At 38.8% G+C, this 144,179-nt stretch overlaps 4 protein-coding genes across 18 annotated transcripts; 2 read left to right on the top strand and 2 right to left on the bottom strand.

The window, feature by feature from the left end:
• The first annotated feature begins 6,740 nt into the window (after positions 1-6,740).
• LOC143890014 (ferric reduction oxidase 6-like) lies at positions 6,741-18,403 on the top strand. Of its 6 annotated transcripts, none has more exons than XM_077394498.1 (11): positions 6,756-7,052; positions 7,169-7,226; positions 7,608-7,872; positions 7,962-8,052; positions 8,208-8,405; positions 8,690-8,924; positions 9,179-9,506; positions 9,675-9,948; positions 11,729-11,984; positions 12,085-12,520; positions 18,097-18,403. In XM_077394498.1, the coding sequence occupies exons 3-11, from the start codon at positions 7,641-7,643 to the stop codon at positions 18,258-18,260; spliced, it is 2,214 nt and encodes a 737-aa protein (XP_077250613.1). In that variant the 5' UTR covers positions 6,756-7,052; positions 7,169-7,226; positions 7,608-7,640; the 3' UTR covers positions 18,261-18,403. The 6 variants fall into 6 exon arrangements, with proteins under 6 accessions (XP_077250614.1, XP_077250609.1, XP_077250613.1 ...); XM_077394496.1 differs by having other exon boundaries at positions 7,169-7,341; XM_077394497.1 differs by having other exon boundaries at positions 6,757-7,052; positions 7,169-7,241.
• A 1,377-nt stretch (positions 18,404-19,780) lies between these two features.
• LOC143890015 (uncharacterized) lies at positions 19,781-35,702 on the bottom strand. 10 transcript variants are annotated; one of them, XM_077394506.1, is made up of 4 exons: positions 35,221-35,702; positions 25,283-25,565; positions 21,551-21,808; positions 19,781-20,800 (listed from the first exon to the last, which is right to left on the bottom strand). In XM_077394506.1, exon 4 carries the CDS (start codon positions 20,796-20,798, stop codon positions 20,094-20,096), a length of 705 nt encoding a protein of 234 aa, XP_077250621.1. In that variant the 5' UTR covers positions 20,799-20,800; positions 21,551-21,808; positions 25,283-25,565; positions 35,221-35,702; the 3' UTR covers positions 19,781-20,093. The 10 variants fall into 10 exon arrangements, with proteins under 10 accessions (XP_077250621.1, XP_077250620.1, XP_077250615.1 ...); XM_077394505.1 differs by lacking the exon at positions 21,551-21,808 and adding an exon at positions 22,927-23,063 and having other exon boundaries at positions 25,283-25,544; XM_077394500.1 differs by having other exon boundaries at positions 25,283-25,544.
• A 29,209-nt stretch (positions 35,703-64,911) lies between these two features.
• LOC143890013 (lysine-specific demethylase JMJ705-like) lies at positions 64,912-123,592 on the bottom strand. The gene is made up of 7 exons (XM_077394492.1): positions 122,544-123,592; positions 113,381-113,459; positions 113,173-113,240; positions 107,427-107,577; positions 94,841-95,508; positions 72,842-73,597; positions 64,912-66,645 (listed from the first exon to the last, which is right to left on the bottom strand). The coding sequence occupies exons 1-7, from the start codon at positions 123,373-123,375 to the stop codon at positions 65,396-65,398; spliced, it is 3,804 nt and encodes a 1,267-aa protein (XP_077250607.1). The 5' UTR covers positions 123,376-123,592; the 3' UTR covers positions 64,912-65,395.
• A 15,340-nt stretch (positions 123,593-138,932) lies between these two features.
• On the top strand, positions 138,933-139,418 carry LOC143891166 (uncharacterized). The gene has a single exon (XM_077395802.1). The coding sequence runs from the start codon at positions 138,933-138,935 to the stop codon at positions 139,416-139,418; it is 486 nt and encodes a 161-aa protein (XP_077251917.1).
• Positions 139,419-144,179: the final 4,761 nt, after the last annotated feature.

Below are 144,179 nucleotides of genomic sequence, written 5' to 3'. Positions count from 1 at the left end.
GCTAATCTTGAGTTTGAGCATTTTGCATTTATTAGCAAAGGCTAATCTTGATTTTGAGCATTTTGCATTATTAGCGAAAGCGAATAGCTAATAATGCAAAATGCCCCTTGCATGGTTTTTTAATGATTTGATCATTTATTTTGCATTATTAGTCATATTTCTATGACTAATAATACAAAATGCCCCTAGTGTATTTATTCTCATAAACAAGAGAAAGCTAATACAAGGCAAGAAACGAGAATAACAATTTTGATGTAATAAAAAGAGGGTTTTCTGAGCACCCCTGATAATGAGGTTACATCTTTCTAAACATTCTTTTCCTGTACACGGAGTACCAAACTGGATCTTGACCTTCTGAGACTTGTACACTGAGTACCGAGCTGGATCTTGATTTCCTGAGACCTGTACTTGGAGTACTGGGCTTGACCTTCTACGATAGGAGAATTCACTGTGTTTTTCTTCAACGTATGATTACCTTCGCTGGGCAAATGACATGGGTGAGGAAAATGAGTTTTTCTTTTCTGAATTCCCATGTAAGGAGGAAAGGAGGAAACTTGATTTTACTGAAACAAATGCTTTTGATTTGTTTAGGTAAGTCGAACCCTAGATAGATGAGTTTAAATATTCTTACACATAGGCAGTGTTCTCTACCTGTGGTTTTTAATCATGGTCCAAAGACCCTTTAGATTGTTTGAAATATTAGCTCATCTTGTTTTGGACCAAAGAATTATTCATCTGGTCATTTTGAAGGTATGCATTGCCAACAATTAAGTTGTCTTTTGCGGATTTTCAACTTAATGGACCGTTTGCACCTTAACTTTTGCTAGAAACGTGATTTTCAATTGTGTTTTTACTGGTGAGATGATCCTAATTTTTGCCTAAGCAGCCCTTTCAGGTTTTAGACTTAGCCGATTTTCAGATCTTCTTGTTCTGGATATTTGGGAAGACATGTGGGGATCCTGAAAAAGGTTTGTTGGTTTTGGAACCTGTGACCGAGCCTGAAATGATCAGGTTGCCTACATATCCAAAAGAAGGATTGGGATCGGGTCAACGTAGTTCGAGGCTTTCTGCTAGGGAACTAGTTGGGTGTTTGGCTTCGCCAAATGTGACTGAACCTGAGATGATCAGGCTACCTACGTACCCCAAAGAGGGATTGAGATCAGGTCCTTGTAGTTTGAGGTTTATTTGGAGGGAAACGGATCGAAGGGGGTAATATGAAGGGTTTTGTTTGGGCTTTGCCAAAGGGTGACCGAACCTGGGTTTGTTAGGCTGCCTACGTACCCCAAAGAGGTTGGGATCAGGTCCGCGTAGTTCGTGGGTTGAAGGTATCTTCAAAGTGGTTTCGAATTTTTGTAAGTGAGTTATTTTGGCTCTGGTTGGCGCATGGATGCCTTTGGATATCTTTTGATTTGATCTAGGTTAGTTGGTTTGAAAATTCTATCTCCATTTTGGTCATGAAGTCTGACGGCTTTTCCGAACAGAATTTTTTCAATGATGTAGGGGTCAGACCGCTTTGGTTTAAATTTTTCCCTTAGATTGAAGACATGAGTTCGGTATTATCTAAACACCATATTCTCTCTCTGGAAGTTACGGCTTAGCTTTGCATCTTTAGTAGGTGCATCAGTTAACTGTCTTGCGACAACTTTGTCTTTGACAAACTTTAGAGTAGTGTTCATGATGTTGAATTTTTACGAATGGTTGTCAGGCGACAGCTAGTGACAACATTAGGGGAGATGACAAACAACCCTTGATCTTTCAAAGGCTTCTTGATATTCAGTGTTCCACTATTTAGATAGTCGTCCTTTGGACAAGCTTTTGTTGAGATTCCTGAAATTGACATAACATCGAACATTTTCATCTTTCGTGGGTACTGGAACAATGTTTGCTAAACACTTAGGATACCTGAACACATTTTAGAAATCCTGCTTTTAGCTACTTGATTTTTGATCTTCGGGAAACCATTCTGGTCTCATTCTTCTGAGCTTTTGCTTCTTTGTCTTGGCTTCTGGGAAGAGAGGGATATGGTGCTGAATAATTTCCTCATTTAATTCTTGCATATCTTTGTATGACCAAGCAAAGACTTCTTTGACAATTTGATTAATTCCGCATGCTCTTCAAGGGATAAGGTTTTGCCAAGCTTAAACTCTTGAAGTAGGGATTTAGTACTAATGTTAATTGTTTCAAACTCATCTTCTAAAGGTTTTGCTTGACGCTTTTTCTCTCGTTTGATTAATTTCTTAAACTTGAGGGGAGTTTCATCTGCATCCTCATTTGAGGAATGTTGTTAATTATATTTTAAAGCATTTACTTCAGAAGAATCGAGAGACACAAGCAAATACGGAGAAAGTTCTTTTATTGATTTGCAAGATACATCGGAGAAAGAACTGACTGACGCGCCCTTATCGGGCTCTTTTACATGTAATGCTTTTTTTATCAAAAGATGAGTCAGAATTGGAAAAGATGTCTGATTCAGAAAACAAGAAGTCTGTATCCGGAAGAGTAAGGAGTGGAATAAAAGTATCCGACCAGTTGGAGGGTTCTGCCTTGCCAGCATCAGTAATCATATTTTGTGGGGAAAACACAAATGCTCATACTTTCCTTCTCGCAGCCATGAACTTTAGAGAGTAATATCTGCCCCCGATGGGGTTACGAAGTGTTTTTTCTCGATAAGGTCTTGGATAACATGTTTTAAAGCGAGACATTTATCGGTTTGGTATTCCCTGCCTTGATGGTACTCACAGCAATCTCCTTTGCTCCAACTTTTTGGCAACGGGCTAGGAGGAGGACGAGGTGTGAGCAAGAACAACTTCTATTCCCAGAGAAGTACCCTCAAGACGGTAGAAGGATTGGCAGGCAAGGGAAAAAATTCCCTTTGAGGTTTTTTCATGATGGTAAGCCCTCGGGATGCATCGTTGTGTTGCCAGATAACGGGTGTTTCAGAAGCTTCTGCGATTTCCTTTACCGTGTTAACTTCTTCGAGTGGAAGGGGTTTTTAAATAATAGCCTCCAGAAAAAATTGAGCATCATTAATCCATCTACGAACCATGTGGGCCTCTATTTTGCTCTCAGTGTTTATGAAGCACTTTAGACTTGCGAAGCAATGAACGGCCATGTCACACAAGGGGAGGGGAGTGGGGGTTTTGATGCCTCATCCCGATCCTCTCTTGCAGAAAGAGATCCAATATTGGTGCTACCGGCTGTTGTAGATCGTGAATGTCCTGGGATAGGTCCGAAGGTTCTGCCATGATGGCGAGAAGAGTTGAAGGATCAGAAGAATCTGAAATTTCTACCGGAGGAGTGGGATTTGGAGAGCAAGGTAGATCCAAGGTTTTCTCCAGACGAGCTTGGGTACGGGACCACGCTTTTGACTTCTTGGGTATGATGGTTTCAAGTGTATGAACTTCCTACCTGCAGATGGGAATATATACACTAGTTTTTAGAATTTTTCCATGCAAGAAAAAAAAGGAGGTATGCAAACAATTGGAAGAGTACAAACAAAACTTTTATTTATATGCCTGACCAATTTTCACAATTTGTATAACAAGGCTTGTGCTAGCCTGACTTCTAACGACATTTTTACAAAATAATTTTACAACACTTTTTGCAAAAAAGGATAGAGAAACTTGACATCTTTTGTACAAGAGCAGTCCACAGGCTGGTGGTTATGAACCGAGCGAAAGGCAACAGGGAGTCAAATGGCTTTTGGAGGCTCTTCATCAAAAGGGATGTGCGAGAGGGGTGCTAAATAGTGGCTTGGATGCACCTGGTCATCCTCAGAGACACATAGAAGGACGTATTCTCTAGACCAAGGATTCAAACATATCTGGTTTTGGTTGTACTCATGGTAAACTTGCTAGAACCTAGCATCCTCCAAGAGATGTCATAGCTTGCACGGGTTTCTAACCAGTTGTACCACTCGGGTTCAACATAAAAGCGAACTTGTAGTCTCCATGACTTAAAGTTCGAGAGGAAGGGGGTTGCCTGGGGATAAGGGATAGCCATGTGAAGTTTTAGACATAGCCAAATGTAGAGCAGAGTTGGACATCCTGTGAAAGAGAGATGAGGTTACCAAGAGATGCTATCGAACCCCTTGAAGGTTTCAGCAAGCATGGAGGGTGCTGGGTTAGCATCTAATGACAATTGGTCCAAAATATTAAGAAGGGTGAGAGAGGCTACAATAGATTCCTGACATAAAAGATACTTTGCGTACACACAAAGTATATAGGCTTCTCGACAACGTTGCTGGAATGCAATGTCTTTTTAAGGTCTCCTTCTGGGATATAGGGATCGATGAGCCTATCTATGTAATGACCGTCTGAGGGTCTCCCGGTTCTTATTTTGGCATGCAAAGCATCCAAAGACATGTGAATTTGTTGATCCTAAAAAAACCCACCTTTTTAAAAGTTAAAACCGAAGAGTTAGCATCGTTTCAATTTTGACCGGATGACAAGGGTTTCTTGTTGGGCAAAGGGCTACTGAGATTTCTAGAAAGATGAGAAAAAGCAGTCGACTCTAGTTCCAAATATGCCCTTCAGAAAATGACCTTTGCCCCTTTCTAAAGACAAGTAATTGAAAAGTTAGTGGCTGAAGAGGGCATTTTTGGCAATTTCAAAACGTCTAGAATTTTTTCTTACATTTTTTAGAGGTAATTGCCCCCCCCCCCCCCCCCCCCCCGGCTCCGTCTCTGCTTTTGCACTAAGGTTTTAAATTTCGGTATCGGAGGTAATTTTGGGGTTAACCAAAACCGAAATTTTAGCCGAAATCCCAAAATTCCGGCCAAATTTTGGTAAGGGCCCGTTTGGATACCTCAGATTTTGGATTTGGATTTGGAATTGAGTTTTCAGTACAAAATGAATAGATCTGCCAGCTCATGTTGAGGGAGACAGAGAGGGAAGGAGTAATTCGTGCTGCAGGGGAGAGGTTGAGGAGCCAGGAGGGTGAAGGAAACTGCCCGATCTGTGGGTATCCAATTTCTTATTTCCACGGATTATTTGGAAATCTGATATTTTTCATTGTCAGTCGCTGAATTCGAAATTCAAGGATTTTATCGGGATCCAACTGTCAACACAAAAAGGGCTGCAAATGTGAGAATTCCAAATCAAAATCTTCTCGGCATCCAAACGGGCCCTAAAGGCTCAAGAAATGTCGTTTTTTGGGCCGAAAATACAGAAATTTCGGCTGAAATTTGGTAAAGGCATAAAAAATTAATATTTTAGCAAAAATTTCGCCGAAATTTCCAAAATTTCAACTGAAATTTGGTAAATTTCGGAACGTTTCAGTTTCGGTCCTCACCGAAATCCGAAATTTCAGGCTGAAATTTAAAACCTTGTTTCACACTAAGGCATTTCACGGCTGACTTTTGCATGAGAGAACAGCCACCTCAGATGAATTAAATGGATAAGACAAATTCATATGAAAATCGAGCCTGCGTGGCCATTCTCTCATGCAAAAATCAGCCATAAAATGCCTTCCCGCTAAATTCCCTAGCAAATCCCTAATTACATATACTCAATATTTCTTGCCCAGAGGAATTTTCAAGACAGGGCCTCATTGTTGTACAATGAAACAACCTTACTAGTTACGACAATGTAGTGAGCCTTTGAATGATCTGAACCGTCCATTTGATAGGCCTTGCTCAGGATCTTCTAGAGCCTAAAGATTTTCAATAGTGTGTATTTTTTGTTGTTGAATCCAGTATTTACCATCATCATGCTTGGTGAGGAAAAGTCACATTTTGTTTTGTTGAACCATACGAGATTCAAAGCAAGTCTTGTCAAATGGATGGTTTAGATCATTCAATGGTAGGAGGCCCACCATGTTACAATGAAGTTGTGCCCTACTGAATCATTCCTCTCTTTCTGATTTTAAGAATGAAAAAATGGTAAAATTTTGATCGGGAGTTCATCCATCACAGTCACAGTCACAGGGGAACCAATCTCATTCCGAACAACGGACATTAGGATTGAGGGGTTGAAATAATCAATGGGTAACACAGACATAATTTTCATCGCCCCGGCAATACTAATACTAATACTACAGGCTAAGACTCACGCAATAATCATTGAAAAGATGCATCACGTGTCTGATGATGATGGGATGGGAGTGTGCCTTCTTCTTCTCGCTACTTTTGTTGGTTTTGTTTGAACACCTCTTTTTCTTGTTTGAACCGTAAAAAAGGTTCACTAAAAGACGAGAGAAAAAGTTCACTGAATGACGAGAGGAGACCCAAAAATGGAGATGATCCAATAAAAGGAAAACAAATAACACTCAATAATATCATAGACTCAAGACAAACAAAAATTACAAGCCGTCAAGGTGGAAGAGAATTGAACAACTCCTTCCTCCCAAGTAGGATCTCCGTACGAACAAAAGCCTTATCGGCTTCATTATTGATTTTGAACTTCATTATTGTTACCAAACATAATTGAGGCCCAAGCCCATAATTCTATGGGATGGGCTTCTGGACTAACCATTTGTACAATGCTTTCCATATTATTAGGAAAAAGTATATGTTCGCCCCTCTTTTTCTTCCCCCGGGCAACCCTCTTGTAATGTAAAAAGAGAAGCATACATACACTAGAGGGGATGGATGGCCCAGGGAAGAAAGGGGGCAAATATATACTTCCCCTCATTATTTCATGAGAAGAGATCATTGCAGTGCCATTATTTCATGGCTTCTCATTATTTTTGGATTGTATTTTCCATGTTACCAGAAGTCATGAGAAGAATAACGACAAACATGAAAAAGCAAACAGCATGCTTTACAACTGAACCAAAAACACATCCACAACCTCGACAATTGAAATTCCAACACGCAATTGAACGTACTACTATACCCTTCTCCTTTTTCTCCTATCATTTCATCCACTCATTCATCCTCACCCATTTCTGTTTGGCCTTCCTTTTCTATCATATTTTCTTGGATTCAATACCAGCTACTTAACTTTTGCATTGTAAGCTCCAAGTTCAGACAGCTTACCCATCGTCTATCTTGATCTCATCTTTCAGAATCTATGCAGCTGACTGAAACATCATCGAGAAACAAGCAACAGGTGCTCATCGATTCAGATAAATACGTAGAGATTTAATATTTGCCAACCAGCAGTCTTTAGTTTATGCAATGAAATTTATAGTTTCAAGCTAAACTTGGTTGATTTTTTGGTTGCAGTAAAACATGATATCTTTAACCAAGCAGTGATGGGTGTTCAGTAATTCGGGAGAAAGAGGTCGATAGATTGAAAGTTCAGTATTGACAAGTCCTAACTATTACTTTTTATTTAGCCATCAAGTGGAAATTCAAATGTATCAAATAGATAGTCGTAGGGAATCATATTAGGCGAGGTAATCTAGCTAGATTAGGCAACTTAATTAGAAAATCTATCTTTCCTTGTTAATAGAAAAATCTTTCATTTTACAAGATATTCAAAGAGTTGCTAAATTTGTTTTTTCTATTGAATGGATGTAATCAAGTCTAAGATCATTGAGAAAAAAGTAATCTGTATTCGTCAATTCAGACAGAAAGCCCAACTAGCTATATCTTTAAATTTTAGTTTAAAATTTTTATTATGTTTTGACTTCTGAATATGAATAGCTCTCTGTCAGTACAGAACTTTGTTTCTCAGACTGTGCTTCATCATACGATGGAGGAACGTCCAGTTGGTGAAGCAGTTATCTCAAACAGGAGGCTTGAACAAGATCCAGTCAAGTGGAGACTGTCACCATCAGTTTTTATGAAATGGGCACTCAAAACTTCCATGTGGTTGATCTTTGTCACTTGGATCGCTATGTTTTTCCTTTACCCAAGCAAATCAATGGAGGGAATGTTTCAGAAATTGTTTCATGCTACTGGAAGAACATTTTTCGGAATCCTGGGTGGGCTTTAGTATTTTTCGTTTCACTTTTCTGTTTTAGCCTAATTGATGATTGAACTATGACATTCCAATTTTGTTTGCGAATTTCAGGAGCTGTCTTTCTGACTTTCAGTGCCCCAATTCTCATCATTGCATTTCTAGCTATGATATACTTGGCTGCCTTTCCCAGAGAATATCATGAGTATGCCCTTGATCTCCTAATTTCTCTTCTAAACTGTATCAACTTCTATCTCTGCTTGCCAGTTGAACACAATGGGTAGAATAATTAAGCCTCATTTCCTTGAGGTTCTTTGGAAATCTTCATCCTAGATAATCTTTTTCTTGTTCTGATTCTAGGAAGAAGAAGCCTGACTTTTTAAGGTTTCGCTTAAGGACGTTCCCTGTCCTCATCAATGGACCACTGGGGATTGTCTCCGCTGCAGAATTGATTGGGATGTTCATGTTTACAGCATATATTATCTGGGCCTTTTCTGCTTATACAATACAAAATCACCGATCAATATCAAAAATGACATTGCCTTCTAAAGAGAAGAGGTAAAGTTAATTTGGACCTTACCACCTATCCATCATGTTTGATAGATCCAGAGAGGAAACTACTTTGATTCAATTTTGATCTAATTGATGCTTTTATGGTATTTATCTCTTCTGGAACAACGCAAGAACTTTAGTTTGATAACCAGAAACATCGGTACTTTAATGTTTGATATAATTTTTTTTTGAAAGATAAATGTTTGATATAAAATTGAAAACTCATTTATTTGGAAGAAGGCTTTAGGTGGAGACTAATGGGTGGAATGCTTTGATTATTTTTTTTGCAGTTACTTAATGATAGAGAGATCGGGGCGGCGCCTAGGTTCGATTGGATTGTCGTGCTTAGGATTTTTGTTTCTCCCAATTGCGAGGGGATCGATACTTCTCCGCCTCATAGATGTCCCCATGGAGCATGCAACCAAATACCATATATGGTTGGGACATGTTGTAATGGCGATCTTTACGTTACATGGACTCTGTTATGTAGTTGTATGGTCTCTGCAGGGTCGTCTCCTACACCAAGTGAGTTCTGATGCCAGTTTTATGCTTGCAATGTGGTACAGTTCTTTGTTTCTTGATTTCTGGAGTTCTGCAGTGGAAGTTGAGCTATGTGGGGAAAAAACTTTGTTTCATGTTTCTTCTTTTTCTTTGTAATAAGTAAATTTTGAATGAAGCTTCTTATGTTGAATGGGTTTTGTACTCTACAGTCTAGGTACAGTTATATACACTAGATAACTATTTTGATTTCACCAATTTTAATTGGTTTGTGTGTACAGATAATCCGATGGAAAAGCAATGGTTTTTCCTACCTCCCTGGGGTGATCAGCCTATTGACTGGTCTCTTAATGTGGGTGACATCTTTACCTCCAGTGAGGAAGAAGTATTTTGAACTCTTCTATTACACCCATCAACTCTATGCAATTTTCATCATCTTCCTAGCCTTGCATGTTGGAGACTCCATTTTCAGTGTAGCTGCAGGAGGGATCTTCCTTTACCTACTTGATCGCTTTTTGAGGTTTTGCCAATCACGCAAAACAGTTGATATAGTTTCAGCGACAATCCTGCCATGTGGAACAGTAGAACTGGTTCTTTCAAAGCCAAGAAGTACTACTACTTCCCCAATATTTAATTCTTATGAAAGTAGAAAATTTTCTGTTAAGTAGCATATTTTCTCATTCAAACTTTTTTCTCTTTTGTAGTAATATTGTGGGATTTTCTGTCAAGCAATTTACTGGGCTTTTATGTCTTCTGACTACTATTTAAATGTCTCAGATCTGAGTTACAATGCTCTCAGTTTTATTTTCATTAGAGTAAGGGAGCTATCTTGGCTGCAGTGGCATCCCTTCAGTGTTTCTTCCAGTCCTTTGGAAGGTAGACGCCATCTTTCAATTCTTATAAAGGTTCTGGGAGAATGGACTGGGAAGCTGAGAGAGAATATCACAAAAGCTTCAGAGCAGCCTCAAAAAGACTTTCCATATCAAAGTCATCCTAGGATAACAACTTCTGTTGAGGGGCCATATGGACATGAGTCAGAATACTACTTGACGTATGTTCTTTTCTTTCGAAAATGAGTTGCTCTAGATTGTAGATAGTGACAGCACATTTCTCAACACATTTTAGCATTTGATTTACTATTTTAAACTTGTTGATAATGAAGGGACGGATCTTTGTTTGATCTTTTATTCGTATCCTCTTTCCTTGGATTGGGACTAGGACACATCCATCAAAGATTCAGTATGCAATTTGAATGAGATAGAAAAATGGTTTTCAATTAGTAATTGAGGTTACACAAAATTGGAGCTAAAAAGGGAGGTAGGTGTATGTGCTCGTGGGAAGCATATAAGCACTCTATCCCATTCCATTGATCAGGAGTCATTGAAAAAGCCAGACCGGTATGGTCTCTATTCTTGGAATCCTGAATAGGGTGATACGATACCGCCGATCACTCTACATATGTCTCTCCCCCATCAATCGATACTTGTTGAAGTAACCGCCAATCACTCTACATATGCCTATCCCCCATCAATCGATACTAGTTGAAGTAATTGAAATTCCCATATTTGTCCGATGAGAAATTCGAAACGAAAAACGAAAGAAATAAGTATCCCTCTGCCGGGAATTAGATCCTGCTCCTTGTCCCCACTCTTCACAGAAAATGGAGAGATGAGTTGATGGATTTATCGGATCCTAGTTCGGGATTGACGGGGCTCGAACCCGCAGCTTCCGCCTTGACAGGGCGGTCCTCTGACCGATTGAACTACAATCCTGGGTAAATGAGGTGTACATCATACATCTTCGTATGAATTCATTAGAAATCATTTATTTCTATTTTAAAGCAGAGAGATAATATCACAAAAGCTTCAGAGCAGCCTCAAAAAGACATTCCATATCAAAGTTATCCTAGGATAACAACTTCTGTTTAGGGGCCATATGGGCATGAGTACGAGTACTACTCGACGTATCTTATTTTCTTTCATTTTGAGTTGCTCTAGATGGTAGATAGTGACAGCACATTTCTTAACATGTTTTAACATTTGATTTACTATTTTAAACTTGTTGATAACATGCGAAGAGTCCTCAAGAACTAATTCTTCTGATAGGGTGATGAAATGTAGAGAAATATATTTCTACTATGAGACCACGTGCTGGAAATGAAGTTTCCAAGAAACTAAACTCTACTCAATTTAATGGTAAGAATTGACAAGGTTACGAGAGGATGACTTGAGCAGAAAATTTATAACACACAGGTCCATAGGCGATTAAGAGAAATACATTCCACTACAAAATATCATTTTTGGAGTTTCACAGCTAAAAATCATGCAGACTCTGTCTATTAGAAAAATGAGCAAACAGAAGTTCATCTCTTAAAGATCAAAAGGCTACAAAATGGGGTCTATCACCCTTTCAACACTTTATCATCTTATGGATAAAGAAAACCCTTCTATTCTTGGGAGGCTCCTGAAAAGTAATTTTCCCCAAACCAATACACTATGAAGCATAAAAGCTTCATATTTTCAGTAGATTGTGTAAATATTCACCAGCTTGCAGAGGAATATCTCCAAAACCCAATGTAATGGGGACCCCAGCCATAGGAATATTGGAGGTCTTTCCTAAATCACCCTCTAATTTTTCATACCTTATATAACTGAAAATCAATGTTATAGGAAAACAAAATGACACGTCTTCCTACATTTTGCTCTATTTAAAATTTTGATTTCTTGCTTCACATTTCACCGCCTAGTATAAATTATCTTTCCTTAGTAGGTAGTATTCAACTGTTTACATATTATAGATAACTGACCTCCCAGAACTTTTCTCTCTCTTAGGTATGAAAACCTTATTTTGGTAGCTGGTGGCATTGGCATTTCACCATTTTTGGCTATCCTGAAAGACATCTTGTACCGGCTTAGGGAGAATAAACCATGTGTACCGAAAAAGGTTTTAGTTATTTGGGCTGTGAAAAAATATGAGGACCTCTCTCTTCTGTCTATGCTTGATGCTAAGTCCATCTGCCCATCTTTTCACGATAAATTGCATTTAGAAATCCAAACTTATGTCACTCAAGAATCGGAGCCTGTATTGGTAGGTGTGGACTCCCCGTCATTTGAGGCATCTTTTACATAATACTTCCTCCCACATAGTATAATTATAGAAATATTCAATAGCTAATTTCTAACTGCAGGAAGATGGAAAGCTCTGTGAAAGTGTGGGCTGTTCCTCTTTTCCTATGACCAACGGAAGTAGCATGTCCAGTTTGGTTGGTACAGGGAATAATATATGGTCTGGGGTTTACTTTATCTCATCTACAATTGGCTTTATCATCTGCTTGGGTTTGATGGAAGCATTTTATATAACACCTTTTCATGTAACACGTTGGTGGTTCAAAGGGCTTCTATTCATCATATGCATGATTGCAAGTGTTTTCTTGTTTGGAGGTTTTGTGGTCATCTTGTGGCACTATTGGGAAAGAAAAGTTTTAAGCCGCGAGAAATATATGAATGGAGATGACAAGAGTAGATCTACACAGTATAATGAGCCAAAGAAACAACTTGTTGCATGTCAACCAAATCTTGCTAGCTCAAGTAGTACACAGTATGGATACAGGCCAGACTTCCAAGGTAATCTTTCTAACTCAACCATATAGATCCTGCTTTAATTGTTTGTTCATATAAATCAAATAACTGCATGTACTTTACTTTTGCATTATATAATTCTCTTGTATAAAGTTTTCTACTCCTCTGTTTGAAGTATCATTTCTTTCATTAATTATAAGTGGTAATTAAGGGTCTTACTGGTTTAAAGTATAAAGTTCACTCACTCTTTAACAACAAGATCGGTCTCCTAAACAAACTAAAAAGAAGCCCCCATTTGAATAGATTTTAAAGACTTATGGTTACCCAGCCTCCAACGTGGAAGGAGTTCCAGACGCATTCGGCAAAGCTTGGAGAAATTTTCCTAGATCTTCTACAACCTAGATTAGGACGAGCCCTTTATATCTTGCACAATAGATGAGCAGTTGAATCTGGGTGTTGCTCTTTTGGCACTAAATTCATAAATTCCTACTGCCAATCAAGTGAAACAAGAAAATGATCAATATCCATGTGATAAGGATCGAAAGGGGTATTGGGAATGAAACACAAATATTTAAAAGTAAGCAAACCGAGTAATTCGCATAGATAGTCTTCCTTTGTATTTACCACATTGAGTTTTCCAGACATAAATTGTCAAATTAATTTTTTTTTTGAATGGTCAAATTAATTTCTTTTCTTCTAAACCTATTGTTTTTTATTTAGATCAATCTAATGTCAATGGGAATCTTGCATTTAGGAGTGCTGCTCAATGTCTAAGTTCTCTCCTTAGAAATGATCCCGAACCTCTCAAAAATTATGTCCATAGAGTTTCGTGAGACATGTTATGAATTTTGTATTGGGTTTGAGAATGATCTTTCCGTAAGAGTTTTAAGACAACTGACTCCCTTGAAAATATGATAGTAAATGGAGGTGCCCCATGTTTTCACTGTAGTCTTGATAGGGTTATTGATGATTTTTATAGTTCAATACTTATAATATGTATTTGAAAAGTTATGATCGAATTCAGACGATTGATTTTCGTAGAGCCCGAAAGATGTTGATTGTAGACCATTGTGCCTTGTGCATCAAGGCAGAAGAACGCGTGGACCGTATCTTCATTCACTGCATAGTCGCCAGGGAGGTGTGGGGTGGGGTTTTGTCCAGGTTTGAAATGAGTTGGGTATTCCCCTCTAATCTCCGAGACTTGCTTGAGGGTTGGCAGTCGGTCCCATGGAGGAAAAAAGGGGGGGTGCTTTGTTCGATTTCTTTAGTAGCTACCATGTGGGTTCTACGGAAGGAAAGGAATGCAAGATTTTTTGAAGGAGTGGCCAGGTCATCCTATTTTCTTTTTTATCAAAGTCATAGCCCTAACCATTGCTTCGGCTAAGTCTCTCCCTCTATTCCACTTTGTTTCAGCATTTTGATTTATGGGAAGGTTGGAGAGTGATTTGGTATAGCAAGGAAAACCGATCCATGGTTCTGCAGCAGTAAAAGCCTCCTCCCAATGGGATGAGGAAGCTGAATTTTGATGGTTCTAGTTTTAGTAACCCTGGGCCAGATGGGATTGGAGGTGTTGTAAGGGATTCCTTGGAGGAGGTTATCTAGGCTTTCTCAGGGTCCATTGGTTCAGCAGATGCTAGTGAGGCAGAGGTAAGGGCTGTTCATCAAGGTATTATTAATCTGGGTAGAGATGGCTTGGCCCATACAATTATAGGAGATTCGCTTAATGTAATAAGGTGGCTCAAGGGCTCTCTAGTTCTGCCTTGGAGATTTGGTCATTTCTTCGACGAGATTAAAGATATTCGTAGGGTCCTCAATTAGCTATGTGCATGTGAGAAGATCTGCTCATGGGATGGCCGACAGACTCGCTAGGGAGGGAGTTCATAAGTAGGATCTTGAGTTTTTTTATTTTTTTACCTACTTGACTGGGTTTATTTTTGTACTTTTGTATTTCTATTTTAGTATAGCTCGTTGTACTATCAGTGTGGACTTCCTCGGTCTGCAGTTTTTAATGAAATTGTTTGCCATTCAAAAAAAAAAGTATTTGAAAAGTCCATAATTTGCCCCTTTTTGATGTATGATGCCTAGATTGAACGATATATATATATATATATATATATATATATATATATATATATAAGGAAAGTGTTTCTAGTCGGCCGGCTAGAGAACCTTCTCTAGTTCGCCGACCAAAAAACACAGTGGGCCCACATTATTTGGATAATCCAAAACATTCATTTGATAGGCCCCGGCATAGATAGGGTGTGCCCAAAAAATCAGCTGCGTAGGATCATCCAAACCCTTTGCTTTGTGGAGGTTAAAAATGGACAGATTTGTGGAGTTTATCGCGTCCATTTTAACCTCCATAAATCGAAGGGTTAGGATGATCCTATGGAGATGATTTTTTAGGCACATCCTATCTATGACAGGGCCCACCAAATGAATGCTTTGGATCATCAAAACAACGTGGGCTCACTGTGTTTTTAACCTCCACTGTCCATTTTTAACCTCCACAAATCGAAGGGAGCTGATTTTTTGGGCACACCCTATATATGCCAGGGCCCATCAAATGAATACTTTGGATCATCCAAACAACATGGGCCCACTGTGTTTTTGGTCGGCGGACTAGAGAAGGTTCTCTAGCCGACTGACTAGAAACACTTTCCTTATATATATATATATATATATATATAGAGAGAGAGAGAGAGAGAGAGAGAGAGAGAGAGGAAACTGTTGGTGAGCTAGCTTGCCCAATCACATGGGTCCCACATTTTAGGGAGTGATCCAAACCATTCATTTGCAAGGCCTTATCATAGATAGGGTGTACACCAAAAATCAGCTTCATAGGATCATCCTAACCCCTCCATTTGTGGAGGACAAAAATGGCCCATTTTTGTCCTCCACAAATGGAGGGGTTAGGATGATCCTATGGAGCTGATTTTTGGTACATCCCCCATCTATGTAAGGGACTTTCAAATGAATGGTTTGGATCATCCTAACAAAGTGGGCCCCCATGTGATTGGGCAAGCTAGCTCACCATAAGTTTGGTGAGCTTAAGCTCACCAACAGTTTCCTCATATATATATATATATATATATATATATATAGAGAGAGAGAGAGAGAGAGAGAGAGAGAGAGAGAAAAGTGTAGCTACACATACGTGTAGCTAACTTAGCTACATCGATGGCTTAAAATACAGTAGGCCCACATTGTTTGGGTGATCCAAACCATTTATTTGATAGGCCCTCACATAGATAGGGTGTGCCCAAAAAATCAGCTCCATTGGATGATCCCAACCCTTCAAACTGTGGAGGCAAAAATGGACAGATTTGTGAAGGTTTTTACACGTCCATTTTTGCCCCCACAAATCGTAGGGTTGGGATGATCCTATGGAGCTAATCTTTTGGGCACACCCTATCTACGTGAGGGCCCACTATATTTTAAGGCGTCGGTGTAGCTAAGTTAGCTACACGTATGTGTAGCTACACTTTTCACACACACACACATACACACACACACACACACACACACACACACATATATATATATATATATATATATATATATATATATATATAAGAATAGTGTTTATGAGCTCGAGCTCAGATAGGGCCCATGTTTTTTAGGGGATCCAAAGCATTCATTTAAAAGGCCCTATCATGGATAGCGTGTGTATCAAAAATCAGGTCCATAGGATCATCCTAACCCGTCCATTTGTGGAGGGAAAAATGGACAGATACGGTTTCTCTACAAATCTGCCCATTTTCCCCTCCACAAATGGAAGGGTTAAGATGATCCAATGAGGCTGATTTTTTTTGGACACCCTATCCATAATAGGGGCTTCCAAATGAATGCTTTGGATTCCCCAACAATGTGGGCCCGCAACTGTTTCTGAGCTCGAGCTCATATAATCTTATCTGAGCTCTAGCTCAAAAACATTACTCTCTCTCTCTCTCTCTCTCTCTCTCTCTCTCTCTCTCTCTCTCTCTCTATATATATATATATATATATATATATATAGGGATTTGCTAGCGTCCATCGCAGAAGGCATTTCACGATTGGTCTGTTGCATCTGACAACAACCACCCTGTGAATGAAGACAAAATCTGCTAAAAGGTGAGCCTCTCTGGCTGATGTCAGATGCAACAGACCATCTGCGAAAAGCCTTCTCCGATGGACGTTAGCAAAACCCACATACACACACACACACACATGTATATATATATACACATGTATATATCGGAAATTTGTTTTTGTGCTCAAGCGCAGATAGCTTATCTGGGCTCGAGTGCAGAAAACAAGGGTGGGCCCACATTTTTTTTTTTTGCACGGGGGGAGGGGTCCAAAGCATTCATGTGATGGGTCCTGCCATAGATAGGGTGTGTTTAGAAACCTCGCCCCCTAACCATTACACCATAGACATCTAACTAACAATTTCGATAAGGCATTTCTTACATCGAACTGATGTAATGGCCAATCTTTCACTGCATCTTCCGCTCCAATAATGGAAAGCAAGCATCTAGCATTATTTACATAAGCGAACAACATAATTTAACTTAATCATACTCAACTCAATTCAACAAAGCCTTTGTCCCAAACTAGTTGGGGTCGGCTAAATGAATTCTTTAGGAAAAAAATTCATGAAGAAGATAAAAGGAATCTGCAAGTCTCTAATTCTGGTTCTAGTTGGGTTCTTCTACGTGGATCATTTTCTTCCATTCTCTATTATGTTCCTAGCTATCAAGTCTTTCCTCACTGTTTCTACCCAAGTTGTTTTAGGTCTGCCCCTACCTCTTTTTACTCCATCAATTTGGCACGAGTCGCCTCTTCTCACCGGAGCACCCAAGGGCCTACGTTGGATATGTCCAAACCATCTTAAGCGGTGCTCTCTCATCTTCTCCTCAATTGGTGTCACCCCTACCTTTTTACGAATGTCTTCATTTTTAATTCTATCTAACCTTGTATGGCCACACATCCATCTAAGCATTCGCATCTCCGTTACATTCATCTTATGCACATGCTGCGTCATGGTGGTCCAACATTTTGAGCCGTACAGCATGGCTGGCCTCACAGCTGTCTTATAAAACTTACCCGTCAACTTGGTAGGGATTTTACGGTCGCATAGAACTCCTGAGGCAAGCTTCCACTTCAACCAACCTGCTCTTATTCTATGGTTAATTTCCTCTTCAATCTCTCCTTCCTTATGTAGAATTGAACCAAGATAGCGAAAGATATCCCTCTTAGGTACCTCCTGTCCACTCATATTTACTACATCATCGTCCCGCCTCCTTACATTACTAAATCATACAAAAAGGTAAAATGTTAAATCGCTAACCAATTACAAAATTGTCATCTTATGCAGCAGATCTCTATCAACATGTTTGTACATAGCATTTGAAGTTTATTTGGGTCAGAATAGAATTTAAGTACTTTAATAGTTTAATCTTTAGATTGTTTTGGAACTTCTATACTGACTTCTATCTTTGTGATGTTGGGCAACTTTCCCATTTTGTTAGTCCTCACAAATGTCGTATATAATTCAACAATCACTGAATATCACATAACTGATTATTCTCTCAGAATTTCCTACTTAACACCCAGATCTATATGTGGTTATTTTTCAGAAATTTTCAACTCAGTCTCAGAACGTTGGGGAAAAGCTGACATTGGTGTCATTGTATGTGGCCCTCGAAACCTTCGATCTAGTGTTGCTGCTGAGTGCAGGTCCCGAACCATGGTGGGCAATCAAACAATCTTCCACTTCAATTGCCACAGCTTTGATCTGTAACGCCCTTTCAAGTATGGCTACACAACAAAGCCTTCAGTCGACTGGCCGCACTCAACAAATGATCTCAATCATTGAACAATTATTCTGCATGTATGGTGGGGAAATTTGGGTCCTGATAAATGGGTGACCTTATTGGTATTGAATACAGTATTCAAAACAAACATACAAAGGAAAAAAGTCTAATAGCCCATATCATGTGCACAAATGCACACATTTACTTTTCTTTTATTGTGAGCACAAATACAAATTTTTTTTTTCTCTTTTTCTTTTATTACATTTGCCCTTTATTCTACTATTAAAAAAAAATGCCCTTTATTCTTCTTGAACACACTTAATTCTACTTTTGTCAATTTATTTTGTTGCTTCTTGCTTTTCTTGAACTCCCTTCACTCTCCTCTCATTCATCACTTTCTTTTTCTGTTCTGAAACTCCTCAAATCGGTAGAGGAAAATTCACATAAAATGTCAACGTAGTTTTTTTTTCCTTTTTATTATTTGAAAATGGGAAAGTGGATGAGTTTATTTAAGGAGAATCATTAATATCATCCAACTTTTTTAGTCTGTTTATTTTTTAGAAACTTAGAGAACGAAGTGAAGATATATATCTTTCAAAGAATGATAAAATCTAAAATTGGAGAAAATGGATTAAAGCATTCCAGTTTTTAATGGAATTTCAAACACACTTAATTCCCAACTCCCATTTTTCACTCTCAACCCGTCTATTCATGAGATGTATCACTCCAGTTTTTTGGGAGGGGTATTGACTATAACTTAATCAAATTTTAAGGTGTAGCGGTATTAAATATAACTTGATAAATTTTAGGCTGTTTAATTTGTGAGATGATCGGTCCACCCAAATTTAACCTCTAAGGAAACTGATATTTATACACCTTTTTAAAAGTAGGAGAGTGAATTCTCTTTCTATAGTATAGAACTATAGAGGAATTCTTTGGGTGGGGTGTTGTGCTCTTTCTCCAGTCCTATTGGGACGGCCGATTCTAGTGAGGCAGAAGTAAAAGCTGCTCATCAAGGTATAAAGTATATTTCAAGTGAAATCTTGAGCTTGTTAATTGTGGAAAGTGACTCAATGAATGTAATTAGATGACTAGGAGGTGCGCGAGTACCGCCTTGGAGGTTTGCATCCTTGTTTGATGAAATAGAGATCGGATATGTGATTTTGCCATAGTTTTCAATCATATTAGAAGATCGGCAAACCAGGAGGCAGATAGATTAGCTCGTGACAGGTTGGTCAGGCTTGGATTGGAGCTGTTTGATTTTCTTCCTCCGTAATTGTATTTTTTCCTTTGTACTTTTTCCTCCTTTTCGCTCTTGTACTTTGGGCTTGACTGTCTCAGTCTTCCCTTCTTTTTAATGAATTGTTACCATTCAAAAAAAAAGTATAAAACTATAGATAATAGGACCCAATGTGCATAAATTGATATCCACCTATTACACTGTCATTCAGAATGTTCATGTAACAGTAGTATTTTCAGTATGCTCACACACCCAAAACACATGATGAAATGCAATTCAAAAAAGACATTATTGAATTAAAGAAAGCTCTGAAAGACTTACCGTTACACAGTTTTAAGAAAGCTCTGAAAGATATATCCAAAAAACAAATATCAATTGGTTACTGGACATTAAGAAAGCAAGAAAAATACAGATAAATGTTCTCTTTCATATATTTGCTTTTTTCTTTTAATAAAACTCCTCCTTCACTTGATTAAATAAATAAACATACCAAATAAATTACATTATCTGCAATGAGGGCTTGTAGACCAAATTCAATCGTGACAGGCATCCACAAGGGCGGCCTAGGCATCCATAACATCTAAAAATCCAGCCACTTTTTGAAATAGACACAAGTTGTTGGAGAGATAATACCACCAGGTGTGCATTCTCTAAGCTGAGGACAAACCTCACAAGGAAATGATGTTGTAGTATATGTTTCAGAGCATTCCCTACTGAAAAGCTGGTAACAAACCTTCCCCAGTGGCATAGAAGAAAAATCTCCCTTCCCAGTACTCCTCACCTCTTCAATCACATTGTCCAAAACCAACGCCTGCACGATCTCAGTAATTTGCTGGGTACTAATTTCAATTTTAAAGAGGTGCGACTTACGAATGGACTCTGATATCCCCTCGATTGTTGCAAATTTCATTCTTTTAACATGATTCAAGCACTGGACTCTCAAGACCTCTATAAGCTCCATATCAAGTTTCCCGTCTGTGTACCATGAACCTCCACTTACTTCTTTCGAGGGTTCGAATTCAACAGCCATGTAGTGCTTTCTTCCCTTGTTGTGCACATTAGTAACAGGCTTTATCAGGTTCTTGGATTCAAGGGATTTAACAGATTTGCCAACAACATTGTCCTGCAGTTTTGATTCACGTTTTAGATCACCCATCCAGATCCCCATGCCTTCCTTGCTTTTGATCAATTCGTACAAAATTCGCTCAACATCGGGAAGCATATGAGAGGGAGTTGAATTTGGTCGACCTCGTTTGGCGGGAAGAGTTGCCGGTGATCGACCCATACCTACTAGACATAAATCAACAATTAACAAGATAAAATCAAACTAATAGAAAAACATAATATAAAAAGAGTTAAAGCCTCTTCCCAAGCAAGGTTCCAAACCTCTAATCCAGACCAATTTCCATGCAGAATAGAAATGAGGACTCCAAATTCTGGTGTGAATTCAATAAAACTTAGATATAAATCCTGTTGTTGTAGATATGTTCTATTAAAATTGACAGAACTCGATGCATTTCATACAACATAAAAGATTTTTTGATGTTTTGGCAGATATTCTGAGTATATTCAAGAGAACAGAGTAACTGAAAATTTTCAAAAATCCAACATATATCTATTCTGAAGAGGCGTGGAGAATAAAATAATGTATACATTTTTAACCCAGCAATCTGACTTTTTTCTTTTTATAAATGAACCTTTTCACAGAAATTTTAAAAAAACTTAAAAATGACGACTTTTCCAACATAAATTGGAAATAAATCAGAATTTCTTTCCCATGAAATTCCACCTTAGGGATTTGTTTTTTTAATGGTTCTATAAGTTGTATTTTTATTTTTTTGGAAAACAAGGAAACTGAAATTCCAGACTCTTCTTGAATGGCTGAAATTTCCACAAATTTTCAGTAAATGAATCATGAATTACATCAAATCAAACCCGCATGGATAAAAAATCAACATGTTAGACGCATATAGAAAAAATCAACATGAGTCTTTTAAATAACACAGATGTTGAAATTGAAAGGAGAGAAAACCCCACAATCAGTATTGTTGGTTGGTTGGAGAAAAGAAAGTGCAGTTTGGAGAAAGGGCAGGTGGCACCCACAGTAGCTGTATGTAAAGTCGAATGCTAAGAAAGATCTAAAACCCTCCACAGTAGTTGTCTGTGAAGTCCAATGGTAACAAAGAACCAAGACCCTCTCTCATCCTCAATCTTTCAACCAAGAACTGTTAATTAGTCTTGGTAGCCTCAACTCTCCTTCTCTGTGTCACTGCTTGCTCAGGGTTTCTGCAATGCCTGCAATGGTTTAAAGATTTGATGATGGTTTAATTTAGGGCTTCGATCTCATACCTCCAGAGAAAGAAAGAGGGAGGGACAACTTCTATCATCGTTTGACTTAAACTTTAAATTAAGTCTTGCAAGAGAAAATAACGGTAACAGGGAGCTATTGAGAAGCATCAATGTAGTCCACAAAAAAATAGAATGAAAAAATAGGACCCAGAAAGAATTCAAAGTGTGAAATGTGATTGGTTACTCTCTCACTAACTACGTAGACCAAAACAAAGTGCCCTCTTGTGCCTTCTTCAAATAGCATTTGATTTGAAGATCTAAAAGTGAAACACTCACTAGCTTAGTTATAAATTTCATTTCATTTCGGCTGAAATGGCCAAAACATTTCATTTTCGTTCGAAAATCGGAACCAAATGACCGTATGTTTTGTTTCATTCCGGATTTCTTTCAATTTCGGAAATTTCGGACAAAATCCACCGAAATCCCAAAATTCGGGATTTCATTTGAATTTCATAAAACCTACTTTTTTCCCTAGAGATGGTGTTTATTTAATCATTTATTCTATAACACTCCCCCTCACATGTGGCCTCTCGTTTTAGGGATGGCCTAGACGTGGATGTGGCACATGTGGCCCCTCTTTTGGGTTGCCATTATTTTGAATGGCTAGAAAATTTTATTAGAAAAGGACCGAGGTGGTCAAATACAAGCCAGAGAAAATCATATAGAATATACAAAGGAGAAAGCATAAAAACGAGAAACAAAGAGGAGAGAATCGAAGGAGCATGAAGTCGAACAACTCGAGCTTCTAATCTGCCCCTCAACCTCCAAGCTTGTCCACCTCCCCATTAGCGGACCTCTTTTGGGTTTGCCATTACACGTGGATATTTAATATCAAGGAGTTTTGACTCAAGGTTAGGACCTTTGCTCTAATACCAAGTGAAACAACCGATTACTCCAAAAGCTTAAGCTATTAGAGATGGTGTTTATTTAATCATTTATACTTCAACATTGATTTTTGTGTAGACCTATTGTTTGAATTCCTCTCAGAAATATCCAATGCAGCACGCTTTCAAGATTTTGATGTGCCAAATGCCATTGGAAAATGGCCAATTTAGTAACGCTACCTTCTCGCCAGGATCACCTCTTCAATTTCCTACTGCCTCAATGTCAGCCTCACCATCCTCCTCACCAGCTCCTGTTGCCTCACAACCAGTTGTTACAGTAGATGTTGCTGCAACTAAAGTAGAAACAATGCCTGCCACTGAAGTCAGAAATGACATTGAAATAAGAAATGAACCCAAGAATTATGGTATCAAACTGACTGGATACATTGACATATCTCTTCTCAAATAGGGCATGCATATCTTGATTATTTTATAATATTTACTTCGCGCAGATTAGGTATATTTTGTTATTTTTCCGAGTCTTGAGGTTTATTTGTACTATTTGCTGCTGTTGTCTCATGCCCGATAGATGGAGTTCAAGCTATGCTTTAATCTGTATCTATACTCACAAATCATCCAACTGCTTCGTTATTCTAGACCATGGTTTTAAATTTCGGTCGAAATTTCCAAAATTTTGGAAAATTTCAGAAAAATGTAATTTTAAAGTTTTTTTCTGAAATTTCGGCATATATTGACATGAGAAAACAGTTTCTACACACATGTGTAGATAAGTTATCTACACACTAGCTAAAAATACAGTGGAGGCCCACATTGTTTGGGTGATCCAAACCATTCATTTGATTGGCCCTCACATAGATAGGGTGTCCACAAAAAATCAGCTCTATAGGATCATCCTAACCTTTCGAACCATGGAGGCAAAAAATGGACAGATTTGTGAAGATTTATACACGTCCATTTTACCTCCACAAATCGTAGGGTTGGGATGATCCTATGGAGCTGTTTTTTTATGGACACCCTATCTATTTGAGGGCCAATCAAATGAATGGTTTGGATCACCCAAACAATATGCCCTCCACTGTATTTTAAGCTAGTATGTAGATAACTTACCTACACATGTGTGTAGAAACCGTTTTCTCTATTGACATTAGTTTTTTTTAACTGAAATTCTGCCGAAATTTCGGTTTCGACCACAACCAAAACCAAAATTTCAAACCTTGTTCTAGACTAATTTGAGGTTTTCCTTCAGCTTCTCCATTTTCTTTTTCAAACAAGTAATTTAATTAATGGAGAACGAACAATAATTGGTCGGGAGATTGGAAATGCAATTGCTCTTGTAAACCAATGTTGCATCTCTCACAACTATGTTTTTTGAAGGTTCAGTAAGACCTACTGTGGAACCCTAGAGTTTTTTTTTAACGAATGAAAAGCTTATGCTTGCTTCTGATCTGCAGACAGAACTCAGCCTACACCACAGATAGATGAATAGATCCTAGCATTTTATGTTGTTCACTTTATTATGTTGGACAGTGCTAAAAATGACATTGTAACTGTTTTTCATGATGTTGATACAAATATATTGTTGATGCTGTAATGGTCATTATCTGTCTGTTTAATTTGTTGCTTTTGTCTACTATGTGTTTATGTTCTCTAGGGGTGCAACTAGGGTCGGGTTGGATCAGGTTGAGGCCAACCCTAGCCCGATCCAACCCGACCCTCACGTTGAGGATGGTCAACACTAACCCAACCCACCTCTAAATCTCTCAACCCTAACCCAACCCATCTAACTCAAAATCGGGTCAGGTTGAGTCTGGTTGGGTTTGGGTTCACCTTGGGCCAAATAGAAAAATACAAGAAAAAAACATTACCCAAAGAAATCAAGATGAAATTAGAGGACGGAAGTCGGGTTCGGGTTAGGTCGGGTTGCCAAGACCTCAACCTTAACCCAACCCTAAATGAAAACGGATTGGCTTTTCCCAACCCTAACCCAACCCGAGCCAAAATCGGGGTTAAACCCGTCAGGTTCAGGTTGAGTCCAACGCAAGTTGCAACGCCTAATGTTCTCTATGAAAGCACTTCCTGTTCTGAAAATGTGCTAGCGGTTATGTTTTTGTTATTGATGGATGACACTGCTGTAAGTATTATCTGTATCTCTTTAATTTTGTTGTTTTTGTTTACTATGTGTTTATAGCTATTCAAAAAAACAGGAGGCAACCCAAAAGAGGGGTCCCACATGTGCCGCGTACATGTAGGCCAACCCTAAAAAGAGGGGCCACAAGCGAGGAGGAGTGTTAAAGTATAAATGATTAAATAAACACCATCTCTAATAGCTTAAGCTTTTGGAGTAATTGGTTGTTTCATAATGAAAATTCCCAAGCTGCAAGTGTTCACTGCAATATGCAGGTGCCAAGCTGTACACAAAATCAGCATATTTGCATTTGCCGATATCATTAGCCATATAACATATCTGAAGAAACAAATTTACAAAGACATGTGGATCGGCCTTATTAGAGTTATAAAAACAAAAAAAACTCCTTTTTATTCTAAAATTTGTTGTATTATTTTATTTTATACTGACCTGAGTTGTTTTTCCAGTACAGGTTTCGCCAACCAAGATCAAGATCTGGCTCACCTTCAATAGCTGAAAGAACTCCTTATGCTGCCATACCGGAAGCTATGAGTACGGTCGGCCATTCCACACATTAGTCAACCCGTCGATAAAGGATTGGTTTAGAACTATGCAATTGGCTTGGGCATCTATCTGCATCTCTCCCATACTAGTTCAGACACTTCATCAATATCTTCACCCCTAACTAGATGCCTATAATCTGCGATGCAATCTGCAGCCACATTCGTTTTTCCTGAGATAAAGTGAGCTCTCCAAAAGTCGAAAAAGTAGAGAAGAAATTTTATTTCATTTAAAATTTTCAAAATATATACTGGAGATTTCATACATTTATCATTGATGAGTCTAGCTGTAGTCGTATTGTCAGTTTCTACTAACACTTTTTTTAAAATTACGCGAGCGGGCTAATTTGATCCCAAATAAAATTGTTCGTAATTCTAAAAAAGTGATATTTTTTTCCTGCTCGTAAGTGAGCTCTCCTTTCTCCGATTTTTTGTTAGATGGGTTATCATCTCAATAACGTTCATTTATATAACACAAGCCCACATGGTAGCATTGGTAATCCCTAAGGATCCTTCCTATAGAACCTATTAAATAATTAGGCATGGGTTTCAAAGACACATCGGAATTAATTTTTACGATTCCAACAGGCGGTTTTAAGCCACTTTACTATTTTCTTCAATGCCCTGCACAGAAAACACAAATGAAATATATATATATATATATATATATATATATATATAATTAAATCTGTGATGCAAATTAAAGCAAAGAAAATACATGTATATATATATGCATGTGTTGGATTTTGAGAACCGATTATGAGTCCAAAACTGATTTAGGGAATACATGTATATAATTAAATCCTTATCTGTTATTCTGTAAAATGATCCGTCCAGTGCGTGATTATCGCATCCATTGCACCTGCTTAAGATGAACTACCCTAGTGACTGACATAGGCCACTCCAATGCGTGTATGGGGGCAGGATAGATGCTGGTTGTGTACATGTACAAGATGTCCAATCTCAACCCCAACTAAAAACTTTCCAGGTCAGCAAAGAACTGGATGATTATATCTCCTTGCCACAATCTCTATATGCATGGCGCATCCTACGATGCCACCTAAGGACAAATGTGTGTCTATAAGCATGTCACACACTCCTGTAAATACCAATAGATGTCATGAACCAGTAAATAAGAGTTTCAATACGACAACTATTGGCTTTTAGAGCATACACTCTAACATGCACTCCATCATCCAAGATCTCTATCTTTGACCAAAACCCATTCGGCTAAGAATGTAATCCACGAAACTCCATTCAATATGGTTGTATACCTCTTCCATATCAATTCTGCAAATCACCCCAGAAACACCTACTTTGTTCCAAGCAACCAAACATTCATTAGTAAGCTGAACCCCGGCCAAAATTTGTGTACCTTCTACAAAAACACCTTGAAAGAGAGAAATGATTAAGTTCATCAGAGGTTCTAATCTATATATCATAAGGAGGAAGGGTTGTAATCCACGAAACTCCATTCAATATGGTTGTATGCCTCTTCCATATCAATTCTGCAAATCACCCCAGAAACACCTACTTTGTTCCAAGCAACCAAACATTCATTAGTAAGCTAAACCCCGGCCAAAATTTGTGTACCTTCTACAAAAACACCTTGAAAGAGAGAAATGATTAAGTTCATCACAGGTTCAATCTATATATTTTAAGGAGGAAGGGTTGTTTCATTGTTCATGGTGACGTGGCAGCCCTCCCCTTCCTCCTCCTTCAAGTCTACGTGGCACAAAATTTCTGACGTGGATTTTTTCATTCAGAAATCCAATACACATTAAATTTAGAATTTCCGATTTGAAGACTTCTCGTATTACTTCCTTTGGAAGTTTATACCACTATAATTTCACATTTAATCCCTCATATTTTTAGTAATAATGTGCTTCCTTACCATTTCTACCACACCCCCAATAAATATTCATTTTTGTGAATCTTGACTAACTGTATCTTAATCTATTCTCTGAAATGTTTCCTTATCCATAATTTATCACAATAATTTCCATTTCCATGATTTCTGCATTTCTACATATAACTCTTAGCACTTCCCGAGTCGTATATAAATCTCTGTGGCATGGGGTGTCCAATGGTGGCGTTTCTTTTGTTGCTATTTGAAGCTCATATTACCATTTTTACCGAGTGGCGCCATTTACATTCAATTCAACACGTACTCAAAACTCTCATTTGCATTTAATTCCCAAAATCATTTTTGGAATCATAATCGGCTCTCAAAACTCTCATTTCCATGTCTTGCTCGTTGACGGTCTTTCATTTAATTTGATAAGCATTAGTCAACTATGTGATCTTGGTCACAAAGTTCTTTTTGAAAAAGATAGATGTAAAATTTTGAATTCCAAGAATAATGAAGTTGAATTTGTTGCATATAGAGATGGCAATATGTATTCATTAGCATTAGAAGACCTTGAAAATCAAAACATCCAATGTCTCTCTGCCATGGATGATAACCCTTGGTTATGGCATAGGAGACTTGGTCATGCTCATATGGATTTAATTTCAAGATTATCTTCTAAGAATCTTGTGAGAGAGTTACCTAAACTCAAATACATTAGAGATAAAGTTTGTAGTACTTGCATTCATGGAAAATATGTTAAAGACTCTTTTAAACCCATAAGTGTATTATCTACCTCTTGTCCACTCCAACTCCTTCACATGGACCTATTTGGTCCCATGAAGACTAGTAGTAGAGGAGGCAGTAGATATGTATATGTAATTGTTGATGACTACTCTAGATTCACTTGGGTGTTGTTTTTAACTAGTAAAGATGAAACCTTCAAGAAATTTCTCAACTTGTGCAAGCGAATTCAAAATGAACAAGGGGATTTCATAAATGAAATTAGAAGTGATCATGGAACCGAGTTTGAGAACATTGAGTTTGATAACTTTTGTAATGAAAATGGAATCAAGCACAATTTCTCGGCTCCAAGAACTCCCCAACAAAATGGGGTAGTTGAAAGGAAAAATATATCACTTTTTGAAATGGCTAGAACCATGTTAAATGAGCACAATGTTCCAAGAAACTTTTGGGCGGAAGCCGTTCACACGGCTTGCTATATTTTAAATAGAGTGCTCATTAGACCTCACCTTAACAAAACACCTTATGAACTATGGAGTGGAACACTCCCCAAAGTTAGCTATTTCAAATTTTTTGGTTGTAAATGTTTTATATTAAACATGAAAGACACCTTGCACAAGTTTGATTCAAAATCCGATGAAGGTATTTTCTTAGGCTATTCAACCCATAGTAAAGCTTATAGAGTCTATAACAAAAGAACTCAAATTGTGGAAGAATCCGTGCATGTCAAATTTGATGAGTCATTTGAACCTCCTAAAGTCATTAATGAAGATGATGACGGTGTCAATCTTCTAGAGTCTCATAGCCAAGTAGAGTCCATTATTCAACCCTTAGAAAATCTTGATTTAGAAAGCCAACATATAGAAGAACTTGAAGTAGAAAGTCTTCCTAAACATAGTAGAATCATGTCTAGCCACCCTTCTACTCAAATCATAGGTGAAACCTCACAAGGAGTTAAGACAAGATCTCACTATAAGAATGTTTGTGCCAACATGGCCTTTATCTCCCAAATAGAACCCAAATCCATAAAAGAAGCTGAAAAGGATGAATTTTGGATGATTGCTATGAATGAGGAACAAAACCAATTTGGGAGAAACCAAGTACGGAGGTTAGTTCCTAGGCCTAGTGATCACCCGGTTATTGAGACTAAATGGGTGTTTAGAAACAAACTCGATGAGCATGGAGATATTCAAAGGAATAAAGCTAGATTAGTAGCCCAAGGTTACAACCAAGAGGAAGGTATCGATTATGATGAGACCTTTGCTCCGGTTGCTAGATTGGAAGCCATAAGGATGCTACTTGCCTTTGCATCCCATAAAAACTTTAAGTTGTATCAAATGGAAGTGAAGAGTGCATTCCTAAATGGGTATATTATGGAGGAAATTTATGTTGAACAACCTCCCGGTTTTGAGGATTTCAAATACCCTAATCACGTATATAGGTTGGACAAAGCCTTGTATGGTCTAAAGCAAGCTCCTAGAGCTTGGTATGAGAGGCTCAGCTCCTTCCTATTAGAGAGTGGCTTTCAAATGGGCACCGTTGACAAAACCTTGTTCATTAAAAGAAAAGGAAAAGATATGCTTATTGTTCAAGTCTATGTAGATGACACAATATTTGGTGCTACCAATGATAAGATGTGTGAAGAATTCGCACAATCCATGCAAAAAGAGTTTGAGATGGGTATGATGGGAGAGCTTACCTATTTCCTAGGACTTCAAATCAAACAATGTAAAAATGGAATTTTCATCAACCAAGAGAAGTATACTAAGGAACTCCTTAAGAAATTTGGCCATGGATAGCTCCCAAATCAAGCCAACTCCTATGAGTACTTCCACCAAATTAGAAAATGATGAAATTGGCAAACCGGTTGATGAGAAAAAGTTTAGAGGAATGATAGGTAGTCTATTATATTTGACCGCTAGTCGGCCGGATATAATGTTTAGTGTGTGTATTTGTGCTAGGTTTCAATCGGCTCCTAAAGAGTCTCATTTGAGTGCCGTTAAGAGGATATTCAAATACCTCAAAGGAACTCCCTCTTTAGGTTTATGGTATGAACGATCGAATGAGTTCAATCTAGTAGGATTTTCGGACGCCGACTTTGCCGGTTGTAGAATTGATAGAAAAAGCACAAGTGGCACTTGTCAATTCCTTGGAAGGTCTCTAGTGTCTTGGTTTAGCAAAAAATAAAACTCGATAGCCTTGTCTACTACTGAAGCAGAATATATTGCGGCCGGCGCTTGTTGTGCACAAATCCTATGGATGAAGAACACTCTCATGGACTACAATCTTGCATTTAGTAATGTTCCAATCCATTGCGATAATACAAGTGCCATCAACTTGACCAAAAATCCAATTCAACATTCTAGAACTAAGCACATAGTGGTAAGGCATCATTTCTTAAGAGATCATTCTCAAAAATGGGATATTAAAATTAAGTACATCCACACCAATGAACAATTGGCGGACATCTTCACAAAACCCCTTAATGAGGATCGATTTTGTGACCTTAGGAGTGGACTTAACATTTGGAGTCTAGATCAAGTGAAAGAGTTTGCACATGAAGCATGAATAGAAGACACAATTATCTTTGTATATGTCTATATATATCTCATATTTTGATTGTGACTACATGGTTTTAGATGATCCAACCCTAACTCTAAAAATCACTCAATTGGTACCCATAGCCCACTTCATTTCAAGGGGGAGTCAGTACCATCACCCTAAATTAAGATACCTAAAACTCTGGCCATGCGCCATCATCTACACCCTCGGTAAGTCATCTGCGTGTTCATGCATTGTATCATGGTTAAGTTGCAATTCGAAATATCACATGTAACTATGTTCTCCTCACATTCAATTCAATTCAAAAAAAAAAAAAATTCTCGGAACTCCGAGATTTTGTCTCGGAACTCCGAGAAAATAGACAAAGGGCTCTGGAGCGTTTCTCGGAACTCCGAGATTTCTTCCAGATTGTCCTCGGAGCTCCGAGAAAATTTCTCGGAACTCCGAGAATCGGACAGTAGAAAAATAAAAAAATTGCGTGTGTTCTCGGAACTCCGAGAAAATTTCTCGGAGCTCCAAGAATCGGGCCAGGAGCGTTAAAACCCCTGGACCCGGTTCATTTTTACTTATTTTTCTCTCCTCTTTCCCTCTTCATTCCATTTCTCCTCAAACCCTACCTCCATTTTCGTTGTTTTTCTTCCTTTTTCTCCCTACACCTTCCTCCACAACTCTCTTCTCCCTTCAAAATCCCTCTCTTCTTCCCAAAACCTTTTTTTTCTTCTTAAAACCCTAGAATTTCACCCCTTTTTCGTTCTTTCCTTCTTCCCTTCTCCATTTCTTCTACTTTCCTCCATTCTAGGGCTATTCTCTCTTTTTACACCATTATTCTTCTCTATTTCCCTCTATTTCTCTCTAATTCTCTCTATTTCTCTCTATTTCTCACAATTTCTTTCATTTTAGGGCTCTCTTCTCTTCTTTATTTTTCTCTCCACTCACATCCTTCTCTCACCATGCCTCCTAAAACCAAAAATCTCAACATTGGAGGCTCCTCCCAAGCTGCAGATCCCGAATACGTTCCTGAAGAAGTTCCCGAGGAAGAAGGACCTTCCCGGAAGAAGGCGAAGGCGAAGGCTGTGGCGACCGAGGTTATGCCCAACTCATTTTTCACTGGGGATAAGGCCAAGAAACTCTGGGCCGACGTCGGCACTAGGGGCATCCTCACCGGCAGGTACATTGATCCCCCTATCCTTCAACATTTTGATTTACAGGCCAAATTTGATGCCCTCCATTGGACACCCATCCTTCACCTCAATGAACCAGTATACCCTCGATTGGTGCGTCTCTTCTACGCCAATCTCACAATTTCCCCTTCCTTCTTCAAAATTGAATCCAAAATCAAGAAAACAGTCATCAAACTCAACTATCACACCTTTGCCACTCTTCTTGGGATTAGCTCTGATGGCCTCACACACTATTTCTGGCCGGAAGATGGGACACATTCACTTGATGATATCGATCATGACGCGGTCTATGGTCGGATTACGCGGCGCTACCGCTCAAATATGCCCGTCCAATCCGCCGACCTGATTCCGGTAGCACGCATGCTTCACAATTTCATGTACCACATCTTCATCCCTCGTGCTGGGATGCGTGAAGCCCTCAGACCTTTAGAGGCCTATCTTATCTACAGCATCCTCGAGGGCCGCCAGCTTTGTCTGCCGTACATCATGTTCCACTTCATGTTTCAGACCCCTGGCCGCTACCGCTCTTCGTTGCCCTATGGCATGGTCCTCACCCGTGTCTTCCGTCACTTTGGCATCACCTTGGATGGAGAACTGACCATGACTCTGACTGCCCCGTTTGACGTTCAGACCTTTAACCGCATGGCTCTGAATCAAGCAGCAATTGAGGTTGATTCTGACGATGAAGGCGGCTACGAAGCCGAGGCCCAGGCTGCACCAGCACCCCAGCCATCACAGGATACCTCTCAGTTCTGCACTCGCCAGGATTTGGCTCACATGCAGGAGGCTATTGAGCGATCCATGGCCTCACAATTCGCGCAGCTGTCTACCCATGTCGACTCTAAGATTTCTGCTCGCTTCCAGACCCTGACTACCCATGTTGATGACCGGTGGACCGCCTATTATCGCTACCTCTCCGGTGAGCAGTGGGGCCAGGCGCCGGGCAGCTCTTCTCATCAGCCACCGCCTCCTCCGCCTCAGTAGATGGCTCGAGTTCTCTGATGTTGGCTCTTGTTTTTGCTCAGATTTCTATTTCTAATCGGCGTATCTATCTGTTCTATTTTGTATCGATAGTCTTTGGACTATACGTTGGTTGAAAGGATTTTTTTTGGGATGTATTAGGTTTATCTACATCTGTCACTATTATGATGTGTCATGAATGCTATGTACGCTGACTGATTGTATGCACTTTTCTGTATGCCATTTCACATCCTCTATATATATATATATATATATATATATATATATATATATATATATATATATATATATATATATATCTCTTTTGTTTTCTGTGCGGTGTGCTTTTATGTTCCATTCTTTTTGCTTGCATACATTGTATTATGCCTACTCTCTCTATAGCATTACACGTTACTTGTTCATTTGCTCTCACCTACCCTCACTCCTTTTGTTCCACCTTTTTGGTGATGACAAAAGGGAGAGAATATTTGAGCTCCCAACGCATATATTAAGGGGGAGCAAAGCTCTATGCTTAAAATTTTGCAATCAAATTTTCATCCTTAAAGTAATGCCTTAAATGTTCAATTAAATCAAACTCTTAGGGGGAGCCCAAAGTGTTTTATTCATCCCTAAAGGGGGAGCTCCTACCCTAAAACAAATTATGTTTGTCATCATCAAAAAGGGGGAGATTGTTAGCCCAAGGGTTCAACAAGTACTCCTATTGAATTGTTTTGATGATTAACAAACTCAATTTGTTATAAAGGTTTTATACACTAATAATTTCCATTGGCAAAGTTATGATGTTCACAGTGTACCATCCTCAAGAGTGCATGACAAGGATCAACTCAAGCACAAGAATGGAAGATCAACTCAAGCACAAGAATGGAAAATCAACTCAAGCACAAGAATGGCAAATCAACTCAAGCACAAAAATGGCAAATCAACTTAAAAGTTCAACCTTGGCTCAAGCATCAATGGAGTTGAGTGAAGACATGTCAAAGCCCCTACAAGGTGCCAACAAGATTAAAGACCAAGTAAATTTAGAATGTAAATGGTCCTTAATGTTTAGTCTAGGTCTATGGCACAAAGGAGAGTTAAAATCAACCTAGATAGAATTTAATGGGTTTGTGAATGTTCATAGTGGTGTCCCAACATTGTTGGACCCTCATGACATTCCATTTATCTTGAAAAATCAAAGTTCCAAAAGCCCAAACAAAAACAGCAAAAATATAAGGAAATTATGTTGTTCGTAGGCTTCTCGGAACTCTGAGAATATTCTCCGAGCTCCGAGCTTGGAACTCCGAGAAAATTCTCGGAGCTCCGAGAATTGTTCCAGGTTCAAAAATTATGCCGCTCGGAGCTCCGAGCCCGGAGTCCGAGATGACCGTTGGGGAACGAAATTTTGTGTTTTCTTTGCCCTCCCTATATATATGAACCTAGGGACTCTTGGGCTTTTTACCTAAGGATTTTACAAAGATTTCAAGAGCACTAAAAGCCATTTATTCTCCTTCTCTTGAAGATCTTCACTCTCCATCTCTCTCTTGTGCCATTTACCTTAGATTATTCTTGAGAGACCTTAGGACTTTCATTTGTTCATCTTGTTCTTGTGAGAGTGAGTGAGCTTTACCTTAAATTAGCCTATCTAGAGGCAAGCAAGCCTTTTCATTTCATCTTCTTTGTATTTGGCACAAAGGGCGCCGTAGAAGACCCTTGGAGCGTGGAGCTCGATTTGTACAAGGCGGAAGGAACACCGTATTTAAGTTCCTTGGAGAAGATAGTGGAATCCTCAAGGAGAGTAACTTGAGAAGAGTGGAGTAGGTCTTGAGCTAAGACCGAACCACTATAAAAATCTTTGTGTCAAAGCTTCTTTGCTTCTTCACCTCTTCTTGTGTGGTAAGTTTTCACCATTGCTTTGAATACTATTTTTGATTTCCTATTAAATCTAAAACTAGTGCAATCTAAGTTTTCAAAATTCTTAAAATTTGAAAAGAAACCCAATTCACCCCCTCTTGGGTTGCTAAGTGGAATTTCACTACTCTTGGATCTCTGAATGCACATGCTAAAAGCAAAGGAAAAACTACAAACATGGATTCAAAACTTTGGGGTTATATCACTCTAGAACCTGGTGGGGATTAACTTTCCAATTGAATTCCTATGCTCGGATTAGAAAACAAACTAATGCAGACTACACCCCCAACATATCATGATTTTATCGTAATGCAAGCAGCCAAGGTCGCCTAAACTCCACGTTTCGACTCAGTTCAATAGATGGGAAAACAAATACAAGTCCAAGCAGCTCAACATATATCCATATACATTCAGTTCTCAAGTCATGTTACCTTGACTACAATCACAGACCTAATGAAATAATGCCTATCCAAATTGTAAAGCATGCTTGGCAACCATAACCAGTGATCCATGACCTAGAACAATACCCATGAATCTACAGACAAATGCAGGGCATAAATCAAAGAGCATAAACCATGGGCAATACAAAGGAATCTAGAAAAAAGGGAGTTAGATAACTACTACCTTTTCTTCGCTCCTTTTCCCTGAAATTCAAAGTCGTCACAGCCACTGATTCGTATTCTTCAATAGCAAGGCCGTCGGATTTCGCCGGAAATACGTGTTCTTCTTATTCTTCTTCTTCTCCTCGAATTAAACGAGAGATCTGCAATAGTAGAGGAATGTACCCAATTTCTAGATGCTCAAGGTGGTGATCAAGGCAATGGAGAATGGAAGTTGGGATCTGTTGATGGTGGGCTTGAAATCGGTGGTGAAGAAGTTGCCGGATGTTGGTCGGGATTTGCAGAGAATGTAGAGGGAAAGGGTGAAAAGAAAATGGAAATAGGGCTGCAATGAAGAAATCGGTGGTCACAGGTGGAATTGCAGGGCGTTGTCGGAAAAATGGAAATGGGCTTGCAGGTTTTAGGGTTCTGATGGAGGTGGATATGGGCTTTAAACCCTAGCTCCCAACTTTTCTTCGACGAGAGAAGAGACCCCCTTTAAACCCTAATCGTTCTCCGTTTTATAAGAAAAGGACGTCACACCTATGTTTTGATATTCGCACAACTTGTTTCGATAACTCACACCCCTGGTTCCTTGTCTAACAAGGGAAATGATATTAACACATCCATGTTTGATTTTTGCACAATCTTGACTTGTCTTTTCGTCTTTAACTTTATGAAATGCATTAACCTTTTGACCGGTTTAAACACTAAAAGACAAGATAAGTTAGTGAAATTATTAGAGTAGGGGGGCGCACCAATATCATTAGAACTCGAGGATTCACATATCAAGGAGCCAATATCACAGCTCGGGGGTATTTTTTTGTTACTCTTTCGATTTTCTGTAAAAGTGAAGTAAAAAACTGGGGCAACTACCAGATAGACCTAATGGGGTTTGGGGTCGCTCGGGCTTTCAAAAGATTTTGAGAATGGTCTGCAATTGAGTATCTTTTTGGGTTTTTCAGGTACTTTTTCACTAAGGGTGCGTTTGGATTGCGGGATTCGGAATCAGGAATCGGTGTTCTATTCCAATTTAGCTATTTCCACCGTTTGGTTCATTTTTGTAAAGGGGATGGAGGGTGGGATGCGGAAAAAACGCTGGAATTTAGGGCGTTATTTGATACCCGTGCGGGGAGGTGGTATTCTCATTCTCGGAATCACGTGAAAGATGACGCACAAGCTTCCGGATATTAGTAGTTCATTCATCTCATATTCACTCCTCACCTCTACACTTCTCACTTCTTCTCCTTTCAAACCTGCTTTCCCTCCTCTCCTCTCCTTTCCCTGTCTCTGTTTCTTTTGCTATGTTTGTTTCTTTTTTTCTTTTTTTTTTCTTTTTTCTAAATTCCATGTTCTTGAGCATCATATGTGTAGTTAGCAGGCCCTGATTGCTTTGGATTTTGGGAACCAATTGTGGGTAAAATCTAAGACAAAAATTAGGGTTTTTCTCAAGTACATATGTGTAAAATTTAATACGGATATTAGGGCTTCTCAGATGTCCAACAAACCATTTTTTTCCCGGGTGAACTGTCCTTATTAGTCAGGTGAAACAATTCGTTCCAGTGCTCCCATCCAGCAGCTATGGTGTTCATTTGAAAATTTAAGGGTGTTTTGGTCATTAACCAATTAAAGGGAGAGCCCAATTCAAAGCATTTTAATTAGGCCCACATATATACCCACCAGGTCTAGGGGTGGCAATGGTTCGGTTTCGGTTCGGTTTGACCCCCAAACCGAACCGAACTGAACTTTGAATCGGTTTGGTTTTACCAAACCAAAACCGAACCAAAACTGAATTTTCGGTTCGGTTTCGGTTCGGTTCCGCCAATTTTGTCACCCTTTACTCATAATAATTGCAAATATTCGGTTTCGGTTCGGTTTGATACCCAAACCGAACCAAACCGAAATTTGAATCGGTTTGGTTTTTTAACCAAACTGAAACCGAAATTCCGGTTCGGTTTCGGCTCGGTTCCGGTTCGGTTCGGCCAATTTTGCCACCCCTAACCAGGTCCTCTATATTGAGAGCCCCAATTTTGGTAATGGAGATGGCGACCACAAACACCGATCTTAAGCTTCTAAGGCATTTCTTTCAATGGAGATGGCCCACTTTATATCACATTGTAGTTTATTTAATGCTTTTGGATGGGGCCCACAAGCACACCCTTAACAAAGGTCATTAACCAGGAGAGCCCAATCCAAGCTTCTTAGTAATATATATGGTTTCACAATTTAGTAAAAAAAAAAAAAAACAAGCCTTATTGATTTAGATTGTTGGAAAATTTTATTAAAATTTTGATTCTATTCTGACATTGGTCTGGACCGTTCCAAACGCTAGAATCGGAGTCATGACTGATTCCCTTATGAATTTCAGTGCATATCCAAACATTAGAATTGGAATCGCTATTCCGTTTATAGGGGGAATTGGAATAGGATTGGAATGTGATGCTGAATCCAATTCTTGATTCCGGCAATCCAAACGCACCCTAAGGGTCTGTCCCAATGTGGGTAAATAAGAGGGGGTAATCGAATTCAGGGTAAACCATTTCGTAGTAATCTACTTAACTAAGGTAGTATTTGATTTCTAGTGTTCCAGGACAACATATTGCAGGTGGTGAATGAATAACTTTTTTGAACCATTCATTTTATATCAACTACATCATAGGATTAGATTGATTAGCGATTTGCAAAAAGAACCCTGAGTACCACCATTTAACACAATGAAAGGGGGTCAACAGATTAGCAAACCAACATCTCATGTCCTTGACCATGACCAGAAATTTATTTTTATCCATTGTCGTTGGATTAACAAACAACATCATGGCACTAAGTAAAACCATTAAACCTATCTGGGCCAGAGACATTAGGGAGAGTTTATTAGATTTCTCAACAGAAATAGGGCTTATCATTTTTTGGTAGAATCTCTAGAGAGAGATAGGGCTTATCATTTATGTTTTTAGATAGAGTGGAGAGAGAGAGAGAGAGAGAGAGAGAGAGAGAGAGAGAGAGAGTATTTGTTTTGGGGAGAGACGTCCGGGAGAGAGCCGCGCAATGTGTACGACTTACTTTGTAAACTAATTACCATCTTTTGAGGTGTATGCGACTTCCCCCTTACGGAGTAAACAACTGAAGTGATGAAAGCGGAATTTGGGGCATGATTCCTAATTTTTTTTCTATTGGAGCAACTGTATCTTCTGCCTAGAGGGTAAACCAATGTTTTATCCCATATTTACCCTCATTGGAACACACCCTAAGAGCTTGGTTTTTTAGGAAATTTCAGGATTGGTTTCGGGAGTTTATTCAGTTTCGGGATTTTATTCGATTTTGGAAGTGTTAGGGTCCGGTCAAAATGGGGTGTCTACACTTGGCATTTCTTGGCATGTCATTATTCATCTCTTTGCACTAAGATTTGCAAATGATTGTGAATATCTGCTCCCATAGGGACAGACATTCGTTCGGCTTTTGCATGTGTTTTTTGTCTTTGCACTTTCAGTGGCAATTCTTCCATTGATTGAGCCAATGGATAAACCTCCCTTTTCCTCCACAATAACCAAGGTGCAAACCCAAGTTTAAGGGGATTAACTAGAGTCTCCACCTAGGCTTTAGGTCTAGGTCTCGTACATTACCATGATTTTGTTGTCCACATCCCAAAGGTTGCGTAGGTTATTTGGTTACGAGAATGGAAGCTATTAGGCACCACTTCTGCCGAATAGAGACCTGCCTCCAAGTCTTAGCATTGTTGTTTCTTCAAAATAATTGTTAAAAGTAATTTAGAGGGATGCGACAACAATCTGAGGAGCTTAAGGGAGGAGACAAGCATTGGATTTACCTGAAAATAGTGTTTGATTGGGCGGCATAGCCTCTGAGAGTGGGGGGATAAGTAGTTGGCTAGTAATGTTAATGCATCTTTTGCTCACATTTTATGCAAATCCAACGAGTTGGGAGGAGCTTCAGCAAGAGCTGTAGGCTTGTAGTAGCTAAGGAGCAACTATGTACCTGAAATTACTCTTCCTTCTGTAGTTTCTTCAGCCAAGCCAGGGTCGTTTGTCTCTCTACCAATTGATTAATTATTTAGAGAATAGAAACGTTGCTCCCTCCTTCTTGGGCAAATTATCTCTGACAACCAGAATTAGAAATGATTCAACTCTTTATTTTTTTTGTTTGTTCACTCTGGTTTCATCGATCACAAGCAGAGAGAGAGAGAGAGATCACCCCCTGCAGACCTCGGCCACAAGGTCTCGAAACCAGCTCTTTCTCCTGGATCCCGCTCGTTCCAAGGATCTCCCACCCATTCCCATGCATAATGTGGGGGTGTCACCGTTTTGCACATAGGACCCATATATCTATCTATCTATAATCTATAGTATACACTAAGCATGTAGGATTTCAAAATGTCATTCCTCTATTCCAAGAAAAAAAAATTTGGAAAAGTTTTTCCGCCCATGATTTCGGTCATGATCTGCTAGCCACCTTCTCCGAATGCTACGTCTCGCCCGTCCTTTGCAATTGTGTGTTCAGAGATTTGTCTTATTAGCCGTGTTGAAAAATCTCACGGAAATACGATGTCTGGAAAGGTGGCTAGCAATAATAACTACCCAAAGAAGCTAACGATAATAATCATTACTTATTAAAGTTTTGTAGGGAAATTACGGTGCCTGTATATGACAATTACGAAAAAAACTACAGAGATGAGGTATCGAAATATGACAATTATGAACAAACACTTTTCCTGATGAATTTTTTGGGGATATTACGACTCTAGCACACCTTGCGATATATTTACGAATGCAGGGCACCTAAAGAGCAACACCATATTATGGAAACCTCTATAGATTGGAGGGCTCGGATCAGCTTATGGAACTGATTTTATGGGCATGACCTATTGACGTTGTGTTCCATCACATCGACAGTTTGGATCAACCGTTGATGTCGTCCGACAAAGTATGGTGTTCCTCAATGCCGGGCACGTTGATGTCGTCCGACAAAGTATGTTGTTCCATCATATATATATACTAGTAAAAAACCTGTGCGATGCACGGGCCTACAAAGAACCGTACGGACGACATCAATGGTTGATCCAAACTATCGATGTGATGGAACACAACATCAATAGGATGTGCCCGTAAAATCAGTTCCAGCCCTCCAATCTATAGAGGTTTCCATAATATGGTGTTCCTCTTCGGGTACCAAGCATTCGTAAATATTTCGCAAGGTGTGTGGGAGTCAAAATATCCCCAAAAAATTCATCAGGAAAATAGTTTGTTCGTAATTGTCATATTTCGATACCTCCTCTCTGTAGTTTTTTTTCGTAATTGTCATATACAGGCACCCGTGGTCCGTAATTTCCCTACAAAACTTTAATACGTAATGATTATTATCGGTAGCTTCTTTGGGTAGTTATTATTGCTAGCCACCTTTCGAGACATCGTATTTCCGTGAGGTTTTTCAACACGAGTAATAAGACAAATCTCTGAACTCACAATTGCAAAGGACGGGCGAGACGTAGCCTTTGGAGAATGTGGCTAGCTGATCATGATCGAAATCATGTGTGGAAAAACTTTTCCAAATTTTTTTCTTGGAATAAACGAAAGACATTTTGGAATCCTCACACTTAGTGTGTGTGTGTGTATTGTTACGAACCCGAACCATTCGTAACGTGATTCGATCTTCTTAGAGGAAAGATCGGCCTCTTTAACCACTTCGAGGGAAAGATCAGTCCTCCTTTGTGCAAAAAGACAATTTCTAAGATGGTTTCTTCATTCCTTTCATTAACTGTAGCATGTGCTTATATAAAGCACTTACAAATAAACATAGAAAATGATAAACATAGAAAGATCTAGAAAGATCTTATGATAATAATAGAAATAGCAAAATAAAGATATCCTAATTTAACATAACTACTAAATATATCAGATCTTACCATATCTGATAATATTCACTAAAATATCTAATTAATTTATTCTAGCCTACGTGGGACCCATCTAGGCACGTAATCACATATCATTCCACCCCTCTTGGAATCAACCTTATCCTCAAGGTTGGAGATTTCGGCCCAACTAGTAAAAAATCCGATCTTGAGCATTTCCCTAAAGCCTTCTTCTGACTCCCTCTTTTCCTTCTTTTCTTCGTCCTGCGGTATGTCATCATCAATGGTTGAGACAACTCCATTTTTAGATCGATCTGATCGTGTTTTTCATCAAAGCTCCATCGTCGTGCTTGTTTGGAACAATTGGGATTTTGACGCACGAATGGTCGCGGATGAGGATCTTCCTGATGGCGTGGTGGCTGAGACGAATGACAAAATTTTGGGCGACGATTTTGTCGAGATTGACAATTCTTCTTTTTTGCATTTTTCTTTTTTTTTAAATTGCTTTCTTTCTCCTTTCTTCTTTTCCCTTCTTTTTCTATTTCGCCGTCTCTTTTTCATTGCGCATGGCTTCTCGATCGTCACACTGAATTTTTTAAGGTTTTCTACGAATCATTGTTGTACTTCCATCAGCTTCAAAACCAATGGTTTAATCTCCTGCAGATCTTCACGTATTGATTCCCAAATCTCTGAAGACTTAGCCATGATGCAGGATCGACCGCTCTGATACCAATTGTTACGAATCCGAACAGTTCGTAACATGATTCAATCTTCTTAGAGGGAAGATCGGCCTCTTGATCCACTTCGAGGGGAGGATCAGTCCTCCTTTATGCAAAAAGACACAATTTCTAAGATGGTTTCTTCATTCCTTTTATTAACAATAGCATGTGCTTATATAAAGCACTTACAAATAAACATAGAAAATGATAAACATAGAAAGATCTTATGATAATAATAGAAATAGCCAAATAAAGATATCATAATCTAAGTAGGTATCCTAATTTAACATAACTACTAAATATATCAGATCTTACCATATCTGATAATATTAACTAAAATATCTAATTAATTTATTCCAGCCTACGTGGGACCCATCTAGGCACGTAATCACATATAATATCTAATTTTTGAGGTATACCTTAGATAACTTATCTAAGGTAAATGTTTCATATATATATATATGAGGAAAAGGATTGTACGCTCGAGCGTACCGAGCCTATGGTACGCTCGAGTGCCCAATCACATGTGGGCCCACTTTGTTAGGATGATCCAAAGCATTCATTTGAAAGGCCCTTACATAGATGGGGTGTGTACCAAAAATCAGCTCCATAGGATCATCCTAACCCATCCATTTGTGGAGGGCAAAATGGATAGACCACAAATCTGCCCAGTTTTGCCCTCCACTTTTGGAGGGGCCAGGATGATTCAATGGAGCTGATTTTTGGTACAGTCCCTATCTATGATAGAGCCTTGCAAACTTTGGATCACCAGAAAAAAATGTGGGACCCATGTGATTGGGACACTCGAGCGTACAATCATTTTCCTCTATATATATATATATATTACACTCATGCATAGCATGGTCCGAGAATGGTTGTAAATGATATCTTCTTAATTAAAATAAATTGATATAAAAGTTGCAGTGCTGATGGCTCCTCTGACCAATCTGTGGGAATATAAACTTTTATCTTTTACACTATTATACGAATCTCATATTATTAGTGCAAACCTTATCTTGAGTTCATGTATGTTCTAGTTTGGTTGAATCTTGAAGATTATTGCTGCGGTAATCCCTTGCATGTTGCAAGGGCCTCTAAACCATGATTCAAGGTTGTTGCAAATTAATCATTACACTATAAAGATGAACAAATATGAATCCAAGGCTGTGACTAAAAGACAATTCGACAGAACTTTAGAGTCTTCTTCGTTTAAAGAAGGGGAAAAAACAAGAAATGATCCTAAAAGTCCAAAGCTTTAGTATGTTATTTATGTGAAAAAGTAAGCCATGGGTGACTCCTCACTCTTCTTCAATGTGAAAAAGTAAGCCATTGATTTGAGTTTCATTTCTTCTTCAATGTGCTGGAAAAAATGAAAAATAAACACAAGCCAGAGTTGTGTCCCGAAAGCTATTTCCACAACAACAACAAAAAAGGGAAATGAAAATTGAAATTAAGCTAAAACACATTAAAAAAGATTTGCTACTGTGTTCAAGCCTCAAACAATTTCAATGTCCTCAAAATCCAAAATCATGGTAAAAATACATAATTTAAGTGGGGCCAACATGAACCATGATTAGATGCACATACAGACATTCATTCTCCCGCTTGGAAAGAGAATAATTAAAACTCAATGAAACAAAAGATGATCTTCCTTGAATTTTGGCAAACTTGACCAGAGACCATCAGAATCTGAAGGTGGGATCAACATCCATTGCCCAAGCAAACTTAGCCAAAAGGGATTTGTTGAACATCTGCCGACGAAAGAAAGATTGAGCAAGCAATAAGCAACCGCCATGACAACAGAAAGCATTATTTGCTTTGAGAAAGAAAATATTCACCTTCTCAATGGGAACTTCATGACGCTTGCACCATGAGACTGTTATCCTTGGATCGCAGTAGTTGATCTTTGATGTGCCCAATGCCACCGTCTTCAAATCCTCTTTGATCTTCATATCCAATTCCATTTTCTCTATTTTCGCAATCGTCTGAGCAATCTTCTTCTCTAACCTGTGTAGATGATGAACTAGTAAATATGGTGATACAAGGATGCAAATATTTCAGTTTAGAATGAGTTCAATTACACTTTGGGAGCAAGGTTCTTCTTCGTCTTCCCATCTGCGTCTTTTAGTGGGGGCTTCCCTTTCTTTGCCCTGCTCAAATCTACTTTCAGTTCCTCCAGCACACCTTCTTGAGCTCAACAAGTATTATAGTTGAAAGAATTGCATCATTAATATAGGATGGAAATGACCACTACCTTCAGTTCAGACATCTTCTCACTCAACCTTGACATTTGGGCACCATGGGTCTTGGAAACACTACGTTGATGGTTGCATATGATTGCGACCTGTGATGCAAAATGTAAGACCGAAAATCGGTAACAGGTACAGCAGTGACGTAAGAGCTGAGCTGGAGGACCAAAGGAGCTGAGTCCTGGGGGACCGGAGTGAATGAGTAGTGAAGTGGCTAGAAGCGAGTCCTGCTATGAGGGCTGAGTCCTGCACAAGCAAGCGAGGTCAGAAGACCAACCCGGGTTTTACTCCGGACAGGCCCTTCGACACTCAAGTCAGTATGAGCAGGAGTGAAGGGGAGAAGTCTAAGAGTTTGGGTGGAGAGGGCTTTTCGTATTACCCATTAGTCTGAGCTTTGATCCCCTATTTATAGGGGAAAACCTGGTGAGGTGTCCTGGACAGGTGGCGGCCTGTGAGAGGCTGGAGTTCACCTACTCCAGGATAGGTGGCGGCCTGTGAGAGGCTGGAGCTCACCTACTCTGGGACAGGTGGCGGCCTGTGAGAGGCTGGAGCTCACCAACTCCAGGACAGGTGGTGGCCTATGAGAGGCTGGAGCTTTACACCCCATCACAAAACAACCCAACAGTTAAGACGGCGAATCACATCTATTTATTGCTGAGGTGGCCCATCCATCATTACCTCTTTGTTTGCACTCTGATAAACGGCCATTTTCTCGGCAAGATTGTCATCCTTTGTTTCTTTATTCAACTGTTGCATACCAGAATTAAATTCAGACAAATGAACGTCTTCAAATGAAAAAAATAATAATAATATAATTAGAAATGCCATATTTTGTGGAGGTCAAGGCTTGTCAGTGATCAAGAAAGCTAGCATCAAAGAAGAATCTGAATGGCCCTTCAAGGGATAACAGAACATGCACATAGCTACCTGTGTTTATCAAGTAATAACAGAGCTATGTATGTAATTTTTTAACTCAGTCACAGCTGAAACCTAACTGAGCTTGTCTACAGTGATGCAACCTATAGTCCTTTTTTTTAATGGTATGCAACCTACATTCCTTGATTTTTAAGATCCATGAAACAATGTTCTTCTCCAACAAAAAAAAACATGAAACTAATTCACTGAGACACTTGAGAATTCATCTCAATGTGACTAGTAACTTGGATTCCCTCATCTGCGGTCCACGAAAAGTGCCACGCCAGGATAGAATGCAAGTACACAATTAGGGTATTTTTGGTGCCACAAAACTGAGCAATCCTAGGGTTTTTATTTTCGGGGTTTGGGGCGCCACGTAATCCTCTCGCTCGGTTGCCATTTTAGCCAAGAATTCCCCCGGTAAACTTGAGTATTGTAGGGCTTTTGCCGGAAGATGTGGCATCCCCGCCTCATCCCCGAGAAACTCTTCAAAAACGAAGGAAGAGGGCAGATAATAGACAGGGATACGATTCCTCTCTCTCTCTCTCTCTAAAAACCAGCACAAGTTTCCTACCTTCAGCTCTGAGAATGACAACAATTGCGAGATCTACGAAGACGACGATGAAGATGAAGAACTCGGCATCTCAGGGAGAAAGCAAACCTTTTGGGTTTCAAGGTGAACAGGACTTTGGGTTTCATGGAGGAAATAATGGAGGAAACCCTAATCAGAATGTTGGGAATCCAAATGGAGGAGAGGGCCAAAAAAAGTAATGAGATCAGTGGCTCGGGTCTAGGGTTTCATGGCTGTGGACCCGGTAGTGTTGGCCTGGGAGGGTTTAAGGGCTGAGGTAGACCTGGCAAACAGTGGGCCGGGCCGGGTTTGAACCGGCCCATACGGGTCCGGGCCGGGTCAAAATGACCCGGGAAAATTGCGGGTCACTGAGCTTGGACCCCCGCCTACGGGCCGGGTCAACCCGCAGGTCACCCAGATTTTTGTCGTATTTTTTAAGATTTTTTTGCTAGCCACCTTCGCCGAGGCCACTTGTCGGCTTGTGGCCCATCCTTTGCTGCAAAGATTGGCAGAAGTAACATGGGTGTGGCTAGCAAAAATAGTAATCATTACGGATTTGTGGCAGAAGTACTAAGTTTTAAATGAAAAATTACGGAAAAATAAAAGCAAAGTAGGAAAATTACGAAAAAATACCAAAAGATGTACTAACATATGACAATTACCGAAAAAACTACAAAGAAAATTAAAAAATTATGACAATTAAGGGAAAAAAAGGCCAAAATAAAACTTTTGCACTTATCTACGGGCACCCGCGGGTCCACCCGGCCCGGCCCAGTTTTGACGGGCCGGGTGGACCTGCGGGTCAATTTCAAACGGGTCACCAATTGGTGACCCAGACCCGTAATTTACGGCCGGGCTGGGTGGACCTGTGGGTCCGGATCACTTTTTGCCAGGTCTAGGCTGAGGAGTAATTGGAACCATGTGAAGAGGTTTCTGGTCGTAGCCACAGTTAATTTGTAACCAAAAAGAGCAAACATTGGAAGTGCAGGTAAATTCCTAGGCTTTTCGACTCTCGTCTCATCCATGAACTTTCCTTACCCACCTTCCCTACCAGCATCCAAACAGACCCTTAGTATCAAATTTTTAGGTAAGTTAGTCCAATGGAGGTATTTTCTTCGTACATGCAGAAATGGTGAAAACAAAAACAAAAGAATGTTTGATTGATGCCGACTCAGTGAAGGAACCTTGGCCTCCCTTTAAAAGAAGGGTTCTCAAATCCCCATGAATGGAACCCAATAGTGGAGAGAATTGAGTCAAAGCTAGAGAATTGCAGGTAAATAGCTATCACTGCCTAGAAGGATCACCCTCGCGAAGACTTCTTTGGCTATGACTTAAAAACTGCGTTATGTTCCAAAAAAGATGGTGGTTTAGTTGTAAGAAAATTACTCCAAAATGAAATGCTTCTTGCAAAATGGAGGTGGGGATTATTCAATAACAAGAACAGTTTTTGGGCAAGTTCTATTATAGTAAAATACCAACCGGGTCTGAATTTGCGACTAGAAAGTGTGGGAGCCCGGCGTATCCCACATTGTAAGTCCTAAAAGTAGTTCTTGATATTTGAAAAAATGCTAAATTGCATAGAAAACAGAGAAGATACTTTTTTCTGGTTAGATAAATGGTGTGATAACCTAATTTTACCCAAAAGCATAACTACCTCTTCAAATATGCATTGAGAAAACTGCTCTGAAGAATATATGCATACACAGGCTTAATACGAATTTTACGACAATCTTGCATGAGGGTATTAGCAAAGGAAGTAGACTATCAAGATATACGGATCTGAATTTACTAGCAAGAGTAGACTGCTGCAGTAGGGAATAAGTACTGTTATAGGTTTTAGGAAAACTGTGGACGTTTTGGTGAACTATAACAATTGATGGGGGCATTTATGGGCAGTGTGTGACTAGAAAATTGGAGCAATTGAGAGGGTTGAGTTAGGGCAACTATAGATAAGCCTGGAAAGTTAAATGAAGTCTAGAGGCTATTTTAGGACTAACTGCAGGTTGCAGGTCAAAATAGTTCATGAAAAAATCCGAATTCGGTTGGTTGGGCTATGGTAAAGGTGCCTAAAAGATGACAGGTTCTTAACATATTAAATTTGTACAGATAAATAATTTGTAACTGATATGTTGAACTGTCTATGAATCTCTAGAACAGGCATCTCACTAAGGCTGTAACAGTTTGCACAAGGGTTTCAGAGTAAAAGAAAAAGTAGGTATTTAGGGTCTACTCCTGGATCTGAGAAGATTGCAGGTCGGATCTAAGGCTGTAACGGTGACCGGTATGTTCAGGCTTGGATTTGGATTGGAGCAAGGGTGAAGTTAAAGGAAAGCTGATTGGTATTAATAGAAAAATAGAGGATTGAATTTCAGAACAAGTTAAGGGTTGCAGGTGACGAGGGGAAGAGGTAGGTGGACTGTTTGTTTTAATGATTGAAGAGAGAAATAGAGGTCGGAAAAGAAAGAATGAAGCACTAACCTAGAAACACTCCATGCTTCTAAGGCATCACTTTAGGGTTTTCAGGGCTTTGCACCAAGAAAAGGTTGCACTAGGATTCCACTGGCAGTACAGAGGCATCACACCAAGGAAACCCTAGGGATTGCACCAAAAGGTCAAGGCATCAGTCCGTGAATGGGAGACATTGCATCCACACATGAGAAGAAGCTTGCAAAATCTTTATCCAATAATTTATTCATTCATTTGCTCGCGAAGAGGCTACGTATATATAAGAAATTAAAGCAATCTACAAAGGTCTGAAACATAAACAAAAACCTAACCCTTTTGGAATAAAATACCCCCTCTGAAGCTCCTCACTTAAATTTTTTTCGTAATTAATGCGTGGGGCCTACCTAAAACACTCATAACTTAACGAATTAAATTGATTTTGATGGGAAAAGACTATTAGCCCCTCATGACTTGAAAAGACTTAAATAATATTGTAAAAACTAAATAAAACTCTTTTAACATTAATGGTAGGCCCCATCTTTTTAATTCCTTGATTCTTGATAGCATCTTGGGTGCTGATGCGGGATGATCTATGGAAATGGCAGATTAAAAATAAAAGGTACTCTTGTTTATGGAGAATTAATATTCCATCTTTGATCTGGCTTGCTTGGAAAGATTGAAAGGATCTAGTTTGACACAATGAATAGCTCTAGAACTATAATAAAATAATATTAAATTGTCTCAACATGCTTCTAAGCTCGGTCTTTTTACTAATGCTACTTTTTCAAAACTAATAAACTAGTGGACGTATATGTGAAAATTATTCTCCCACCTATCGTCCCCATGTTACGTGAGCTGCTCTGCCAAAAGGCTGGTTAAAAAAAACTTTGATGCCTGGTTTTAAATTTCCACCAAAACCAACACGAAACGATTGAAATGTTTATGTTTCCATCCCCAAAGAAAAGCATATCAAAACTAAAACACATACCGAAACCAAAATTGTAAATGTAATTATATTTATATAAATTGCATGTGAAATGTGTTGAAAGTATTATTTATAACTTTTTATATGAATTGCATGTGAAATATGATATTTACTGAATATTTAGACATCCGCAATAATGCATGTCAGTAGGTTTTCAATGTTGTTAAACTAAGATTTTATATGGTGCCCGAGCCTAAAGTCCAATGTAGGCGGTACGCCAGAATTATCGCCCTTGATATTTGATCCAACATCAGCCTCTTAAAAAGTGGGATGCTGTCGGATCAAATATGAAGGGTGGAACCACCAACACTGGACTTCACGCTCGGGCACCATATAAAATATCGTTAAACTATTATGGATGGTTTTTTTTTGCTTATACGATGGTTTTTTAGTGTAATTGTGCTTATTTTAGTACTTCAAGTTTCATGGTAAATGTTCATAATTTGCATATGTTTTCATATATTTATGTGATTTTATATGATTTCCACAAAAATTTCCATCCGAAACTGACATGTTTCTATTTTTGTCACAACCAAAGCACATACTGAAATCTTGTTTGATGGTACTAAGTACTAACAAGGTATCACTGGTTGATGATGTTGAAATACTAACAGGCTTTTTTTTTGGGATGATTTTTTTTTTTTTTTGGTTTGGGGGGGGGGGGGCAGCATTTCGAAGGCGAATGGTCATATCTTATTGATTTCTGCTGGCCCTTGTGGTCAAAGGCAGAGTTCACTACAATGTTGATGGGTATAAATAAGCTGAATAGGTTTGACTGTTCTAAATTGTGGGTCATGGGTGACTCCATAATCACAATCAACTAGGTCAAGAAAGAAAACCCTCATCTATAGCAGATGAGGAAACTCTTCAGAGAAATGAAAAAAATTGACCAAGTGCTCGAAAGCCTCTATTTCACACGTACATCATGAAGGAAACACTACAGCGCATCTTTTAGCTAAATTTGAGGTGGGATAAAATGCCCGAGATATAGCCTACCCGAGTTGGCCGGACTCTGGAGTTTAGTTGTGCTTTTTGATTCCTAGCTAGCCTAGGAACGCTTTCGTTATTTTTTAATATAGTCAGTTAATTGCTTGATAATATAAGAGCTTCTACACCCTAGTGTAGATAAGTTATCTACACCTTAGGCTTAACATACAGTGGGGGGCACAATGTTTGGGTGATCCAAAGTATTCATTTGATGGGCCCTCACATAGATAGGGTGTGCCCAAAAAATCAGCACCATAGGATCATCCCAACCCTTCGAACTATGGAGGCAAAAAATGGACAGATTTGTGAAGGTTTATACACGTCCATTTTTACCTCCACAAATTGTAGGATTGGGATGATCCTATGGAGCTGATTTTTTGGGCACACCCTATCTATGTTAGGGCCCATCAAATGAATGCTTTGGATCACCCAAACAATGTGGCCCCCAATGTATTTTCAGCCGAGGGTGTAGATAACCTATTATAATATATATATATATATATATATATATATATATATATATATATATATATATATATTATAGCAGGGTGGGGGGTTCACTGTTCACACCCACATGGACAGCTCCCCCATCCGGCTAATATCCGACGTGGCATCCTCTTTTGACAAAACGGAAAAAAAAACCCATCTAATGTTATCAATTTGTACGGCTATTATCGGATTGTTTCGTAACATTCTGGGTTTTCTATAAAATCGGATTCTCTTCAATTTAATAGAAGTTGCCAAATATATGTAAAATCCATCTCAAAACATATTTTCCCGATTTCCAACCCAAAGCCGTACCCCTGAATCTGTCATAAATGTCCAAACATAGGTTTGAGATTGACAACTTTCGGTACATCATTTATTGGAGAAAAAGTGGCGTGTTCTCAAATTAGAGACTGGAGTCTTTCACCTCCATCACCAAACGGATGATATTTTACTGAAAAGTTAATATCATTATCCAAAAACTCCCTACTGTTTTCGGTGCTTTTCGATCATATGTTGTTTCTTCTGCAATTATATCAGTCATTATTTTTTTTCAGCTCTCATTGCACTTTTTTAAATCATCTTTAGTTTTATTGGGTACGGTTCAATTCATTCTATTTCACTTTTGAATGATAAACCAAGAAAAACAATGAGGTTGTTCATCTCTGCAACTATTTTTCTTTGACTTGGAGTTTTTGAATAGTATTTTTAGGTTTTTATTATATTTTCCCACGCTGTTTTTCCGAGTGCTCTCTCTCTCTCTCTCAAAGTTTTTGCATCGGAAAAAGCATTGGGAGGCCACAATCTGTTGCTTCGATTAGGGAGGTGACATTGCAGAGACTTGGAAAATTTGAAAGAATACTTTTCATTGCGAAGAAAATCTTCGATTTTTGTCTTTAAAGTTTTTTTTTTCTTCTAAATGATTCTATTCTAACTTAATTTGTTCCTACGACAGGCTTTTTATTTATATTTTTCATCACGCTCTGTAGCATGGGTTGGAAGCATCATCATGGCTAACTCAAATTCGATTCCGGGGTGCGGGCCCATATATCAAAACCACATTTTCAACTAGGGTTTCATATGAAATTAAGAGTTCTGATAAATGGGAAGGGTAAAAGTTTATCTCTTTTGCTTGATTGGAAGAGAGGTGGTAAAGCATATTTCTTTTTCCAATCAGGTATCTAAAACTATTCCATTTTTCCTGAGATTCATATGTGATGTTTCCATTCCTAATCTCTGACCCATTCATGTGCTAATCATTCTGGTTTGATGCTCTTTTATGCATGGGAAAATCGTGGAACAGCTAAAAGGGTTCGATAGGGATTGAGAAGTAGGCGAGGGAGATGAGGTCCATATCCAGCTAAAGTTAAAGATAGTTCAGTGGTGTCTTCAGTAAGGCTTTGTTCCTTTCAACGTAAAATTTGTTTTAGGTTGTAAAAATGAACATAAAACAAATTTTACGTCGAAAGGAACGGAGCCTAAGTATATTATCTGGCATAATATGGTTTATAGACAATATGAATTAATCCAATGACATTTTCTTCTATTTACAATTTTTTAGTGGTTTATGACACATATTCAATTACGATACACTGTTTGTAGTTTTTACATTGTGCCACTAAGAATCTATTGAGGCATCTGTCAAGGCTTGATCTATGTCATCGTCTCTATTTTGTAGGTAAGCGTGTTATAGAGCTCTATCATTTGTAAACATCAATTCAAGGGAGAAGAGACATGTCTGGATGTTACTGTATTTTGTGATAAGTCAGCCTTTCCCAATTCATAATTGACATGGCTCTGAAATGAACATGTATGGATGCTCAATTTAATTCAATGACTAGATCTAACAGTATACTTGGAGTAAATTTCTTGATGCATTATGTTTAATTATTTTTCGGGTTATATTTACTGTTTGTTTACTCTTTTTTATGTGCTCATTCAATAACAAATTTACCATAAACTAGAAAAAGGGAAAATTTCTATGATTTGGCCGACACGTCGAATTTACTGCTGACTCACGTGTCCTACTGTGTCTGACAGGACACCCGTGTCCATACATGTCGACACTCCTTTGGACACTTTTGCTTGTATTGTTGGAAGTGTTAGACTTAATGTGGGTGTGTGGACATGTTTTTGTACCGTGTCCAGTGTGATATTCTGTTTTTTATTGAAGTGTGTTTACTTCATTTAGACAACTCGTATCCATGTCGAAACTGGACACACGAATACATATCCACAAATCATGATTACATATACTTTCTATTTTTGCCCCGTTTCTAAAGTTAGAGGGTTTGCCGTGTCCTATGTCACAAATATCTCCAATATTTTCAAAATATAGTGTTTTTATCGCGAGATTTTGATAAAATGACAAAAGCCCGAGCTAATCCTGATATTTTAAAAATATAGCGATATTTCCGTTTCTATCATAAAATATCCTGATAATATCACGATATTATCCCGATATTTTTACCATATTTTTATTTTATATTTTTTTTCTTAATTTTAATATTTTTATATAATTTTAATTTTACCGTTTATTTCCCGATATAAACCCGAAAAAATTAATATATCACGAGATTTTCCCTTGCCGAGAAATTCCCGAGAATGATATTTGTGACATAGACGGTGTCCAACACTCCGTGTCCATGTCAACAAGCGACACTCGTGTCCGTGTCCACAATCATAGGAAAATTTTTAGCAATACAAAAATTCAAGTCACACGATTCTACTTTGTTTCTAAAGTAGTTTGAGCATTTGGACATATTATCCACTTAACACCTATACTTAGCAGCCATTACAGTTTCTAAGAATCAACCCTTTTGACAGAGCTCTCTACTTGGCAGCATTTCTTAGCCCTCTGATCTCCCATTCAAATATCTTAGTACATTCCAAATTACAACATGATATTAAAGTTGGCTTATGATGCACTCTTTTTTTCTTCCGAGGGATGCCTACGATGCACGTTCTATGCACAATTATGTCAGTCTGGCAATAAAAAAAATCAATATCAGTGTATCTTATTAAGTTTGAGAAAGATTGAGGTCATCTACCAATCAAAATTATGCTGACATCTTTACACATACGAATTTCTTAATTTGGTTTGCGGTGTCTTTTACTCTTGACTGTTGAGCTGTTTAAATTGTATGGTTGTGTTAGATTCATACTCGAACTCTTTGATTTGGGGTAACAATTTCCAAAATGTTGTTTAACTGTATTTTTGTCTGGATTATCTGCTAATATTCCCGCTATTTATCCCAACATTAATCACTTCTTTGGTCTTCATTTTTCTTTTCACTTAAATGCATTTATTTAGTATCTATATCAGAGTGGTGGCCTACCACGAGCATGGACAACGACATCTTTTTATTTTTGATAGACTACACATATTGTTGAGTTACCATGAGCATGGACAACAACAACTGAGCATGGACAGCAACAACTGTTTTTTTAATCATTCGTACACAGTAATTATTCAAGGCCCAACATCAGCTTCTCAAAGCAAATGTCGTGAAGCTTTCTGGGTGGTATCCATCTCAGTTCCGTATCAGCTATATTGTTGTCTTTGAATCTTTTATGTTTTTTCATTTCATGTTACATTTATCAGGATCACCTATGAGGCCATTTTAAAATTATTATCTTTTTACCTTTACCTTCTACTACTATTTTTATCCGGGTATTACATTCTACCCCCTTAAAGGAATTTCATCCCCAAAATTCAATATTTTTCTTCTAAATTCTCAAACAGAAATAGGTAAAAGTGTACCTTCATATAATTCTGGAAAGTTTTTCGTAACATCAGATTCCCGTTCCCAGGTAGATTCTTCGATACCATGATGACGCCAAAGTACCTTGACCAGCGGAATTCTTTTGTTCCTTAAGACCTTTATTTTCCGCTCAATAATACGCACCGGCCCTTCTGGGAAGGACCAGTCCTCCTGCAGCTCCACCTTGTCTTCCTCTAGTACATGGGAAGGGTCGGGATGATATAAACGAAGCATTGATACATGAAAGACATTATGCATTCGTTGAAGGTTTGGGGGTAACTCCAACTGATAAGCCCGAGCTCCAATCCGTCTAATGATGCAATAAGGTCCGATGTAACGTGGGCTCAACTTTCCCTTCTTGCCAAATCGCATGACTGCCTTGAAGGGAGAGATTTTTATAAATACCATATCTCCTACAGCGAATGCGAGCTCTCTACGCCGTCGATTGGCGTAATTCTTCTGCCTACTCTGTGCTGTCTTCAATCTATCTTTGATCAACGCTACTTTCTCCGCCATCTCTTGTAACAATGTTGGTCCAAGCATCTGCTTCTCACCAATTTCCATCCAACATAAGGGAGACCTACATGCACGGCCATATAGAGCTTCAAATGGAGCCATCCCGATGCTTTGTTGATGACTATTATTATAAGCAAACTCGACCAGAGGCAAGTGCCGCTCCCCGTCTCCTCCAAAATCGAGAATGCATGCTCTCAAAAGGATCTGGTTCACCCTTTCTGTTTGACCATCCGTTTAAGGATGATAGGCCGTACTATAATTTAGTTTCGATCCCAAAGCTTTATGTAGACTACGCCAAAAACCAGAAGTGAATCTCGTATCTCTGTCGGAGACAATGGATACTGGCACACCATGTAACCTGATAATTTGAGCAACATATACTTCAGCCATCTTGTCCAAGGTCCATGTCTTCTTCATAGCAATAAAGTGTGCTGTTTTGGTGAGGCGATCCACGATTACCCAGATACTGTCCATTCCATTCTTGGTTTTGGGCAAACCCATAATGAAATCCATTGACAGGTTATCCCATTTCCATAGAGGAATCTCTAAAGGTTCAAGAGTGTCTCCAGGTTTCTGATGTTCAATCTTTACCTTTTGGCACGTTAAACATTTTGAGACATATTCTGCCACTTCCTTTTTCATTCCACTCCACTAGAAATTCCTTTTTAGGTCTTGATACATCTTGGTGCTTCCTGGATGAATGGTGTAGCGCGATTTATGAGCTTCGTCTAATATGCTTCTCCTGATGTCCTCCTTGGCTGGTACGCAGATCCTGCCTTTGAAATATAAGCAGTCATCAACTCCAACGGAGAAATCTGGTCTTGATTCTTTTTCTGCCCTCAACTTTTTAATTTCTGTATCGTCGATTTGTGCTTCCTTAATTGAATTTAGGAAATTTGACTGAACCCGAAGATTGGCTATAAGAGAATTTTCACCAAACTCACAGGTTCCTAAAGTCAAATCTCTGAATTGCTAAAGAAGTTTCCATTCTTCCACCATCAAGAAAGCAAGCTAAGAATGCCCCTGTCTACTAAGAGCATCTGCTACAACATTTGCTTTTCCCGGGTGGTAGTTCAATGTAAAGTCATAGTCCTTGAGAAATTCGAGCCACCGTCTCTGGTGCAAATTCAACTCCTTTTGATCAAATAAGTACTTGAGACTTTCATGATCTATGAAAACCTCAAATTTCACACCATATAAACAGTGACGTCAAATCCTGAGTGCAAACACCACCGCTGCCAACTCCAAATCATGAGTAGGGTAATTAACTTCATGTCTCTTCAGCTGCCGCGAATCGTAAGCGATTATTCTTTCAGACTGCATAAGAACACACCCCAATCCTTTTATAGAAGCATCGCTATATACTACAAACTCTCTTCCTTTCGAAGGAAGCACCAAAACAGGTGCGGAAGTGAGCCTCTTCTTCAACTCTTAGAAACTGTGTTCACACTCTGTAGTCGAGACGAACTTAGCATTTTTTCGTGTCAAATTCGTCAATGAGCCAGCCAATGAAGAGAATCCCTCCACAAATTTTCGGTAATATCCAACCAATCCCAGGATGCTTCTGATCTCGGTCGCATTAATGGGTTGTTTCCAGCTAATAATCGTCTCGACCTTAGCTGGGTCAACTGAGATACCTTCCTTAGAAACCACGTGACCTAGAAAGGTCACACTCTCCGACCAGAATTCACACTTAGAGAACTTGGCATATAGTTGGTTTTGTCTCAGTGTCTCAAGTGCTTTTCTAAGATGTTCGGTTTGATCTTTTTTGGACTAAGAATAAATAAGAATATCGTCAATGAATACCACACCGAACTGGTCCAAGAAAGGTTTGAATATTCTATTCATCATGTCCATAAATATAGCTGGAGCATTTGTCAATCCAAACGGCATCACCACAAACTCGAACTGGCCATAACGAGTTCTAAAAGCCGTTTTAGAAATGTCCTCCTCCCTGACACGCAGTTGATGATACCCAGACCGAAGATCAATCTTTGAGAAGTAACAAGTTCCCTGTAACTGATCAAAGAGATCGTCAATCCTAGGCAAAGGATAACGATTCTTGATAGTTACTTTATTCAACTGTTGATAATCAATACATAATCGAAGGCTGCCATCTTTTTTCTTTACAAACAACACTGGAGCTCCCCCAAGGTGAAGAGCTAGGCCGGATAAATCCCTTCTCTAGCAATTCTGTCAACTGATCCTTCAATTCTTTCAATTCGGCAGGGGCCATTCGATAAGGAGATTTAGAAATAGGTCTGGTCCCTGGGTCGAGATCAATGGTGAAATCAATCTCCCTATGCGGTGGTAACTCGGACAGATCTTTGGGAAATATGTCGAGGAATTCGTTTACCACAGGAATTTTCGTCGCCAATAGCTGACGACTATCATCTTTCTTTTTGACATAAGCAAGGTAACATTCACAGCCTTTCCTTATCATCTTTTGTGCCTTGAATGCAGCAATAAGTTTGATTTTCCCAGGGTGCTTAACACTTTCAAACACAAACTCTTCTTCTCCGGGTATGCTGAATCTGACTAACTTGTGGAAGCAGTCAACACTGGCATGGTAAGAAGCCAGCCAATCCATACCAAGGATGACCTTGAAGCGTTTATTTCTAACAACACAAGATCTCCCAGAAGCTCCCTATCTCCTATTTTGATTATACACCCTTTACATAACATATTAATTTCTACTATGTCTCCCACAGGTGTCACCACCCTTAAGGATTTTTGTAGGGGTTTAGGTTTCAAATCTAATTCTTTAACAAATACCGGCGATATAAAAGATAAGGTGGAACCAGAGTCAATTAAAATTCTTGCAGATGCGCCGTTAATGTAAAGCTAACCTTCGATAACTACATCGGAGGGCTCTGCGTCCTGCTAAGTGAGAGCAAATACTCGATTGACCGGTACTGGTGGAGCATTTCTTCCTTGATTCTGCTGGCAATTTTGATTTCCTCTCCACTGATTTTGCTGAGGCTGAGCTAGTGGTCTGGGCTGGGCCGGCTACCTCTGCTGCTGCTGCGGCTGTTGATGATTGAAGTTCCTGTTGCCTTGATTTGCTACCGGCAGAAAATTATGTTGTGGCCTGACTGGTGCCTGAGGAGGTGGAAATGCTGGCTTTGGGCAGTTTTGTATCTTATGATTCAGGTCACCACAATTGAAGCATACTCCCATCGTCCTCCAACATTGTCATGCATGATGTTTGCCGCATAATGGACATGGCACCCTAAATGGAATATTCTCATCAGTCCTTGCCTTCTTTGGAGGGGGTGCCATATTTTTATTTCCTGCTGTTGGAAATCGTGCTGCCCGAATAAGTTTCTCACTACGTTCTGCCACCTCGGCCTTTGCACAGGCCGCTGCTAAAGTCTCCGGATCAAAATTGATGACATTCGCCATGATAGAAGGGCGAAGGCCCTCAATGAACTTTCTTACTTTATCCTCTGAATGCGCATATCCAGGTGCATATTCCGACAATTCTCTGAATTTAGCTCCATATTGAGCCACCGTCATATTCCCTTGTTTCAATGATGAAAATTGTGACGCCAGTCATGTCTAGGAAAATACTGATTGTTGAACCGGTTCTTGAACTGTGCCCAAGTCTCGTTTCTGACTTCTAGATAATTCCGCTCTACTATCCTCCATCAGTACACTCCAATACCGCAAAGATATGCTCGATCTCCACGATCCAGTGATCTGCCATTATAGGCTTTCCTACCCCAGTAAACTCCGGTGGATGATAATCTCTAAACTGCTTGTGAAGCTGCGACGAGTCCGATGCGGCCCTTGGCTCGGACGTGCCGCAAGAGTTTATGCAATGTTCTGTAGTGCTGCTTGATTAGCTGCCTGATTTTGTGCTAGTACAGTCTGATTGGCGGTCTGAATCTGTGCTTGCCCTCTTAGAAGCTCCGCAATCATGTGCAATGGGTCTTCATCCTTTCCATTCTGGGCATTTTTACGGCCTTGCCTCTGGTACGTATGTGGCTGCATCTGTAAAACAAGTGTATATATTTTATTTATTCCCTGCCAAAGATATATATGAGTGCATGCTTTCAATAATTAGAGAGGTTGCATTTATTTATTGATATATATATATATATATATATATATATATATATTTGAAATTATGTCCACTAACCCAAACCTACGACGTACCCAACTCGCCCACCAGATTCCTCACAACTAAAGCCTAGGGTATGATTTTTTTTTTAAAAAGCAAATAAGTAAAAGAGTGAGCGTTCTTATTTCATCCAACAATACAAAGTCTTAAAATAACTCTAAAACAAAATAACAGAAGCTCAAACAACACTCAATCTCTAGGGTATGACTATATTATTATTTCCAACGTGATCGCTCATCCCATTCCTATTGTAGCTCAAATTTGGTCGTTTGTAAATACATCATCCACATCTCCTCCTACATCACCTGGGAGAGGCAACTAGTCAGAAATTTGAGCAAGATCCTGTAGCTGATTCATATAATAATTGACAGTTTAATGAGATTGTATTATAATAAGATTCATATACAGGAATTCAAGCATGAATGAGAGTTACTAAGGGAACATATAAGATATCCAAAGGATATGGAAGAAATAAAAGAAAGATAATTATGGAATCAAATCAAAAGAAGATATAACTAGTAAAAAGGGAATTAATGAGATAAAAGAAAGTCATCATATGTATATATATATATATATATATATATATATATATATATATATATGGTGTTAGTATTATATATTTCATCGTACGGAGTAGCAATGTGGCAAGTTAACTATATATAAACTGGGTATATAGTATATACATAGGTCATAGGACTACCGTAATAGTATTGCAAGTCACCAATATATATACATATGGCCGGTAATCAAGATATGACCAAGAACCAACAATCAGTTTTAAAATCTAAGTATGTATAACAAATGAATGTATGTCACTAAATAATATCAAACCATTACAAAATCATTAGAAAATGAGTCAACTATCACTTGCCTTGATTTCTGGTGATGATGCGAAAATTTTGCTCTAATAGCTGATTTGAAAAAAGACCTGAACAAGTAAACAAAATTACACATACACTAGTTTTGTTATTTACATTTACTTACTTTATCTATATTATTTTGTGTCTTATATGTTTAAGTTTTTGTCTTAATAATGTCTTTTCTGTCCAATTTGTATTCCTGAAGCAATGTCCTTTATGTTCCAAATACTGGTATCTATGTCCAATATGTAGTTCAAAATATTGTCCCAATAGTATCCTCTGTGTTTAAATTTATGTTACATAGTGTCCCACAGACAGTGTCCTTCTGTCTAGTTTTAGGCTAAGTAATTACTCATTTGATTATGTTTGTTCAAATTTTTAAACATACAATACACAAACATACAGGCATTATTTATATCCATTTTTTGACCGAATAATGCGCGTATCGTGTCTGTCCAAAATACAGTGCATATATAAAAATATTTTTTTTTATAAAGAATGAAATCAAAATCTTACCAGATGGGAGAAGTGGTTCTCCTTAGCCTCATTTCTTCTCCTTACTCCTTCAATCTCTCTCTCTCTCTCTCTCTCTCTCTCTCTCTCTCTCTCTCTCTCTCTCTCTCACTTTCTTTTATTCTGTATTTTTCTTGTATTTTTCTTCTTCTTTCGCTGACTCTATTTATAGGCAAAGTTTAAGTGAACAATACATATCATTATTAAATTCGGACATTTACCGTTATTAAATTCTGATAGATACCTTTAATATATTTTATTCATAAATAAATGAATAGTATAGGTATAAATTTTTGCTATTTCAAAAAAAAAGTATAGGTATAAATTTTTGAATAGTAAAGGCTTCTGAACAGTATGAGAACGATTAATATTATTTTATATTATTTAATTATTATTTAATAATATATTTCGTCGGTGGAGTTATGATTTTGTGCGATGATTTAATGAGAGTGGTTGAAAGTGGTTGGTGGTGGGTCCTACTAGTGATGGGACCTGTCAATGGTGGGTCCCAGTGATGGTGGCCCTGTTGGTTGTGAGGCCGGCTAGTGGTGGAACCCGCTGGTGTGGGACCTGCTGGTGGTGGGGCCCGCTGGTGAATAGCACTTGGTGGGTCCTACTGGGAATAGTAAATTTAAATAGTGTCAATGAATAGAAATTTTGAATATTGTCTATGGTTAATATCTAATGTAAGTATATCTACTCATTTTTCGTTGGCATTTGGGGCGATGGCTTAGTAGTAGGAAGCCGTTCAATCCACGCTTACCTTCGGGTTTGAATCGCGTAAGCCCCATTATGCCAAATGTCCTCATGCCCTGTTTAACTCGAGGAAATTGAGTAATGGCCGATGATTACCCACCTATGAGGCCATTTTAAAATTATTATCCTTTTACTTTTACCTTTACCTTATACCGCTATTTTTATCTAGGTATCACAGCAAATGTGAGAAATCCAAATCAAAACCTACTCGGCATCCAAACGGGCCCTCAAGGTATTCGGCTGAAACAAGCATGGGCCCACAAACATTCAATTAATTGCCCCTCTCTAAAAGACCCGAAAGTCCATGCATGTCAGATTGTCCATATGCATGTATAGACCTGGCAACGGGTAACCCGCGCGGGTACGGGTACGGACCCAACGAGTACGGGTAAAAAATACCCGCGATTCTGCAGGTAGCCATTTCATGTACCCAGACCCCACCCGGGCGGGTACGGGTAAACCCGCGGGTAACCCGGCAAATTTTGGAATACTGGATAATCTGAAAATTGCCCCATTTGATGGCCAAAATTATGGAATACCCATCAAATAGAAGTGTTTCTAGTGCGTGAAAAGTACTATCAATTGAATACATGAATTGTGTGACAATGAATGCTCAAGGCCCCCTTTCCTGAGAATCTCTACCCCACTTCTTTTCTCTTGTTTTCTCCTTCTTCAAACTTTCTTTAACTTCGAAGATTTTCCCTTGACAATCTCTACACATGTGACTTCTTACTTGTAGACATAAAACACTCCTAAAATAGCTAATTACACTAAACACTTTGTTGTAGTCCCCACGAGTCCTTTAGGTATCCTAAGAAACATCATAAGAACTCCTAATATACTCTTTGATGATCTAATCTAAACATCAAGGACCCTAGAAAACATATAAGGACTCTTTGATAATCTAGCCTAAACATTAAAGACCCTTGAAAACATGCAATGACTCTTCCATTTTCAACGCATAATAACTATCCTAGAATACTACAATGACTTTTCACAAAACAATAAACATTGAATTTTATTTACAATTTCCAACAGCAACAATAACAGCAATATAAGCACATACCGGTCTAGTGATGATGAAGCCAGAGAACAAATTCCAGAGGCTTATGAAAAAGGACATAACAATGGCAGCAATTTGGTGGCCTGGAGTGATTGCAACCACCATCATCCCATACAACGTGAAGTAGACGAAGCACCTGAACATGAAGTAGAGGAACCAAAAGAACTTGTCTGCTTGCCAAGGGAAATTGATCATAGGGTAAAGCAGCAGACAATATACAATAGACTGCAATGCTATGTAAATTATCTCAGTGCCCACCTACAAACCATGAGATTGTTAGGATGTAGTTTTCTCATATCAAAACAATAAAGGCACATAGTAGTTTTGCCAATCCACTTGAAGTGTGAAGATTGTTTCAATCATCCTTCCATGGTCCTCATTTCATATCTTCTCTAGAGTAGGAGGCACCAAGTTTTCTCATATCAAAACAATAAAGGCACATAGTAGTTATGCTACGGGCACCCACGGATTTACCCGGCCCGGCCCATTTTTGACTGGCCGGGTGGACCCGCGGGTCCACTTGAAACGGGTCACTAGTTAGAGACCCACACCCGCAAATTTGCGGGCGGGCCGGGTGGACCCGCGGGTGCCTCCCTAATGTTATAAAATTTTTAATCATTAGATGCGCGGTGATGCGCAGAAGGGTTCTGGATACTTTATCTTTGTAGGACAAAATCAAAGAAATATATATTTTAAGTAAACTCAATCCTTTGCCCATACTTGGAAAGCACACGGCTAAACGCCAAAAGGCCTTTATGCGTCTTATGTGAATTCCAAGTATTGAGAGTGGCAATCTTTTAGTCAAAACAATTAATAAATATGAAACCCATCTCACTGTACCCATGTCACTGTTCATTACACAGCTCAGAAGAGCTCTCGATAAAGCACAGGTTTCTAGCCTTGTCTTTTAGATTACGCAGCCGTCTGACATCAAATCGATTGAAAGGCATGATCACCCGACGGCGAAGGTTGCTATTCGCATGAAACCCTAACCTCTTTTTAGTTTTAGGTTTTTCCTCTCAAGGTTTTACCACACTGTAGTCTCGCTATAGGCAGAAAATCGAGACTAATCTATGATTTTCGGCGATAAAAGTTCGGAGAAATTTTATTTAAACCATGCCGTTATCAAATACAGAATGGTAGATGGTGTGCGTGGGTTTGGGTTTAGAATGTAGGCCTTACTATGTCAAAACGTGAGGTTTTAAAATGGTGGGCCCCACCCATATACTATGCATAGTTGCAAAATGATGGGCCTCACCTAAACATGTGTGGGGCCCACCCATTTACTGCATGAGGTGTGGAGAAAATTCAGTAAAATATTTCTATAGAAAAAGATTTCAAATAAAAATTTTCCATAGAAAGAAAACCAACGACGAGATTTCTGTTCTCGTTGAGATCATATTAGCACACCTGCGTTATCTTTTAACAGATGTGCTGCCCCAGCCAAACCCCCCACCAGATTGACCCACCAAAGCAAGCCTTGGATCCGTCCCAATTTATTGAGATTTATTGATGTATTTTTCAAAAGCAAAGTGATATTTTCACCTATTGTTGAAAATAACATAAAAACATATGTGAAAGTGCAATACTGAAGTCAAACAAAAGGCCAAATTTCATGGGCGAGATTTTCTCACTTCGATTTTGTGGGATTTTCCTTTTTATAACTGACATTTTCTTCCTTTTTCAACTCAGCCATGTCGATGGAGAAATTCAAAAATCCAACCCACTAATTGTAGGGAGAGATGCAAAAAACTAGTTACGTGGGGGAGAGATTCAAAAAACCAAGCTGCCAGGAATATTTTTGGGATTTTTTTTTTCATGATAAATGGGTGTATCCAAGTGGCCACTAATCACCAGACACTACTTTCCTGTTTTTATCATGAAAAAAAAATCATCCTAGCAAATGGGCCCCTGTTTGGTTGCCGGGTTTTTTTTGTTCCTGGGAGTTTTGTGGGAGAGTAAGTTAAATTTTGGTCCCACCCCATGTTTGGTTGCCTATTAATACTAGGTTTATTTTAATCCCACTCTTGTAATGATTACTTGTGGGGTGAATTTTTTAATCCCACTTTTGTAATGATTGCCTTTTCATCCTATCCCAAGATAACCCCAGGAACAAAAATAAACTCATGAACCAAAAATAAGCTTGAGAAGAATTTTTTTCTGCCCAACAGTTCAAGCAACCAAACAAAGGTATTTTTTTTCCCCACCATATCTCCCAAGGTATTTTTTTCTCCCACATAACCAAGCATGGGATTTTTATTTTACTAGGATACTTGTAGGACTTTTTTTTTCCCACCTATCTACCAGGGTATTTTTTTCTCCCACATAACTCCCAGGAACAAAAAAAACCCGGCAACCATACAGAGTAAGGGGAAAAACTTTTCCCAAAATACACTAAAAAGAAACATGGTTAGTATATATTATTATGGGATTTGCTAGGGACTTTCGCAGAAAGGCATTCGTAGCTGGCTGTTGCATGAGAGATCAGCCACCTCAGATGAATTAAATGAATAAGACAAAATCTGCTGGAAAGATACCACGTTGAATGAGAAAGCAGCCACCTCAGATGAATCAAGTCAATCGATAGATTGATTGATAGATATGCAAGTAATGGGTATTATAGTTATATATCTATCTTACTTAATGGCTTCCCAAGTGGCTTTAATGTCGTTTTGCAAGATTAACTTCAGATAGTCTTGCTTGCAAATAAAGACCAATTTTGGTGGCCTTATATATTGTTTTGCAAGACTTCATCAGCATTGATTGAAATGAAATCACCCACAAATCCTAGTCTTTCGAGGGGGAAATCACCTGCTAGTTGGCCCTCCACCTCCCCTGAGACCTGAGATCAAGACTTGAGTATGATCAATGTGCTATACACATGGTAGATTGTACTTCATAAACTAAACTGGACCATTCTTCAAAATTACAATGTAAACTAACAGTACAAAACTAAATTTTAGCAAATCATTACAACTTCTAAGATTAACAATGATTCGACAGTTATAACGGACTTGAGCCGAACGCCTTGGAGTAAAAAGAAATGGGCGGCGATTAACGTCGCAAGTTCAACCACAGCTTACTTAGCCCACAAATGAGAGTGAGTGAAAAAAACTAGTGTTCCTTCAGTCATTCTATGTAGGAGGGCATCCTCTGCACTTGGGAGCTAACAATCACTTTAGAGGGTTTGAAAGCTGCTGGGCTGTTCCAGTTGTTGTGATAATTAAATGGGCCAAATGAAAGCCCAGAGAAAATCAGATGATGTTCATAAATAAGAAAAAAAAATAGAGGATGATCACTGACCTACTCTACTCTTCTATCAATGACAATGTATAATTTACAACCCTTTGGATGGGAAACAAAAATCATGTTTCTGTTGAAATTATCATCCTTTCACTTTCTTCTTGGAATGACCAGTCTTCCGCTTGTGACGGCTGAAATCGGACACAAATCGGAATGTTTGACCACAACCTGCCTCACGACACACGTAAGGCCGAGCTCCTGTGTGCACCCTGATATGCTCTGTTCTTGCCCATGCCCACTTGAATGACATCTTGCACCCCTTCCATGGGCATTTCAGAGGGCGGTCATCGATGTGAACCCGCCTGTGCTGCACCAGATACTTGTGAGAGAAGAATTTCTTCCCACACCCCTTCACGGAGCATATATTGCGCTTGTGTACTAATAGCTCTTGCTTTGTGTGAAAGCCCATAGTGCAACCATCCATATCACACTGATATTCTGCGTCATTGTCTTTTATTATCATATCACTGTTACTTGGAGCTCTGTTCACTTTCTTCTTCTTGATTTGCCTCTCACCTTCCTGTTTGACTTTAGCTTCTAGTTTTTGAGGTCGTCTTCTAAGACGTGTGCTCGGACCGCCTTCAATCTCATCTTTTGAACTCGAATCGCTTAGACCGATGTTCTTGTCACTATCCATACGAAGAGGAGTCCCATGTTGTACAACCGAACTTCGGAGAATCCTTCCACGTGGTGGTGAGGCATTTTCAGGTGAATTTTCTTCGGCTTCAAATGCATTGTCCTGTTGGTGACATTTGGGTTTCTTGGTGCCTGCCTTCTCCAGCTGTTTTCTCCTCTTCTTTCCATATTTCCTTACGCTTGGAAAGGAATTCCTTTTGGAAGGAATCATTTGGTGTTCCATATCGAGCGTTTGATTTGTATCTTGAGTGTGAAATTCTTCTTTTATGTGTTCTTGTTCTCGACTATCCCTATACGCTAGATAAGGATGTACCTGGTTCGACATCCATACCTTCCCACACCATTTGCCAGCAACAACTATTTTCTTCTGCTTGCCAGGCTTCTTCCTGAAAACCTTTGGTTTTATAGGGGAGTTGCCTGGTGTGGAGCGGCCAAATGCCTTGTATAAGACTGAATTGTATGGCATTTGCTTGCTATAGAGAGGAGATTTGCTGAGATTAGCACTATAGTAGAGATTGATGCCCAATTTTACTGTCCAATCACCATTGGATGGTATTGCTTCCTCATTGTCCACAGCTAATTGGATTTTTTCTTTATCATTCAAGGTGGCCTCCCTGAATGGAATCTCATTCCAGTAATAACTGATTCCAAGCTCTTCCGCCAATGATTTTGCTTGCCCTTCTACTTTAGGATAGTCTGCAAGCGCATATGAAGTTGTTAATAAATGGAAAAATGTAACCAACCTCAACGAAGGTAGTTAACTCTGGAAACATGTGGATGTGAGAAGCATGAAAATCATGTACTTTTAAGCATTTTGTTGTGGTGTCATGAATTACGGATATCTGTATGGACCTAGTTTTGCCTCATATCACCCATGTCTGACGCAGAAAATAAACCAGAAATTTCTGTCACTGCACTAATTAATTGTACATATGATACAGTAAATGGGTCTCATAGATGGCACAGTATATGCACTATATACTATATTATATTAAGATACCACAGAGCCCAATTCTATGTTATGTATAATGGGATTCTCAATCTTTAATGCGCAAATTAATATTTACGTTGAATTTTATTCTCTTTTTAAGATAATTTTTTTTTTTTAATATTCATCACCTGTATTTTTTTTTTCTTGAAAGGTATCACCCGCATATTGATAACAAGTGTGAGCCATGAAGATTGGCATGCTGGGGACTAGTGTTGGTTTTTTTTTTTTTTTTCGATTTTGTGTGTGTGTGTGTGTGTGGGGGGGGGGGGTCGGTAAAAGTATTTTAAAATATTCATCACCCAACATATCGATACATGTGTGAGACATGACCCACCAAAGATTGGCATACCCATGACCCTTTGGGAACTTTGGGAGGTCTTTTATTCAAGTATTCAGTTAGTACTTTTCTTATATTTAAAAAGTTATGGTAGTCAGACATTAGTACATGAGTTTATGTTAGAGTAGGAGTTTAAGTGACAGGTAAATTCGTCTTTCATGTTTCATTATGTAAGGTTTAAAAGGGGCATCAAATCCCATGAATTTTGGGTTAATGGATTTTACTTTGCCTTGTGAAAAGAGAGAATTTCTCCCCTTTGGTTTCAACATCCAAATTGTGAGCTTGCGTGGAGCTTAGGGCATTTCAAGCATAAGTGATTTATCATTCTTTATTATCTCTTCCATTGATAAGGATTTACCCTCCCACAGCATGCGTGAGAGATTAAGAAATAGTAACACTTAAAAGCCCAATCAGCAACTAACACAACGATTGGAATTTAACCAATACTTTGACCATGCTCTGCATAATGAGCTAGATGAGAGGGAATAAAACACTATCTTTGCCAAATTCATGGGAAAGGGGCCCTATCGACTCTAAGCCATATAAACATTATGGGCAATTTTGCATTACCCTCAGCCATAATTTCTCCAAATTAGACGTCAACATTTGATAAATTGAATGTATCACCTATGTCAAAGTATAAAAGATAAATACTGCCTTTCTCCAACAGCTTAAGCTTTCGGAGAAGTTGGTAAGTTAACATGGTATCAGAGCCAAAGGTCTCGAGTTCAAACCTCCCGGATAGCAAAAATCTACATGCGATGGTCAGCCCAAAGTGAGACTACATGTGCCACGTGTTTGCCAAGTGGGCCCCACACGTGCGGGGGAGTGTTAAAGTATAAATGATAAATACTGCCTTTCTCCAACAGCTTAAGCTTTTGGAGAAGTTGGTAAGTTAACAACCTACAAATTACATCTCAAATTAGGATACCACTATATTCATGTGTTCAAAATAAAGATCCATATGACAGTCTAGAGAACCCATGAAGTCAGGGTTCAAGTCAAATCGCCACCAGGGACAACTTCGATCTATCAATAAATTCTCCAACTTAAATGTGGCCTAACTTTGATTATTATGATTTCAGATTTGGAATTGCAAATATTAAAAAACTCTGGAGAAGTTTAGGAGCTCAACTCAACTAAGCCTTTGTCCCAAACTAGTTGGGGTCAGCAACTAGTTTTTTGAGCTATTGTTTAGGAACTATTAGAGAAAATTTAACTAACATTAAAAAAATCACAAAAGGAAATTTTAGCATAATTGAGCTATTGTTTAGTTATTATGTATGCCTGGGTTCTATTACTTCTAAATTAGTTTTTTTTTTTTTGACTAGTTTCACTTCCTTTTTCACATTTTGGGATTTTTCTCCTTTTTTTTCTCTTGTTTGTCTAGCATCTTTCTGAAAGCCTTCTTGCATCTTATTTTTTTTCATTCCAATTAATTTGCCCAACAAATTTGAGTGAAGTACATGAAACATAAGTTTGTTAATGGGCGAGCAAAGGAAAACCGAAAAGAATAACCAAAAAAAAAACAAGAATGTGTGGTGTTTGCATGAGATAAACTTGGAAACCCAGAAGTTACAGATATCTGTGTGAAAAAGTATAGAACACAGACAAACTGCCAAGGTTCGAGCAAAGAATGTACAACAAAAGTTATCGTTTGAAAAGATATCTGTCCTATTACAACATATGAGCATATTTTCATTTTGGGAAAGCTCACCATAAATTTACGGATGATTTGAGTGCAACTTCTTCGAAAATCAAGGAAACCACAAATAGCACAACAAACAACGGCCTTGAATATTTAGCAATATGGATGTCTATATCATATCAGCATATGAGCATATGTCCTATTACAACATATGAGCATATTTTCATTTTGGAAAAGCTCACCATAAATTTACGGATGATTTGAGTGCAACTTCTTCGAAAATCAAGGAAACCACAAATAGCACAACAAACAACAGCCTTGAATATTTAGCAATATGGATGTCTATATCATACCAGCCTGCCCATATTTTGATAGTACCAGCCAGAACAGTGTGATGAAACCCTATTTTGGACATTGATTCCTAAAATATAAGATATATTCAAAACTAAATCTTCAGATAATATATGTAATTATTGTAATTTATATTGGTTGCATAATAAAATTTAGATAACTTCTCAAGTCCCGGACATAAGACATAGTGTTAAATAAACAAATATAGTGCATGCACAAATGCACGAATGTGATGCACGCTAAAATGTGCTCAACTCAACTCAACTAAGCCTTTGTCCCAAACTAGTTGGGGCCAGCTAATGAATCCTTAAGAAAATTTTCATGAAGGTGAAAGGATCTACCCAGCTCAAATTGACTAAGTCTAATCCTGACACTAGTTGTTAAATAAACAAATATAGTGCATGCACAAATGCACGAATGTGATGCACGCTAAAATGTGCTCAACTCAACTCAACTAAGCCTTTGTCCCAAACTAGTTGGGGCCAGCTAATGAATCCTTAAGAAAATTTTCATGAAGGTGAAAGGATCTACCCAGCTCAAATTGACTAAGTCTAATCCTGACACTAGTTGGGTTCGTCTACATGGATCATTTTGTTCCATTCTAGCCTATCCAAGGTCATATTCTTTGTTATGTTCCTAGCCCTCAAGTCTTTCCTCACTGTTTCTACCCAAGTTGTTTTCGGTCTGTCGTTACCTCTTTTTACTCCAACTTGGCACGAGTCACTTCTTCTCACTGGGGCATCCAAAAGCATACGTTGGATATGCCCAAACCATCTTAAGCAATGCCCTCTCATCTGCTCCTCAATTTGTGCCACCCCCACTTTTTTACGGATGTCTTCTTTTTTAATTCGTTCTTTTTTAATTCGATCTAACCTTGTGTGGCCGCACATCCATCTAAGCATTTGCATCTCCGCTACACTCATCTTATGCACATGCTACTTCTTGGTGGCCCACCATTCTGAGCCGTACAGCATGGTTGGCCTCACAGCTGTCATATAAAACTTTCCCTTCAACTTGGTAGGTATTTTACGATCGCACAAAACTCCAGAAGCATGCTTCCTTTTCAACCAACCTGCTCGTATTCTGTGGTTAACATCCTCTTCAATCTGGTAGGTATTTTACGGTCGCACGGAATTCCTGAAGTATGCTTCCTTTTCAACCAACCAGCTCTTATTCTGTGGTTAACATCCTCTTCAATCTCTTCTTCCTTATGTAGGATTGAACCAAGCTAGCGAAAGATATCCATCTTAGGTACCTCTTGTCCAGTCATATTTACTACATCCTCGCTCTGCTTCCTTACATTACTAAAGTTGCACTCCATATACTCTGTCTTAGTCCTGCTCAGTCTAAAACCTTTGGATTCCAAAGTAGTTCTCCATAACTCTAGCTTAGCATTAACTCTTGCTTTGGTTTGTTCAGTTAATACTATGTCATCTGCAAATAACATACACCACGGCACGTCGTCCTGGATACCCTTCGTAAGTTCATCCATAACTAGAGTAAAAAGATAAGGGCTTAGAGTTGATCCTTGGTGCAGTCCTAGTGTAATTGGAAACTCACTAGACGTGCCATCCGTAGTTCTGACACTAGTTACTGCTCCACGTACATATCAACATATTTAGTAGGTACTTTTTTCCCTTCAAGGACCCACCACATAACACTTCTAGGAACCTTATCATACGCTTTCTCCAAATAAATGAAAACCATATGAAGGTCCTTTTTATTTTCTCTAAATCTCTTAATTAACCGCCTAATCAAGAAGATAGCTTCCATAGTCGATCGTCTGGGAATAAAGTCAAACAGATTCTCTGACACCTTAGTCTCTTTTCTTAGTCTATGCTCAATTACCTTCTCCCAAAGCTTCATGGTGTGACTCATTAGCTTAATTCCTTGGTAATTGGTGCATCTCTGGATATCCCCTTTTTTCTTATAAATAGGTATTAATGTATTCCTCCACTCATCATGCATCTTTTTAGTCTTCAAAATATTGTTCAATAATCTAGTTAACCAAACCAAACCCACATCACTCAAGCATCTCCAAGTCTCAATCGGAATACCGCCAGGCCCCATAGGCTTACCTAATTTCATCTTGGCCATCGCAAAAATTAACCATACAAGTGCTATATGAATAAATTTATTATGAGACTTGTGTGTGACTTGACTACAATTGTGCAATGCTTGTGTTCGCTATAGATAGCTCACTCAAAGATACAAATTATTTTTCTAGTGAACCCCATCATAGTGGAGGCAAGATGCACGAATTTTGCATCAGACAAATAATCATAACAGTTGGTTAGTATATTGCTGATTTGGTAGGCTCGCATGAGGCCATTCACATGGTCTTCGTCCCATGTTGAACATAGATTCTATTTGTAGGTTCAATGCCTATAAAATCAACTATTTAGCTTCCTTTAGAAACTTCAATGTTGCATTATTGATCAAGGGCTAGAATTATCTAATTAATGAACTCAAAACTTTGGACGTAGACAAGAACTCGGCCATGGTAAAAGTGAGTCGTCGACTTGGGCAAGTCAGTGATTGATGTGATAATATTTTCATTAATTTGATAGAGCAAAACTTGGATTTGGACGAGAACTCGGCCAAGGTAAAAAGGAAGTCATCAAAACGACATTCAGTGCTACATATAGCTGATGACATGAATTCGGTCTGTTTGCAGACACAATTCACTAGGATGGCATAGCTCAAAAGTATTATATTTATTTACAAAAGGCACGATGGAAATGCCATTAAAAGCAACAAACCACTATTGCACGCCATGTATTTCTTTCATTTATTTCCTTATCCATAACTGACTTACCTGCAATTAAATACAGCCCATAAAACCCTAAAAAGACAAAAAATTTAGGCATTTCATGAAGATGGTCAGAGAGAGGATCTTGGTGGTTATGTGAGGGGGAAAAGAATAGACAAAAAAGGTTTGACGTAAACAGAAAGAGGGGCCGGGTTGGGGGGAGGATTGGGGGATTCGTAAGGGGACGACAAAGAGAGAAAAAAATTACAATAATAATCAATTTCTATTTCCAGTAGATAAACAGCATACTTAAATAAATAACACCTTTTATTTTATTTCTATTGCCATTAAATATTGGGGGTTGCTCAATGAAACCTAAATTTCTAGTTATGTATAGTATATATTATTTCATTTTCTGTCCTTTGTGGATTATAATGGGCTTTGTAGCATATCCTTTTTATTCATTTAAATAACATACTAGGCATGCTATACGCTTCAATGATAATTCAAAATATAAAATAATTATTGAATGTATACTTAGTGAATCTTTATCAAATTTCAACTTCACTTGTAATTTTAGTACATACTGCATTTTGGCCATCGCAAAAATTATCAACAGGGCCACGATTTAGTATAGGAATGTGATGAATTTATTGAATATAAAGGAATTACACCATACAGAAAAGGGCGATACATCAGAAAATGTGCTTTAAAATGTGAATTATGTACAAGACCAATAAAATATTGGTTTGAATAAAGCATTAGTTCACTACGGAAACTAACAGCTTGTGGGCAAATTGTACGAGAACTCACCTGGATGACACACAAGCAATGTATGTACACCACCTAACGGGCGGAGTTGCTTTTCTATCTCCATAGCATGTTCTAGACAAAAGATATGCATTCTAGAAGAATCATTGTCGGATCGTTTCATAAATGATATGTTAGGGTTCTTTCTTGGCGCATCAATATTGCTGAACTGGCTTGTTCCAGGAAAGTTTTCAGTCGCTGCACCGTCTGAAATGTAGCATGAGGGATCGGAAAGCTCCCCAGAACCAAATTTCGGATGATCCATTTTAATACCACACGGATGGAGTTTAGAAGATCCAATGAATGTGTGACAAATACCATCTGTTTCCTTGCAATCTACCTCTGTTATACTCCCAGATGTTGTTGCCATGTTTCTATTTGTACCCTCAAAACTATGTGTTTCCACTGATACTGGATTTAGCATGCCATCATTCCAAGGGGAGCAATCCGGGATTTGTTGATATCCGTACTTGACTTTAGCACTTTGTAGTTCATGGACAGTAGAAATATGAGTACAACCAGAAATTTGAGGAGAACCCTCGTTCCCAGAAAATGAATTTGGTGAGGGTTGCACTGCTTCCTCCTCAGAGTCTGATGAGTCCCCATATATAGAAGCTAATAGATCAAGAGAGGATATGCCTTTATGTGATACAGGAGCAGAAACCACTTCAAGATTTTGATTTGGAATGTGGATTTGATAGTCGCTAGACTGGACAGGGATATCAATCAAAACATCCTTGTCATCCTTCTCCATTTGTTCTGCACGAAACCAGGTAGGTTAAATATTTAAATTAAAATTTTCACTAAATGAAAATTTGAAATAATAATAACCACAAAAAAAGCAGCATCCACAAGGACAAATCACCTGCCTGCATATGAGTAGCATTTACAAGCTGTCTGAAATCAACATGCAAGATAAAATATGAAGAATCAATCTTCATAGTTTTTTTTTTTTTAATGGTGGAATCAATTTTCATAGTATATTTCATATATAGCTTTAAAGTTCCTCTTACTTGCTATGAATCATATAATTGTAATCCCTCCCATTAAATATGACTGCCAAAAAAATTTCATACAATTCAACCACCAAACTGCAAATTGCAACTGCATGTAGAACCAATTCAAATATAAATCACTTATATAAAGAGTTGTTAATGCATGTTTATCTAGCTGCTTAAGGTCATACAAGCCTTATCACCAACTATATGAATGAATTTTGTCAAGCTCAACCACCAAATAGGTGAATATTTTTTCTAGAGCATTTTTAGTTTTTTAAATTGACCCTTAAGAGTAGTTTCTGCCATTTCAGGTTGAGGGCTAGAAGAGCTCAAGTTTGCTTTGAAATTTAAGCTTTTCAATGATAAGTAAAACGTGCAGAATAGGGAGTGTTTTGACAAGATGAGGACCATGAAGCTAGTCTCTTCAAGATAGGGCCGCTTTAGAAAGGAAAGAGATGGCTTCTCTGTGAATGGCTAAAATGATGGAAAAGAGCACTGCTGAAAACAGAGCCCATGAAAAGGAAAGGAGCAAAATTACTGTAGACAAAAATGGCTGAAGTTACGTGGCAGAACAAAGAGGACCAAAAATAGGAGCGCAGTCAGAGCATGCAAGTCAACATTTCAAATCGAAGGCATACTTTTGTGAGAGTATGATTATTAAGTCTTTTGAACACCTTAATACTGTCAAGAGAGCACCTAGTTTACGCCTTCAACAATTTGACAGTCAAGATCCTGAGATAGCTTTGGGGCTAGAAAATTGCTTCCAGTAAGTGGAGGTTAAGTAGGCGGCCTTTGTTTTTTATAGTGATCAAGCTCCTCGGCCTAAAGGGCTCCCCATCAGATCAGTTGATAATCATGTGGCATGTTAAGAAGAATGCCCCTTTTTTTTTTTGAATGATTGCAAATTTATTCAATAAGAAAAAGGAAGACCGAGGTGGTCAACCAGACAGAACAAAGAGGAGCCACAAAGAGAACATAAAGATATAGCAAGAAAACTAAAGAAAGCAAGGATCTTGGGAGGGAGAAAATCAAACATCTCCAACCCCTGCTTCCCAATGCCATCTCTAGCAAGTCTATCTGCCGCACTGTTAGTGGACCTTCTAGTGTGTTCAAAAATGATTGACGACCCGACCCTTCCACCGTCTTGAATCTCGTCAAAGAAGTGAGAGAATCTCCAAGGAGGAACAACCAATCCACAAAGCCACCGAATGACATTCTTGGAGTCTCCCTCCACTATCACCTTTTTTTCTTGAAAGACGATAAATATATATATATATATATATATATATATATATATATATATATATGAGGAAAATGATTGTGAGCTTGAAGCTCATATAGCTTATATGAGCTTGAGGGCCCAAACACATGGGTCCCACATTTTTTGTGGTGATCCAAACCATTCATTTGCAAGGCCCCATCATAGATAGGGTGTGTACCAAAAATCAGCTCCATTGGACCATCCTAACCCCTCCAAAAGCGGAGGGCAAAAATGGGCAGAGTTGTGGCAAACGGTGTCTGTCCATTTTGCCCTCCACTTTTGGATGGGTTAGGATGATCCTATGGAGCTGATTTTTTGTACACACCCTATCTATGTAAGGGCCTTTCAAATGAATGCTTTGGATCATCCTAACAATGTGGGCCCACATGTGTTTGGGCCCTCAAGCTCATATAAGCTATATGAGCTTCAAGCTCACAATCATTTTCCTCTATATATATATATATATATATATATATATATATATATATATATTATAAATCTAACCGAAAATTTACAAGAGATAGGGACCAGTAGTCCTGTACATATTTACAGCGTCAAGGATGCCAAGAAAAAAAAAATCCCAAAAATCCTTATAATTTGTCATTCGTCAAGGACCACCCTTCCAAACTAAAAAAAAATACCTCTAAAACACTAAGAACCAGAACCCTGAAAAGAGAACCTCTTACAAAGACTTCCCTTAAGATGAGCACCTCTGTAAGTCCGTGAGGAGCCCAACTATTTCAGAAGCAAATACCTCCCCATCAAGACTGATGACCGAGAGTTCCTCATCCAATGGTTCTTTATCTATTGATGCCTTCTTCCTATAAATCATAGCCTCCTCCTCCTTCTCCCACATAAGAAGTCTTGCGGCCTTTTCCTCTGACATCACCTTGATAAAGAAGGGATGCTTGTGCATGGGAGAACGAGTTTCTTTCACGTTGCGTGACCCAGTCAATTTGTAAAATACTTCTAGCCTTCTATTAGCCGCCTCTTTAAATAGCTTCCATTGACATTTTAGAAAATCTCTAAGGACTTCTCTATGCGTGGGTGATTGTTTGGAGGCTAGTTCCTCATTATACACCATCGCTTTCATCCTTCTCAAAGAGTCCTCCATCTTCGATAATTCCACCGCTCGTTCCTCTTCCAGCCCGGAATCGGGGGATTCGAAGAAGACGGGCAATATGAGGACGAAGCGTTCTGATTTTCCATCTTGTGTATAGATGTGATTTTTCCTTCATTCGGATATATTAGAGGGAAAACAAAGAGGCAGGAGGTGGTAATGATGAACCACCTTGGGAGGATTACTGACTATATGCCAGGTGTCCAAACTCGCATTGAATATTGCATGCAAGATCTCCTTCTATCATACATGAATATTAATAACGTCGAAGTAGCAATTTCCGGCTTCCCATCATATATTCAAGTTCCGAGAAATGAATATTTTACTCATATCTCGAAGATTTCCTTGGGGGTTCTGTCCCAAAACAGGTGTTTCAGTCATTCCTTTGTTAAATGAGAGTAATCGTTCATCCAATTGACGCAACGCTACATCGGCAATATCAGAATAAAAGTACCTTCCCAGACACAATCCCCTAACCCCAACCAAGACTTGGGGCACCCCCTCATCCACAAACGACACATACATTGGGTAGCGAGGGGGCTCCAACACACCTCGTTTTATTTATCTTTAAAGCTTCAACCCCTTCTGATGTGAATTTCAAGGGGATACCCTTTTGTCCTTGGATAATCTTCCACAAGATGACCTCCCGACGGAATCATATGTATCCATTCTGAATCCTTATTTCCCTAGATGCGCATCTTTCGTCTTTCTAAGTTCCGGCAATGTTCCCTGGGGGGGTAGTCCAAAAGTCTCAGACCTGTTGATACCCAGATCTTTCCTTAACTTCGCGAGTCTACACTTCAGTAGCTTTTGACGCATGGAACTGACATGCCAAGAAGGTTGTTTATTCCTTCTCTGGACCCTCTCTTTGTAGGTTCTAATAACGTGGGGAGAAGGCAAACTAGACTAGGAGGGTTTGAAAATCCCTAGACCCTGTATCCATTCATAGGAAGGGACAGAAAGGAGGGAGACACAATACCCTGCAAGTGGACCTGACACTGCTGTCAGGTGATGAAATTTTAAATTTGAATTCGTGGGCCCCATAGGGTCAACGGTCTCCCTACCCAGAGTTTCCGAGCAATGTGATAGCATCGTCCCTGGCACCGTCGGTAGCTTTTCCGGATTCTGAGTACCAATCTTCGAGGGGTCAAACTCAAGAAGGGGAGGAGCCTTTCTAGATTGAGGATTTTGATTTACGGTTTCAGCACCCAACTGACGTCTATTACTCCGAATTTCAACTCCGACAGTATAACATTGGCCCAATGTTCGGATCTGAAAAGAGGTTGGAAGTAACTTCCACCACTGAACGAGAATTTTAGCTGATACGAATGACATGCATTGGTTATGATCCCCTTCCTTTTTTACTCCCAAGACTCGACCAAGTAAGCTACCTAAAGCTTCAATTGTTGATAAGGCCCAAACAAGAAGAGGGATGCCATAAAAGTTAATCCATATCGTCTCCGCACCTTGGACATACTCTGTACTCCAGGTAGAGAGAGATTGCAATTTGCTATCCCACGCCTCCATTCCTTTGGCCAGGATCATAGCGGCTTCCTCCTCCGACTCAAACACAAACAAAACCTTATTCTTTGATAAGTAGCATGGACAGGAAGAGAAGGGATATTCCAGGATCTCTTAGCCCACTGCCAAAGATCATCAAGGGATTCAGATGTATTCCTCTTATTCCCGATGAGGCAGTTTTTAAGGGTATCCAGTCTTGTTTCCACTTCCTTGCCCGAGATGATTAAAGACGGCGTACCCCCCTCAATCAGAGAAGAGGTCGTCCCCAAATCAGGCCATCGATCAGCTTCCTTAATGGCATTATCCAAAGTAGCATCCGGGTTGGTTTTTTCCTCACCAGATGAGAGAGTACCCTCCATTCTAGTTAAATGGCACCTCCGGCATTTGTCCCTCCATCTGAAATTGAGATAGTTACAGGATGAGCAATTCCAATCCCCGGGTCCCCAATTTGAATTCTCCTTATTTCTTCTTTTCCTTAACTTTGTTCGTGGATATGGGATTGTACCTCTAGGTAGGTGGTCCCGATTGTTTTGCTTACACCATCGATAATCAATATTCAAACATAACCAATCCTCCGGCATTTTTTTTAAGAGATGACATTGTTTTGTCCACTATCACCTTATCCATACAATCAATATTCAAACACTTCAAGGAGAACGCCCTTTTCACCACATTTTCTCTCAAAAAGAAGTGGGACTTAAAACCATAGTGTGTACAAAATTCTGGCCGGCGAGTGGTGGGTCATGTTGTTTTTCACTGATTTTCCTGGTTCATTGAATGCCATAAAGTATTGTAAACAGGTTCGTGATAATTTGCCAAAACTAGTGAACTACGAACAGCCACAAAAGGTAAGCGACTCAATGCTCAATCGATTTTCGACTCACATAGTTTCAACCATGGTTTTAAATTTCGACAGAAATCTGAAATTTTGATCCGAAATTTCCGAAATTTCGGATTTACCGGATTTCGGCCGAAATTTCTTTAAATTGATTTTTTTCAAAAATATATAATTTTTCCGGAATTTCATCTGAAGTTACCAAAATGTTAAATAATACTTTCGGCCGAAATTTCGGTTTCGGAAACTGAAACTGAAATTTAAATTCATGGGTTCAACTCCTATGTATTGACTTTCCACTTCTGAGTCTGAAGTGAACTTCACACCTTCCATTATTGGGATTTGATGATGATTTTCCTAAGTAAATTTATGATTGAGATAGCACAAACCAAATTTACAAACTGAAGAAACATACACCTAACGAACGGGGTTTGTACGAAAGTTGTGGACAATGAATCATGAGCTCAAACCTGAACCAAGCAAACCCTTGAACCTGGTAATATCGGTCTTTCCTTCAAAAAAAGAGCCTTCGTGAAGGGAAGGTAAATTCCTGGTGGTAGAAAGACTGCTTAATAGTGTGTGGGTCTGAATCACAAGCAGGGTAGACCAGTTGTTATTTCTAAAGTGAAATATGGGACAGGAGTATGATCCTGTTGAGTGAAACTTATCAAACAAGTTCATGAGGCCAGGTTTCGGATTTGATGGGGTATCCCCTCGGCTCTGTTATCTATACTTACTAATGGATCTGATGAAGCTCCTTTCAATGCTCCAAAAGTATTTGGCAAGGGGACCCCCCACTTTTTTGTTTACCATCATACTTAAAAGCAATGACTGAACATAAAGAATATGAGTCAATCTAAAGTTGATTGAAGCGAATAAGTTCAAGCCTGTGTCTGTGATACTTTATTCGCAGGTAAGCAGGGATTGAAAATAACTTAAATAGTTGGGATTGATAATTGGTTTACGGATGCCACTTCTATTTTGTGATGCTTCTCCCTCTCATGTGCTTCACTTGAGATCAGTCCTTAGGGATTATGTAGCACTTACGGCAGCCAGTGAACCTTAGAAAAGGTAAGGTCATGAATTTGGGAGTGGAATAAGGCCTGTAAGTTGACTTTAGTTGTTTCAGTTGTAAAGTTAGCTTCTCTTTCTGGCTTGTATCGAAAGGCTTCCGCTATGATAAGTAATATTTCTAAAAGATTGTACAACCCGGTGGTGGGGAGGCCCAAAAAAAGATTGTAACGGTATAATTGTTTAGTGCAAATAATCCTCATTAAAGTTTCCCTTCACTTTCCATTTGCCAGCTTTTGTCTCTTCTCAATTCAATAAGGTAAATGATGGTCACTTGGATAGTATTCAAAAGAAGTTTATTAGGCGGGACTCTCCGTAAACTATCCATAGGCCAATCAAATCCTTCTATGAGATGCCTGGCTTAAAAACTCAGCTGAAATCGAGTGATTTCAGTAGAAAACAACTCAGTTTTAGACCAAACCTGGCCAAAGCACACATGTGCAGCATTGAAATGACCAGTCGTGCAAATCTGACATTATGCTTCACAGTATTCCAGCAAAAACATTAAGAAACTAACATGTTGCATTGGGACTGGAGCATGGATCAGAGAATTGGACAAAGAATCATTTTCGGAGCATGGATAAGAGAATTGAACAAAGAATCAGTTTCTTTTTGGAACATTGCTTTTGGGGTATGTTGAGTTCAATATCTATACATTTATCTATATTTTAGGTAGATATATGATGCTATTATACATCCATGCATTTGCCAACAAATCCATTGACCTATTAAATTAGTGGTGGGCTTCTTACTAATTTCAGTTTTGTCTATTATTACAAATCCATTACAACATTATAGATCTATATTTGGTGGTAGATTAGTTAGACATCAACAGTGGGAATACTTAAGTTGCAACATATAAATCACTAAAACATCACTAAAATTTAATAAACATTGCAAATGAAAAGTTGATTACACCCTAATAGACACTGGAACATCAAACCATGTTAAATATAGATTTTCTTCAAGTTATTTACCATTTCATACTTATCTGACATGGGCAATGGATCTTAAATGCTTCAGCTTAAATCAGCTCTATTTCAAAATTTGCGGATTTTGATCCCCACTCTGAAACCAAGTTTTTAGTCCATGGTGAGATTTCTAGTGGTTTTATAAATTTGAGAGATCCATCTACGTAGTTATCATCGTGGTTTTAAATTTTGGCCGAAAGGCTCTGTTTCGGTGGAAATATTTTGATTTTGGCTACTACCGAAAAGAAAATTCACCTGGATTCGGAAAAATACTAGATTTCGCCTGAAATTTTGGGATTTCGTTAATGTTTTGGTCAAAATATGCAAAACATGGAACTTTTCAGATGAAAAAATAAATAAAAGCAAAGTTTATGTCGAAATGTCAACATTTCATTAGAAACCCGCAAAAAAAAAATTAACTCCACTCAGAGAAAAGAGAAGAACAACGAGATTCTTATAAGATTTTATAAAAAAGACAATAAAAAGACACACCAGTGGTGAAGAATTTTTACCTGAATTTCAGCCGTGATTTCGTATCGAAATGTTTCTATAATTTTACAAGATTTGGCCAAAATTTCATACAAAGTACGAAATGTTTCCATTTCGCTGTGACTGAAACCAGAATTTAAAACCTTGGTTGTCATGCATTCAGACTCTTCCAATGGCAAGGGTATATTGTTGGGTGCTTAGTCACACAGAGCGGGAGCAAGGAAGAGGTGATGCTAAAAAAACACTACTAAAGGAGGTTTAGAAGCAAGTGATAGAGTGCGAGCAGGGGTTTGTATTAGGCAGAAGTTTCTTGGAAGTAATGTTGGACCATTATCAAGGACATGATCCTCATAGAAGACCATCTTCATTGTTACGGACTTACACTGTACATTTTCCAACTAAACATGCCAAGTCATGTTTTTGACAGAAGACATTAATATTTATAAATCATACTTATAAGTACATGAGCAAGGGAACAGGAGTCCCCCATGATTACAAGCATTAAAACATCAATACAATATCCAGTGTCAGAAAAAAGTTAACACGATTAAAGAACTGTGAATCCATCTTCCTTCCTTAAACAAAGTTAGCGAACAATTTCCTTAATGATATCCACTCAGTGATGATGGATACCTCTTCATCCTAGAGTCAACCCAACCAATCCACTCTATTCTAAGAGCTCCCGAATTCCATCAGCTCCTCAACACATACCGTAAGGCTCCCTTTGGCAGTAGCAAGTTAGTAAGAGGCTTGACAGCAATCGAACAACTACATCGTTTCATACGCACGTCTTGTTCCACAGAACAGAAAAGAAATACATCCGACTCGGCGAAGAATATGATTCCTCAAGCCCATTTTAATATTCCTTTACTATCTTCCAATTAGCACTACTGATAAGGAAGCCAGCCGGGATCCAGCTTGTAACAAAAGCTATAATTCCTTTAAAACTTAAATGATTCCTTAAGTTGAGGTCTCCTTAAACCCCCTCTCCATCTTTATTTTCAGCCTCCTTTGTTCTTTCCTTTTTCTCTTCCGCATCCCTAGCCTCCATGGCTAGGAACATTTCTTAAGTCTTTCCCAAGTCTTCTTCGCATTCAATTCCAAATACGTCCCCCATTCTAAATCATCAAAATCTTATAGAAGCGGTTCTTGATGCTCAGAATCTCTTGAATTATCGATCACCAATTTACCCTTTCCTTTAGACTTCCCACTAGGTCCTTCAAGCTCCCCAATTCGATAGTCTATTTCCATATCTAACTTGTCCTAGGAAGCGATAGACTCATCAACCAGATTGTCACGCCTCTTCTACAGGGTTAAAATTATCGATTGTTTCTCCTCCTCCCAAAGACGCCTACGAGCACGCATTTCCTTTTCTAATATTTTACTAAATATGGGGAGTTCAACGAGAGGCATATGTAGTTCCTTGAAAAGAGGGTTCGAATAGGTATGGATATGCGGCTAGGTTTTTTTGGTTACGAATAGGGATATTTTTTTTTTGGGTTTCTAGGTGGTGCGCTTAGGATTATTGAATTTTTGGGTTTTCAAGTTAGCGTTTTGGGATTTGGAAAAAGGCTAGAAGATAAGGATAAAGCAGAACTTTTGATCTTTGTCTTCACGGTGGAAACTTTTCAACCGCAACACTATTCATGCAGTACTATTCACGCAACACTGTTCATGCGACACTTTTCACACGGCACTATTCATGTGGTATTGTTTATGCGGTACTGTTTGTCGGATTCTCCCTCCGGTGGCGACTGTCTCTGGCTTCACGCTGAATTCTCTCATTTGCTCGTGTGGCTTAAATCTCGACCATTTAGTGGAGCATTTTTTAAACTTTATTGACTCTGGGTATCATGCCTTGGAAGTTTTTGAATCTCTGGGGATTCTTAACACTTGCTGCCGGAGAACCATAAGTTTGGTTAGGCAAGGAGATAACCTGGGTAGACCCCGTGGGCTCCCACCCAAATCTCATATGGGGTCTCTGGGAAGTATTGAAGATAGGGATACCAAAGGGAGGAGATTGGAATTTAGGGCTAGAAGAGTCCCTGGCCGTAGAGCTGCTGAATTCAATCGACGGGTGCTTTCAAATGGCAGTGACTGGATGTGCTCGAAATGCCATTACAAAAATTTCGGGATGCTTAATATCTGCAGGAAATGTTCATAACCAAAGAGTAAAGTGGTTCCAAACATGGTGTTGAGGCCTAAAAATGGTCCTGCCCAAGTTGTTATACATGATGACTTCCCGGCTCTTGATATCCCAGTCAGTTTGGTGGAGGAAAGAAAAAAGAAACTTAAGAGCTGCCTCATTAGCAGTTTGAAATCTGGATCCTAGATGTTAGAAGATGTGTGGGAATGGGCTAAAAGATATTGGGATCTTCCTGAGATGTAGAAGCCTTTTTCTATCAACTCAGTTGATATTTTGTTTTGTTTTGAGTTAGATTCTCAACCAACTTCCATTCTTCGGCGTGGATGTGATGCTCTGGGGGGGGGGGGGGGGGGGGGGGGGGGTATCTCTCTTCTCTCCAGCCTTGGTTTCCGGCATATAATACAGGTGCTAGAACCATTAGGCTAAGATTCTATGATATTCCCCTCTATGCATGGTCCACGTCAACATTGGAGATTCTTAGACAACATCTAGGCAGGTTCTTCAGACGCTTTTTGGCAACCACGACCATTGTTTGACCTTCGCATCAACCTTGAGCATGACTCTCCTCTGGAAATCTATCCCTCCCTTTATCAATTTAAGAGTAGACTCCAGTATTTAACCAGTAGGAGTTAAGGTGGTGTCCAAGGATAGTATTAATAGTCTGGCGTTGTCGATGGCGGGGGAATCTAGTAGTAAAGACAATTAGGCTGTTTTTGAGGGTCCCGGATCACAGACCGCCGGCGATGGTTGCTCCACCGGAAAAGGTGGCAGTTGGTAATCTCGAGGAATCTGATAATGGCAGGGAGCCGTTGGTGGCCCCTCTTTGACTTTTGAATCGCCTATTTCTCCGCCTAATCCAGCAGACAACAATTCGCCTAGCTTGTCAGAAAGCAGGGCTACTATCGTGAAAGGGATGGTGCATCAGCTCGGAGGAGGGATGGTGCTGAAACATTAAATGTCGCACCACGTGGTGAGAAAGGAAAGGCGCTTAGAAAAGACGTTGCTGATATTTATACATTGAAGTCGGCGAAGGAGAGGAAGGCTTTAAAAGTAAAAAAATAGATACTACAAGGAGAGTAAAAGTTCTATAGAGAAGCGTCTACGTATTGGGAAAGGTATTATACCTCGTAGAGGTTCTAGACAGGAAGCACGACTGTTAGCAACCTGAGGTGGTCTTTCTGTTTTGAATAGAAAACCTAAATGTATTTATAGAAAAAAAGGATCTCATGAAGAGAAAGCTTGACCCTGAGTCTCAACAGATCCTTCGAGACTTTGACAAATTTACTAGCCCAGATATGAACGGAAAGTAAAGGACACAGAATGAAATCAGTGGGACTGACCGAGAATTTACCTTTGAGGATGGAGTTTTAGAGCTCTTGAAAAACCTCAGTTACAATGAAAAGTTGGCAAGGAAGGAATCGCCAACCCCATGCGAGGTTTCTTCAAGTCCACTAAAAAAACGATGGGCCAAATTGAGGGAAGAATCCAGTAGCAATCCAGATATGGATCAAAATCAAACCAAGACGAATATCAATTTGTTGGTGGTCTAAAGAGGTACTCTTCACTCTCTCTTATATGGTGGTTGGTTCCAGGTATATGGTTGATGATTATTCCATGTTGCTAGTGTATATTTGTTGTGTTGTTATCCCGTTCCACCCCAGAACCGAGTATTGATGTTTAAGATAGTTTTTGTGGATGATTTCATTAGTGATCAGCAATTGCTTTGAAGGCCATCAGTTGTTGATGCCTTTTCTGGTTGTTTTGTTATTAGATTTAGTGGCTTTTGTCGTGATCAATTGGTGGTTTGGGTTATAGGGCTGTTCGCAGTCTATTTTTTGTTGGTGATGGACTTTATTTGGGCATGTTTCGTGCGTTCTGGAGATGGATTTTAACGTGACCAGCAGTGACTCCTTATTGGTTGTTCTCATTTTTTGGTGGTTTGCGAATGATATGCATGGATTTATCTAAGAGTGCTTCTTGGGTATAATTGTTTGTGTGCTTCTTAGCTTCTATGAGTCACAATGACTACGTCCTCCACCTCTACTGTTGTGGCCCTTCTGCGGGTCCTTTCCATGTTACTTCTATGACTTCCATCAAGCTTGATGGATCGAACCACCCTGCATGGAGTCAGTCTATTAAGCTTTATCTCCATGGAGAGGGTAAGTTAAATTATATCATTGCGGATCCACGTCCAACTAGGGACTCCTCCTATGACAAGTGTAGTCAGGAGGATGCCCTCCTTCAGTCATTATTGTGCCAGAGTATGGAGTCTAAGATTGGGAGTCACATGTTGTTCCTGGGATCTTCGCGAGCTGTCTGGTTATGTGCAAAGACCCTTTACTAAGGAACAAATAATCTTACGATGATTGAGACGTTTCCACAGACCTCTTCAATTCAAAACGGGGGGAGTTGTCTATTTCTGAGTACTATTCAGAGTTTGTCGCATTGTGTCAAAAGTTGGCTTCTTGCTTTCCACCATCTACATACCCTGCTGTGTTGGCAAACAGAAAGAGTTACAGGTTGTTCAGTTTCTGGATGGCCTTGGAAGAGAGTTTCTTCCTATTCGTCAGCTGATTGTGGTAGATGGCAGTCTACAATCACTTGATCAGGTTTTCTCTCGTGTTCAGAGGGCACTTCGTGTTGATGCCCTTGGTGATACTGGTGGTGAGCGGTCTACTTTAGCAGTGCAGTCTGGTTATCGTTATGGTCGCGGCCTCCATGGTTCTGGTCGAGGTTTTGGCCATGATTTAGGGAGAGGCCGTAGTACTGGTCGCCGTGGATCCTGCTACTGTACTCACTGTGATACGGAGGGTCACACTATTGATTTCTGCTACAACTTGCATCCGGAGTTACAACCCACACGAGCAGCACATCAGGTTACCGAGACTTCTACAGATAGCTCTGCTTCTACTACATGGCTGTCTCCAGTTCCGAGTACGAGTCTACTATGCTCACAGGAGAAAAAGCCACTGCTACTTTGGCCACGGAAGGTAGTTGCCCATCTTGCTCCCTCACTCATTCTGGTTCATGGCTCATTGACTCTGGAGCTTCTCACCATATGACTAGTAATAGCAGCATTCTTCATTCCTTTCAGCATGCCTCTGCATCATCATCTGTTACCTTGGCTAATGGAGCAATGTCCCCCGTTTCTGGCACTGGGGATACCTCTCTTAGTACTAGCATAAATCTTTCTTTTGTCTTGTGTGTTCCAAGTTTTCCTTGTAGTTTGTTTTCAATTAGTCGACTCATTCTCTTCACTGCTCCGTGACATATTTTTCCTTCTTACTGTGTCTTTCAGGATCTTACGACTGGAGGAGGATTGGCTCGGGCCATGACGTAGATGGACTTTACTATTTCAATCGTGAGGCACCTCCGAGAGCATTGCAGACTTCTGGAGACTCTTTTCTTTGGCAATGTCATTTTGGTCATCCTCCAGCATATTGCCTTCAGAATTTGTCGATTATGTCGTCGTCAGTTAGTCCCTTTCATTGTGAGTCGAGTCAGTTTGGAAAGCACCATCGCGTGTCTTTCCCACCGTCTAGGTCTATCAGTCGTGGATCGAGTCCATTTGAGTTAGTACATTCAGATGTTTGGGTCCTTATCGAACTCCATCTATATTTGGTTATAGGTATTTTCTTGTATTTGTTGATGATTATTCACGCATGTCTTGGTTATATTTAATAAAAGATCGTTCGGAGGTATTTACTGTGATTTGTTCTTTTTATGCAGATATATCAACTCAGTACTCATGTTCTATTAAATGGTTACGAACTAATAATGCATGTGAATATTTCTCTACTTCTAATGGTTTTCAACCGTTTCTGTCTAGTCAAGGCATTATTCACCAATCTTTTTGTGCTCATACCTCTCAGCAAAATGGTGTTGCTGAGAGGAAGCTTCGTTTTCTTGTTGATATGGCACGCACCCTTCTATTTCAGATGAATGCACCAAAGACATATTGGCTAATACCATCCTTACCTCTGCGTTCCTAGCAAACCGTCTCCCTTCTATGGTCCTAGGGAATAATCGCTCACCCTTCTCAGTTTTACATCCCTCAGGAAATCTGTTTCCATTATTACCCCGTGTCTTTGGTAGTACATGCATTGTTCATAACCTTGCCTATGTCTGGACAAGTTAAAACCTCATGCCATTAAGTGTGTTTTTCTTGGCTACTCGAGAACTCAGAAGGGCTATCGTTGTTATAGCCCTCAACTTCGGCATGTGCATGTGACGACAGACATCACCTTTTTTAAGGATGTTCCTTATTTCACAGGTTCCAATGTACCTCCCATGGTGGATCCACCTCTTCCTTTACTTGTGCATGTTCCACCCACTGCGTCTCATCCTCCAACAACGAAGGTTTACTCTCGGGGTCATCGACAAATCATTCAGCCCAAGCTTACCGATGGCATTTCATGTGAGCCTCCTCTTCAATCGGTTGGATCTACCCATGTAGCTGAGGTATTACCTTCTGATGCTCCTATATCCTCACATACGTGTTCTCGCACTGCAGCTCACTCTATAACTTGATGTAGTTTCTTATGATAAAATGTCACCCGGTTATTGTTCTTTTTTGTCTTATGTTTCTTCTTTTTCGATCCCTCGTACCGTTGCAGAGGCCTTGGCACACCCTGGTTGGCGTGCTGCTATGGATGCAGAGATGGGGGCCCTTCATACTAATAACAGTTGGCAGTTGATGTCTCTTCCCCATGGGGCTCGTGCTATGGGTTGCAAATGGGTATTTACTGTGAAATATCTCCCAGATGGGAAGGTGGAATAGCTAAAAGCTCGGTTAGTTGCAAAGGGGTATACGCAAACTTATGGGATTGATTATACAGACTTTTTCTCCAGTGGCGAAGATTCCCACTATCAAAGTTCTGCTATCCCTAGCTGTCAACATGTTCTGGCCTCTTTTCCAGTTGAATGTTAAGATGCTTTCTTGCATGGTGATCTGCAAGAAGAGGTTTATACGGAGCAACCTCCAGGGTATGTCGCTCGGGAAGACGAAACATGTTGTATGTTGCCTACATAAGGCCTTGTATGGCCTTAAGCAGTCTCCTTGTGCGTAGTTTGGGCGGTTTAGTGAGGCCGTAGTACGATTTGGGATGAAACAATGTGATGTGGATCACTCAGTATTCAGCATGCAGTCTAAAGAATGTTCCATATTTCTAATTGTCTATGTGGATGATATTCTTATTACTGGAAGCGACAGTGGTGGCATACAGAAGCTGAAATTTTCTTCAGAAATAGTTTTGCACTAAGGACCTTGGTTGTTTGCGATACTTCCTTAGCATAGAGGTGGCATATTCACGTCAAGGACTGTCTCTATCTCAAAGGAAATATACATTAGATATATTTTCAAAAAAGGTCTTCTAAGAGCAAAGCCAACTGAGATTCCTATGGATCCAAACGTCAAGCCTTCTCCTAATCAGGGGGAGCTACCCGAGTAGATACAGACGTCTCGTGGGCAAGTTGATCTATCTCACTGTGACTCATCGTGACATCTCTTATGATGTTAGTGTAGCGAGTCGGTTTATGAGGGCTCCCAGAACATCTCACTGGTCTGCGCTTACACAGGTTGTGAAGTATTAGAAAAAAAGCTCCTGGAAAAGGACTGTTCTTTAGAAAACATTGTCACATGAGAATTGAAGGGTATTCTGATGCAGATTAGGCAGGATCTCCTGCAGACAGAATGTCGACTACTGGTTATTGTACCTTCGTCAGAGGTAATTAGGTTACATGGAAAAGCAAGAAGCAAGAGGTGGTTTCTAGATCAAGTGCAAAGGTAGAGTATAGGGCTATGGCGTATACCGGGTGCGAGTTGATATGGTTGAGGTCGTTTATGTCAGAGATTGGACTACCACGCTCGTCACCAGCTACTCTTCATTGTAACAATAAATCTACTATCCACATAGCGTTGAATACTCTCTTCCATGAGACGACAAAGCATACAGAGGTGGATTGTCATTTCATTCGTCATAGAATCCAAACATGGGAGATCTCCACTATTTTCACGAGGACGAATGATCAGATTGCAGATACGTTCACCAAGCCCTTGAGTAGGACAAGGTTAAATGAGTTATGTAACAAGTTGGGGATGTATGATATATACACTCTCGCTTGAGGGGGAGTGTCAGTGTATGTATGTGCGCATATGTATGCACATCCACTTGTGAGGGTATTCTTGTCTATTTATGTAACCCTAGTCTCATATATAAATATCATATTTCCATGGGTCTGTGAGAATACATAGACACACACGTTCTCTCTCTCTCTCTCTCTCTCTCTCTCTCTCTCTCTCTCTCTCTCTCTCTCTCTCTCTCTCTCTCTCTCTCTCTCTCTCGTTTCATCTTCTTAGTCTCTTCTTCATACCTTCGAATGTAATAGATATTGATATGATTGAATTGATTGTCTAAGGCTCACGATAGTAACGAAACCAAATAAAGTACATAGAAAAGATAGTTCTTTTTCTATCATAATGATATTAGTTAGTAATCCTGGCTTAGTGAGTCATTTCTTCCATGATGAAGTATTGGCATCGGTCCTCCTACATTTTGTGTCTGTAGACCGAGGAGAAAGGGGGCGCAGCGGGAAGAGAATTGTACCATGAGATCATAGTTTTAAATCTCCACTGAAACCAATATGAAATGACCAAAATCTTTATGTTTACATAACCACTGAAACACATAATGAAAATAAAACGCATAGCAAAACCAGAACCGTAAGTTACTAGTGGTAACTAGTATGTATTTTTTTTTTTTGTGCATTGTGTATAAATATCTGTATGAATTACATGTGAAATATGGTATGTACTGAATTATCAGAATGAACCAGTCTTACCAGGAGGAAAATCTTTGCTTGCTAGGCAAGAGGATAGTAAGTTACAAATTTTTTGTCAGTATGACATGTATTTCTATTGCAATGAAATTAATTAATTAGTACTTGATGGTGGGGTTAGCATTATCCATATTGTAGTGATAAAACATGTATGTGTTCCAAAGAAAAGGAATTCTCCCTTCTTCGAGGTCTCAAAAGGGTGTATCAACACATAAGAAATTTTGAATGAAAATTGAGAAGAGATGTAGCTCTATTTCATCTGGAAATGGTAAGAACTTTAGCTCTTTTTTTTAACTGAGTTGGTTTCTTCTCCTACAAGTATCAAATAGAACATGCTGAACAAAATCACCTTCCTATAAAACATGCTCAATTAAGATCGGAAAAATCTATAGATATTATGAAACCATGTGTTAACGCTTGAATCTGTAGAGAATCATATTTTCGATTGGAGAAATTGACAATTTAATCCAATTTTTCCATTATTTTCGTTTATGTAATAGTGCAAAAAGAAAGCCCGACTCCAAAATGTTCAGGAATAGTGGAACAGTGGCATTCAGTTTCTTGACCTTTTGACATAGAATTAGTCAATTCTATAGTTCAATCATTTGTTAACCACAGTCATACTGTTAAATGGTCAGTGGAATTTGATCAATGCCTCTTTTATATTATTAGGATCGGTGCAGTTGCACCGAACACTTTCTCCATCAATAGCCAGACCAATCACTATCACTATTCACGACCCTTTTGAAAAAATTGTTTGTTTATGTTTTGCATTTTTTCAAATGGTATTCAGGTTGTGTATTTTATCAATGAATATAACTCTTGACTTTATGATGATGGTGCTTGCCTGCTTGGTTTTAAATTCTGGCCAAAACATTTCGTTTCGGCTGAAACATTTCGATTTCGACTACTACCGAAGCAAAATTCATTTGGATTCAGAAAATTACAAAATTTCTCTAGAAATTTTAGGATTTTGTTAATGTTTCGGATGAAATATGTGAAACATGTAACTTTTCATTAAAAAAAAAGAGCAAGGTTTTTGTCAAAATGTTGACAAAAAACCTGAAAAAAAAAAATCAACTTCACTTCCAGAAAAGTGAACAACAATGAGATACCTTTAAGAAATTTCTAAAAAGAAAAGGTAAAAATTAAAGAAAAATTGTGACGAAGAAATAAAAAATTAAAAGAAAAACCAGTGGCGAAGAATCTTACCTGGATTTCGGTTGTGATATTTTACTAAAATGTTTCCGTGACTGTACAAGATTTCAGCCGAAATTTCAAACCGAAACCAAAATGTTTCATTTCGCTGATGCCTGAAATCGAAATTTAAAAGCTTGGCTCTTATTATTATTTTTTTGGTAGGAAAGCTTGTATTGAACCTCTAACCTCCTGGTTGAAGAACAAAGCCTTCACCATTGAGCTAGATGCTCAATCCGACCTTGGCTCTTATTGATCGATAAAGTGATAGAATTGATGGGATTTGGTAAACTACTGTGCATATCAATACTAATTAGATCGATTAGATTGATATTGATATTAGAATCTTTCTTTCTAGAACGTTTCGATTGGATCTCATAAGCAAGATCACCCAATAATAGCACGTCACCAATAGAAACACAACCTGTTTTTTCTTAAAGAGAATCCCTTAATTGTTCCAGAGCCACTAGAAACAGATTTTGTAACCAGACAAAAAATGAAGCTAAGGTCTTGATCTTTCCTAACTCTGTGACTAATTAGAGACTTGGGAAACAAAGAGAAGATGTGTATGAACAAGATATCCAGTAACAAGAAGGAAAAGGTCTGGCTAATTGGTTCTCTCGAGCATTTGATGATCTAAGATCCATATCAATAGATTCATTCTTACAAAATACTTATGTAGGCCAATGAAGGACTAATACTTCACTCTAATTACCAAAATAATGTACGATGGATATGGGAAGATCACTGGATAGATAGCTCTCATACCAAATTGATGTAAGACGGATCTATGGAAGGAATGTTTGGGGTGAAAAGGATGGGTGAAAATTAGGGTTGTGGATCTGGATGACTGTAGTGACTTGTCTCTTGTATGCTTGCTTGGCTTGATACATTCGTCATGTTTTTTGTATTCTCATATAAGTAGATTGCATCACTGATTGGGGGTGCAACTCGGGTTGGGTTGAGGCCAACCCAACCCCACCTGAGAAACCCATTTTCCCAACCAAAAACCAACCCGACCCGATTTCCAACTCGACGAGGTTCAACCCGACCTGAGGAATCCAATTTTCCAACCCAAACCAGACCCGAGTTCACCCTGACCCAACCCGAGTTTTTAAGGGCATGTTCGGCAACACTTCTCATTCTCGCCTAAAGAATCGGGCGGAAACGGAGTGATGAGAAACTTTAGAAACGGTTATTTATCGCTTCAAGGAATCCTATTTTTTAGTTGAAAAAGTAGCATAAATTTTGAAACGGACCTTAGCGGGTCACGAAGCCGAACAAGATTTTTGAGATTTTTTTGGCTTTCGTCATTCTCCACCCCTAAAAAAGGGGGAAAATCACGTAAAAGAATAGTTGCCGAACACACCCTAAGCTTATAAAATTACAAAAAATCATAAAAAATGTCAGGTTTCAAGCGGGTCGGGTTGCCCAAACCCTCAACCCGAACCTAACCAGGGTTGGGAAAAAACACAACCTGAACCTGAACAAGAAATTTAGGCACTTCCACATTTGTGGCATATCTCTTGCTTGCTCGTACCCAATCAACACATGCTTGCTCGTCATCACTTCCATGAAATTTAGTCACTTCCATATTTGTGGCACATCTCTTGCGATTCATAAATTCAAATCGTGCCAATTTTTGTTTCATACTACCCACCTTGTCGGCTATATTTAAGAGCAACTCTATCACTTATGGACCGGAGTTCCTTGGATCCTACCACTACAAGTTGATATAGCGGGAACCTAGGCTTTGATACCAAACTGATATGAAGGAACAACTAATACTTCACTCTAATACCAAAATAATGAAAGATGGATACGGGGAGGTCATTAGATATGTAGCTCTGATACCAAACTGATGCAGTACAGAACTATGGAAGGGACGGTAGAGGTGAAAGAGACGGGTGAAAATTAGGGTTATGGATCCTAAAACATGTGATTATTGTAGAAAAATATTTCTACTAGGTTTAGGAGGGTGCAGACTTATGCTAGGAATGTGCAGACGTATGTCGGGAAGGTGTAGACATGTCAGGAAGATTCAGGTAAGAGTTTTTTATGAGACTAATGGGCGAGGGATCAAAGAATAATATGTAGAGATCAAGAACTGGAAATAAAGAATAATTGACGAGAGAAGAAGAAAGAGAGAAAGAAATGAAAAGGTTTATGGATATAAAAATGACCTGGAATCACACCAAGGTTCTCCTAAGCATCACAGCTTAGGATATGAAGAAACACGCTTCAGAAAAGGCATCATACCCAATCAACATAAGAAACCATCAATTTTCATTCATATTCATTGGTTATCGGACATCATACTAATCAACATAAGGAAACATAAATTCCATTCATATTCAGTTGTTTTCGGGGGCAATAGGCCCTTCATATTTATAGGCTATGCAAGTCATTCGAAAATTGGAAGAAAAATCCTAATCCTTGCTGCAAAACAACTTCTAGTCTAATTACGACTCCTATTCTCTCTTTATATGAACTCTATCTAAACATACTACAAATAAACCACTTTTCCTTTTGAAATAAAACTCTTATTCAACTCAAACTCCTAATGACTTGAGGCTCCCATTACATGGACATTTCCTACCACAAATAGACTATTAGAACTTCTTTTATGTTGCAGGTAGGCCCTTGAAGTCACTTACTAACTCAAGTGATTAAATACAAATGACTTAAATGTCCTATCACTTAAGGATTTCGTAATAAATATGTGGACCCCATTTTAAACACCTAAAAAATAAAATTTGGACCTTAGGATGGTCCCCATTCAATACAACGCCAACCATGGAATCCTCCTTATTGATCTTGATTCCCTTTGCTCTATTGTTGTGAAAGGAGGATCATTGAACACCATCTAGTGGGTCAAAGAGGGGAAGGAATTCTCAAGGAGGTTAAATGCATAGTATATGCAATGGATTTTTAATTTCATTTACTTCAATTTCCACGTGCCTATTTTAATTTTTGATTATTTTTCATATGGATGACTCGGCAAGTCCAGACTTTTTGGCTCACCGAGTCCAACTCACTGCTACGTCAAAAACTGACTTGCACCACATGCTCATAGAACACGGAAAAATAAATGGCAGCCATTTGGCTAAAATAGAAAGGTAATTCCTATGTTGGGAAAGACTAAATCCATCTTCTCTTTTAACATAGCAGGTGGCCAAGCTGTAATTGCGTGTTGCTCTAATGGGTTCACTGTTTCACCAATAAATGTCGATTGAGTACCATAAATAGGAATTGAAGTAACTTCGCTCGTACAATAGTTCTTAGATGCTGAGTCATCAGTCACAACCACCCAAACAATGAAGTAAAATGCAATCCAGTGACATTATGGATGCAAACATGCAGAACCTTTCAACACCACCAACGAAGAGAGAGTAAAATAACATATGAATTCAAATAGAGATCTTGAATAAGCGTAAAATAATCAATGAATTGAAAAGAGTACACCTGAATTCCACCTTCAAGTCAGAGAGTTAGTACAATAAATGTGTGTATGACTAAACAAAAATGAGTATCAAAAAACAAAGCTGCAGCCTACCTGAAGAGTAATCTATATCAGAATTGTTCATATTCGTGTCATAAACATTCTGAATGTCGCCAGTCACTCCAGAACCAAAGAAACTGCAATCGGCAGACATGAGGTATCTAGCTGCCGCTTCTCTGGGTTGAATGACGGCGGCACATGCAAAGCTCAACATTCCACATGTCACACATGATAGTAGCCCTTGATCTAACAATCCATCACCCTTAAAATTGCCTTCTTTATCACTATCCATGTTCTCCGTGTCTAACGAGGAAGTGTACAAAGAGTGAAACGCCTTCCCTTGACATAAGGAAATAGATCTTCCCTTTATTGAAGGGAAAACATTCGAATGACTGAACCACTCATTCCTGTCTAAAAAGATATCATCGGATGGTGGGATTTTCGAGGACTCCAGTGTCTCACGGGAACTGCATAAACCAAGTGGCAACCTGGGTTTTACCTTTATTCGAGATCCAGGATGTGAACTTGAGCGTAAAGAAATGTCAGAAAAATTTCGTGGAAGAACAATGCAAGAAGATCCTTTTTCAAGAAGAATATCAAGCAGGTCATTGTTTTGTATTACATTCTGCACAAATAGCTCTTTGACTATCATTTCCCCTTCACCTCTCTTCTTATCTTTCAATCTAGAGCTTCGTGGCTCAGTATTGATGCTCGCGGGTATCCTGCAGAAAACAACCGACATACAGATAAGGTAACAGAATCTGCAACTTAAACCTCATCAATTTTGCCAAGTATTGAAATTGGGGTGAGTATGGTTTGAAAGGTTCAAGCGTCAACAACAGAAAAATGATGAACTTAACCATATAGTATAGAAACATATGTCATGAGAATTTCAACATGACAGCCAAACTTTTAATCAATTTGCAAGCAATGAGAAATTCATCATAACAGCCACAACAGACCAGCTAAAACATATAACTCTCCCATAGGAAGGCCCATTTAAGAAACAGGATCATATTTTCACCATTTCGAAATATGGTAGTTATTCTTCTGCCTTCCCTATAAGCATGGAAGGCTAACAATGATGACTCTAAGCAGTGAACATAACCTAAGTTTTCCCTAAAATACTACATAAGTTAAGCAAACTAGTATTAAAGAAGGAAAAAGACAATGGATCCAAGAAAATGATCTAGTAAAATGGGAAAATGAAAAAACCTAAACAGTAGACTCAATTGAAAACAAAGCAATAGCCAAGAAAAATCCCCTTTTCTCGTTTCAAAACAACAAATCCCCTTTCCATTTCAAAAAAAAAAAAAACCTTTTCTCCCTTTCTTTGTTATTTAAAGGAAACTAATAGATCTGGACCTATTCACAGTAATTAATAACCCAGTCCATTTCTGGCCACCAAAACCGTAGCAAACTTAATACGTTTTGCACCAAAATTTAAGTAGGTAGTTGGACTTGATGATCACCATCCATGCCACGTTTCAAGTCATGTGCTCCAACATGGGGCCCACAGTAGTATTCTGAAGTTAGGCCATATTTTGGGATTGTGCACACAAATCAGCCTCTTGTTTCTTCTCGCCTTGGTCTTTATTCTTCTTTGATTACTGATGCAATGGACATTATATTTGCATTGGTCCCTCCATGGAAAAAACTTGTCCGCAAGTTCAAGGCTTCAAAAACCTCCAACATCTTTGGTGCAATGTGTTGTATGTCTTCCATTGAAACCCATGCATGTGTGAAATTTCCGCCAACCCATTTGATGTAGCACATGTGGTTGCATGCATGTGTATCTAGCATGGTGGGCCTAGATTGTGGTGTTATAATGGTTGTCAAAGAATTATGAAGCCTTGGAACTAAAGTTTCACACGATGGCCTTTCAGCGTATCTTTGTAATCGAAAAATTTCTCAACGGCATTAAGCCAATCGAGAAACTCTTCCGGATGTAGTCGCTCATCGAACTCCAGAATATTGATCTTAAGGTCGTCTGAACTCTAAAGCACGAAAGAACCTTGATTCCAACGACTCCTCACGTTGGGGCTGATTGTCAAATGGATTAGCATCGGACTCATCACTCGAATGACCGTGGTCACTACGAGTTTCTTGACGCTCTAAGCGCAAAGTTAACTGCTCAACTTGCCTATGAAGTTCTTGTATTTCATCATCTCTTGCATCCACTATCGGATTGTTGCCGCGCCTTCCTCTAGGTTTTCTCACCACCGTAGAAGAAAGATCCACAATAAAGAAGAAGAGCCGCCCAAGAGCTAATCTCAAACTTTGATAACAAATAATGGAGAGAAGAACAAGAGGGAAAAAAACACAAGAAAACTTAAGGAAGAATGAACAAACAATGGGAGTAATGCTCTACCACCAAATGGGTTTCTTTACTTCATTCCAATATTTTCTTCAATGAGTTAACACACCTAGATCAAGCCCCTTTCACAGATTTTTCTATTATCTAAATCATTTACTCCCATTTCAACTTTCAACCATACCATTAATAACCTAAGACTTTGACCCTGCTTGGAACAAAAACAACTTTCAAAACACCTTGTAACTCTAATTTTCTAATTTCCAATACAACAACTTCCAAAATATCTTAACTACATGCAAACTTTAGTTCCAACGCTTCATAATTCTTTGGCCACCATTATAATACCAAAATCTAGGTCCACCATGCCAGATACACGTGCATGCAACCACATGTCCTACATTATATGGTGCTTCTACAAGCCGAATTTGCTTACAACTCTACAGTGAATCATTCAAGTGAAAAGAGTCCATTTGAGATAGTGTATGTACGAGCTCCAACACATTATCTTGATCTTGTGATGTTGGCAAATTCTTCCAAAACAAGCAAAGGAGACGAAGACTTTACAAAAGCAATTACAAAGATTCTTTAAGATGTCTATCGAAAACTTCAAGCAAACAATGTGAAATATAAAGAAGCGGCCAATGCACATCGTCGGTTCAAAACTTTCAAAGAAGGAGAGCTTGTTTGGGCATACTTGAAGAAAGAAAGGTTTCCGGTTGGTACATACAACAAATTTAAGGAGAAGAAGATTGGCCCATGTCGAATCATGGAGAAAATCAATGACAACTCTTACAAGATTGAACTTCTAACGGGTGTACGTACTCACCCCACTTTCAATGTGCAAGATTTATCAAAGTATTATGGTGAAATTGATGCGAACTCGAGGGCAAGTTTCCTCCAATCCGGGGAGGATGATGTAGCACATGTGGTTGCATGCATGTGTATCTAGCATGGTGGGCCTAAATTTTGGTGTTATAACGGTGGTCTAAGAATTATGAAGCCTCAGAACTAAAGTTTGCATGTAGTTATGATATTTTGGAAGTTGTTGTATTGGAACCTAGGAGATTAGAGTTACAAGGTATTTTGAAAGTTGTTTTTGTTATAGTTTCCAAGCAGGGTCAAAGTCTTAGGTTATTAATGGTATGGTTGAAAGTTGTAATAAGAGTAAATGATTTAGATGATGGAAAATCTGTAAAAGTGGGCTGATCTAGGTGTGTTAAGCCATTGAAGAAAATATTGGAATGAAGTAAAGAAACCCTTTTGGTGGTAGAGCATTGCTCCCATTGTTTGTCCATTCTTCATCAAGTTTTCTTGTGTTTTTTCCCCTCTTGTTCCTTTCTCCATTACCATTCCACTAAAATTCCATCCACCTCCACGCCACTATCTTCAACCGCGCATTTCCTAAGGATCCCATTAATATCTTCTTCCCCTGGAGTGCTTCGATAAGGAAAGATGCCTTTTACATTAAAGACCCAAGTGGTCGGGTAGCTTGATCTTATAAGCATTGCCATTGACTCGCTTCAACACCTTGCATGGGCACATTAGACAATTCTTTGAAGCATTTTTAACCCTCACTGTAACCATGTAGCCTTCTTCAAATACTTGTTGACGACAATGAACATCCACTTTGGCCATATATATTGCATGCATGTCTTCAATCTTTTTATGAACTTCCTCATGCAACTCTTACATCCATTTAGCCATTTCTAATGCTTCCTTGTTTGCAATCCCTAAATTAGACAAAGGAATCAAGTCAAAATAATGAGTTGGCTGCCTTCTATACATAATAATTTCAAATTGGCTCCCTGCAATAGTGCAACTCCTTGAATAGTTGTAAGCAAATTAAGCTTGTGGTACAAGTAACTCAATTAATTGGATTCGGTCAAGGTTTTAAATTTCGATTTAGGTTTTGGTCGTCATGGAAACTCAATTTATGCATTTCAGTCGTTTAGGTTCCGGTTTCGGTTTCGGTGGGGATGGAAACGAAAACATTTCAATCGTTTCGTGTTGGTTTCAGTGAAAATGTAAGACCATGGATTCGATTCAACAGGGCTTCTTAAAAGATACCCCAAACTCTAATTCACCACCTATGTTAGGATATCTATTTGTGGATGGTAGGCACTACATTAATGAAGACGGGTTCCTCATCACTTCCACAAGTCCTCCAAAAGTGAGAGAGAAACTTCAAGTCTTGATCGAAGGTAATGGTTTTTGGCACGCCACGTAGACGCACCTCTTTGAAGTAAAGATTAGTCACATTGGTTGCATCTAGTGTTTTCTTACAAGCAATAAAGTTTGACATCATAGAAAACCGATCAACAATAGGATTCATGGAAAACCCAACACAAAATCCATCCTTGACGCCTTCCCATGGTGCTTTAGATACTGGAAATGGTGCATACAACATGTTTTGAGATTGTCCCTTTATAACTTGGCTAATCCGGGACCCATCCACTATGCATGCAACATTATTTCTAGGTTGGGAAAATGACACTTGCCAGCAATCATCTCATAAGTCTTGTCTCGTTCAAAGCCATCACTCAAGCCACCACCATGCACCTCAATGATGATCCTCTCACTCAACGAAGAATTAGGAACGCACCAATTGGTTTCTCCTGGAAAGAAAATCATCATGTGTAACATAGTCACCTCATTGCTCCTTGAAATTAGACCAAATCTCCTTGAAATAACCATCTTCATACAATTCTTTGAGATGCTCAATGCCGGAAATTTTGATGGGCATAGTGCCGATCAATGGTCCTTCTACTACCATTTGCTATTTTATTTTGCATCCCTGATTTATACTTGAGGACATATGAGACGAAACCCACTTTACATGTCTTCAATTATGTTCGACGTATTCAAAGCACCATTGGAGAGAAAGAGAAGAGATGAGGTATTAAGAAAAGAGAAGAGAGTATAAAAGCTCTCCCTCAACTCAACTCAACAAAGCCTTTGTCCCAAACTAGTTGGGGTCGGCTAAATGAAACTTTTAGAAAAAAATTATGAAGAAGGTAAAAGGAATCTACCCGACTCTAAAGCTGGTTCTAGTTGGGTTCTCTCTCATTGCTAAATGAAAAACACAGGCAGAGTTTATAATAGCTCTCCCTCTCATAAAATAATATATATGTGCGTGCGTCACTAGGGTTACATGTAAAATGTCAAGAATACCCCTAATCGTGTTTGTAAATTTCACCGCTTCGTCTAACACTCACCCTGAAGATCGAGTGTATATGTCATACAACCCAAGCTTGGCACACATCATTCAACTTCGCTCTACTGGTTTGGTAAATATGTCAGCCGCCTGGTCTCCTATCTAGTGAAAACAATACGTATTTTCCCTATCTGAATCTTCTCACGAATGAGGTGGCTATCCACTTCAACGTGCTTCGTCCTCTCATGAAAGACTGGATTCGAAGCAATATGAAGCGCCGCCTTATATCACAATATAATTATGCAAGAGATGAGGAAGGCAAGCCCATATCATACAGAAACGACCTCAATCAGATCAACTCCCCATAGCTCAATATTCTGCTTCGGCACTAGGTCTATCCACCACGTCCCGCTCCTTCAACAAAAGTACAATACCCCGTAGTCGACCTCCTGTCTAGAGAAGAACCGGCCCCGTCCGCATCAGTAAACATTTTCAAGTTGATGTGATTGTGCCTTTTGAAGAACAACCCTTTACTAAGAGCCCCCTTTAAGTATCTCACGATCTGAAGAATTGCTGCCCAATGAGAGGGACGTGGGAAGCTCATGAACTGACTCACTACACCAACTGCAAATGAAATATCTAGACGAGTCACGGCCAAATAGATCAACTTGCCAACTGTAGGATCGTGGTGCTACCAACTATCCCAAAAAACGTTGGTGGTGAGAAAGGCGCCACCATTATCTTTATTAGGCCAAACTCCCAGAGTCCATGGGGCATTGCTGGCACAAGGCCTAAGACCATGCGACCAACCTCCAACTGGGTCCAATAACCCGCCTAGGCAACCACCAACTAATCTCTTGTATCTGCCTAGATCCTCTAACAAATCCCCTTGACAGGATACAGGTTAACATTAGGATCCATGGACTTCAGCTGGTTTCAACCTCAAGGATCCTGTCTCCTCTAATATATCCAAGACATACTTTCTTTGCGATAGTGATAGTCCACCACGTGAATAAGCAACCTCAACTCCAAGTAAGTATATGAGGCGACCAAGATCTTTAGTACAAAACTCTCTTTTAAGGAAGTCACTTAGCTTCTGTATGCATTCCCTATTACTCCTAGTGATAACAATGTTAACTACATAGACTACTAGGAAAATGTATCCACTATCAGACTGCAAACCGAAAAACCGACTAATCTATTGCACATTGCCTCATGCCAAAGCGCATAGTCGCATCACTAAATCTGCCAAACCAAGCTCTTGGAGACTGTTTAAGCCCATATAATAGCTTACGCAAACGACATACAAATGTGCGCATCTCCCCCTGAGAACCGTACCATGGAGGTTGCTCCATGTAGACTTCCTCATTGAGGTCACCATGAAGCAAAGCATTTTTCACGTCCAACTAATACAATGGCCAGCCCATGTTCACAGCCAAGGAGATCAAAAGACGGACAGAGGGGATCTTTGCAACCAGGGAAAGAGCCTCAGTGTAATCAACCCCAAATGTCTGAGTGTAACCCTTTGCAACTAGCCTTGCCTCAAGCGTTCAACACCAGGTATTTAACTAAACACCACAAGGCAGAGAAATCGACTGCCAAGTACCATTCGAGTGTGGTGCAACCATCTCAGTATCCATGGAAGTACACCAACCTGAATGAGCTAAGGCATCTGCAATAGGACGAGGCAAAGTAACTGAAGACAAACCAGATAGAAAAATGTGACAAACAAGAGAAATTTGATTATAGGAAACAAAGTCAGAGATCAGATGAGCCACAGTACAGGAACAGGTGCGAAATGCAATAGGAGAATCAACAGTACTGGGAGCAACATCAGATACCTGAGGAGCCGATGGTAATCTATCAGACTTGGGATTCTAATGGTCGGGTGGAGGGCCCTTATAATCAGAAGGCTGCACGATCCACCGAGGGCCAAGATTATACACCTGCAAAGGAGAAGATGAAGGACTCATAGACATAGATGAAAGAGGAAGAGGTAGTCGAGTGTCCTATATGGGATCAACTGCAGAATCAGAAAAAAAAAAAAAAAAAGGATGTAGTCTCAATGAAATTGACATCAGCAGAAATATAGATCTTCCTCAAGCGAGGTTGTAGTACATATACCCCTTCTGGGTTCGAGAATAACCAAGGAACACGCACTTCTCAGCACGACGATCTTATTTGTCTAAGCCAGGGGGAAATTATGAACAAACCACACAAACTAAGACTCGTGGAAGAAGAGGAAGGGGTTTCCGGAAGGATGTAAAACACACAAGGGGTCTGATTCTGTAGAACAAAAGATGGGAGACAATTGGCCAAAAAACAGGTTGTGAGGACAGCATCACCCCAATAAGGCTTAGGCACCTTAATTCGGAACATGAGGGTACAAGCCATGTCTAGAAGGTATCTAAGTTTCCTCTCGTCTACACCATTTTGCTGAGAGGTGTAGGCATAAGAGGCCTGATGAATGATACGACTGTCAGAAAAAGGCCTGAAACCCATTACAGGATGAAAAATATTCTCGTGCACTATCAATGCGCAAACAACCAAGAGAACAATGATATTGGTTACAGATTTCAGAAGAGAATGTGCAAAAAGCAGAAAACACCTCGGAACGTTCTATTATTAAAAATAACCAAGTCATCCTTGAATGATCATCCACAAAGACAATGAAATACTTTAAATCCAAACAAGGATGTAGTCTTGTAGGGAACCCAAACATCAGAATGAACAAGTTCAAAAGGATGGGAGACGATTAATAACACAAGAAGGAAACGACATTCGACAGTGTTTACTGACAAGAATCACATTGAAACTGACTAACTTGACTCAAACAATGGCGCCATGGTGAAGCTTCTCCACTAAGGGGTGGTCTAGATAGCAATGCCACTAAAAACACAAGATCTACGTGGTTCAGCATTGTACTTACGTCCACGAGAGAGGAGTTTTTTTTAACCATTTTGGTTTAGGGTTACAAACTTCTCTTCTTCTTGGCCAAGAAAACAAAAAGGAAACCTAGCCACCCCTAACCATAACGTGTGGCTTATATACCAATGTCACCATATAGAGAAAATTGTTGAAATACCCTTTAGCGAAAAACCAAAAATTAAAATTTCCTTCTTGGGCACATTAGTGTGTCAGGGTCCTGTATAATGACAGAATGTAAGGCATCTGCACAATAGTCTTCATATGTGATCTGTTCTTCTTTGTAGCCCTCTTCCCCGTATGTTTTTTCCTCGTCGCCCCTTTCCCCATCACCATCTACGGAGGAATGGATCTCTCGCACTTCTCTAGTGGTTATGTCCGGGATTTCCAAATAAAAAACGATTAAAATGTTGTACGGCAAAATGGGACGCAAATGGATCACGAACAGTGCTAGTAATGGGCGATACTCCTTAACCTCTCCTATGATTTTGGGGGTTTGGTCTATGGATATGAGCCGCATCACTACAACCAAGGGTCACTACATTTCCTCTTCCACAACCTATTGTGCTTTCGCCATCACTTGAAAAAGGCCCTAAAACTTGTTTGAGTCTGTTGTACCTCAACCTTATTTCCAGATCCAACTATTGTACCTCAACCTTATTTGCAGGACCACGCCTTGAGAGACAATCCAACAATTGATGGCATTGCGAATGTTAATTGGTAAACCCATGATGTTGGCTCAACAGCTGGTTTTTCATCTCTCAAAGTTGAAAACGAGACTTGAGAGGATACAAGTCAGTGGTGCATTCTCTAACCATCCTACTTCCTTTCCTAAATTATTGATATTGTTGATAGAGAATACTTTCATGGTTGATTGGCAAAAATTAAGACCAGATTAATTTGACCATCTTCTCCCATGAGTTGATTTTGTCCTTACGCATTAAACTCGAGCCGATTGGACTTACCCACTGAGTTTGATGGCCAGAAGCTTCACCTTTGTGGTTTCAGACATCTCCAAATATTTAAAATCTTGTTTTACTTCAACCAATCAATCGAGTACTTGCTCCAATCATTCCTCTCTATAAATATCATGGTATGTCCACTTAATGCGAGTCCTGATCACTTCCATCACACCCATGTTGCTGGAATTGTGCCGCTTCCTTTAGGCACAATGCCCTGATAATTCCCATCATCAAGCGTCTCATTCGTCCCATTGATTCATGCTTGCTCCAATATTGGAAAAGTTTCCCAATCAATTGTTGCCAAGTTGAAACTCCTTTCGCTTCACATAGCCTTGCTGGTTTGCTAGATTATTTCTACTTCCCACCATGGACCACAAAAATTACCGACTAAATAGGCTTTGATACAAACTAATATAAACTATTATCAAAGAAGGAAAAAATATATCAAACGATGGAGACAAGAAGAAGATCAAGAAGAAGGAGAATAGGGTTTACCCTAATTGTCTCGATAGAAAACAAAGCAAAAGTAGAGAGAAGCCCTCTCTTACAACCCACCCCCCCCCCCCCCCCAACAAAACCCCACCCCACCCCAACCCACATAACTTTTTGTGCAAATAAAAAAATTTATTAAAGTGTCCCCATAAATTATTTAAAAGAAAATGGCAAATTTTCCCATATTTGTGGTAATGAATATCCTGATCCACTTTTGGCCACCAAAACCATAACACGATACTTTTTGCACCAAATATGAACAGAAAATAGTCAACCAGATGATGATTGTCTCAGAGTCTAAAAACGTGCATTCAGACAATAACGCGGCCAAGGTCAAAAGGGTGTCGATTTGGGAGGAATATGGTATCCAACATTAGTCAAATGGTAAATATAAACCAATACATCCACTTGCTCCACTTCATGCCAAAGCTCATCTTCTACAAAGTCATATTGCAAAGGCCACTCTGAACAATCGTAGGCCTTCACCAAATCTAGATTTAACATCATAGCACATGCAATTATCGACCAAATCAATGATTTCATTAGCAATAACAATGTCATTCAAAATATGATTACCGGCCACAAAGCCACTCTGTTTTTCAGCAACCAAATATGTTTTGACTCTCCTAATTCTAAGGGGTAAATACTTTGATCAAATTTTGTATACACAACCAGACTTAATAGTTCTGAATTCCATTATAACTGCAGCATTTATAACTCTTGGAATCAAGGTAATGAGAGAAGCATTAAATGCTTTGGTGGAGAGAGGACAACAATAAAATCCCTCCATCACTGCCATGATATCCTACTCAGTGATACCCCAAAACTCCAGAGAAAAATTATAGAGAAAATATCAGGACAGGAAGCATCATTCATTTGAAATAAAGCCTTTCTAGCATCTTCAAAAGAAAGGAAGCTCCAAGGACCTCCTTCCCATCTTAAATAGCGAAGGCATATTCTCATAGATCCACTGACAATTCTGACACTTGGAGGAAAATAAAGAATAGAACTCTAAGTCATAAATTCCATTCCTTTCCGGCCGAAATGAACCGTAATTCCGGTTCTAGGCCAGAATCCGGAACGGAACGGCCATATATTCCGTTCCGGTCGGAATTCCAGTCCATTCCGGTCGTTCCGGCCGAAATTCCATCGGAATCAAGAATTCCAGACGAAACAGGCAGAATGTGTTTTTCGTCCCGGAATTCCCCAAATCCTGTTTTTTTTTCGTCTGTTCCTGTTTCTTCTTCTTCCTTTTTCTTCCTAATATTTACAAGTCATTAAGTAAATGTCCATTTACTTAAGATGGGTACATGAAAATAAGGGAAATACCCCCCATTTGGATCTATTAAAAATAATTTCAAGACCCAAATCTAAAAGGATAAAAAGTCAACTTTCCAATTCTAGTACAAAATTCAAAAAAAAAAAAAAATGGTGCGGGTCAAAATCCTAACTTCCAAACGATGGGGTATTTTTCTAATTTTAAAAATTCATAAAATCTATCATGTCCAAACATTATTAAATCCCAAAAGTCAGGTAAAAAAAGTCACATAATTTGGTCTCTAAAAAATTTTCATCTTGTCAGGCACTAGTGAACACACTGGTCAACATGCTGGTCAACACAGGCATTTCAGTTGATAGTGATTTTCCTTTGAAGTAAATGTTGGATCTTCTACATATTTTGTTCAATTAATTGTTTCTTCTATTTTTCTCACAATTTCTGATTTTTTTTGGATTTTTTTCATATTTTTAACTATTAAAAAAAATTTCCCTCGTCATAGCGGAACGAAATGGACGAAACACCGAAATGTTCCGTTCCGGTAGCCAAAAACGAAACGGCAAACAAAACAGAATTTATAACTTAGATAGAACTTCAACCTCTTCTTTCCTTAGCTTAATATGATGATTCATTTACCTAGATCTTTTGAACTACTTTTTTCAATGTAAGGTATAACATTTCTATGAAATAATGTCAGTAACCAGGAGGTTACTAAAACTTTTGCTGTCCCATTTTCGCAGGACCCCCTTTGAGGGCTATAGGCCTCTTGAAACTGATCCCAGCAGTAGCTCTAAAAGAGGATGACTGCCACCAGGATCCATATGGACACAATGTTCTCAAGGTTTGGGTGACTCTTCCAGTCGTCCATAATTGTTCAAACCTGAAGGGTGCACGTCAAATCATATACATTTCACTCCAACAAGTAAGTAAACAAGAACATCTGATACATGAAATTTAACCATTAAACTTAACATAATATTTTGAAGAAAGTGTTATGTACACTCCCTGGTTCTGATATGCACTCCTCACTTTTGAACACTTCTCATTGATCGTAGATACCTTTTTGGGAATTCTGACAGCCTTTAACAGCTAAACAGAAAAGTGCAAAGTAAAGAGAAAAGTGCCATTATTAGAAAAAGAAGTGCAGATATATCCTAGAAATATTCTATTATCATAGGAAAAATGATAACTGCACTCCCTTGTCTTAATCGTAATTCTCTCCTTATTTTAAACTTCTCTTGATAGCTGTAAAGGCTGCCCCAATTCCCAGAAAGCTATCAACAGATAATTAGAAAATTGTTTAATATAGTGAGGAGTGCCATTATCAAAAAATGCACCATGTCCTTTATTATTGACTACAAGGAAAAAGAAAGGAAAAAGGGGTAATGTTAAGAAAACATAATTAACATATAAGAAAAGCAAGCAATAAAAAACAAAAGCAGATGATGCAAAGATTCCACATGCATCAATGTATCATATCATGCAAGACATTCCTTAAATGTGAGGGGAAAAACCTTGAGCATAATGTTAGTGCAAGTGCATAAAGCAGTTGAAAATGAGACAGCATTGGCGGTTTATTAATTGAAGCCCTACGAATCGCAGCCTCTTTGGCTACTCTCAGCCATTCAGGGGTTGCAACGTTTGCGGCCTCTCCACAGTTGAATCCTGACAATAAAATAAGAGAAACTAAGAGCTTCAACTAGCAAATAAGAAAACTTATATCAATTATGGTGAGTCAGAGGCAGGTTATATGCATATAATAAAGCAACAGCTCTAGTCCATTTAAGGATTATCAGGAAAGCACGTAGATTATCGAAACTGCAAATAACATATCAAATCAGTTCAGATTGAATGCATCAATTAAATATAGTTGGTGGTCAAAAACATTAAAATAAGGTACGAAAGTTGGACAAGGTTGAACAAGATTATATATAATACATAAACTACCATTCAATAAATAAATAAATAAATAAATATATATATATATATATATATATATATATATATAATGTATACACGTTATGGTCATTTGGTACAATCATGTCATTATTTTTTATAATTAAATATTGGATTGGCGGTTTGAAAAAACAAATGTGAAGGTATATATAATTCAGTGCAGAAGCTTGTTTTGGGCATTCAAAATTTTAGGCTTCCATTTGATTTTAGTATTCATGAAGGAAATGAAAGGCTACTAATTTTGGCACTACCATGTCTTGATAATTGCACTAACTCGGCCTGTCTTTTATTATTTAAACAGCTGTCAAAGGTTATCACAGTTCCCAAAAAGCTCTCAAAAGCCAATTAAAAAGACAGGCTGAGTTTGTGCAATTATTAAAACATGGTAGTGCCAATATCAATAGCCAAATGAAAACATGTCTGATGAAAATTTTGATAGAAATTTTGTATACTTATGGAAATGTATTGAAGCATATGCAAAGGATGGACATTTAGATGAAACTTCAAGAAATGCCTGAATAAGCACAAATACACACTAAAAAAGCACCACATAAACTAAAAATAATAATAATGATTTAACAACAGCGAACAACTAGTGACATTGACTGTCACTTTTGTCTAATAATTAGTGCGTACCACATTCCCCATCTAATTCATATGAATATTTATGCAAAAGTCAAAGTACACTATTGAGATTGCATGATGAAAAAAGGATGGGTTTTGGAAGAGATTGAGAAAAAATAAAAGCATCACTCAAAAATAACAAAAGAAAATGATTAAAAGGGGGGACATTGGGAATTTTCCTAAAATCCGCAAGCATATGTTCAACCAAGTTAGAAAGGTCCACATATTCGTAGTTGTTGTAACTGCTCCTTATCTAATGTGTTGGAAGGTTATTGGGGCAAATATTAAGGGATTCAACTTTATAATTAGGAATTTGAGGATTTTAGTAGTTACTTCAAGTTTAAGTTGTTCTTATGATGGGGGAACATCATTAACAAGACAGAAAAGAGGCTAAACTTGCAGATGGGGTCCATTATTAGTAGTAAGATGGGGTCCATTATTAGTAGTAATTTAAGTCGTTAAGGGAAATTTAGTCATTTTATGTTGTTGTTGTTTGAAATCAATTAAGTCACATGAGTGATGTTTGAATACAAATAGGGCCCCCTCATTAGTGAATGGGTATTAGTTAAAGTCAGAGACTCAGAGTCATTAGGTGGGTGTTTGAGCCATCCTCTTTTGAATTCATTTAAGTCACTCAAGTGAATTCATAAGGAATAGGCCTATAAAGCTTTGATATTTTTCAAAAGAGGGGAGAACTTTTGTGCATAGGATTGAAGTTGGGTTTCTTATTTTATTAATTAATAATAATTTTTTAGCATTCTTCAAAGTTCAAACTTCTCTCTTATCTTCTTGTTGGAAACTTGAAATTCTCTGTTTTTTTTATTTTAAGATTCAAAAGTTTCGGTGAGATACTGTTATGGACTTGGAACATGTTAATGATTCCAGTAATAAAATATGATCTTAAATCCTATGGTTAGGTGTGATTAATCTTAACCGTTATATTTATTGCTCTACTTGATAATGAATCCAATGGATGAATTGATTAAATTTTGTCTTGGACTCGATCTTACATTCAACCGTTAGATCAGGTCACATGATTTAAATATACATCTGAAGCCCTAGATTGGTTGAATTGATTGAAATTTCACACACTCGAACTATTGGATATTATTTTTCTTCCCTATGGTCCCGCACCATCTTTGATGTTAGGTAGTTGTCTTTACTCCAAGTTAAGTCAGGAAATAGAATGACAGAAGTTCAGGAAAGTAAAAAAAAAAAAGTCGTTCTTTTTCCTCTGACTTCTAAATAGTCAATAATTTGATTGAGAAGTTTTAATAGCTATTTGAGAATAATAAAAAATGATTGAAAAAAGTTCAAGCAAGAAAACCAAGCTTGTCATCCCAATAAAAAGAAAATAATCAGCTAAATCAGTACATCTAAAGGAATTCGATGACCAACAACTGACTTTGCCCTTCACACCCTGTTCCCCAGCCAAAGAATCCACCTCTAAGTTGACCTCACTATGCACGTAATAGAAAGACATGTTAATTGTATTGCAAAGCTCTACAAACTCCTCAACTAGATCTAATATCCTCCAAGGGAACAAGTCAATAATAGCCTCCTTGCGGCCTTGCCTCGATCATAAAACTTGAAACCCCCCAACCAAAAGACCAAAAGAATCCCCCTCCCCATTGATCTCTCACTAGAACTTCAGGCACAAGCAGACCAAATTGCAAAACCAGTCAAAAATTTTGTTGAAAATAATTAAGCAGTGAAGGAATCCATCTTCCAACCAACTTATCAATGGTGTCGTGACTCTTTAAAATAGCTTTCAATATCTCCCAAAATTTTCAAAACTTTTGCATCAACAATGCTTTCGAACAAGAAGTCAATATTGATGATGCAACCTCTGATTTATTTATTTTTATACTCCGAATGGATATATTTATTTGGTGTTTGTGTTGCTTAGCTATTTAAAAAATTTATTTTTTTATACATTTTTGCCGCATCTTTTCTGAAATAGAACACTGGAACATGCGTAATACCAATATGTTCAATCCTGGAAGGGAAACAGAATACTAAGTGAAATGAAATTGAGAACTACGTCATACATAGAAAGTCTAGAATGATATAATCAAAGAACAACATAGCCTATCCGACATCCAAGTCTATTATGGTTACAAAATAGTGTTTTATATGATATCACTAGTAGTAAAACTATTATGTTTCTTACACCGTCAATGAGTCTCATAATTCGAAGTCTATCCACAGATAGTCCAAATCCCAGCACTAATCCACGTTCGTATGAAAACTTAACCTACATCATGCAGCTAAAAGTCCTCATGATCATTAGAAACCAGCTGAAATACCCTTCCCATACAGGAAAATTCTGATCAGAGCCAACATATAGAAGTAGCCACAAAATGAAACAGCAACCTGAGCCAAATGCACAAAACAGTCGGCAATAGAAGGCTTCTCTGGAGTGAAACCACATAATAACTATTATTTAAATTTAGACTAGCGTCCTCTTTAAAATGGTGTCGATGTTCTTCTCTCTTTCCAAGAATGGCTACCGCATCATTACATTTTCTTTCCTATAGTTACAAATAGCTTTTAATATGATACCACTAGTAGCAAAACTATTATGTTTCTTAGACCCTAAATGAGCCTCACAATACAATCTTATGTCTATCCACAAAGAGCCCTAAACCTAGCACTAATCAATGCTGGTATGAAAACTTAGGGCATCAACACTCTCATCAACACGCCATACCCACAAACATGGTAGCAACCTTAGAAGCACGAAGCGGGTGCGGGGGCGGAGGCGGGAGCGGGGGCGAGGAAGCGTGAGAGTCTAGAAGAGTCTAAGTTTGGAAGCGTCATGGGAGCGTGTATGTAATATTTTCTTTATATATCTTTCTAAATTCAAGTACATCAAAAAATAATAGCTTCTAACCATTTTCATATGTATCTTTCAAAATTTAAGTACATCTAAAAGCAACAATTTCTAACCATCTTCATTTTTGTGCACTCGTACCCCGTGCCTTTTGAAGATCCACAAGCCTTTGTGCTTGCTCCAATGAAGTACTTTGAAGAGTTGGAGTTTGATGCAAGAAAGTTGGTGATGGTGGGACTTATGGAGTAATAGAAGCAGGCTGGGAGCGAAAGCAGGCTTGGAGAGGTTCCCATCTCTTTGGGGTCACGCTTCCTGGAAGCTCCTTCCTAAGGAGCGCTAAATCAAGGTTCAAGGGTGGGAGCGGCACCCCGAGGGAAGATTCCTGCTTCTAAGGTAGCAACACACTCAAAAAGCACCATCCTATCAAATAACATATGCCACATGAATTGAGAAATACCTCTCACAGTCATATGCATAGAATATGCAGCTTAGTTATAAATTCTGTTTCGTTCGCCGTTTCGTTTGGGCGACCAAAACGGAACGTTTCCGTGTTTCGTCTGTTTCGTTCGGCGTTTCGTTCGAAACTTTTCGTTCCACTACGACGAGGGGATTTTTTTTCAATAGTGAAAAATAAGAAAAAAAAAATCCAAAAAAAATCAGAAATTGTTAGAAAAATATAAGAAACAATTAAATGAACAAAATATGTAAAAGATCCAACATTTACTTAAAGGAAAATCACTATCAGCTAAAATGCATGTGTTGACCAGTGTGTTGACCAATGCCTGACAAGATGAAAAAATTTTAGAGACCAAATTATGAGATTTTTTAACCGGACTTTTGGGATTTAATCATGTTTGGACATGATAGAATTTATGAATTTTTAAAATTGGAAAAATAACTTTCTTTCTTTGTTTGTAATCCTTAAAGACCATCACGGTTCTTTTTTCAATATATATCATGTTGCCATTTCAACAAAAAAAAATTGGAACAATAACCCATCGTTTGGAAGTTGGGATTTTGACCCGGGTAATTTTTTCCAAATTTTGTAACAGAACTGGAAAGTTGACTTTTTATCCCTTTAGATTTGGGTCTTGAAACTATTTTAATAGATCCAAACGGGGGGGTGTATTCCCTTATTTACATGTAAATTTTACGTAAATGGACATTTACTTGAATGACTTTACATGTAAATACTAAGAAGAGAAAGAAAGAAGAAAAGAGAACCAAGAAGAGACGAAACAAAAAAAAAGGGGAATTCTGGACGACCCCCTGTTTCGTCCAGAATTTCGGTCTCCACCGGAATTCCGGCCGGAACAAAACGGAATTCATAACTTAGATATGCAGATAATCATCCTCTTTGCAACAATTCCTCCTTGATTTATGACCAATAGATGAACACTTTTCACTATGGCACAAAAACATAGAGAAACCAATGGATTTTCTGTGAACAAAATTAAGGGAAAAACCTAAGTTTTGACTCCATGCAAGTACAAAATGAAAGATCAATCTAGGGTTTTCAAGAAGCAAACATGGTATATGAGCAAAGACAGACTGTATTGTCTGTGGTTTACACTTTATGTTTTTAGTGATTAGTTTTATGAGTAATGATAGAGCCCAGTATCATTGGTGTCATTTTGAACCACTGTGTGTGCGTGACCCAGACATGAGGAATTTAATAAGAAATTTTGTGCCATCTATGACTATTTACTAGTTCACGTAAATTACTAATCACCAAAAAAAATGAATTCACAGAAATTTAGCATGATTAACATTGTCCTTTGAAGCATAGATGCTTTGACTCCTTATCTTTTAATAAAAGAAAAAATAGTATAAGTCTGTCTCACCATGACTGAACCCTGAATGATATGATCTTGGGAAAGTGACGACAAACTCTCCAACATTTTGCACCAATCTGCTTTGAAGATAAACAAATTAACAAAAACAAGGGTTTAGTCACAGCATTATCAATAACACTAAGTTCATGTGCAAACACCAAAAATGAGAAATATAAAGAAATCTAAAAGATGAGATGGAATTTAATGAGGACGTCACCTGCAGCAAGGAATTCCCGCGTTAATAAGCACTTCAGGAGACATAACAGTGGTCTTCTCGCCAAGAGTGGCAAAAGTAACTAGGAGAAAGCAAACAGGAACAGAAATTATTTGAATGAAATAGAATATGAAGTATTTATCCATCTAAGATCAACGAAAACCAAGTGTTTCAATAAGTAGTTTCTCATTTTTAACCGGACAACACCATTTCATGCCATTATTCCAAGAAAAACTAAGAAATTGAGTAGCTTGATCCAAAACCAAATTCATGAAACATAAAAGGGAGCTTTGGTTGACTTGGTAGGCCAAAATTTGTCTCAGATGAGCCAGTGATTGATGATTGAAATAGTGAGTTTTTTAACATTGTAGAAAACGAACTGTGTTAAACAGTCAGAGATAATCGTAAAATTCTTCTGTAAACCTATGAGTCCTTTTAAAATGGAAACATCAGCACATGGGAAATTGTAATGAACTGGAACAGAAGTCGGACCATTCATTCCCCTATCTAAGTTCTACAACTGTCCAGATGAGACAAAGTTGAAATTTCAAATGAAGAATTCTTGCGCTATGGAAAAAAAAACTGAATATGAGACAATGATGATTTTCAAATAATGGGACTTGTTTTCACAATAGCAATAACAACGAAAGGTGAGTGGCTATCTTGAGCGACACCGGTGGTCTTGACACTGCTCGTGTATGCAGCTACTAGTACTCATTACCAAGATCTACATTTCACATCTGATATGTTTACATGTTATGTATAATCAATTTCAAAATTGGAAATAACAACCAGTGTAATTTTCTTTTCTCCTTAGGGACCCTTCTCACTGTAGACTTGTGAGATAAAACAAGTAAAAAGAAGAAGAGAAACAAGAAAGAAAAGTATTTGCGTGAATGAGAGTTATGCCATTTGAATAGACTCCCCTCTTTTATTCACTTAGGCTGAGTTTGGTTGCCGCATTCCCCACGGAAAAGGAGGGGAAAGCAGGTGACCTTTTTGTCAAAACTACCTTAACCAGCCGTTATGTTGTCATTCATCTGAGTGCCCCTGGGGATTTCACGGACTTTCCTTATCATCCGACATGGATGGCGAAATCTTCTCATGAGTTTACGGCTTATGCTAGAGAAAAATTGATAAAAACGTCTCTCTCTCTCTCTCTCTCTCTCTCTCTCTCTCTCTCTCTCTCTCTCTCTCTCTCTCTCTCATCTGCACGCCTCCCATCGCCCCTCACTTGCATCCCCTCAGTTTTCATTTCACCACGTCATTTCCGAGGGTTTCCGAACTAAGGATTGCAATTGCAACTGAACGGGCCCTTAAGAGAGTAACATGAACTCATATTTCAACACACCCCCCACGCCCAAAGATAGTATAGATATCAGTCATATCCAGCTCGTAAAGAATATCTCGAAGTCGATCGCCGACAACGGCCTTGGTGAGAATATCAACCAATTGATCCTCTGATAAGACAGGATATTGTGATCACCTTGGCATCTACTTTCTCTTTAATGAAGTGGCAATCTACCTCTATGTGTTCGGTCCTTTCATGGAAGACCGGATTTGAGGCGCTATGAAGTGTTGCTTGATCCCCTGATTAGACTAGGGTGATGTGATAACCTTGGTCTCTACTTTTCTCTAATGAAGTGATAGTCTACCTTTATGCGTTTGGTCCTTTCATGAAAGACCAATTTTGTAGTGATATGAATTGCTGCTTGATTGTAACAGAACAAGTTCATACGCATCAACTTTAACTCTCATTTCTCTAAGAAGCACTTTAATCCAATAAAGTTCACAAATAGAATGTGCTATCACTCTGTACTTGGCTTAGACACTTGATCTGGCTATAACTGCATGCTTTTTTGACGCATAACAGGTACGCAAAGATAACTTATTTGTAGCTACGGAACCAATTGAAATAGGACATCCAACTGGAACTAACTTAGTTAAGGGTTGGATCATATATCATATGGCAAGAGATAATGGAATGATAATAGGGTGGACTATAAATGTTGAAAAACGAGAGATCTCTAATCTATCAAAACAGAATCAGACACGATATGCAGCTAACAACAGGATGAGATGTAAGAAACACAAATACAAAGCAAGAATACAAGATTTGTGTGGTTCATTGTCTACCTACGTCTACGGGATGTTAGAGTTTTACTATTTCAATTAGGGTTACAAAACTCTCATTTTCTTCTTTTCAGACAAGAAACACACAAGAAAAGCACCTCCATCCATTATCCTAATATAGGGCTCATACACTAATACCGCTACATAAGAAAATTATTAAAATACCCTTGTAACACAAACCGACAATTAGTCCTTCGAGGTGAAGAATCACTGCCAGAATACAAGACATTTGCACAACAATAAATGATGTTAAGGGACTGGGGAGGGTGCTTAAATGGACAAGTTGGAAATTAATTGTAATGAGTGTTCAGGGGTTATTTAATGGGTTGCAAAGAACGTTGGGTCTAAGGCTAATATATCTGATGGCCAATCAATAAAGATTTTATTTTATTTTTTGAAAAATAAAAGAGCAATTTTAACCAATCAATAAAGATGAACTGCCAAGATTGAGAAAACAGGTAGAAAGGGTATTGATGCAAATGCGGATGAGAGGGGCTTCCGGTTGACATCAAGTAGGATAATAGAGTTTCTGAGCCTATAAGGTTCACAAAGGGAATATCATTCAAAAGAGAAAAAAAAAGGTTCACAAAGGGAATGGGTAAATGGGATTTTTGTAGCAAGTGTACGGATTTAAGGGGATTTGATAGAAGGGTGAAACGAGAAAGAAAGAGGTGTCGAATGTTGATATGGGAAGGGGAAAAGTGGCAGTGAAGGCTGCCGGGTGAAAGATGAGGCTGAGGGGCACTCATGAGGTAGTGGTATGATTGTAGGTTTCTAGAGAAGGGGGAGAAGGGTGGTTGATGACACTCGTGAAGTTAAGGGATAGCAAGTTAGTGGTCGTGAGCAACAGTTCTCCAAGAACCAATAAAATTAAAAAAGAAATGATGGAGGGGTTGAAAAGAAATAGAGAAGAAGGTAAGGGAAAGAGAAAGATAGTACCTAGAGTCACACCAGAACACAAGCTTCACACCTACGAATAAGAGAATGTCTCACACCAGCTCAAGCAAAGCAACGTTCATTCATTCAATATCAATAGCAACCATTAGAGGTCATAGGCAATATATATAATTAGAGAAAAAACCCACAAAAATCCCAGAAGGGTCCTATTTAGAAACATCTTTTAGAAGGGATCTAGAATTGAACAAATTAAACTCCTAATGACTTAAGACCTCTTACATAGACCTTTTTCTACTACAATGGCTATTAGGACTCTTAATCAGACCTCAAATAGGATTCCAAATAAGCATAGTAAATCTCCACGAAAATAATGAGTTGTCCACAGGTGCACTTAAGTGGCTTAAGTGTCAAAAGGGTTGGGGACAATAAGGGGGGGGTTAGTCACAGCGGATTTGCGTGACTTTTGGCGCATTCTATGAGTCAGCCGTTAGTCGCGCGTGCCTTTTTCCGAGAATTGTAGAATAACCTGTTAGTGGCAAGTTCCCCAAATCTGCGTACTTCTAACTTAGCGCAACTTTGAAGTTCCGCTTATAAATACAAACCCTCGATGAATTGTCCGACTGAAACAGGTGTTATTCTAAAAAGCCGCTCAACCAGGACTCATCTCTCCTCCCTTTGCCCTAGCGAGATGCTCTTTCACTCCATCAAGAAAAAATCTTGTTACTTGCCAAACAGCTCTCTCTCTCTCTCTCTCTCTCTCTCTCTCTCTCTCTCTCTCTCTCTCTCTCTCTCTCTCTCTCTCTCTCTCTCTCTCTTCCCTGCAGCTTTCTTCAAGACCGTGGACCACCGAGCATGACTGGCCCACGAGAAAATGGGTATATTGACGATCCTTCTGCAGGTGACCTAAAAAAGCTGCAATCTCTGAAAGCTTACCTTGATCCTTCCTTGCATTGTGATTTTGTTTTCTTTTTTCTTTCCTGCTTATGTTGGATGCTCTGTTTGCAATAAACCCTAGGTTTCAGTTTTTTCATTAAAATGTGTATATCAGACTAAAATCTAAGATTTTATCGACTAATTGGGCCCGCAAACCTTTATTTGCATATGCTAGTCGGGCGAACAAAACCCACACAGGTGTTTGGAAACACCAATTGGGCCTACAAACCCCACAAATTTGTTACAGCCCATATACACACAGGATAATTGTAAAAAAATGTCAATCTTTTAAACTTTAAAATAAGGCAATTGTATTTGTTGATGGATGATACAGTAAAAAAAATGTCAATCTTTTAAACTTTAAAATAGGGCAATTGTATTTGTTGATGGATGATACAGTAAAAAAAATGTCAATCTTTTAAACTTTAAAATAGGGCAATTGTATTTGTTGATGGATGACGCAGAACTTCAATTCCTGCGTGAAGTTCCCTTGAAAGTTCATGTAAGTTCATGAAAGCTTAGATGTCCGCACATTCAAAGTCCCAGTCTCTGACTGTCACGGACAATTTATGAGAGTTCACACGACCTTGAAAATCCCGTACGACTAATCCCCTCTAATGATAAAGACAACCACTTTAACAATGGCATCAAAACTGAGAAGGGCACCATCAAAATTGAGAAGGGCACCAAAGACACCCTCAAAAGTATAGGAAGCCAGGGAGAATTGAGAGTGAAGGTTGGCATGACTACTGGGAGTTCATTGGCTCCGGTCCTCACACATGTTGCAAACGATAGGCCTTCCAACGGACTAAGTATTTCCAAACGCACAAGAAGATTTGAGTGATTGTGAAGTCGGTTAGAAGTAACATGATCACAAGGTCTTCCTTTGATGTAATCATTGTAACGTGTTAGCTTAGGCGGAAAGAAAGTTAGGTAATCCGCTTTCTTAGGTTTGTAGACTTCTTGAGGTTTAAGGCAGGGTGGCTTGCTTTCTCCTTTTCTGTTCACGATAATACCTGAAACCCTAAGTAGAAAGCTTGATAAACGTGGGAGTTATGGGTTGGTTAAAGGCTTCATTGTAGGGTACCTACGGTTGAAAATCACTTACCTTCGGTGATGGGAACATCAACAATGGGCATGGATTCAAGGTTTACAAGCGTAGACGTGAACGAGAGTGATGGCGGGGACTCTAGCATGGGCCACAGACATTGTCGCCTTTTTTTATTATTATTATTTATCTTATATCTTCGTCATTTTATTTGTAGCCTACTTTTTAGGCATCAAATCTCATCCATTTGGCGTGGTTTTGGTATTATTGGAAAGGTTTTTCGATTACCTATCTAATGAGCCCAAGATCACATGATTTAGATGTGATTTGAGCAAGTTATGGGTGTTTTTAAGAAGCGGTATAGGTCTATTACAGGATACTATTTTAGGTAAGTTTTTATCTTTATTTAGCTTTGCTTTAGATTAGATGAATGGTTGAGATTAGTTTTTAACTTTAGGTTATCTTCTAATGTTTCTTTTCTTATAAATACATCTTATGAAAGCAATGTAAAAGACTTTGGGATATTGAATAGAATTGAGAATTTTTTTGTGAGAGCTATTGTGGCTTGGACTTCTTCTCTTCTCCTCTTGGTGGCTTGGAGCCATTCTTCTCTAATCTCCTCTCATCTATTATCTTCTATCTCTTCAATCAAATCAATACAAAAAAGGTTAGTAAATCACATTTTCTTTGTTCTTGAACCCTAAAACTAGAAAACCCAAAATCCATAGATCTCTCTTGTTCTCCAAGATCGTGTTATGAGATTTTGAGGGATTTTTTTATGATTAAACCTCAGCCTAAAGGCCCTAAACACCCAAGAACCCTAAGTTTAAACCCCTTTTGCAGCCAATTGAAAATTCGCCCGGAAACCTCTTTTAAAGATCCCTAGCCTAAACCTACCATCAAATCAGAGCCTAAACCCTAGATTAACCTTTCTTTTACCTTCTAAACATTAACCTAAGATTTGAACAGCAATATTAAACCAAAATCCCAGATCTGTCAAATTACCAAAATACCCCTACAACCCAAAAGTGGACCGTTTTGAGCTACTGCTATTGGACATTTTTTTTATTTTTCTTCATTGGATATTATCATTTTCATGTTTGTGTGACATCTATTTCATTGGTACTTGCATTAGCTTTTAGTTCTTGTAATTGGTTGCATGCGTAGGCCTAGTTTCGGACTAATCTTTCTATTATCAATTCATCTAACGAATCCTTATCGCTTTGATTAATTTGTATAAGGTTTAGTTCATGCTTAATTACAATCTTTACAATTATTTATGCTATTTAAGTCTCATTATTGCTGCTGCCCATAGATTAATTAGGTGTTAATTCGGCCCTAGGTAAGTTGTTAAGTATTCTTTTAGTTTTCCGGATAAGCCCTAAATTGTCCTAAAGTCTTAATCACACTAGGAGTGTAAGATTTTCCCTAAATTAGGTATTGACCTGCATCATTCAGTATGCTAATTATACTCTAATTCTTAGCAAGGCAGATAAGGAAAAAGTAATGAAATTAAAAGCTATGCTCATGTGTTACGAGGTAGTGATTGGGCAAAGGACTAACTTCTACAAGTCTAAGTTGCTTGGCATCCATCTCGCTGATGGAGAAAGAGAGAAATTTGAAGATTTACTTGGGTGCTCAGTGGATCAATTCCCCTCTATATATCTGCTTCCCTTTATGTGAAGGAAAACCTAATAAGGTGTAGGACCCGATTAACGAAAAAGTGGCGAAATGGCTATCTTCTTGGAAGTGAAACCTCATATCATTAGGGGGTAGGATCACTCTTAGAAAGGTGTTGCTGACCAACCTTCCTATATATTTCTTTTCTCTGGCTTAGGTGCTTGGTTGCATTGCTAACATGTATTGAGCAACTTCAGGGGAACTTTTTTCTTTTTCGGGAGGGAGAGGGGGTCATATGATAAAAAGAACTTCCACCTTGTTAGTTGGGAGGAAGTGTGCAAACCTTTAAACAGGCAGGTCTGGCTTTAAAACTGTCCGAAGCATGAATAAAGTGTTGCTTGGGAACGGCAATTGAGGGCTGGGGAGGAGAGAAATCTATAGTGGACATTAGTCATAGAGCAGAAGTATGGAGATAGCCATGGAGATGGGTATGATGACAAGTACATGACTGGTGGTTTGATAGTACAGCAGGATGTATTGAGGCAGAAGCAAAAAAAATTGAGGGTGTTAGATTTTAAGTTTACAAGGGGGACACGATTAGGTTTTGGATGGATAGATGGTGTAGGGATGCCCATTCAAAAAAAAGATGGAGTGGGGATAGATTTTTATGGAGATGTTTCCTTCGAGCGGAGAGAGGAGCGTATTATTTGCATAGTAAATTTTAGATGTAATTTCTTGGATTGGGAGATTGAATCCGTCCCTATATGTATTAGAATCCGCTTTCATCAAGAAGGAAGTGACAAAAGGGTTTGGATCTGGAATTCCTCTGAGGTGTTCAGCTTCGAATCATTCTATCACCAAATTATTCTCCGCTCTCCACCCATGCCTCTTCACAGAATTTGGAAAATTCCAGTTCCGCCTAGAGCCTGTTCTTTTGGGACGACAACTTTTCTGGAAGAGATAATGACGGTAGACCATCTTCACAATCAGAAGGTCTTAACTAATGACCACTGTGAATTTTTTCTTAGAGGCTGGAGAATCCATGAAACACAGCTTCGTACACTGCAGTTTAACTAGAGATGCCTGGAATCGCATTCTTGGGAGGTTTGGGGTCGCCAGGGTATTCCCTTCTCAGGTGGCCGAGTTATTTGATTGCTAGTTCTTCGCTCCTTCACCTAAGAAAGGGAGAATTCTGTGGACGGTGGCATTGATGGCTACCATTTGGGTTGTTTGGAAAGAAAGAAATGCTCGCATTTTCAAAAATTCTTCCAAAGGACCTTTTTAAATCTACATGAAGATTGTATCTCTAGCCATTGTGTGGGTCAAGACCTTGCCTGGTTATACATATATCTCTAGTTATGATTTAAGGAGGTTTTGGATAGAGATATGTTCTAGTGAGGAGGTAGCCGAAACACCCTCAGCCCTATGGTCCAGGCATGGAAAATTTAAACTTTGACAGTTCAAGCACAAGTAATCCTTACCCTTCTGGAGTATGGGGAGTGCTTAGATATGAGACTAACGCTACTAGGTGGGCTTTTTTGGGACCCATTGGTTTTAAGGATTTTAATGAAGCAGAAAATTCATTGATAGAAGAGATGTGAGTAGGTTGATGGTTGAAGGGGATTATGTTAATGTAATTGGATAGATGGAACAGAGGAACCCACATCCATTGAGGTTTGTAGATGAAATCGAAGAGATTCTGAGCCGCATTGAGGGATTTCCGATTCATATTCACCACGTGAGGAGATCAGCTAATAGCAACGCGGTTAGAGATCTTTGGCATTCAAAAAAAACGGATACATGAAGCAAAGATTATGAACCACTACTACATATTGCCTACAGGCTGAATTGTTTCTAGTTTGAGAACTAATTTACTAAAATCAGAACTTCTATATGGAATTTGAGTTATTTACTTCTGTTTCAAAAAAATAATAATAATAATAAGTTGTTCACTATTATAAAAATTCTGATGTCTATAGACTTAGTCATGATTTATAACAACTTTTATCCTTTTCAAACTCTACGATACTTTTTCCCTTTTTGATTTTCTATATTTTATTTTCAAAGTACAGAACTCAGCAGAGTGTAGTCAAAAAACTTGGTTCAGTCTCACATCAACTCAAACTGAAGCACTCATCAAGTCTGATTCAAATGAAACATCCACTTAGAAAAAAAAATGCAACGCCCATCTCAAACAGCAGGGGGATAAATGCAATACACACTGAGACAAAACTATTAGTAAAAGTAATGGTATCTGAAAAGAGAAACTAAAAATTTGAACACAACACAGACCAACATAAAAAGTCTTAAAGTAAAAAATAGAATACAAACTACACTTAGAAGAAAATGCAATGATCATCACAAAACCAGGGGAATAAATGCAATACAGTACAAAAAAATGCAGTGCCTACTTAAAGAAAGTAAGTACAAAAATCCAATGTTATTCAGAAAACAGAAACAAAAGATACAACACATTACCCATCAAAAAAGAGATTTAAGTCCAAAAACAACATAGAAACAAAGCATTGAACTCACCAAGGGGATTGACCTCTCCTCCATAACCATGAACCCTAACCACCTCCTCAAACGCGACCGCCGCATCTCTAGGCACTCCATACCAAGTCTTCACCGCCCCCAAATGCAAATAATTCAAACTATGCAAATCATGATCTTCCACATGCCAAGCAAACCAACTAAACATCATAGCTATATACAACATAGGCGACGTAACCCCAGGTATCTCCTCCTTCATAAACCTCAACAGAGACCCATTCGCCCTCGAAACCCCTCTCATATTCCACGCCGTCTCTCCCACAGTCTCCGCCTCCCCGTATTTTTTCCCACAAATCCCCGCAAAAGCCGATCCCGCCATGTCATTAGCATACTCCACATTAAAGGGTTTATCCGCATTCGCCTTCCAAAACAGGGTTTCAATTTCTAGGGTTGAGAGCGTCTTTTTTCCGAATTTTTTCAACTGGGTTTTCTCAAAATGCTTTGCTTTGGAATCAAATTGCTGAACAGTGTAGGTCTCGCCGCTCTGCCAGACGGGTTTTTGGGCGGGTCGGTTTTTTCGCGGGCAGAAGCCGATCTGTTGTTGGCGGGTTGTGAATGTGGGGGGTTTTTTAGGGTTAGGGTTAGGGTTTCGGGTTGAGAGAGAGCGGTTTAGGTTTGAGATTGCAGTTTTTTTGGGGGAAGAGGGGAGGGGAGGGACTATTTTGCAGATGCCAAATTTGGAGGCTTCTTTTTCGATTTTGAGAATGTATGAGATAGGGTCTTGAAATTCTGTTGGGGTTGGATGGTATTCTGGGGCTAAAGGGAGTGATTTTAGCCATGGAAGGATTTCTGGGGGTGGCTCTGTTTGTGACATTTTTGGAGGACTTGAAGGTGGGAGTTCTCATTTGATGGGTCTCATCTCATGGTATGGGAATAAAAATGAAAAGAAGAAGAATGGGGTTTTTTTTTTTTTTTTTTTGTCTCTTGGTTTTTTGTTTATCTTCTTCTGCTTCTTTTGGGTAATGAGGAGATGCTCTTTATTTTGAAGGAAATGGTGCGGAGAAACAGAGAGATGAAGAGGGCAAGTGGGGGAGTGGAGGTTTTATTCTGGTTTAGGGGTGAGTGCTTGAAATGCCCTTAGTTTTAGTGTGAATAACAAGCATTACCCTTTTCATTTAATTGGTGCAGGTGAGATAATTTTTATTTTTATTATAACTAGGGAGGGGATTTGAAGGGTTTGGGATTTTAGGAATCCCATGTTAGTTCTAGTGTGCAAAGTCCACGACTGTGTTACGAAAAAAATTGTGTTTTCTTTTTTTTTTTTTTTCCTCATTCATCCTTTTTATAAATAAAAAATTGTATTACAAATTGTCATATACCCATTATTCTTTTTGTTCTTTTTTCTATTGTTTTTCTTTCAAATTTTATGTATTTTCTATCCTTTAAAAGAATTGCCTGCCATGATTAAGAATTGTTCAGTTTGATAACAAAAGGCATTGTTCTTGCTTTGATTAAGAACTATTAAGTTCAATCTCAAAAAAAAATGAGAATTGTTAATTTTAGATTCAAGGATTCAAGGATTCTATTCGGCATTGGAGTTGAAAACTTCCAATTTATTGGTTACTGTAATTTATTCTTATTGCTAGGGACTTCAATTGATTTTCGAGAGAATGTTTAGTTATGAGTACTTTCAACGGCTGTCATGTCGATAAATTATTGTTAGAATATAGTTTATGGAAATAAGCTTTGGATGTTGTGATTCGGTATGCATGGTTATAATTTCTCAATGCTTTGGCTAAGCCTTAATTAGTTTTTTTTTTTTTTTTTTTTTTTTTTGAATAGTAGCTAAGCCTTAATTAGTAACCTTGATCAGGAGAAAAGAAGGATTTTACTAGTTTATATCTTTCCATATGCAAAATTCAGACCCGCATTATATAATCAATTTGATTCATGTTTGACGCTTTGACTGTAACATGCTTGGTGATACATTGCAAAGATCCTATTTGATTATATTCGATCTATATTTATTTTCCTTGTTTCTGCCATTTTGTGGGATTCGGTGGAAGCTAAATTAGAAAGTCTTTTAGGTTTTGGAAAACCCTAGTGTTGAATACAAGATCAAAGCAGAAGCCAAAAAGAAAACCAAAAACACAAAAAGCCACAATAACAAAAGAGAAAACATTTCTCTTGAATATTATAATAAAAAAGGTACTGATATCCCCCCTCTAACAGATAAAATCTCCCTTTTAATGTTATTCGTTAAGTTTTAAAGGCAAAAGAAAAACGTTACAGGGGGTGAATTTATCCTCAAGCAGTGAACCATTCTCATAGAAACCGTTAAAGTGGGGGGGGGGGGGGGGGGGTAAAAGTCTCAGTGTCCTACCTAAGTCTAACTCTTTTCCCAAAACAACTATAACAACCCAAAACCAAAACCGTTTCTAATTTAACTCCTAGCAGCCACACACAAATCCTTTCCTCTTCTAACTATTAGAAATCAAAACAGTATAAAAACCTTATTCTAAATCAAAAACACTAACTAAGATACCTAATTCATCACGTCCTAGTTGAATTAGAAATGATCTATGTGGACCCGCATCAGCCTGGCCCCTCTGACATGCGTGTAGAGTCAGTGATGACTCTCAACACTATTTATAAAGCTTTTTAGCGCACACTTTGCTCTTGGCAAGAGGTTCTTTGTGTGATGGGTGCAAAGAGGAGGGGAGAGAGAGAAAGAGATGAGGGAGAAAAAGGAAAGAGAGAATGAGAGGCTTCTTCTTTGATATTTCTCATGGGTTTTCTTCTCCGGGTTTCTCTCGGGTTGCTCTAGAGTACGGTCTTAGTTGAGAGGGCAAGGGAAATGTTGCGCTTTACGGGTTTGCAAGTTAGTTCTATTGTAATCCTCATATTCTGTTTTCTCATAGTGGAAGATCGTGTTCTCGCCCATGGACGTTGACATCTTGGCCAAACCACATAAAATCTTAGGGTGTGTTTGGCATCGTTTTTTTCAAACAATTTTTGTGTTTTTTTTTTCAATTTTGAAAACGAAAAGCATAAAAATATGTTTGGCTGGTTTTCGGTAAGCGATTTTTTCGAATTTTATTTCGTTCCAAAATCGAAAAATATGGAGCATATATTTGACGTTTCTCGCTAGAAATGGAATCAGAAAAGGAGAGACGGGGAATGTTTTGTTGTAATCATACTATTTGTTGTAAACCAATAATAGAATTGGAATGTAAAGAAGAATTGTTAGAGAGATATAAGTATGATTAATAAAGATGAAACTTGTTCCACAACCCGGAACAAAAGAGTAAGAGTACTGTGTATATAAACAAAGTAACAAACTTGAAAGAAATCAAATAAAGAAGTGAGGTACAATTTACCGAATCTCCTTAAAGGGATTTGTTCCTGCCTATGGTGCTTTGCAGATAATGAACAATGCTTTCCAACATACAACACTTCCAACCAGGCTTGATTAGCACTATCAAACTTGGACGCGATCGAAATTTACTTGGATCAACACACTCAGAGAAAACACTTGGAAAAATTTGATTTGATATCAAAAGGATGATCAAAAGATAATTTCCTTTCAAAGAATATAACTCTTTCTGCAGAAGAAAAACTGTGTCGTGGATGAGAAATTCGTTTGCTATTTATAGACAACGAATGGAAATGTCTTTTCACCAAAAAACAGTTGGAATTTGTAGCTGTTAAGAAATGAATTGAGAATTTGTAACTGTCAAGAAATAAATGGAGAATTTGTAACTGTCAGGAAATAATGGATATGAGCCATTAAACCACTTTAAGTTACAACAGTCAAAATTTGAGAATTTGTAACTATCAGGAAATAATGGACATGAGCCATTAAACCACTTTAAGTTACAACACGTTTTATCGGACATGTCTCTCCAAAAAAGGATCATCTTTCCACCGTACCCCCTCTTATCCAAACAGAGAAGCTAGTAGCACTCAGACTACTGAAGCTTCTCTCTCTCTCTCCCTGGTGAAACCTTGGCAACTGATTTGAGAACATCCCGAACATGGGAGACCACCTCTGAACTGCTGACATAGCCGTCCTCCATTTCATGAACTCCTGTCTCATCAAAAGCTAATCATATCCCAATAATCTTCGATAGAATGCTGAATCTACTAGGTTTGTGGATCTTTCTCTGCATGCAAGGGAAACATAAAGCAGAACCCTAGAAATTATAGTTAAATCAACAAAATATTCCTTAATTGGTAAATTCTCTAAACAAGAGGTGTAGATTTGCTCTCTATGTGGGTAGAAGCACCTCTGTAATGAGTTGATCAGACTTGAAGGGTTGTGACCTTCTAACTTTGAATATATACTAGTTTTGGTGCCCTTCCCTTCAACATTCAAACATATAAAAGAGCAATTAGGGTTTAAAGTTCAAAATTGGGTCCTCATAGAACGATCTAGTGCAAGGATACCAAGGTTTCTTGGATTAAACCTGCTGCCATATTTTATATAATCTGAAATTTAAATATGTTTTATCTATTAAGTTGAGACAATGAGCCAAATTTTCTGTGATTTGAGTTCAACCCAACCTTGATTTTGGAAGGGAAGGAACACTGCCTTTGGACTCGGTTTCCTACAATGCTAGTTAAGGTTTCTCAGGAACCTTGACTTCCAAAAGTCTCACGATAGCAAGGAGTTATTGTGGGTCCATTTTTTGAAGTGCCACTACGAGTTCTGCACATGTTCATTAGCTTAATGTGCTGTGAGAACTCGTTCACTCTCACTATCTATCATTGCTTTTCATTTTGAAACCAAGGCTACAAGCTAGTTCCTTTGCATGTTAATGAGATGTTTCTGCAGTTATACGTTGCATGTGACACTAGTCATTGATTTAGCAATGCCTGCTCATTGCTTGTTATAAAGCTCCTGAAAGTTGAATTAATGACCTCCATTTAAAAGACTTTAATTTACTTGATGGATGGCCTAAGGCTTTTCCAAGTGAGTAACATAGATACGGTTGGGACCACCTTTGAAGCTGACTCAGGATTACCTACCTAGATGTTTGATTAAAAAAAGAAATACAAAGGATATAAAGGCAACATTACTGGAGGTTGATTTTCACCTTACTGTCATTGGAAATTTCTTTAGAATTGAAAAAATCTGGTCTTAATTACACTTGGAAAAGTGTAAGAAGACAACCATCCTTGAGCTTGGCTTAAATAAAAAATGTGTCAATTGATCCCGCACTGAAACACATACGCCCGGTTGAATAATTGGCTAAAACCATTTACTGCTCTTATGCATTCTTGTCGCTCGTGATTGTTAATTTCCCTGTTGCAATTGTTATCCCATTCCCATTGTCAATGATCGTTGGCTCTGAAATAAGCAACCATTTTCAGCCATCATTGTCTTTACAAATAATCCAATTGATAGGTTAATATAGTCTCTACTGAACTTATGTCGGCAAGACAATGTCACGCTTAAAGAGAATAAATGACCTAGATGAAATTTATAAGCAGCCGGCTCTCACTTCTACATTTTGTTTACTTGACCAAGGAATATACTTGGGGGTTTAGATGATTGTTGATATTTTTTATGGATAGTATTGAATATTTTTACTTGAATTTTTTTACTAGTACTTGGTTTATTAATGATATTAATGCATCATTTGTCTTTATTATTATTAATACTTCATTAGGCTGACTTCATTTTACACATCACTCTTATAATACATGTATCACTATTGATTTTCTATTGTTAATAGGAAATAATTAATTTTATTAGCCAAACGTGATTTTGTTCCAAAAATAAAAAAATGATATTTTATGTCAGTTACCAAATGTGATTCTGATTTTTAAAATTAGAATCAAAATAAAAAACAGAATCAAGAATCAATGTCAAAATCAAGTAATAGAATCAGAATTGTTGCCAAACGCACCCTTAGTGTTCACCTTGTGGTTTGTGTTTATTTTTAATTTTATGTTAACTTGTACACGATAGGATCGGATTTGCCCAACGGATTTTTCTCAACAAGTGGTATCAGAGCACATGTTGGAGTGACCATCGTTGGGTCACGGTTGGAGCAACAATGGGTGTCGTTGTTAGATCACGGTTAGAGAGTAATTGTTAGAGGTAGAAAGATTGTTTGAGAGATTTTAGTTTGAGGTGGAGATTTACAACAAAGGGTGATTTGAGATGGTGGTCAAATTCGGTCTCTATCTAAATTTGGCATCGACATGTTTGATGGAAAGAATAGTTTCACCATTGGCCTATGAGGATGAAGAACATCCTTGTTCAACTAGGCCTGGCTAAGGCAATGAAGGGAAAGGATAGGAAATTGGAGAAGATGAAGGATATCGAGTGTGCTAGATTGTATGGTCTAGTTGGGGGTACAGTAATTAGTGTTCTTAAGATCTCGATTGCTAATTGAAAATAGAGTGGTGGCATGAGCAAGCGTACGGTCTCTTTCACAGTTACTGTTAGAGTTAGTGCCCTAAAAACCAGTGTGCTTTGCCTATTAATTAATAAAATTTTCATTTCATGACATTCTTGGTTGTTATTTATATTAATATGTGGGACATGCTTATTTATTTTACACATATTTGTCCTCAGGGAGCAAAGTAGGAGTCCCATGCTCGAGGATTCACAGATCCTAAGGAGCAAGGAGATGTGGAATTCCAGTTCTCTGCAAACCTTAAACGTTCCTAGTTGAGGTTGAGATTGGACATCTCCTCCTGTGCACAACTAGCACCAATCTTGCCTAGATGCGCATGTCGTGGAGTGGCTTGTCTTAGTCACTTGGGTAGTGGACCCTAAGTAAGAAGAGTGGGTGCGACGATGGTATCACGCACTGAACTGGATCATATTGGAATAGCTCGTGGAAATGGGATAATAAGGCTATTCTACCAGACAAGACCCTTTACATGTCCTTCAACTTGAGGGATCATATTAGTCTGTGGGCCTGTCCTTCTTTCTTAGTCTATCTAACAATGGTTCTTTTAAGGATCACTTAAGGGTAGTACTGGAGTGTTAGACAAACCTACAAGACTAATAGGCATGCTTGACATGGAATTCTCCCCCCAAATTATTGGGAATCATCTACAGTTTTGAACAGAGCAGTAGGCGTATAAAATTACATGACCATATGGATTTGATAAAAATTTTATCAAATGTTTTACAAAATATATTTTGAAATGTTTTAGCAAATGCATTTGCGGGCTCAAACTGCTTGACTAAAAGGTATACCATGAGTGGGCCCAGAAGGTAGTGTGTCTCCACCCTCCATCGGACCCAACTTAGTAGATGTGGAAATGGAGAAGGGACTTGCACATATTTGATGTGATTAGGGGTGTGATGATTCGAGGGTTATCTTCAGGATTAAGTCTTGATGGTGTCCACTGATCCAATGCGATTGTAGTTTTGACTACAGAGAAAGATCGCAGTGGGGCCCACCGTTGGGTTTTGCAGGATCGACCGTTGAATCCCTGCAATGATCCCACTCACAACTCGAATGACCCGTTTATATCTATTTGATAGGGTTCGCATCTATTGGTTTGCACACACGAATTATTTTCGTGGCATTCGATGTAAAGGGAAGGATATATGTAGTTCTAATGGTGTATATACACTATGGGACAAAATTGGAATACCAAATTGGTTAAATGTTAACCAAGGGGTATTTTGGGAATTTAATATTGTTTAGATGGAGCTTTTATCCTATTGGTTGGGAGGTTTTTCATTTTATTTAATTGTAAAATTAAATAGGGATTATAATAAATTGGAAATCAAAGTGGAGAATCCACATGGGACGAATTTTGGGTAGGATCCATGCAAAAACTCCCCATTTGATTTTTGCAATCTGATTTGGATTATTTAAATTTAAATAATCTTTGTCCATATCTATTTTTTAGAGAGAAAAAAAGGAAAGGAATTAATTATTTAAAGAATGAGAGAAAAAGGAGATTTTATAGGAGATTTTACGGGAGATAAAATAGCAACAAATAAAGCAATCCAAAGTGGTTGTTTTCCCATGATGGGAACATGCCCAATTTGGGTTTGCCAAAATGTGCAACAATCCCACAAAGTTTAAGTTTCTATTTTATAAAAGCTAACTTAACTAGTTTTCAATTTCAAGAGGGAAACTATGGAGAAAATTTTGGAAAGCTTTTAAATTAGAAACCACTGTCTATATAATTGATTGGAGAGCTGGAAATCGCGCCCAACAAGTTCTTGGAAAACGTCTAAAGTTCTTCCCCACTTCTCTCTTCTTCTAGTTTTCATGAAAACCATTAAAGCTCCACCAAATACAATTGTTTTTTTCTATCAAAGATTTGATGTAGATCGGATTAAAATGAGAACAAAAGTTGTTTTCAACCCCTTTGTGCAAAACAAAGGAATCCATCGGTTCGACTTGCGGTGACGTGGAGATCGGATTGTTTGTGCCCGTTCGAGGAGTAGATCACACAGAGGTACTTCTTCGCAACAACAACTGATGTGATTTATATTTTATATGTTTTATTTTGATCACCATCAAATCATCTAGACCCTAGAATTTCTGGGATACAGACAAAATTGAAGAAATTTTTTTATTTTACGCGATTTTAATTATTCTATGCGTAGTGATTTTGCCCGAGGATTACAACCCTTCCAACAATTACTGCAGAGACGAGTTTCTAGGTTGCGGAGGATTGTAGGGGATAATAGTTCTTGCATTTGGAAACGAGGATGATTCGATGTTGTGTAGCCGATACTTCAAAAGTCCAATGGTAGTTTGTGGTGACAGTATACGATGACAGTATCAATGGAAAAACTTTAGGTGGGTGGGAAACGAGCCAAGACAGAGATTGTTGGGAAAGTTTTCTTGTTTCAAGGGATTTAGTGGAAGCTAAATTAGAAAGATGTTATAAATCTCTTTAGCACACAAATTTCTCTCCGACAGAGGCTCTTTGTGCGACGCCTGCAAATAGGAGGCGAGAGAGAGAGAGAGAGAGAGAGAGAGAGAGAGAGAGAGAGAGAGAGAGAGAGAGAGAGAGAGAGACGAGAGGCTTCTTCTTGGGTTTTCTTCCCTGGTTACTCTCAGATAAGATCTCAGTTGAGAGGGCAAGGAAAGGGCTGTGGTTTGCAATTTTGAAGGTCAGTCCCATTGTAATCCCTATATTTAGTTTTCTCATAGTGGAAGATCATGTTCTCGACCATGGACGTAGGGTTTGTGTTCATCTTGGGGTTTGTATTTATTTTTACTTTTCAATTTACGTGTGCACAATAGGATCAGATTTGCCCGGTAGATTTCCTCAACAAGTGGTGTCAGAGTTCAAGTTGGAATGATTGCCATTGGATCACGGTTAGAGCGATTGTGAGTGTCATTGTTATATCACAGTTAGAGTGATTGTCAGATGTAGAAAGAGTGTTCGACAGATTCTCGTTCAAGATAGAGCTTCGCAATAAGTCTTACTTGAGATGGTGATAAAATCAGTTTCTACCTAGTTCGACATCAACTTGTTTGATAAAAAGAGTAGTTTCGCAACTGGGAGATGAGGGTGAAGGGCATCTTTGTTCAATAGGGTTGGTAAGACATTGAAGGGAAAGGAGGGAAGCCGGATACCTAGTGTGACAGATTGTATCATCTAGTTTGGACACAATGACTAGTGATCCTATGATCTCAATGGCTAGTTGGAAATAGAGGTGAAAAGTTACAAGAAAAAAACTGAAAAGAAAACTTGAGTAAAAACGTATTCTGAGTTACTGAGAAGGATGGTTGTAATTGTTTCTCTTTTTTTATGTAAACAGAGGCCAAAAGAAGGGAAGGATGTTCAACGGTTCAAAATATAGCCATAATTTAAAAAAAAAGATATTTATTTTGGTATGAAATTGAAAAGATATTTATTTTGGGAAGTGGCAACCTAAAAGTAGTTCTCTTTCTATTTTTTTGGACAAGACAGCCGAATAATAATACTAGATTTATTTTAGGAAACGATATTTGCCCCTGTGTTTACCTTGGACAGCCCCATATAGTTTATAAAAGTAGTCATAAATACACTAGAGAGGTCTGTCCCGAGTAAAATAAGGGCGCCTATATCACAGCCGAAGAAATTTCAATGGTTCACGTCACGTCACTTCTCAGGTTAGCAACTTCCAGAAAGAGAAGTTTCAAAAAGAGAAGGTGTATGATGAAATAGCTATGTTCTTTTAAAATTAGAAAATCTTCAAAGGGATTTTGCATTGGAATTGAATAACTCTTTTCTTTTTTTTTTGAAAGTGAGAACCTAATATTAGACAGCTTAATATAATATTGGGAAAGCAGCAAGATGAGTTGGAGTGTTGCCGTTTCTTTTAATAAATACATGGCAAACCGTATGTACAGCTTGTTGCCACATTTTGGTCAGTTGTCTTTTTTATGAAAATAGAGAGCAAAAAGAAGGAAAGCTACTGATATTAACAGTGCCATATATTTATAATGAGTTTTTATATGGTGTAAGCAGTTACCCTTATTTTTCAAAAATACCTACGGACCACACTATAGGATAGTCCAAACTGTCCATGTGATGGGCCACATAGGTTGTTCCCAAAAAATCATTTCTATAGGATGATCCTAGCCCAAAAAATCATTTCTTTGAAACCCCCTTTAGTATAAATGAACAGTCATAATACACTAGAGGGGGCTGTCTCAAGTAATGTAAAGGGTGAATATATCCTTTCCCTTTATTTTTTGAGACTTTAGTGTTTTTTTGGAATGCCAAAGGCCCACTCTCTCTCTCTCTCTCTCTCTCTCTCTCTCTCTCTCTCGTGTGTGGCATTATTGCTCTTTCTTTTTTTGGAGAGTTAAAAAAAAAGTATGGGTTTTTCTTCCTAAAGACGTCTTCTTCCTCTCCATTTTTCCTCTGTAAAAATGAGAAGGCGGATCTAATCTGCACACTCGGCATCCATGGCAAAAGAGAAAGTGGAGAATAGTCATTTTTTTGGTACGGTAGTGTTTTTCTTCCTAAATACATCTTTTTCATTCATCTTATTGTGTTGATTTCTCTCCTTTCTATTACATGCTAGTGTGCGGCTCTCTCTCTCTATACACACACACACACACACACACTATATAGCAGAAGAGAAAAGGAGAGATTTTTCTGATTTTTTGCAAAAATCTATCTGTCGATTTAACACGTAGAGCTCTCTCTCTCTCTCTCCCCTCTTTTTTACCATTTACTCATGAACTACCGTATGTGTTTTAGCCTGTATGTAGGGGTAATATCGTCTAATACGTTGGGTCAGAGATATTTTCCTTCTCTCTCCATCCAAAACGTCTCAGAGATATATTTGCAAACGTTCAGAGATATTTTTGCCCGGAACAAATACTCTCTCTCTCTCTCTCTCTCTCTCATGAACAAATGAACGAATCAACGAACAACAGTTTCCATTCCTACGGTTTCTCTATCGACTTGGGTTTTTTTTCCTGATAAAGGTATGTAAACCCTAACCCTCTTTTTTACATTCTTCTTCTTTTAGTATTTTGGGATTTCTGTTTTGCATCTACGATTTTGGGTCCAGGGCCTCATATTTGATTCCTTGATTTTCCATCCATCAATATATATATATATATATATATATATATATATATATATATATATATATTTGAGTGTTTATGTTCCTCTTGGATAGATCTTCCTGCTTTCTTGAAATCATATGCCATTAAATCTGGGTTCCTTTTTGTTATAATAGATGTATTTCTATCACTCTTGCCATGTTTTTCTTTGAGAGTAAAGTCGTATTCAGGAAAAGACATAAAAAAGAGGGGAAATGATATATTCGCCCCATTTTCTTCCCCGGTCCACCCCCTTGAGTGTAAAAGAGTATCCATAAATACACTAGAGGGGGGTGGACCGGGAAGAAAAGTGGGTGAATATATATCTATCCCAAAAAGAGGGTGAAAATATCACTTGACTTTTCACAAAAGAAAAAGAAAAAGGAAAACACACATGGGCCAGTTCTTTCTTTTTTTCTTTTAAGATTTTGTGTCTCCAAAGACGTGTATTTTCTCAAAGAGCGGAGGGCAGTTTTGTGTGAGTGACTCAGTTATTTGGGTGCATGATTTTGCTTGTGGGTAGGTGGGTCCCATTTTGGGAAAATTTCAATGATGGGGGAATCTTGCTTGGGTCAGAATCCCTTCTATTTTTAACGTCCTTTTGAATATGACTAGGAAAAATGTACGTGCGTTGCACGTGGGACTCAAATATCAGTTCAAATAGTGCAAAATGAAGTGGCAATCTAATATTGGAGTTGATTAAATGGAACAACTACCTAGGATCTATTCATATAATAGGGAAAACAATATTACTTTACCTTTTACCGAAATTTTCATCTGAAACCGAAACATCCACATTTCCAAGACGATCGAAACTTAAATTGAAATTTAAAATCTTGCTCTTAAGCATGGTTTGAAATCTCGACCGAAATCCAAATCTGGTCAACCCGAAATGGTATGAAATTTCGTTTTGCCTCGAAATTTTGTTCCGAAATTTAACCGAATTTTCAAAATTTTGATCGAAATGTCATTTCCCCACAAAATCCCGTTCCGAAATTTAAGGAATATCCCCAAAAAAAAAAAGGATTTTATCCCTTATTTAATATTATCCTGAAATTTCGGCCAAAATTACTGAAATTTTGACCAAGTTAAAGTATCTTTTAAATTGATTTTTATGGATTTCATATGAAATTCGACTAAATCAATGAACAACTATTTTTCTCGTATAGAATTTTGACTGAATTTTTTGTAATTTTGGCTAAAATTTTGGGATAATATTAAATAATTATTAATATTATTTAATATTGTCCTAGCCCTCCAATCGATATAGGCTGATCCTAGCCCTCCAATCAATAGAGGTTTCCATAATTGTTGTTCCTCTCCAGTAATTATTAATATTATTTAATATTATCCTAGCCCTCCAATCGATACAGGCTGATCCTAGCCCTCCAATCAATAGAGGTTTCCATAATTGTTGATCCTCTTGAGGTGCCCAGAATCCGTCAATATTTTGTAAGTGTCCTGCATGCGTAATATAAAGTAGTTGTTTCGTCATTGTCTTATGTCTTTACCTCTTCTTGGTATTTTTTTGCTAATTGTCATAGACAGGTACCCTGTGTCGGTACTTTTCGTATGTAGATTAACATTTTACCCTAAAGAAAGTAGTTAATATCATAACTTATTATTAAAGAGAATAGGCATAATACAGCTGGGATATAGATGGGTTTTTTGGCAAAGGGTGGAAGAACTTAACCCATGATTCCGCCTTTATATATAGTAGTTAGATTGGTAGTCAATCTTAGTTCATGACAGCAAGGGCTACTATGAGAAAAGTACAGAATGGGGGCTCATGTTTCGAGAAATTACAGATTTCGGGCACCTTTTAAAACAAGAATGAAACACGGGCTAATCTTCAAAATTGGGTGCAATACCCTTCTGAGACCAAGAGGTAGTCTTCATATTTAGCGCCGGTGGTACACCTCAATCATTCTCTTCGGAGGTAGCTTTTTCATTAAAAAAATACACTTCTTGGGGAGAAAATGGCGCTGCATTTAATGCACGTCTTATCCTCATTAATGCATGGTGTGGCGGCGTGCTGCAGAATCCACGTAGTAGAAAATAGTAGGGAAAACGCCGGCGTACTGAAATAGCTGCCGACGTACTTAAGTAAACGCCGGTGTCCGTATCGAAGACGCTAGCGTTATTAGTGAAAACGGTGGCGTTTTCAACTTACACGCCGGCGTTCCTATCTAAGACGCCGGCGTCTTTGTAGGTACGCCGGTGGTATTCTAACAAAAAACATGTCCAGAAAGGGTACAGAGTGCCCAATTTGAATTCTTTTACACTGACGTGAAGCGTGGCAAACAAAAGCACATCTCCTTCGAGTTACAAGTCTTCCACTACAAGATATTTGCAATGTGGTAATGGAGAAAACTATGTAAAAGGGGTATTTGAAGAAGCTCTCTTTCAAGCTTGGCTGCTATCAAAGATGATCTCCATCCCAGAAAGTTAGAAGATTATGTGGGAGGTGTTAATGGTGAAGCACTGAAGATATTTGAAGTGCAAGATGGTTTGCAATCTAATGTAAACTCTATTCCTGCAAACCAATAAAGGTGTTAATGTTACAAGATATATCAGAGAGTTAGAAGCTATTTTAAGTTCTCTTTGAAGCTCTATTGAAGGTCTAAGCTTTCTTTTATTTTTCAACATTAACATTAAGGGTTTAAGTCACACAGTTCTTTACACATCACTGGCATATTTGTTGTTGTCAGTTATTTCTATGTTTTTGCTTGCTTATGTTCTATTGAATCTTGACAATCTGGGTTAAGAAGATGGAGGGGGTTACAGTTACTTTTATGGTATACTATGATGAATGTTTGAGGGAGGATGGATCATTTGATTACATTGGGGGTACTGTGAAGGTCGTAGTCTTAGACCATAGAGCTCAATACTCTAGATTTTTATCTGCAATTCGTAATACCATTAGAATGAGGGAAAATAATGTTTCACTGCGTACCCGTTCTCGATACATCGTGGATCCATATAAGTACATTCTTTAGGATATCCTTGACGATCAAGACCTCTCTGCGGTTATGAGAATGTTTGATATGCAAGGGTTGGATGCTGTCATTATATATATTTTAAAAACTGGGGTGGGTGCAACCGATGCAGTGTCCCCTATACGGGGCAACAATGTTCAGGAGGAGACTCATCAGCCAGCGTATCATTTACGCAACAATAATATGATGAAGGAGACTTATAAGCCATCGTATCCTATATGCAGCAATAATGTGCAAGAGGAGACTTACCAGCCAGGTTATCCTATGGAAGAGGATACTTATCATGTACGCTACACCAATGTTTATCATGTGAAGTGCAGCTGCGCCAACGTGCAAGAGGATACTTCTCCTCCAAACTCTAATGTATGTTGCAGCTATTTGAAACGAAGCCCTAATCTTCCGGAGGATACTAATCCACTGCCTGATGCACCCCTCCCCATTTCAAGCAGTCCGGTTCTCCCAATTTCGTATGCATATGATGATGCTGCAAGGTGAAATATCATGATTCATTGTAATTTCTATTTTGGCAGGTATCATCTTAGAAATGAAATCTCTCTTATCACGATGTTTTATATGTTCTTACTATAGGTTTGATTTGAATGAAGATGTGGAGGAGGAGGTACCTCCTATGGTTCCCGATATTAATTATAATCCAACGGGGGATGCATTTGACCTCGGTGATGAGGCATGAACTACTTGTATGATATAGGTTTTGACATGGGCGTGGATGAGGCCACTGATGGAAACGACAATGGGACTGGGAATGAGGCCGGAAAAAATGATCAGTGCTCACCTCGACCCAATGATGATGGTTCCAATCCGAACGCATATGATGACAGTGAGATGGTCAACTACGAGCTTGGTGATGCATTTGGAAGTGAGGAACATGAATTGAAGGTTGGAACCATCTTTGAAAGTCTCGCGAATTCAAAAAAGTTGTAGCCCAATATGCTCTATGCCGGCGCTTCTCATTCCGTGTTGTTGATAGCAACACGAAGAAGTATGCAGTTGTGTGCAAAACAAAAGAGTGCTCGTGGAGAATAAGAGCAATCCTGTACAACGGTAATGCGAAGGTGAAAACATTTGTGAAGGAACATACTTGTACTCCTCAACTACCCGGACATGATCATCCTAAAGCCACATCAGATTGGGCAGCTAAGACTTGCATAGCTAAATTTGGTCGACCGATAGAAGCCAATATTATTATTGACTACTTGATGGCCGAATGGGGTACCACGTTGAGTTACCGAAAGGCACATGTTGCAAGGAATTAATTGCTCAACATTTCCTTGGAAGTCATGAAGAGTCTTACCACCTACTACCGGCATATGCAATAGAGTTTCGCAGTGCAAACCCTCGCAGTTTCATGGAAGTTTACAGGTTATCCGAGTTATTTGGCAGAGATGATTCATTCAGACGACTATTTTGGGCGCTCGATCCTTGTAATCGTGCCTGGAATAAATTACTCAGATCCGTTATCACCGTGGATGGTACTCACCTACGGGGAAAGTATCCCGGTGTATTGTTGATTGCATGCGGGAATGGAAACAAATGGATAGTTCTGTTTGCGTACGCTATTGTTGAGAAAGAGAATATCAAGACGTGGAGTTGGTTTTTGTGCCAACTTCGTGTGAGAATTTGTCAAGCGCATCGGAGAACGGGCATCACTTTTGTCTCCGATCGACGGAAAGGGATAATACAAGCAGTCAATGATGTGTTCTAAGAATCATATAACTCCTATTGCATTAGGCACATCCAAGCGAACATTAAGGAGCATTTTAAGGACAAATATGTGCAGGAACAATTCTGGAAGGCAACAACTACCTTGAGAGAGGATATTTTTCACACGACCATGGCCGATATAGAAAAATTGGGCTAGTCTCTTCATGAAGGGGAGGAGATACGATATTCATACATCAAATGCATGTGAGGTTTCAAATGCTATTCTGAAGAATGCCAGAGAATATCCTATTGCCACACTAGTGGAGCACACGAGGTGGAATGTGTCTGCATCATTTACAAAACGTAGAGAAGCCAGTAATGGCTGGAAAGGTCCTTTGACTTCCTACGCCGTTAAGACCATACAATTTTCTAGTGAGAAGGGAAGGAGGATGAATGTTACTGCTTTCGATTCACTTCTCTTTCAGGTGTCCTCGAAGTTTCACCAAGACAGAGTTGACTTACGAGAGAAGACCTGTACATGCCATGCGTTTCAAACTCTCGAGATACCATGTGCTCATGCTATGTCAGACATTGGTTTTAGAAAAGCCGATGCTTTGGAATTCACTGAGGAATGGTACAGGTCAGAAACTCTGCGTGAAACGTATAGAGAAGTGATTGACACAACACTAGACAGGTTGCAGTGGCAATAACCAGAAGCTCGATTGCTGCCTATCGATCCGCCAAAATTTGAAAAACTTCCTAGAAGGCCGAAGAAAAAGAGAAAAGAATCAGCCTTGAGTTATGGAGTACATAACAGATGTGATAATTGCAGTCAACTTGGCCATAGCAAACGAAGGTGCGGGAATGATCCGATCAGGAGATCCGCAGTTGATGTTGACCGCCTCCTACATTCACGGCCGTTAGCTAGGTAAAATCTACACCATGAATATTTGAAAACAGTATAAGTTAGTATCACTTGTAATCCAATATTGTAATACCCTTTCTATGGTTGATTGCAGATCAGAAATAGTTGGGCAACCACCTTTTTATTCGTGACTATGTACATAGAATACTCATTTCATTGTCAGTTTTCTTCCTCATAATTCATCCAACAAAAGCAAGGAATTCTGTTTAGATGTATAACTTCAGGATTCCCCACTTGGTAACTAGGTAAATTTCACTAAGAATTTCGGTGTCGTCCCCAGGTACATCAGGTGGTTTATCCTCAAAATTAAGGTCTCACATAGCTGGGGTGAAAACACCCACTAGACACGAGTGGGTAAATTCCGGTGGCGTATCTAGACACCCTCATTTTGCTACACTTTAACCAACAATAGCTTAATATATTGATCCGTGGAATTTCACTGGTAAAATATGCATTCTCACATTCTCTGGAAACCAAAATGATAAAGAGATGTACTTGGTGAGATGATTTGATCCGAAAAATTAGAAAAATACCCTGATTGGTAACTTTAGTGTGTTAAATTCATGTGAGAGTCCCTCTATCATAGATTTATATGTTTTAGGTTATTAATATCTCGATCTGACTTTACAGATCATCAATCAGGACAAAATAAGCTAGGGTCACTTCACAGCCCGAGCCCTGATTCCATTCTGAGACCCGATTTTCGTAAATCGTCAGATCGAGGGTAGATCTTGGCCTGGGTGTCTTTCTTTGCCAAGAATTTATGATTATTTAGCCAAAATAATATCAATCAAGGTTAATCTCAAATCCGGATTAAACATTGTGTTACTTAATTGAGCAAAAACCTAGTGAAAAGTCATGGATCAAGGCAGGATGAATGAGATCCGTCAAAATTATCTCATTAAATCATCGATAACAGAACTTTGAATGTCTTAATTGGTGTTGATATCTTGGTTTAATAGTTTTAACCATTGATCCAGAATTGATCGAGTCGGTTGGTTCGTTTGGATCACTGATTTGCCCAATCTTTGGAAAAGCGATCTGCCAATGGAGATCGATGGCTCTCATTGGTCAAAAAATTGAAATCAATATTTCTATGGCAATATTGGGATTAAATGAAAGAGAAAAAATCATGGATTCCAAATTCAAAAAAATTATCGAAAACAGACACCAAAATCTTCGGAAAAAGGTATTTTTGTGATTTCCCGCACTTTCTCTCTCCTCTCCCACACGTTTTCCCCATATGGAAAAACGTGTAAAGACAGCAAGGAGGCATATTTTGGGTATTTTTAACACTCTTAATTGATTCCTAAGCTTTGCAGAAAGATTTCATGGGATTTGAGATGCTATCTCGGCCGTTCTTTCGATTTCCTGAAGATTGCAGGCAATTTTGGCACTCCAAATTGTTACTATTCTCCATTAAGGCAACGAATCTTAGGCTTTCCTTCATGCCCAAATTCGTTTCCTTATTTGTCAAAATTTTGGGAACACATGGCGTTATCTTGTCCACCCCTTTGTTTTCCAAAATTATGCAATTGATCTCAATTGTCCAAATTCTTTCCATTTCAAGCAAAGAGACATAATTTTGGATGTTTTCCCTCATGGATTAAAAGTATTTCCAAATAAGAAGATTGGATATCCCCTCACATTTAATTTTGTCCATTCACTTGTTGCCTTAATTTCCTACTCGATCTCCACCGTACATCTCACAGGCAAAAAAAGATCACAACTTGTCCCATCCTCAACTATAAATACCCCCTCATTCCCCCCTTTAAGGGAGAAGAATCTCAGTGCTCTCCTATCTCTCAAAAATTCCAAAGTCTCTCTTCTTCTATAGCTCCAACCTCCATTTACATTCTCTATCTTTGTCACTTTGGGTTGAAATTGTACATCAATTAAGGAATCATTATTGGAATCACCATCAACGATGGATCATCTTCAAACGTTCGGAATTCAAAAACTACATTAACAGGTTTCACAAGAGCTAGGCTCCCCCAATTTTGGTGCTTATAGTAATAAAACGTGCAAGTTTCTCTAAATTTTCAGAATTATGGGAGTTTAAAAGTTTGGCTTTTCCGAATTTGGAAAGTCTCAAATTCTGAATTTTTGAAGAGGAAAGTTCTTTGATCAATCTTGGAAAAATACTAATATAGTTAGAAAGTTTAAACTTTATTTGATTAAAGATCTACAACTTTGCATGTCAAATAAATGAAGATTATATATTGGGTCTCCATCTTGTCTTCATGAAACCCCTAAGCCGCATGGATAAGCCATTAGGCCGTCAGCCAACCAAGCCCAAAATTCACTGTGTTTAAGAATCCAACCCATGTTCCCATGTTCCCATTTCTATGTGATCTAAATCCCATTACTTCCTTAAGCCTGTAAACCCATGTGTCAAAGGAACCATATTTTCCTAACCCATGAGCCCCACTCCCAAAACATCTTGGCTTGCACTCTCAACCCTCGGCCATAATCATTACATCCCACAGCTTAACCGGTCCTATAATCTCATAGCTATTTAAATCCCATACGAAGTACCATGCCACAACATCAAACAACCCATATTCTCATAGCCCATACCTCCATCCCATAGCCCAAACATCCATCCCAATTCAATCGGTTCCACACCATATAGCCCACCCCCATTTCTTTTGCCCACCATAACTCATTCGGCTCACCTTCATCCCCATTTCTTTTCCCATTCGGCTACACATTAGCGTTGTATAATTTAGCTTAAATTCCACTACGCAATCTAATTGGCCTCACCTTGCCCATTACCTGGTCCAACCCGGACCCAACTTGAACCCAACTCGTCGTACCCGGATTGGACCCAACCCAACCCAACCCGGTCCAGCTCGGACCCAACCTGAGTCACACATCCAACCCCGACTCACCTCGGTTCAACCTTAAGCCGCACCCCTAAATCTCACACACACAGTGCCTAAGACGCAGGCATCCAGTGCCGAGCACTCAATGCCTAAAATACAGGCACCCAGTGCTGAGGGCATTCATCCAGTGCCTAAGACGCAGTCACCCAGTGCCTAAACTTCAGGCACCCAGTGCCCAGAACGTTCATCCAGTGCCTAAATCGCAGGCATTCAGTGCCTAAGATGTGCGTCCAATGCCTAAATCTCATGCACCCAATGCCTAAGACGTGCACCCCGTGCCTAATAGGGTATGCACCCGATATGCACTTAGCTCAAATTAGATGCCTAAGATGCCATATTTCAGACCCCAACCTGAGTTCAACTCGGACCCTAACCCAAACCAATCTAACTTACCCCCACCCATACCCGAACCTAACCCGACTCGAATCACAACTTAGAGTTCAACCCAAGTCCAAACCGAGTCGACCTGATCCAACTTAACACGAGTTGGGGCCTAGCCCAACGCGATTCAACCCTATGCTGGTTCAGCCCGGACCAACTCGGTCCAGCAGCGAGTCAACCCATTCCAACCCGAGTTAACCAGCACCAACCCGAACCAGCGCTGAACCAACCCGGCCCAACTCGGACCTGACCCAATTCAACCCAACACATTCCAACCCGGTTCAGCCCCGACCCAACCCGGACCCAATCGAACCCGAATTCTCACTCGAACCCAATGCTTATTCCCATAGCCATCACACCCTTAGCCTAAATACCATAGCCATCACCCATTCCATAACCCAACAGACCCATCAACCTACTTGAACAATACCCATGTCCATAATCCCATGTCCATTCTCCATGTTACCCTCCATCCCCATACATCTTGTCAGACCCCATCCATGCTCCATCCCATTACACCCTAGACATATACTATGCCTCTATACCTAATCAGAACTCTCATCTACAACCCATAACAATTGACCCCATCATAATCAATATCAACCGATCCTCCTTTAACTCATATTGACTTTGATTCTGCAACCCACCCATTGACTTAACTCTCAACCCCAACTCTGACCACAAGCTCAACCCCAACCAGAACCGAACTCTAGCCCAATCTCAAACCCAACCCGAGCCCAAGCTTGAACCCAACTTGTCTCAACCTAGAACCCAATTTGAGCGAACCTTATTCATAACCAAATCACACCGCGTAACCTGACCCGAGTAGTACCTACATTCCTAACCAAGTTGCATCCTTTCCTTAACCAAGTTATACTCATTGCCCATATCAAATTGCACCCAGTATTCCTTAACCAAGTTGCGCCGCTGTTCCGAACCAAATGGCATTCCCATTCCCAACCGGCCTATGTTCCACAACTCACCCGAGTCATGGCTTCTATTCCTAACCGAGTAGCACGCCTATACTCTCAACCTGAGTTGCACCTCAACACAACCCAAACCCCACTCGTTCCAACCCAACTCATTTGGTCAAATGTCATTAGCCCATCCCCTAGATTCCTAAATCCAACCCCTTGAATGTAGATGATTCCTTGTCCAATTCTTTGAAGCCCATTCCCATTCCCAATTCTCAATCTCAACCACCATACGGAACTACGTGTGGCTTGATCCTCACCACGGGGTACGTAGGCAACTTGGCACTCCCAAGTTCAGTCACA

The sequence above is a fragment of the Tasmannia lanceolata genome, unplaced genomic scaffold (assembly GCF_043159265.1).
Source record: "Tasmannia lanceolata isolate RefF3 unplaced genomic scaffold, GAP_Taslan_0.1 ptg000013l, whole genome shotgun sequence".
In the NCBI taxonomy this organism is placed as follows: domain Eukaryota; kingdom Viridiplantae; phylum Streptophyta; class Magnoliopsida; order Canellales; family Winteraceae; genus Tasmannia; species Tasmannia lanceolata.
The sequence above is the reverse complement of the archived record's forward strand: the minus strand, read 5'-3'. Positions and strand labels throughout refer to the sequence as shown.

Excerpts from the sequence above, each read along its gene's own strand:
- LOC143890014 (XM_077394494.1), top strand. The coding sequence starts at position 7,014 with ATGCAGCTGACTGAAACATCATCGAGAAACAAGCAACAG. Across the intron at positions 9,949-11,728 it reads GAGTCAGAATACTACTTGAC|GTATGAAAACCTTATTTTGG; the intron begins GTATGTTCTTTT and ends TCTCTCTCTTAG. Across the intron at positions 11,985-12,084 it reads AAGAATCGGAGCCTGTATTG|GAAGATGGAAAGCTCTGTGA; the intron begins GTAGGTGTGGAC and ends TTCTAACTGCAG.
- LOC143890015 (XM_077394506.1), bottom strand. The coding sequence starts at position 20,798 with ATGGGTCGATCACCGGCAACTCTTCCCGCCAAACGAGGTCGACCAAAT.
- LOC143890013 (XM_077394492.1), bottom strand. The coding sequence starts at position 123,375 with ATGTCACAAACAGAGCCACCCCCAGAAATCCTTCCATGGCTAAAATCA. Across the intron at positions 113,241-113,380 it reads GCGGGAATTCCTTGCTGCAG|ATTGGTGCAAAATGTTGGAG; the intron begins GTGACGTCCTCA and ends TCTTCAAAGCAG. Across the intron at positions 66,646-72,841 it reads ATTGCTTGTGTGTCATCCAG|ACTATCCTAAAGTAGAAGGG; the intron begins GTGAGTTCTCGT and ends ATGCGCTTGCAG.
- LOC143891166 (XM_077395802.1), top strand. The coding sequence starts at position 138,933 with ATGAAGGGGAGGAGATACGATATTCATACATCAAATGCATGTGAGGTT.